The sequence below is a fragment of the Propithecus coquereli genome, unplaced genomic scaffold, assembly GCF_000956105.1.
Source record: "Propithecus coquereli isolate 6110/MARCELLA unplaced genomic scaffold, Pcoq_1.0 Scaffold156, whole genome shotgun sequence".
Classification (NCBI taxonomy): Eukaryota; Metazoa; Chordata; class Mammalia; order Primates; family Indriidae; genus Propithecus; species Propithecus coquereli.
The window spans coordinates 7,090,368-7,213,209 of record NW_012140080.1 but is presented as its reverse complement, the minus strand read 5'-3'; the positions used below and the strand labels follow the sequence as shown (position 1 = coordinate 7,213,209).

The 122,842-nt window shown below is 53.6% G+C and overlaps 2 protein-coding genes across 4 annotated transcripts in view; both read right to left on the bottom strand.

The window, feature by feature from the left end:
* Positions 1-10,856: 10,856 nt before the first annotated feature.
* ADCYAP1R1 (adenylate cyclase activating polypeptide 1 (pituitary) receptor type I) lies at positions 10,857-61,120 on the bottom strand. Of its 3 annotated transcripts, XM_012640693.1 has the most exons (17): positions 60,895-61,120; positions 51,342-51,463; positions 49,700-49,805; positions 37,132-37,239; positions 34,621-34,641; positions 33,504-33,545; positions 31,131-31,240; positions 30,546-30,643; positions 29,919-30,051; positions 29,502-29,655; positions 29,042-29,102; positions 28,353-28,422; positions 24,717-24,808; positions 17,693-17,776; positions 14,592-14,721; positions 13,128-13,169; positions 11,011-11,613 (listed from the first exon to the last, which is right to left on the bottom strand). In XM_012640693.1, exons 2-17 carry the CDS (start codon positions 51,390-51,392, stop codon positions 11,425-11,427), a joined length of 1,491 nt encoding a protein of 496 aa, XP_012496147.1. In that variant the 5' UTR covers positions 51,393-51,463; positions 60,895-61,120; the 3' UTR covers positions 11,011-11,424. The 3 variants fall into 3 exon arrangements, with proteins under 3 accessions (XP_012496148.1, XP_012496147.1, XP_012496149.1); XM_012640694.1 differs by lacking the exon at positions 17,693-17,776 and having other exon boundaries at positions 10,857-11,613; XM_012640695.1 differs by lacking the exons at positions 17,693-17,776; positions 33,504-33,545; positions 34,621-34,641.
* Positions 61,121-119,206: 58,086 nt separating this feature from the next.
* GHRHR (growth hormone releasing hormone receptor) overlaps positions 119,207-122,842 on the bottom strand; it is a 13,784-nt gene continuing 10,148 nt past the window's right edge. Inside the window, exons 10-13 of the mRNA XM_012640699.1 lie at positions 122,644-122,735; positions 121,935-122,064; positions 121,373-121,414; positions 119,207-119,649 (exon numbers count right to left, since the gene is read on the bottom strand). Coding sequence (XP_012496153.1) covers positions 119,524-119,649; positions 121,373-121,414; positions 121,935-122,064; positions 122,644-122,735 — 390 coding nt within the window. The 3' untranslated portion in view covers positions 119,207-119,523. The remainder of the gene's footprint in view (positions 119,650-121,372; positions 121,415-121,934; positions 122,065-122,643; positions 122,736-122,842) is intronic.

The following is a 122,842-nucleotide window of genomic DNA, read 5'->3' as shown; positions in this document are numbered from 1 at the left end:
TTCTAAAACAAAAACAATAGACTGTATAGCTGGGCATGGTGGCTCATGCCTGTAATCCCAGCACTTTGGGAGGCCAAGGCAGGATGCTTGCTTAAAGCCAAGAATTCGGGACTAGCCCGGACAACATAAACAAACCCCATACCTATAAAAAAGTTTTAAAAATCAAAAAAAGAACAGAATATATAATTTCCATATCAATAAAATAAAAGAAAGGGAAGTAAGGCAACTCAACACAATGGAAGGCAAAATAAGAAGGTAGGTGGGGTTGAAACAAAGAAAAGGCATGACATATAAGATGAAAGAAATGAGCTCAAAATGTCAGCAGTCACAATAAATTTAAATGGACCAATATGTTCATTTGAAGACAGGCTTTCAGTTTGTATTAAAAGAAAATTTTCAACCATATGCTGCATATAAAAATTATACCTAAAACATGAAGAGACAGAAAATTTGCAAGTGAAGAGATGGAAATAGATATACCATGTGTATATTAACCAAAACAAAACTGTTGCAGCTATATTACTATCAGTCAAAATAGAATTTAAGGCAAAAAAGATAAGCATTAATAGAAATATAGTGAGATATCCCTTACTAATACATAAAGTGCTATCTGCCTCCCCTTCCTCCCTCCCTGAGAAATGTTGAAAATTTCACACCTTTTGGTCCAGGTCTTCAACTTCTAAGTCCAGAAAAACTCTTGCATGTGTAAATAATATCTTTATAAGACATTACTTGGACTAACTTCAAAATGGAAACTACCTACCTGTCCATAAGGAGGACGATGGATATCTCTGGCACGCATCTCCTATGATGTGAATTGTCCAACAGTTAAAAAGAAATAATCTAGATCCATATACGCCAACATGGATAGATACCTAACACATAAAATTGCTTAAGAAACAAATGCAGAATGATATATCTAATTTGATAGCATTGATGTAACCTTAAAAGCACACAGCCACACACACTAAACAACATTGATGGTTATTTAGTATAAATAAAGACATATCAATGGGAAGGATACATACCAAGTTCCTGTTAGCGGTTGCCTCTGGAAGGAGGGAGAGGGGAATGAAATGGAAAAATACCACAATGGAAACTTCAAATTCTATCTATAATGTTTTATTTTCTTTAACAATAAATTAAAATATCTGAATTAAGCATGATAACATATTAATATTTGTTAGTTTTGGGGTGGGCACATGAGAATTTGTTGTATTGGTCTCTTTGCTTCAGTGCACTTATTTTAAAAATTCATAATAAAAGGACACCTTTTCTATATCTTGCCCATTCAAACAACTCTCCCACTCAGCAACCCCCTAGGGAAATTCATATGTAGAATAGCCTTCAGGTGAGGCCTGAGCCAGTGGATCAAATCAAGGACCCTGTTTCTCTTTGTTATTCCCCTCTGCCTCCCTTGTCTGATTGGTCTTCAAGATCCCTGTCATGTTCTACATACAAACAGCTCCAGTGTTTCCTCCTAATTGCAAATGGCTGTGGTCCCACAACCTCACATTCTCACACCACACTCTCCAGGGGAAGAGACAGGGGTCTCCAATGTGCTGCCTCAGGAAAGAGCAAACTCCCTTCCCCAGCAGCCCTAGAAATAGACTTCTCGCTTGCGTGCCTGTCCCTGAACAGACTCTCTAGCCAGACGAGTGGGTAACAAGGGCCGGGTGGCCTGGCTTGTTAACCTGGACTCACTCTTGAGGCTAAGAGTGGGGGCAACTCCACCCAAATCTTGTGTTTGATCATGAGGGAGCAGTTTTCATAAAATACAGTCAGGGGTCTCTCATTGGGCACTGTGAACAATGGAGGTGAAGGTGGCAAATATCACAAATATTTACTTTATTGTCCGACTCCTGGGATCTCTTAATACCTTAATTATCACATTATCACACACTATGTCTGGTTGATTTTCTTTTTAGTTTTCTCTACTTGACTATGAGGGCAAAATGTTTCTGGTTCATTCTTGGTGCCAGACTGTGCCCTCACAGCCCCTACGACACAGTTAGCGCCTAGTAGGAAATTTTTGAATGGAGGGGTAATGGCTGTCCATATAAAGGGAGACTTGCATGCCTCAGACACATGACGTCATTGAAGACAGGGACCTCAGAAGTTTCTGGTTCTCTGCATTATAGCCTTAAGTCCTTTAAAACTGAGAAAGTTCTTCCAGCAGGTAAACCTGGGTCACACTGAGTGCTGAGTTCCAAGCCCTTCACATGCTTGGACTTCAGAAATGTGTTCACAAGGTCTGCATTTTTGGAAAATTTAGAAAAAATAAGACATTTCATCCCAATTGGTTAAGCATGAAGTTTCTCTCCATCCTAACATTTCCTCTATCACATCTTCCCACATATTGGGTAGTATTAAACTGCCACGAACATTTTGGGGCAAGGGGAAGTTAAGTTAGACATGTATTCAGTTTGGGTTCAGTGGGTTACACATGAGCGGTGTGCTTTGTTATATAATTGTATTATTACTAACTGTCCAGGAATATGCCCATCCTCCACTCAGCATTACATACGAAGGCAGAGAGAGGGATCATATCATAAAATGATGACATGTCCTACAGCTCCTAGCAGTGTACATAATTCTGGAGAAACAATGTTGGACGTGTATGGAGCCAGGTGCTGGTCTGTGGACAAAAGTCTTCCAGTCACCAGGTGTGTCAGATTTTCACTGGAGGATTCTGTCCTTATTGGTGCCGAGTCCAAATGCTCAATACTAAAACACACATTTTGATTAACCATGTGACTAAATTATATTTCAATTATATGTATAGACAAAGACATAAAAATTGTTGCCCAATAAAAAGATCAAAGAGCATGCAACCAAAAAAAAGTAGGCAAAATGTATCAGAGAGTAATTAATGCTAATATTATGTTGTTTTTCTGGATTTTGTAATGATAGTTGTCAACTTTTCTCATTCATTCTTTAAAAAAAAAAATTTCATACCTAATTTTGAATTTAAAATTTTGCATTTTTGTATTAAAGAGGATTTCTTCAGGTGATCTCAGTTTCACGTCCCATAAGACCTAGATCTGCCCTTGTTCATGTCAGATACACAGGCCACACAGACTCTCCAGTAGGTGCGGGGTCTGGGAACTGTCTGTGGTGCTGGACTCGCAGTGCGCTTGCCTCTCTCCATGGTTCTTACTGCTCAAGCCAATAGATTGTGCCCGGGGATGACGAGATAGGTTTATCAGCTGACACCATGGTTAATGCTTTAGGAATGGTTTATGTTTTTGCCCATGGAGACAGTGTCTAAAGAGAAAAGGGTTGAGGAGAACAGTACAGATGACTCCCAAGTGTTAGGGACACTCAAAATACAGGGACGCCTAGAGTGTGAGCTCAAGGAAAACACTGGTCCCCAAGCCATGCCTGAGTCTAGACCAGGGGCGAAGAAGAGAATGCAATAGGCTGGGGGTGAGGGCTGTCTGGAATGGGAAGAAAGAGGACAGTGACTGAGCCCTGAGGAGTCCTGAGGACCAGAACAAAGGCCCTTCCTAGTGAGTTGGAAGATCTGCTGACTAAAGCTGAGCTGTCACTCCCAAATCCCCATCCAAGAGTCTGTGTGAGTGGGAATAGATATGCATGGTAGTTCTGTACAAGTCTGTCATCTGCTAAGAACTGCCTCTCTGGCCTAGAATGAGCATACGGGAGAGCCCTTGGTGACTGAATTTCACACACAGAATTCATAATCTTGCATCCAGAATGGTGCGGGTGGGGCAGCTCTATATTCACACCAGAAGAATATAGCAATGGACCATCCACAAGGGGGCAGTCTAACAGAGTTGGGAGGCTCAGAAGCATCTAAATTGAGTTCATTGGAGAGTGACTGACAATCAGAAATTTCAAGACCTCATTCCCTTCCCTGCCCTCCTGCCAAAAAAAAAACTATTGCACTACTCGGAGTATTATTCAAATTAAAAAGAGATTAATTAATGTAGAAGCCACCAAGGGCACAGAATTCACTCAGGAAATGCAGCCATGAGATAGCACAAAGGATGGAAGAAACCAGAAATGATGCAGACATGCCCTCACTCCTTGAAACCAGTAGGTTTAATGGGTGGGAGAAAGCAGCTTCCCCAGTTCTGATCAGGGGACTCTTCAGAGTCATTCCATGGTCCAGGTTGGAGACTGCATGCCCTCCTTTGTTCCCAATGTCATAAAATGGGACATTTTACTAGAGCAGCCACTCAACCTATTGTTTTGCACAAGCCCAGTGGCCACTGTGGGACTGCCCAAAGATTTGGGGGTTTTCTATTATGACACAAAGTACTGTTTGCCAGTCAATATCCATTCTCTCCTTCCAATGTTATTAGCACACATTGCATTGCCCACCTGGCAGTGAGGCACGGCCATGTGACTAAATATTGGCCAATGAGACTTAAGCAGATATAAGGCTTCTTAAAAGAGGATGACTAAAGAAGGAGGCACCTTTTGACTTCTCCGACTTTCCCCTAAGTCTAGTAACATCCAGAGCTCCAGGAGCCATGCTGGACCTTACAGTGACCTTGGGACTGGAACACACCTGCCGAGGATGGAGGAGCAGAAAGACAATGAGCCCATGAAGCCATAATACCAGTTCTGGATTATCTACCTCTGGACTTGATATGAGAGAAATAAACTGTCTTCTTTAAGCCACTTTTTATTGGGGTTTTTCATTATAGCCCACTGAGCTCAATCCCAACTGATGCAGAGATGGTCTAATACTTTGATTGAGATTAAATGAACATCTATAGGCTGATTTCCTCTGGGATCTTTTTGCCTCCTGTTCCTAAGACATTGGCCTCAGAGGAGAAGTAAATTAAAGCTCATGCTGCTGAAATCTGTGATTGTTCTCTGCCTCCTGGGAAGTTAATTCTTGCCCAGGCCCAAGATTCACAAACAAGGACTGTGGTGCCCAGGGACTGTCCTCAGTTAGAACCTCTAGAGCAGGTTCTTAAACTATTGTCTCCAGACTGGCAGCAACAGCCACACCTGAGAACTTTTTAGAAATGCAAATTGTGAAGCCCTACCTCTGACCTACTGGATCAGAAACTCTAGGGGTGTGGTGGGTCCCACAATCTGTGTTTTAACAACCTCTCGGGTGATTCTGATACAGGCTAAAGTTTAAGACCCACTGGGTTCCCAAGAGGAAGTACTCACAGTAGCAGTAGAACACAGCATCATCGGGAACACACAGGATTCAGGGCGTTCTTTCAAGGGGCTTGGGACAACAAAGGGCTTAACCCATCCACATTGGGGAGTAGACAGAGGAAATGGGATTTAATAAGTGCTCACATGGACTAAGCAGTTTGATGATCTTCACAATTGTTGAGAAATTCAAGCCTACTATGAAACCCAAGCCTTTCAGTTTTCTTCTGACTTTTGATCTTTGCTTTTTGAATGTGACCTCTTTGTTAGAATGAAACACATGGAACCTCAATTCATTATGGTCACAGCAGTAAGAGTAGTATTTTTCTAAACACTAGGGAAGTCTTCTGTGGGAGCTGCCAGCAGAGTCTGACACACAAGGAGATTAATTTTCAGCCTTTGAGTGTTGGTTCCATTTTGGAAGCTGCTCAAGATAGCTGCTAAATGGGTCTCATGACCTAGCCTGGTGATCTCCTTTAGGGTTGAAAGAAGGTGGACCCGGATACGACAGAGCAGGGAAAGCCTCAGGAAGCAGAACCAACCAGCCTCCAAGCTCAGAAACCCCCCACTGGACACCCGGGTGCCTTCCGTGAGTGACCCATCTGGCCTACCTGGTTGGAGGCTCACATTCTACCAGGTCAGGATTCATCTTTCCATTGACTTGCCTTCTTCAGCGTGACCCACCTTAACATGGAGGGAGCTGGCTTGGCAATGGCTGCAGACCACAGGCCTGTTGTGGTGGGCATTTATGATTCCCTGGATTTTTTAAAATACTATTGTTATGTTTAGAAACTCTCCAGACTTGTGAGCCTGACCTCCCCAAGGTAGAATCCAGAAATGTCCAATTTCCAGTCTCTCTTATAGCTAGGACAGGGCCAATCCAATAGTGTCACATGGGACTTTGATTTGGAAGTGAGCATCTTGGGGAAGAGACTGCAAGTGGACCTGATTTGTTGGTGAGAATGGCAGCAAAGCCACCTTTCAGAGATGGCAATGACGGTGAGGTCGGGACCCTGGCATGGAAGAGACGTCAGTGTGGCTGGCAGCAGCAACAGCGTCAGCAGTTTCGTTTTCAGTTTTGTGGCATGATATGGCTCCATATACCGTTTTCTGGCTTTTCCAGCCTTACAAGAGTTCTATGACCTGCCCACCATCTTTTTCATAAACTCCTCTTCTGACTTATCACCAAAATTGTCTTCTATTGCTGGCAACTAAACATTATGACGAATACAAAAATGGACACTGGAGTTGTGACAATCAACAGAACCTCAAGGAAACGAGGGTTACCTCAAATCAATTATCTGGTCTGGCATGGATTGACAGCTCAGAATATCCAGAAGTATTAGGGGATGGGACTTTAGTAGCCAAGCATACACCTGTGGCTACTTGGGAGGAAATGCCCCCCACAGGCAAGGTTTCGGGATACCTGGTGGGTGCTCCCTGAAAACAACATGAAGGTTATAGGACACCAAAGCCTGTGGGTGAGCTGCTCCCATTTCTGGGTACCCAAGGCTTCTGAGTGATCTGGAGTCCATTCAAGTTGTGTGATTCATGCACATCCTTTTGAGGCCAAGACTTCTTTACTTTTCCGAGTCCATCCTAAGCTCACTCGGGCCCATCCTCATCTCTCCCTTGGAATCTAAAAGGCCATTGGGCCTCATAGACTGGATTACTCTGAGATGATCAGATTTGGGGGGAAGACCTCTCCCCTTCCACCTCCTACCCTCCCTTCCCATTGCTTCTGCCAAGTTACAGCCACCAGGAAAAAAGGTAAGACATTTATTGAGTCATCTACAGAAGTTTGACGTCCTTAAAATCTTGGACAAGGTTGTGAGCACAGCGTTATCAGCGGTAGCGGTAGCAGTGAGGTCTGTGGGGCTGATGTGTACAGTGGGAGATGAAGCCCAGGCTGTCCAGCTCCCTGGAGTGAGCTGGGGACCGTGTCGGGATGCCAGGGGCTGCACCACTCCAGCCCCAACAAGGGCAAAGCTACAGAAGACAGACATCAGACAGGACACATGGCGAAAGCAGACACATGCCAGGGCCTGGAGTTCTGGGAAAGAGGAATGAGCACACAGCCCACTTGAGGAATGTTCTAAATTCTTGAAGGATTCCCAGGGGGGTGGCAAGGAAATGCTGACATCACCCACGTCTCCCCACCCTAATCCCAGGAGCAAACTGAATCAGCTGATGAAGATAAAGCTGAAATTCTGTGTCCATGAGAGCCCCCGGCCTCTCCCTTACCCTCTATGCTGGTGGTTTCACAAACTGGGCAAAGTTTCCAAGGAGGGCTCGAAGAAGTCGAGAAACAGCAAGGAGTCCCTTTCGGGGGCCTTTACTCTGGTCACGAGCCCACATCCGTGTAGTTTCCAAAACCTTTTCACTCGTAAGGGCATGTCACTTCAAACTTGTCCCTGGCCTGTGGGGCTGACACTGCAAATCATGTTCTTCCCATTTCTCAGATTAGGAGGCAGAGGCCCAGGGAAGGTAACTCCTGGATCAGAGAGCAGGTCTCCCCATGCCACACTGACTCCACTGCTTCTCCTGCAGGATGGAGTCCTGAACAACCTTCTGTAGCCAGAGCCCCTCTCCTGCACAGGTGAAATGTTTACTGCATGGATGGATGCTCCGAGTGTCACATCCCGGCTCACGTGCAGGGCTGTGCACGTACTGGCAGGGCCATTTCCTCATTCAGATGTATAAAGCACACATGGCAGGCACCATGCCAGGTCCACCTGCTTTCTCAGAAGACCAATGGGGAGGTTTGACCCACAGGTCTCCAAGTTTCCTCCCAGCTCTAGTATATGGGGAATGAGTCAAGGTCAAACAGCAGATCAGCAGACTCAGGACTCTTCCAGCCAACTTCCATGGTCCCTGGGCTCAAGCAGGGGTTTATGATGACAAAATACTTGCTGATTTCACTTTGAAGTGGCCCTACAGGGGGCAAGAGTACTGCTCAAAGAAAAAGAGAGCTGCTTTGAGTTTTCCCTTCCAGGAAGAGAGAGGGTTAGGTCAAGGAGGTGAGTTGGTACCCTCGGTGGGTGACAATGGACGCAGGTGTATTTCATGTCTTGGGCTGGGCTCTAGCTCCCTGGCCCTATTACCAGAACCCAGTTTGAAGGGGCTGGGGTTAGAGGAAAGAAGGAGTCACTATAGGCCACTAGACATATCAAGGAGGGTCACAGAACTGCCCACGGAAATGGGGAGCCTGGCTTGGCCTGAAGCATGGCAGGAATTTCAAAGTCCACAGGGCTGGGCACACCAAAAGCCACTAAGCCACCCAAACCAAACACCCTCACCCCTCCCTGGCTCCCTGACAGCCTCAGCATCCTTGGCTTGGAATCGCAGTTCCTCCAGGACTAGAGTCCCTCACCTGGCACTGCCTGCCTGCTCCATGGCTACACAGTCATGAGAGGGAAGAAGTCAGCCTCCCATGGGTGAGTTTTGTCCTTCAGGATTGCATAGAAGAAGAACCTGCTTCCCAGGAGCGACCCCCTACAGGCAGGGGACTGACACCTCTGCTCCTCCCCAGCCCCACCCTGCCGAGTCTCCCAAGCCCTCTTCACATGACAGGAGTTCTCATCCTCTCCTGGTCCCGGCAAACACCGCAATCCTGGGCCCATTCCAAGCAGATGGCTGGTGTTTAGACAGAGAATTCCAGAGATGTCAGGGCTATATACAAATCATCTAGTCTTATTGCACATTTTATGGATTCGAGAACAGAGGGTCAGAGAGGGATGGGTTTTACCTAGACCTCAGGCTGCCACCCCTCCCCACGGCCTGTGACCGTGAAGGCCAGAACCTCCTGGAACATTCAGAATGTATCAGGAGACACATGTTCACAAGACTGGCAAAAATTCATTCTCACAGAAAAACCAACCAACAAACTGGAACCCGGAACCTCTGTGAGGATGCAGGCCCAGGGCTCAGGAAGCAGCATGGTGCATGGGGTTCAGGGTTGATTTTGTTTTTGCTATTGTGTGATGTCGTCTCTACAAAGTCTAAGTTTCTTCTTCCACAGTGAGCAGACCTGCTGGTGGGGAAATGGTTAGTGCATGGGGTCCGTCCCAAGGGGACTGCTCTTCGGATCTGGAGGAGGCAGCCTGCCCCAGCCGGGTACCCGTGGCTGGTCTATGCATCATGCCCACGGCACCTGTTCAACTGTCCGTGGCCCGATCCTTCCAGTGCCCCAGCCTCCACTGTGGTATCCAAATGGAGGAGACAGAAATTCTGTTTCTAAGAAATGGAAAACGAACGGCATTCCCCCCAAACACACACACACCCCAAAACCTTAGATAATGCACACAATGATGCATGCCCTTTTGCCTGCCTTAGCTTTGAACTGGAAAGTTACAAAGCCTGGAAAAACATTAGAAGTTTCCTCATCTCACAAATGGGGAATCTGAGGCCCAGACAGGGAGCATCGTGTCCATGGACACCACAGTCTGAGCCCCCCGGAGCAGATTCTAGGCCTCTGAATCCCAGGCCCCCTAGAAGTGTCCAAAGTGCAAGATGGGCAGGGGACACTTGTTTAGGTGATACACCTGGCTCCTGGCACAGGTGGAAGGGCCACTGCACACCCCAGGGTCAGTCCAAGTCACCAACTGTGCCAGGGAAAGGGCAGGTAGCTCCTTTCTCTCTCTGGCCTTGCCAAAGACTCAGGGACTGACTTTACTGGCCAAGAACACAAGGCTCCTCTCTAAATTACAACTAGAGCCCGCTCCAGTCACTCTGCAGGCCTCTGCAAAAGCATTTTCCCTCATCCCCCAGGCCCCTTCTTCTTCATAAAACCAAGCGAAGCAACATTCCTGTCCACCCAGATTCCCCAAGCATTCCAGAACATGATCATGGAACAAGTCCGCAAACACACTTGGACAGGAACAACACCGAGCTGACATGGAATGAACTGGGCCCGCACAGGGGCCAGGCACTCCAGCACTTTCCTCTCCTCCTCAACGTGGCACTGTCCTATTTTGCATTCTTAGGCTGTAGCTGTGCGACTTGCGGCTGGGGAGTCAGGATGGGTGCTGGGGAGCAGCCACCCCATCGGCAGCAGCTTCTGCTGGTGGGCATGGTGGGTGTGGCTTCTCCTCCAGACACCCTAGCAGCCCATGGTGACTCAAGGTTAAGGGCACACAGAGGGAAGTCTTTGCAGAGGTCTCAGAAAGATTTCAATAGTTGAGTCCAGGCCCAAGGAGCTGGTGTCTGGGGCTCCTCCTCATCGCGGGGATGGGGACGGGGGCTGCCCTGGGCCCCAGACTTGGGTGCGTGGAGGTGGAAAGGGCTTCAGGATTCGCTGACATTGCAGGCAGGCGGCTGGTTCGTCCTAGTCATGGCTTTGACTTAGGGGGAAATGGGCTCGTGGGGGCTTAGGGTCTTTCTGTGGTGGGCATAGTTGGGGAGCAGCTTCTCTGGGGCATCTAGTGGAGGCAGGAGGGACCGAGGGGAGGCCACAAGATGAGCCCTGCCCATCTTGAATTGGCGGTAAAATAATGGAGACGGTGAAGGTCTTCCATGGGTCTCCCAAACTCGTTCCATCTCCTTCACAATCACGTCCACATTTCTGGCTCTCAGCTCTTCTTGGATCAAATGAAAAGCACCAGAACTTTCCCTGACTCGCAGCCCCCCCACCCAAACCGAAGTCTCTGACTGGAAGAGCCTTGGAGCTGTCCCACTGCCCTGGGATCCAGGAGCTGAGCACCTGGACACCAAGATGCCAGGTGGCCAGTGGGGAGCCTCTGAAGGGTGTTCTGGCCACCAGAGCTGGACCTCTGGTGGGCCTCGGGGACTGGGCCCAGACCTGGAAGGGCCCCACGGTGGTGTGCAGACTCGGGAGTCCATATCTAAAGTCACACAATGCCGGGGCTGTTGGGGCAGGCACCACCCCAGCCTCCCAAAGTAAGGTCTCTTCAGCCTTAGCTCACAAGGCCTCATGCCTGGGGTCAGGCCATCACTGAGGCTGGCCGAGACGCAGTGGGGTGGAGCTGAGGCCCGGCTTGAGGGGAGCAGGGACATGGGGACAAAGGGGAAGGAATGGTACAACTTTCCCAAAGTTGAGGAATATTTACATGTCTGGGTCAGGGCCCAGGGGACCATGGTGGGTGGGGCCAGTACCAAAACGGGGAGGGGCAATACAGTCTGCCCCGCCTCCTTCCTCCCCCTGACAGCCAAGCTTCCAGTCCAGGGCCCGCCCAAGGGGAGGGAGAGGTGCGAACATGCGTGGGCCGGCAGCTGCCCACGGCCCCAGCCTGTGGATGCAGGACAGGAGGAGGGGAGGGAGGCTCAGGTGGCCAGGTTGTCGGCTGGGAGGCCAGACATGCGGATCTGGGAGCTGCTCTTGCTCAGGATGGAGAGCTGGGTGCCCCCATTCACCCCACTGCTGGCCAGGGACGGGTGTCGGTGCTTGAAGTCCACGGCAAAGTAGCGGTTCACCTTCCAGCTCCGCCACTTCCGCTTGATCTCCGCCTGCACCTGCAGGGAGCAACTTGGGCGGTCACTTCTGGGTGGACATCTCTCCAGCCTCCAAGCCCTGCCCTGGCCCTTCCCAGCCTGGCACTGCCACCTCCAGCACGCTCCCTACTGCCGTGTCACAGCCTGTAGTCCTTGAGGTCTCTAGAGGGGCTTCTACCAGCTGTAGGCAGGAATGCCTCTGGGAGCTGACCTGAACAGCCCTTTCCCCCTCGCTATCACTGAGCAAGGCCCGTTAAGGGCCTCCTGTTATCTGTGGGCCAGTCGGAGACTAGTCTATCAACTCTCTCAGCAAACCTTTAACAAGCAGGCAGGTCAGGGGAAGGATGTGTGAAGTCATCTGAGGAGCTCAGAAACCTCCAGATGCCCAGAACATACCCCAGAACAATTACATCAAAATCTCTGAGCAAGAACCAGACATCTGTATTTTTTAAAGTTTCCCAGGTGATTCCACTGTGCAGTAGGGTTGAGAATCACTAAATAATGCACTCTCTGGGATAACACCCCCAAGCAGCTCTTAGCATGGTAAGTAGGGGCCATGCCTAGTCTCAGCCTCCACACGCCTTCTCAGCCGAGCTCCTTTGTGCAGTGTACAAACTGCACAACCGGAAGGGGCACCCGCACCCACTCTCTCCAGTTCTAGCTCCCACTTCCACCACAGGCTCTGGACAAGCTACACATAATCCCATTTCTTGGCTCTCCCAGCCGCTGCCTCCATGGCCCTCTCTGCCTCTCCTTATCTGTCCTAATCTGACCCTTCTATAGGTTGTCTGTGTTGGTCACCACAGAACCCAATCTTCTTGTTTCTTGGATGCAAAAAAGGGGAGGAGCCTGCCAAGGTCACGAGGTCATGCAGCGAAGGCCCCAGTGCTGGTGTAATGATAACTGCCCACTCTCAAACCCATCCCACCCATCCTGTCCCCACCCTGGCACTGGCACCTCTATCCTGGGCCCTGCTCAAGAGCATCACACCAACAGGATAGAGAGGGAGCCCCCAAACCACAGTTCTGGAAATGGAGGATTACTAGAAGTTTCCAGGGCTCTCCCTTCCAAATCCTCAGTCCCCATTCTACCAGGGGACATTCTGGGCCACAGGGGGCAGTACTGAAGGCCGGGCAGCTCCTGGCTCAGCAGCTCTGCCCAGCACAGCTGCGTGTCCTGTACGTGCAATGTCCCATGCCTTGCCCTTCCTCACTGTCACCTCCTCCTCACTAAGGAGCGACCTGCAGACAGAGCCCTCCTGGGGAGATCTGTGCTCAGCAGAGCTGATGCCTTTACCAGGTGGAGCTCTGCTCTTCAGGTGAAGCCTTCGCTGCACAGCTGGCCAAGTGGGAGAGATTCTGGCCCAGGGGGGAGGGTGTCAGGAGACCCTGGTACCACCCGATGCTGCCAGCCATGTGACCAGCCCCCTCCTCTCGTGCTGGTAGCCTGGCAGAGCCCTGGCCTGGGGGCTCAGCCCTGTGAGGCCAGCAAGCCCCACCTGCACTGCTGTGAGAGCCAGAGAGCCAGGGCCTTACCTCCCCATTCAGAAAACAGTAGAGAACAGCCACCACGAAGCCCTGTGGAGAGAGGAAGAATCAACCTGAGAATGCTGTATGGGACACAGGAAGCAGAAAAATACCGTGACCTGGATGGGGCACCTGCCCAGGGACCTGGGGTGAGATGGGACAAGCTCTGCTCCAAGACAGGCACACCCAAGAAGCCAAGCAGCTGGAGGGCAAGTCCTCTCCCAGTGACACACTGTGGCTTAGGATCTCACATGCCCTTAGTCAAACCCTTCCCATTCCCCAAAGGCCGGCTGTATCCTACTTCCTACAAGAAGCCTTCCCTGAATGTTCTAGAATGTTCTCTGGGCTCCCAATGTGCCAGGAGGCCCCTGAGGGCAGGACACCTTCAGGACAGAACAGACCTTCACCTCCCCAGGCTGCCCTTCCCTGGCCACCTTCACCTCCCCACGCTGCCCTCGCCTGGCCAGGACCGTGGCACACAGCAGTGCAGACCACGGCAGAGGATGTGTTCAGCTACTCTACGTATATTCTTCACAGCTTCACCAAACAAAGCAGCATTTTCCTAAATGTTGCACATCAGTTCTTTGCAATCCCTATGCCCTGAGCTGTCATCTGAAGGGACCAGAGGAATGATGGCTTAAGGCCCCCAGAATTCGCCAGTGAGCAGAGACAGGAGCCCTGGGCTCTGACTCCCAGGCAGGGTTTGTCCATACAACTCCCAGCCTCTCAGGCTAAGAACCTGATTCAGGTGAAACAGCCTTGAATTAAAACGGGTGCAGGGGGAAAGTCAAATCAAATGTGCAGCGTAACTTTCTGATCATCAGGATCAAATCCTAATTTAAGCAGCTGGCTTAAGGAGAGGTGCTCTGTCAAGGGAGCCACCCTGCCTTCACGGGCCCACTGCTGCTCCTGTCCGCTCGTGTCCTCACTGTGGTGCACCCAGCCCTGCGCTCACTCCCTACAGCCCCACGCACCCCCTCCTTCAGGCACAGAGGTCAGAAGGGCACAGATGCCCTTCACCCTCTCATCCCCTCACTCGCTCACACACCTGTCTAGCTCACTCAGCTCCCTGTGGCCAGGTCCTGTGCTGGGCACCCTGATTCGGGTAAGATGATTCCATCCCTCACGGGTGCATGGACTAGCAGGATAAAGTCAGGATGTGGACAAACCAGGCTATCGAGGCCACTCCACCTGCGCCCCAGGTTGATGGGGAGCTGCCACCTCAGATCACCTGGGGGGCCCGGCTTAGGACACCCGGTGCAGCGATGGCCAGACACTGGGGTGTCTCACAGGAGCCCAGTGGGAGACAGCTGGCAGGGCTCTCGCCGCTTGCTTCCACTCCAGTGCTCTTACTTCAGAGACAGAAAGAGCAAGGCCCCGAGTTTAGGTTAAAGAGACCCAGAACCACCGGCAGGGGAGAGGCCAGGGCCCTGGCTCTGGGTGAACTCTGACCTCCACACGTGCCATGCCTACCTGGAAGGAGCCCAGCCCCAGTTCAAACACGAGTCTTTCCCTCTTGCTGAAGTTCTCTGGGGAGAAGGCGAATACCGTGTAGTGGATTCCGAACAGTGGGATGAGCAGCAGGGTGGACCGGGCCAGCCGTCTGTCGAGAGAAAGCAAGATATCTGCTCTGGGCGCTGCCAGGGCTTGGGGCCAGAGCCATGGAGGGCAGAGAGCTCGGCCCCAGCCCCTACGTCCCTACCCCCAGAGCTGGGGCCCTGTCACAGACCCCTCAGCATTCTCTCCCAGCACAAGCGGCCTGGGAGAGATGGTGGCCAACAAGAGCCTGGGCCTCCAGGACTCCCCAGGATATTGTGGGGAGTCTGCAGGGCGCCCAGTCGATGTCCTGCAGAACCACTGAAAACACGCATGTTGATTTACAGGGACCCCTTGTGTGATGCACAAAACCCTCAGGGAAAGCGAAGTCCAGGCAAAACACAGGGTCAGGATTCAGAAGGCCCGAGGGAAGTGAGGGGAGCTCGAGCGAAGCAAACATCCTCCTGCTCTAGAAGGAAGCTCCTGTGCCCGCAAAGAGCAGCCCCCAAAGGGCGCAGAGACGTCGCTTTCCTGAGTCTGGGACTAACTGGAGACAGTCACCAAAAGTGATGGGAGCTGCTGCTGACAGGGAGCAGGGGAGGGCACAGGGGTGGAACACAGGAGGGACTTGGGAGGGATTCTAGGAAGGACTTACTGACTTAGGCAATCTCCAGCTGGGCAGGAGAAGCCTTCTGTCCAGGAAACTGAGTCAAAGGCAGAGGAGCATGCCTGCTCTGAGGCGGGACAGGCAGGGGAGAAAAGGCCAAAGGGCCCACGCTCCCCGAGGCAGCTCCCCCAGGGCTTCCTGCCTGCCACTGGCCCCTGGGCCAACCGTGGGGTGGGGCTGTGTTCTGAAGGTTCAGGGGCACAGGGGCCCACTTCCGGACCCTGAGGGTGTGTGCACTTGGGGGTTCTGTTCTATGGGGCGGGGTGGGGTGCTCCTGGGGTCCTCCCAGAGTGGGACCCCAACTCCGCCCAGCCCTGCCCTGCAAATGCGGTCTGCCCCTCAGTGTCTCCCTCCCTCTGCCCCACCCAGCATTTCTGGGAGAGAATGTTCTGCTGGACGTGGGCGCTCTGGGTCTCTAGGGAAGCTGAACCCACGGAGTCTGGGTGAGGCCCTGGCTGCCCCGCTCCTCCTCAGAGAGGAGAGGTAAGGATGGAGGCCAGAGAAGATGAAAGAGGAGGGAAGGGGACATGGGGGAAGGAAGAGGAGCCTGAAGAGACCTTCAGGTGGGGGAAGCTCAGCAGGAAAGGAGAGGCCTGGCGTGTGGGGGGCCTGCCTGTTCCCTCCCTGCTCACAGGCAGCAAGTGCCACAGGCCCCGGAGTCCCCAGACCAGAGCAGGGGCCGACGGGATTTGAGCAGGTCCCTGTTCTCAGCCCAGCTGTGGAGCGGAGGGGCCGACCCTCTCAGCCTTCCTCTGTTCTGTCGGCCTCTGGCCGTGGCTCCAGGAAGGCAGGGGCAGAGCCTCCTCTGCCCTGTAGCCTTCCGTGGCCAGCACTCGCCCCGCACGGAGCTGACGTTCAGAAGCTGCCTGCTCCATGAGGGAGTCCGTGGGCTGCGCAGGCCCCTTGGCGTGCTCAAAGGTGAGTACCTCCCAGGGGCTCGGGGCTTGCTCGGCCCTGGGTGTCCAGTGCCTGGCACCAGAAGGCAGCAGTGTTTGCAGCACGAATGAAAGTGGCCAGAAACACACACACATGGACATCTTGGGGACTCCTCGGTGGCCCTACCTGTAAGACCTGTGCTTTAAAAGAGATGTTTACCAAAGGCACCTGGGAAGGGAAGCCAGCCCTGGAACATGCCTGCAGCCCCTGTCCTCCTCCTTCTGGCCCCCTTCCTACAAAAAGGTCTGTTTCCAGGTACTTGTCCCCTCAGTCTGAAAAGGGCCCTGGAAACCGAGAGGTCAAACCTCTCCAGCTTCCATGGTGGCACGAGACGGGTTCGGTTCACAGTGAGAGGAACAGCAGCCTTTCAGGCACGGGCTCAGCCCGCCCCAGAGCCGGGGCGGGCACATGACGACAGTGAGGCAGCCCACGGTGCAGCCCAAGGGCAACACCTTCCTCCCCAGCAGCCCTGCACAGCCTGGCACAGTCAGGGACCCCTGCCAGGGACCCAGGGCACTTTGGTGGCCCCTCTGGCAGACAGAGCAGTGAGGACAAACAAGGAGGTCTCTAGAGACCAGGCCTCTGGGACTTCTGTCTTTCCCAGCTGGGATGGGAGCATAAGATATGAGCCCCACACTATGATTGGATTAACCCAGAGAGACCGTGACACAGGGCCTAGGCCTCTGTCCTCTTGCCCTGAGGAGCCACCAACGGGCAGAAGAGTCCTAAAATACCAAGAGCTTCCAGCGCCAGAGCTGCCCCAATCACCGTGGGCCGCCCGGGGGTCAGTGGCATGCTCACTGGAAGAGATGTCCAAGCTGACGCTGATATTCTAGTCAGAGACATCTTGGGGCACAGTGCTTAGGGCGCCCTGGGTTCAAACCCTTGCTCTCTCTCTGCTTCAGTTTTCTCATCTATAAAATGGAGATAATATTAATACCATGACCCACCTCATAGGGTTGTCGTGCGGATTAAGTGAGTTAATGCTGACTCGCACATAAAGTGCTGCAGACATTGAAGTGAGGTTCCCTGCCGTGTGCAGGGGGACAGTCGATGTGAACTTAAACTCTAAGACTCTTAGAAGTAATTCAGCATTTGCAAAGGCCGAAGCCCAGAGAGGTGGGGGACTGGGCAAGGCTACACATGAGGTGGCAGCAGCAGAGACAGCAGAGCTGCTTCCTGGTCAGCGAGGGCCAAGCCCCAGGCGCTCCCACGATGGCCACAGCCCCGTCCCCATGCCCTGCCCTGCCCTCCCCCACAAGGCTGCAGAGAACTCACAAGACACACAGAGGTCAACATGCAACAGCCAGGAATGGGGAACAGGGCGGGGCTGGGAGGCACAGGCTGGCTCTCCACTCTCCTCCAGCAGCGGCGGCAGCATGCGTCCCCCTCCCCTCCAGGACTCCGGGCCACAGCCACGGCCAGGCACACTTACAGAGTAATGGTGGACAGTTCTGACATCTTGCAAGAGTGCTGCTGAGCGCGCTGTGGCTTGCAGTAGCATTTCTGCACGCAGCTGCTGGGTGTGACAAGATTAGCACTTCTGTCAGCTGGGGGCTTCGGGCAGTGAAGAGACTGAGGTGGGGCACAGGGCAACCCAGATCACAGGGAGGGCGGAGGACAGAGGGGGTGGACACAGGGCCAGGGCAGTGGAGGAGAATGAGGAAGCCGAGGGCTGAGACATGGGCAGCTCTGGACAGAGAAATGTGTGCCTACACGTGGGCATGTGTGTGCACGGCCACACGCGCGCGCACGCCAAGCGCTCACGCTGGGACCGCTTAGGGGGAAGGCGTGTGTTCCGAAGGCGGGCGGGGCCCGGGCTGGGTCTCGCACAGGAAGCCAGTGGCTCCTCCAGAGTCAGCTCCAAGTTCGGAGCACGGCCTTGTCAAGGTCACTCAGCGAGACTGTGGACCTCGCCCACTGCCTTGAAGCAGGCCCGTGCTGGGCGTGGCTGTGAAGGTCGACTTGGGGTCCACCGGTCCCCTTCCCTCCCATACCCCTCTGCTCACGGCTTCCTCTCGCCGCACAGCGCCCCATATGGCAGCATCGGCACACACAGGGGAGCAGAGCTAGGTTGAATTAAGTGGATTGTTAATTCGTCCAGACCTGCACTATCCAATATGATAGCCACTCCCATATGTGGTTATTTGAATTAAAATGAACCAAATTAAAAATCCACTTCCTCAGTTGTCCTGGCCACATGTTAAGAGCTCAGTCACATGTAGGCAGTGGTTACCATATCTGGCATTTCTGTCAGTGTGGAGCATTCTGTTGGACAGCGCCGGGTGGGACTTCTTGATAAAAGTTCAACAGACAGGGGCTGGGGCTGAGAGGAGCACACTGGGTCCTGCCCATGGCCTGCAGAGAGAAGTCACCTCAAGGAGGTCTAGCGCTGCATTCCGTGGGCGGGCCCAGGGCTTCCATCTCTCAGAGAGGTCTCGGGCTGCATCTCCACCTCTCTAGCCCTTCCTGGCCCTGCTTGTGCTTGGACTGGCACAACCATGGACACTTCCTTCTGTGACAGATGGATTAAAAGCTGTGTTATCCTGTCACCCTGCAAAAGAGACGTTACTTCATCTCCTCGGGTGCTACCTGGTGCTGAGGCTCCGGGTACTGGCCAGTGAATTAATAAATTGCATGAGGCAAATAAGGACAGAAACATACACACAACAGACCAGACCTTGGCATTAACGGATCTGCCTCTCTCTGGTGCTCCCGGCTCTTTGACAGTGAGTCTGAAGTACCTGCTGGGTGGTCACACGTCGTTTTGCTGAGGCAGGAAGTTGTATTAATATTACACACTTCCAAGATGGGGTAAGCCCAGGCTTGCCCGGCATCTGTGCCTTGTGGGGCTTGGGGTTCTCATTTAATAAACAGCTTCTTCTAATTCCCACCACACTTCCGGGTGGGCGGGGTGGGGGGGCATTTTCCAGAACGGGAAGGCTGAGGCTGGGTTTGATGCTTTGCTACTCAAGCCGTGGTCCTGGGACCATCAGCGCCAGCATCACCTGAGAGCTTCTGAGAAATGCAGATTCTCAAGTGCCACCCCAGGCCCTGGCTTGGAATCTGCATTTTAACGAGATCCCCAGGGGCTCTAGGTGCAAAGCTTTAGAAGCACTGTTATGGGGTATTTGTGTATCGGAGAAGGTTCATGAGTCCTCAGTGAATGCCAAAGGTCTGCTTTATACACATACAAAGAGACAGACAGACTCAAATAAGCATGTTTTTCTCAATACTTAAAAGAGCTTAACTGAGTATACAGGAAAGGTAGCTATTCCAGTCTTCAAATTTAACATCTACCTTGCCCATACTGAAAGGTTGGTTAGTCTCTCCGACGACCAGTGTCCCTCACACCTTGGTCTGGGGAACTGCAGAAACCAGGGTCCAGGAGACCCCCAACTTCAGCCGATGCTTCCTATGCACCAAGCTTAAACCCCCACCCCGAATTCTAAAGCTTCAGCTGTTCTCCTCTGCAAACCCTCTTTCTTTAGTTCCAAAACTGTCCTTGCCCTTCTTGGCCCCTAGATGTTTCTAAAGTAAACACAGACTCCCCTGAATTTTTTTAAGAGATTTTTTGAGAGTATCCGAAGACCACTTAGTGACACGTTAGCTGGGAATTCTGCACCTGGTGCAGGTGTGTGGCTCGACAGGGAGGGAGCGGAGGCAGGTCAAAGGGAAGTGCAGGGGGGCTGACCCTGGGGGGCTCTCAGGGGACATGGGTCTAGGGGAAAGGCCTTCTCCAAAGCTTCAATGACTCCATACAAAAGGACTGTCTGAAAACAAAGAGAACAGGGTGGTGGCAGAAAAGCCAGAGACAAGGGTGGGAGAAAGAAAGAGATGTCAGAATCTCTGAAAAGTAGGACAATTAGTGAAAAGGGAAAAGGAATTTAATCAAGAGGAAGAGATGAGCCTAGGCTGGCTGGTGAGATAAATTCTGAGTTGGAGCCAAGGGAGGATAAGAAACTCAGATGAAGGTGCTGGGTGGGGCCTGTCTGGAGAGCAGCGGCAGCCTGAATCAGAAGGCAGGAGACCCCATCGAGGGGGAAGGCCCAGGCCCAGGGATGCCAGCTGGGGAGGCTCGGCCTGCAGGCCTGCCTCTGCCATACGCCACTGTGTCCACAGGAAGGTCCCAGCTATTTCCAGGTCTCAGCACCCACATCTATCACCCAGGGAGCCAGCACACGGTTTCTATGGTGGCCTTTGTATGCGGGGCTGTGTGGGCTGCAGCCCCAGGAAACGCCCAGCAGGACACTAGACAGACACCTGAGGTGGGGGGTAGCAGGCAGCACCCCTGTCTTCTTCATCTCTATGACCCCAGGGATCAGCACAGAGCCGGATTCTGGTGGTCCACAGAATGAGGGGGACTCCACAGGGTCCCTCCTGATGCTAAGATGCCGTGCACACCCAGAACCCCACCCAGTCCCCAGGAAGTGCTCCCCACCACGCTGGCACCCCAGCTAGCCCAGCTCAGCAGATCTTGGAGCTTCCCTGCCCACTACACCTCTTTCCTGGCTACGAGGCTGAGCCAACCCTCCGTACTCCCTGCCAGCCTGGAAGGGCCCAGCGGGGAAGTTGGGGCACCTGAGCTCAAGGCTTTGTTTGGCCACTGACTTGCTGGGCGATCTTAGGTGACTCCACTTTCCTTCTCTGGACCTCAGTTTCTACATCTGAAAAATGAGCTAACAATTCAATTCCCTGTTGCTGACCCCTACCAGGAACTGTGAGGATCCGGTGCTCCCGGGCAAGGCAGGAGGTGCTTTGGAAGTGGAAGATGGAGCCCAGGTGAACCTGAAGCCTCTGGCTATGGGGGGAAGTCCCTGGGCTGAAAGCTTCCTGGCTGCACTTCTGCCCAGCCTCGGCAGAACCTGTCTTCAGAGGGGTGTGCCATCCTCCCCTGTGGGGCCGAGGAGAACCTGATAGGGGTGCAGATGGGTTCCCTCCTCCACCCCAGCCCTGGGACGCAGCTTCCGATGCCCATATCCTGCTGGTGAGGGGAGGCCACTGGGAACAAGACACGGTTCACTCCAGGGCGGGGGCTGAGGCTCTCCCCACACAGTCAGGGTCTCCCCTGGAAACCTCGCCCCTCCTCTTTCTGAACCAGCTGGCTGCTCACAGAAGTAAACTCTGGTCCCCAGGCAAAGGCAGGCTACGCCTGCTCCAGGCTGAATGCTGACCCTAGACCAGGACCCTAACCCCTGCCCCAGACCAAATCGACCCTAAGTGCATGCTGAGCCTGGACCCAGTCCCTGCCTCCCTCCCTGGCCACTGCCCAAGTCCTGACCCAGCCACTCATTCTGCCAGGAGCACCAGGTCTGAGAGTGCGGGCGGCTCAGAGCAACCGTCCTCCTGCAGGGGCCCCAGACCCCAACAGGCCCTTCTGAGCCTGGGTCAAGAGCGCCGTCTCGGTCTACAGAGGACAAACCCTTGTCATCTGAGTACCTGGAACCAACCTACAGGAAAGGGAGTGAATGCTGGTCTGAGGGCACAGGCAGGGGGTCCTCTTGGGCTTTCTTGGGGGCTCCCGAGCTTAAAATTGTTCTGGAAACAGAGGAAAAAAATCAGACAGCTGTTGTGGGCAGACCTCAAGGGGCTTTTCAGCCCCACACAGAACTCTGGTGCCCAGGGAAACTCAGGCACAGCCCTGGAATCTCCCTCTCCCACCAGCCCAGCCCTCTCCACCACCCCCTGCCCAGCATTCTCCCCTCCTCCCAGCGCAGCCACCTCCCAGCTCTAAGCCAGCTCCTGTTCTGAGCACTCTGGCGTGGGGGCACTTTTATACTAGGCTGGAACCCGCAGGGGCCTCTTCTTCCATGAAGCCTTATTTTGTGCCCTTGCTTAACACTCTTTTGCCATCTGCAAATCCCTTGAGGACAGGAATGCGGGTGTAGTTGAGTGTGGAGTGAAGAGCCTGCCTGCGTCAGAGCCACGGCTTTACTCCTTCCTGCTGGACTCACAGCCCTCGTAACCAGCTCCCTTCACCGTAAAACGGGGATTCCAGCTGACAACTGCTTACCTATCTCACCAGACGCACTGGGTGTTTGTGAGCATTAAATGTGCACGGGCCGAGCTGTAAGTGTTTTACGTGCTCTGTAGTCCCTAGCAACAGCAGCAGCTGGATTTTCACTCACATTCACCAACAGGATCTCCTTGACCCTGGAAGCACTCAAAAGCATTGTTGAATTGAATGGGATCGAGCTGACCCCTTGTCCTGTGGCAGCACTCAAGCCCCCTTGGCTTGCAGACCTCATCCACCTGAGTTCTTAATCTCAGGGGCTCAAGACCAGCAGACGTTTAGCTTTCTCTAAAACAAGGATTTGCTGAGATTACAAGGGGATTTTTTACACTATAGAAGTAAACCAACTAGCTGGTTCTTTAAATGTCTTGGATTAATGTGGTACCTAAATGGATAGACCATGCGCTAATTACCAATGGTTCTTATCCAAGCATTAGGAAGGCTTGGCAGGGCTCATGGCTCCTGGTCCACAGAGCCTGTGATTCCTTCCCCTGATATCCTGGGGGTTCTTGCTGCCTGGGGCAGAATGTCTGGGCTGCCAAAGTGTGTTCAGGGTAGAGCAGGGTTCAGTGTCCTTATTTAGCTCAGGATGAGCCCCTGTATGTGTCTCTACCCAGGCAGAGTACCTACCCAGGAAGCTGAAAGGACCTCCCAGAGAAGAAGTCCTGGGGGATCTCAGAAGAAGAAACAGATTCTACCAGAAAGGGAAGGAAACAGAGTCTACTCAAGTGAGAGAGGAGGCAGACTCAGCCACCCACCATCTTCGAACATGGGAGACAACCACTGCTGTAGGAGCCGTCCGCAATCAAGCAGGAGAGACTAAGGCAGACCCAAGGATGCAGTTTCCGACAGTAGACAGGGAGGTGAAGGCAACAGCAGGGCCCCCTTTGTGAACCTTGCTTTGAAGGCAGTAATGACCTCTCTAGGCAGGTTAGGTAGGAGCAGAGGGCTGGCCGCACTGGCCCCCCGTGCAGGGCCTCTGAGACTTTATGACTTACATCGATGAACAATTTTCTACTACATAATACACACATATAAGCAGGGATTGGTAAAAACTTGCAAAAACATGAAAAAAATAAAAGACAATAAGTGAATAGCAAAAAAAAAGTGTCTCTTCCAATGTAATCATTATACAGGCAGAGAAAACATGGCTGGACAACGTGGGAACTGCGCGAAACTCCCACCCCCAGGGGAAGGGCTTCCACAGGGGAGGGACCCAGGCTGAGCAGACAGACAAGGAGGGCAAGCTCCACCTTCTGGGGAAGCTCCAAGGAGCCTGAGGGAAGGATTTGGGATTTGGTCTCCGAGCAATCCCTAGTTCTCTGTAGGAGAATGGCTGGGGGTGTAGGGAAATAACTGTCCTTCTTCTTGTCCACTAGCAGCCATCAGGACTGTGAGCCCCAGGTTGGGGTGTCTGGTGAAGGCAGGACCATGCACCCGATGATGCAGTGATGGCACCTCAGCTCCTTCTAACCTGCTTTCTTCTCAAGGAACCGAGGAAGCAGCACCTACGGCTGCTGCCTTGCCAACAGACAGAACCCAGGGCCTGCCCCTCAGAGTCGGGCAGCACCCATCGGCCCCTCCAGCCAACCACAGGGGACCTTCCTCCCCAGCATCAGAAATGTTCCCATGCCCCACACACCCAGCTGGTCATGCTCCTATTCATGAGGCCAGGAGGGCAAGGTGGAAGGTGCTCTGCCCGATTTCAGAATGGGATAGGCCTGGGACAGGGTGGGACAGGGCAGGCAGGGATAAGCTGTTTAGGACATGACTGAGGAAAAATGCTTCCCGGAAATCAAATGGCCATGGAATGGACAAAGCCCCACGCTCAATGGTAAGAGGCTGCCCTTGAACCCAACAGTCCCAAACAAATCAGATGTTCCTCTGCTCAGGAAGGAGGTAATTAGGGCAGTAGGACCACGTGCCGAGGGCGAGAGGCCCTGAGGGAAGGTGGAGGAGAGAAAGAAGCCCCCTTCCAACACCTGGACCCATGAGAATGTCCACCTGACTTGCTGGTGGAGACTGAGTGACTTCCACAGGTGGGGCCAGGGGGGCACAGCAGGCAACAGAGTATCCAGGGGTGTTCATGAGCTTCCCACAGACCCAGGATCCCTAAAGGAAACCCAACTTCCAACCAAACAAGACCCTAACCACTCTAGGGAATGTGACATTTTTCATCCTGGTTTTCCTGGTGTCACACAGGCTCTGTCAGTCTCTCTGTCTTTCCCCAGCTATGTGACGGCCATGCAGATGAGAAGCTCCTGGGTTGGCGGAAGGCTAAGACGGCAACTCTATTTTAAAGGCACTGTAATCAGAAAGAAATCTTGCAAATGCCCAGGCTAGGTCACCCTTTCAGCAAAGTCCAGGCCTTCTCCTGCCTGTGACCTGAGTGCAGGGCCCACATGGCTGTTGGAAATGACTGTGACATCCACATAATGGTACTTACAAGTAGATGCTGGACTCATTGCCTCCCATATCTGGAGACTGAAGTTTCTGCACAAGGATGACGATGATGCCAATGAAAAGCACAAAGTTTACCTGAGGAGCAAAGAAAAAGCAGGTGGGCACGACTCTGGGCAAAGATTTCTATACCCCTGCCTCTGCATAGGCTATGATTCCCCCACCAGCGCCTTCCCTCCATCCAGTGAAGATCCCATAGAGACTTCTAATCCAAGATGGCAGCACGAACATGCTGGTTAATCTCCCCAGCCTCCCACAGTATCATTGAATTGAAGGAAAAGATAGAAGAAAAAGAATCCCATAGGAGTACTGGGATACAGGAAAGTGTATCATGAGTTAGCCAGAAAAGGGGGCAATTTCTGGAAGAAAAAGAGAAAATGGGATCAGGGTGATAGAAAAACTACAACCCAAAAGGGATAGAGAAGAGGCTATTGCAGAGGTGAGAGCTGTTCCCTGGAGAAATTCCACGTTCAGAGTCCTTGAATACAGGGAACCAGAATGGACAGCCATAAGCATTGCTAATTAAAGGACTGCCTGGGAGTAGCAGCATTTGCCTTCAGAAAAGGATCAGGGACAAAAGCTTTCTAAACAAAGTGGGAAGCTGTGTGAATGGTGAGAAAGGAGGAGGGGGAGCAAATAAATAGAAACAAGGCACAATGAGAGGACGACACATCAACATCCCTGGGATGGAGCAAAAGCAGCCCTTGGAGAACAAAATGGAGAGCCTAAAACTCACTGATTAAAAACTAATAAACAATTAAGCATTCAAATCAAAAACTAGGGAAAGATTATCACAAATTTAACTTATGTAAGAAGGAAATTAATAAAAATAAACATTCATAAGAAGGAAATAGGAAAAACAGGCAACCTGATTAACACAAATAAAGTTTTATTTTTGTTTTTATTTTATTTGTTTTGTTCAAAGACTAATTAGAATGATTAAGAGTGCTCCATGAGGGCAGGATTCGGCCACTTTTGCTCTCTGCTACATGCCCAGTGTCTAATCAGTGTCTGGCATTTAGCTCAGAAAATAGTGCTAACTGCATGTGTCAGCCAATGAAAAAGGAGAAGATACAATTAAACAAATTCGGGAATGAGAAATGGGGCAAGACAACAGATATACATGATATTTTAAATCATAAGAGAAAATTGAACAAAATGGGAAAATAAAAAATAACAAAATCAACTTAAGAAAATATAGAGAATCTAAATAGTGCAATAATCTCAAAAAAATTAAAAAGTAGTCAAAGAGCTATGCAGTCAAAGGCGCCAGGCCCAGATAATTTTATGGACCTGTTTCAGAATAACATTAAGAAATATGTAACTTACACGCTACTTAATTGTTTCAAAGAAAATGAAAAGAAAACCTTCCAGATTACCCATGAGGCTAACAAAATCCTGCTACAAAAATCAAACAAGGACAGACAACAAACACAGACATACACATACATATGTGAGACCACAGAATTTATGAAGAGCAATGCAAAACTTTAAACAAAATATTAACAAATAAAATTGAGCAGTATATTAAAAAAATAAACAGACCATGGTCACAAAAGTTTTATCTCAGAAATGCAAAAAAAAATCTACTAATATTTGTTACAATAATAGATTAAAACAATAGGCTTCCATTATACTCCATAAGATTGGCAAATAGTTCAGTAACAGAAACATCAACAAAGACATGGGGAAATAAGCCCCCTTGTACCTTGCTCACAGAGAGCAATTTGATACCTACGAAAATGTTAAATGTATATATTAATATATCCTTTGTCCCAGAAATTCCACTCTTAGAGATTTATTCTAAAGACATATTCAAACATGTTCAAGGCATGCACAAATATATTCATTATGGCATTGTTCCTAATGAAGAAAAATTGGAATATCATAAATGTCCATCACTAAGGGAATGATCGATCACATGAATGAATGTCTCCAAAACACATTTGATAAAATTCAACACTCATTCCTGATTTAAAAAAAAAAAAAAAAGAATGCACACTGAAACAAGCCAAGAAGAAAAATTCAATGAAGGGTATCTGTTAAAAGCTAAAAAAAACATCATCCCTACAAAAACAAGAAATAAAAGATAAAAATATTGGAAAGGAAAATCAAAAACTATTTTCATTTGAAGACTGTGTCATTTTCTACCTAGAAAATCCATGAGAACCAACTGAAAAGGGATAAAAACTAGTAAGAGAGTTCAGAAATACAACTAAGGAAACAAAAATACACAAAAGCCAAAAGCTTTCCTATATACCAGCAGCAGCCCATTTGAAAATATAATGAAAGAATGATTCCTAGACCCAATAAAAGGCCAAACTGGAAAACCCCTTAGAGGTAAACATAACAAAAGCAAGGAATAAATTTACCAAAAAATTTACTAAAAAATTTACCAAAAATGACTCTATGAGAAAGACCAAAGAAACGCAGAATCACGCCACATGCTTTGAGAGGAAGATCCAATCTTTTATGAAAATCAATTCTCCTCCAAATTAATCTATGATAAATTCAATGCAACTCCTATACAAATCTCAACCAGACTTTTTCTGCAACTTGAGAAGGGTATTCAAAAGTCCACCTGAAAGACTAAATATGCAAGAAAATTTTGAAGAAAAGAATAATAAAGGGGAAATTTGCATACCAGAACCTAAGACAAGGTCATAGTAACTAGCACAAAGGGATATCTTCCATGGGAATAGACAAATAATAGGTTAGTGACGTGGCATAGAAAGTCAAGAACCAAAGATGAGTTTATTGAGTGTTTATAATAAAATAACATTTCAACATAATGAAGAAATGACTCAACAAAAGGACTGGGAGGTGGAATGTCCATCCATTACAAAAAAATAAAATTAGATAAAATTAAGTATCATTTCAGACCAGATAAAAAATAAATTTTCAGCTGGATTAAAGACGTGCAATCCACAAAAGTGTTACAAAACAATTAAGAAAAATATTTGTATATTTTTGGTTGGGAAAGGCCTCTGTAAACAAGAAATAACACTTGGAATTCATAAACAGAAAGTTGATGATCTGATTGTATAAAAGTTATGCAGAAATGGCAATACACCTACAACATATGTAACGAAGGAAGTGCTACTGTCCTTCAAACAGAAAGAAAATGTCATAGAAAAATGAGCAGAAATAAATGGAAATATCCAGAATAAAAACAAATTGTCAATAGATGACTGGAAAAAAAAAATGCTCAGTCACGCTATCAAGATGGAGAAATGCACATTAAAACAATGAGCTGCCATTATCCTCCATAAGACTGTCCAAAGATTTAAATGATTGACATCATAAGTGTAGACAATAATATTGGGAAATGAGCCATCCTTCCCGGGGAGGTAAAAATTGTTAAAGGGTTTTTGCAAGACAATTTGGGATCTGAAATTTTAAATGTACACCCTTTTTGACCTAGCAATTCCACTTCTGGGGGTTTATTCTAAAGAAATATTTTCATGCGCTCAAAATTATGCATAAAACTATTTTTATTTTTTGTACTGAGGAAAAATGGAATATAAACGTCCAACACTAGGGGAACAGCTAAATAATGTATGCATCATGTCACAGAATATAATGCAGCCATGACAAAGAAGGAGGTCCCAAGGACACTCACCATTATAGAGCCAACTACAGGGCCTTTGATCACCCACCACAAAGCCGTGCTGTCATTCATATCCCAGCAGCTGAAAGACAGACAGAGAGAAGAGAGATCATGTTTGGGGGTCAGCCCAGATCCCTGCAGGATGCTGCCCCGCCTAGCTGGGAGTCCAACACGTTCTTCTCCTGCAAGTCCCTGAGGAGGGGCTAGCAACAGGGAGAGGTCCCCGGTGGGCTGCAGACCCCAGTCTGGCCCTGGTTCTGAAATTCCCTTCATTTGAGCCTTGGTTTTTCCCTCTGCTTCCCTCTCAAGGCAAAGAGTGAAGCCCAAGAGTCGGGGTCACCAATGGGCTCCTGGGAAAGGGCCATGTTTCCCCTCCAGACCTATGGCTCTTAGGGTACAACCTCACCCTTAACCTTCTTCCTCCCCTCCCTAAAAGGAAAACAGACAATCAGAGCTGGGCCCAGAAGGGAGGGGCTCAAAAACCTCTTGCATTCTTTCCTGGGGTTGCCAACTGAGACATGGCTGGGTGGGTCACCCGCTTGGGGTCAGGGTTCAAGTGGTTCCCAGGGCTGAGCTGCAGGCCAGGCCTGGCGCTGGATGGTTTCTTGGGGGCAGGCCATGTGAAATCAGGACAGCCACTGACAACCCCTCTGTAAGAACCTACTCTGTGCTCTGGCCCTGACTCTCAGGTATGTACTCACCCTGTGTCATCGAAGTAGAACCTTAGTGTAGCCCACACTGTCACACACACAGTTGGGGTCCCTGAGAAGGCAAGAAAAGGAGGCCTGTTATAACAGGGAAACCAACAAGCCCAGTGTTCTCCTCAGACTTGGAGCTCCCAGGTGCCATCACCCCGCTCCAAGACTCAGAGTTCCAGGGTATCCTAAGTGTTCCTCATACCCAGCCTCCTGGGGGTCTCTGTCACCCCCCAGGACTAGCTTGCCTCTCAGAAGGACTCCTGGGCATAACTTCTCCCTCCGATGGTGGGAGAGGCATCCTCCAGGCAGGAAGAGCAAGACAGGATCCCAGAAAAGGGTCCCCTAGGCCGTCAGCTTAGGGCAGGGCAGTGCCCCCTCCTCACCTGACAGTCCCTGAAGGTGGAACCAAGGACACACCTGGCCACGAGGCCTGAGCCTGTCCAGGCCACGGCCAGTGACCTACCCCAGCCAATAATGGTGTACCAGTAGAAGTATCTCCTCTCAGGGAAGAAGGTCTCCACCAGCAGGGTGAAGAGGTACAGCCCCTCAATGAACAGCCACAGGTAATTGGACACGACGCAGTAGTGGAAGAAAACCATGACGGCCTTGCACTCCACCTGCAGGGAGAACCGCCAGGGTGCGGAAGGCATGGGCTCCCCTCCCCTCCCTCCCCACACGAATCCCCAAAATCAAGCCTGCCAGGCTACTAGTAACTTCATGGAGATTGTTGAATTTCCATGCAAACCGGGGAGATGCCTCCACCTGCAGGAACACACCTGACCTTTGGGGTGTCAGGCAGGGAGAGCGCATCCCAGGGGGCCGGGAGGAGGGCGCAGGGCCTTGCTGGAAGGAGCCCGCTGGGCCCGCTCGGCTCACTTACAGTGGAGATGGAGCAGTGATTGCTGTCCTGTTCCGCATACAGGATCCAGTCTTTGATGAAGACGGAGATGGCCCTCAGCATGAACGACACGAACAGGTTCATATGGATGAAGTTGCGTGTGCAGTGCAGCTTCCTACACAAGCGGGCCGGAGAAAGAAGCCTTGGACCTCACAGCAATGACCCCGACGCATTTCATACCCTCCATGCTTGCGTGTACTCTGGGCCAAGTCCACGGCTTTATGTCAATGGGCCGCCCCTCGGCCGCCCCGCTTCTTGTCACCTCTCTAAATCCTCACTGACTCCCAGGGCCTGTAGTCTGGCCCTACTACTCCACACAGCCAGACTTGTCCCTCCTGTGGCCTCTCTCCAGCCAGACCAGGAAGATAAAAGCGAGGAATGTAGGTCTCCTGCCCAGCTCTGCTGGCTGTGTGGCCCTGGACAAGTCAGTTGCCCTCTCTGGGGTCAAGTTTCCCTCTGTTACCCTAGGGGTCAGGGAACTGCCTTCCAGGGGCTGCCATTTGGGCTGGGGAGTGGGGAGAGACAGGGCAAGGCCTCTGAGGCCCAGGCCAGCAGAGGTAGGCCGGGCAGAGGCAGGCTGCTCTAGCTTGAATGCTGCTGGGGTCTCACCGGAAGCGACACAGGATGACCATGGCGGTGGTGAGGGTGACGAGAGACGTGCTGTAGCCAACCGTGTAGAGGGCCTTCACGGACAGGTAGTAGTAATCCTGCAGCAGGGCACAGGACATGCAGGGCTCCACGTGGGGCCTGCCCCAGTCTCCCAGGCCAGGATCTGCCCACCCCCAGCCCAGCTCCTCCTCCCTCTCTTCTGCTCCTGCTGATATGACCTCCATCACCCCCTAGCCAGGCTGAGCTGTGTACGCCCCTCCGCACAGTGTCAGCATCCTACAGATGCTCGGTAAATGCTTGTTGAAGGCATGAGCGCTGACCTATGAGAACAGACAGCAGCCTTGGCCTGGAGAAAGGTCTGGGAAGCCCCCTGCTGGGCCCGGAGTCCTGGAAGAGTTGGGGGGGTGGCCAGGGGGGAGACTCAGGAGCACACCAGCTGCTCCTCGGCCCTGCAGAGTGAGTGCATGTCTTGCCCTCTGTGCATCCAGCTTGGGTACCCAGCAGGTGCTCATGGATGCTGCCAAGAAACCTGAGTTTCCTCAGCCCCACCCCACCACTTCTGGGGGCCACGGTGCAGACACTCACCTGGTCCCCAGTCTCAGATTCATAGTCGTCCAACCCACAAGCATCAATGTAATGCGGGTAGGGCTCCGACCAGCCCTCCTCCGTGCAGTTGCGGCTCACCACCCCCATGTCTGCGGTGGAAAGAAAACTCGGTGAGGTGCAGAAATGACTGAAGAGGACCCTGCAACGCTAATGCCAAAATTTCTTCTTAAATGGGAATTCCCAGAAGCCCATACACACAGCTGGGAAGCATGCGGACAGAAGGTTCAAGAAATCAGTGATTGCTGATGGCAGATGAGGTGGGGAGACAGGGACAAGCTGATCTCCTAACCAAAGATGTGGAGACTGCGCTGGCTGCACCAGCATCCCGGCATCCTTCCCCTCTGAAACATTCCCACGTGCTCACCAGGCAAAGGCCTGAGCCCTCCTTGGGCCCTAGATCAGCATTTCTCAAATGTCAATGTGCAGAAACACCACCTAGGAGACTGATCACAAATGCAGATTCCAGGCCCACCCCCAGGGATTCCGTGCGGGTCCTTGCACACCTTGAGTACACAGCTCTAGGTGATGCTTCCTCTCGGAGCTCTGGGCCTCCCAGCAGCAACATGCCACACTTACGGGACACATGCCTTGCTTACATCACAAGGACCAGACCTCCACTGACCTAGGGCCAGATTTTGATTGACTTTAAGGCCATTCCATGGGACACTTGAGGACATGAGGTCAGCCAGTTATTTGCTGGCTGCAGAGGACAGTCTTGGTTCATTTTCGCCTTGCTCGGGGGTGTTTTATTAGCCTTTTATGACAGCTTTTTCATTCTCCCCTCCCCAGATGGTCTGTAAGCGTGGGCCACTGATGTCCAGGGGAGGGGAGGAAGAAAGCAGAACCCCCTTTCTTCCGGCCCAGCCCCTGGGCATGGCCCCAGACTGACGCCTCTTCCCAGACAGGCTTCCTGGGAGTTTACCTGATGTTAGGACACATGGAATGGTTCTTCCCTTCACAGCGTTCAGGACATGATGTAAAACAAGAGACACCTGCAGAAAAGGGGCCCCGGCGCCCACACTGCTGGACAGAATCCTCCCCTCTGTGGCCAAGACCACCTCTGGGGAGCTCGGGAAGGAGGAGGGAGGGCAGTGGGCCGGGGAGAGGTGCAGCAGGAGGCAGAGGCCGTGAGAGGAGATCCCTCCACGCTGCAACCTGGGTCCTCCCCCTCGTGGAGGTGGAAGATCTAAGACCAGTTCTCACCAAATCAGAAACACACTTCCTGAGACTCGGGGAAGCGGCAGAGGGGGCGACCCTGCAAAACAGGAGAGCTCTGCCCACGGTGGCCAGCCTGGTCTCCATCCCTTCCCCAGTGCTGACTTCTATGGCACAGGATAGGAGGAAGGTTGGCAGGCCCCGGGACAGCAGCGAGGCTCGCTTCAGTCCTGCAGTGGATGCCAAACTGTCCCTTCGCCCGGCAAATCTGCCTCAGGCAGCCTCCTTTCAAGTTCCTCTGAACACTTCTTTCAGAAAGTCTGAATGTCGCAGGGGAATCACCGCCTTGGCCAAGTCCCCTCCCCTCCCTGGGTCTCATTTCCTCTCTGCTTTGCCCACATCAGGGTGGTGGGAAGAGGAAAGGGAAGCTTTTTTGAAAAACAATTTTTTTTATAAAGTGTCCTAAATGGAAAAGCCACTTCCTTTCTTTTATTTTCCTTCTTTCGTTTTTGTTTTTTTTTTTCTTTTTATAACACAGTGTGGGCTCGGAGAAGTATAAACCTCTTTGTTTAGAACTGTTCTGTGAATGTGCCACTGCATTGTTCTGATAGAAATCTCCGGAAGATGGAGTGTTCTTGAGATTGTCAAAACCCCGCGGTGACTGTGCCTACTTCCCGAGGCTGCTTTGCCCCAGCCACGGCATAGGTACACAAAACCTCAGGGCAGTGGCTCCCAAAGTGGCTGCCCTCCCCAGGGGAGACCAGGCAGACACGCACATTCCCAGGCCCTGCCCTGGGCCTGTGCAAGCAGAGACTCTGGAAGGGGGCGGTCAAGGAACTTGTGTTTTAACAAGCCCACAAGGTGACTGTGCTACGCAGTTGAAAGTTTGAGAACCGCTGTTCCACATGGAATTCAAAAACTATCAGGGACCATCTAATCCAGGAATCCTTCATGTAAAGTCCACAAAGGGACTTTCAGCCCCTTTTTGGCTGCCCTGAAATTCTACGCACTATGTTCTATCTGCGCGCTTTTCCATGGAGACAATCGGTAGCTTTATTAGAGAAGAAAAATGACCTGCCAAAGATCCCAAAGCCACAGAGGGGCAGAGCCCAGCCTGGACGGGGGTCTCAGAGCTCACACATCAGCAGACGCCCTCCCTCCAACCAGCCCACAGTGGACCCCAGCCTATCCCCTTACCTGAGAGATCCAAGGAGTTACTGTCAGCAAAATCAAACTCACCTGCAAATACAGACATGGACATGTGTCAAAATGCCAGCTTTGTCAACACGCCAGGGTTAGCCACAGTTTGCTCTCCCCCCTGGAAGGCCAAGGCTGCCCGCGGTCTGGAGGAAGTGAGGGGCGGGGTCCTGGCCAAGAGGCAGCAGCACGCACAGCGGCCGCACACCGTTCTGACACGCCGCACCTGCTGAAATCAGTGTCATTTGGTGTGCATTTCTGTGCTGCTCAGGATGGCCCACGACTCAGTCCCCCACCACCAGAGCGCTGCCCAAAGGAAGGGGGGCATCCAGGGTGGGAGGAATGGGAGAAAATGGAACAGTGCAAAAGGATGCTGGACCTTCTCGAGAAAAGAGCAAAGAACGGCGACGTGGGCCCAGAGCTTGTGGTTACTTTTTTGGTGCTTAACCCTTGGCCTTCAAAACTGCTCTTCAACCAAGGGAACCCAGAACCCCAAAGACTTCACCCTCAGACATTTTTCTCCTTCTCTCTCTACTCTTTATTTTCATTTCTACCCTTTTCTTCTGCCGAATCCCCTCCTAGCAATGAGCCCCCATTTCCCCTCTACTTCTCAAAATCCTGTTTCCAAGGCCCAGCTGACATGCCACCTCCTCCAGGAAGGCTCCCCTGATCTCTTTACTATTCTGCCTGCACACTGCATCACTGGGTCTCTTCTGTTCTCTACCTCAGTGTGCATTCCAGCTTCCCAGCCAGCCATCAGGTTTGCCAGCATTGCACGAACTCACACGCACGTTCAGGCCTGTACATAGGCACCTGCATGTGCCTACACGCACGTGTGGCCTTGCTTTCTAACCCCTCTACTGGTGAGTCTCCTCCTCCCAAACAAGCCTGTGAGGGCTATGAGGTTGAGAGCTGTGCCCTGCATCTTCCTGTGGCCCCACCTCCAGGATGGCCGCTGCGGGGAAGGGGGCGGGGAGGAGGGAAGAACCCCATCCCTGCCGAGCCTCTCACTCCATCCCCACCCGGTCCCCACGCCAGAGCCTGGGCTCTCCCGAGGGTAGGCTCCTGCTGGATGGACAGATGGACAGTGGTCTGTCCTCACCAAGGTTCCTCTTACCGATAGTTTCGGTCTCCCAGACTGAAAGAGAGAGAAAGAGAGAGGGAGAGAACGCAGAGATGAGCAGGGGCTGGAGTCGGGGGCTGCTGCCGTGCATCCTGCTCATCACCCCACTCCCCACAGCCCCAAACTCTGGAGAGGGGCTCTGCGTGGGCCCAGAAAACACGAGGACTACAAGCTGGGGACACTGGGGACGTCCACGTCCACCTCCAGAGCAGGAGCGCAGCATTTGAGAGGAGGAGAGAGGTCCGTGCCCCCATATCTCCATAGCCCCAATATCCCGCACAGCTCCAACTACCCCAGCCAGCTACCCGGGAGCCAGGAAATAAAGCAGGAATTCCATTCTCTCCCTTCCAAGTATTAAGGCAAGTCTCACCAATCAAGCTTTGGGAGCAGAGATGCTAAAAGGCCCCGCCTTAATGAACCATTAAGAATCAGAAGTGTAAATAACACCTCCCTTGTGCCATTGCCAGAGGGAGGGAGGGACGGAGTGTGAAGAAAGCTTATCTTCAGGAAATCTTGTTTCCCTGTTGATTCATTTTGCCTTTTGTTGTCGTTATTGAAAAGAAGCAGTCTGGCATGGAATCTGACCCAGAGTAGATGTTCAATAAACTTTAAATAAATGACTGCATGAAAAGAATGTAGGCATGGAGGAAATGATTAAGTTGGTTTCTACAGGAATGAATTAGAAATTGGGGCTGAATCACCGCACTCTGCACCTCTCACCTGCACTTCCCCACCTGTCTCCTTGGGCCTGGCCTGCTCAGGGGCACACCCAGTCCCTAAGCCCTGGTGATGGCAGAGTTCACCCCACCTTCTTCCTGTGCCGGCAGAAGGTCTGGAGGTGGAGGTGTGGCTGGTGGACCCCAGAAAGGAGGAGGGTGGAAGGACGTGGGGTGCATCTTAGACAGAACCCCTTTTTCTGGCCTTGAAGGGGAGCCAGAGATGGGGCCTGGGACCCTAACACATGCCACTCTCTCCCTCCGCCACCTCCTGCAAGCCCCTCTCCCCTCCAGGGCAGAGCCAAGGTTGCTGGAGTTCGAGATGAGAAAGTGAATTTGCCTTTCTCCTCTCAGAGAGGGCAGGGGACTGCAGAAGGCAGGACCCCGTGCTGAAGTGCAGCTTGGAAACTGGCCCCTTCTAGAAGGACATCAGCTTCAGCCTTAGGCCAGTAAAGGAGGAAGTTGAGACCAGGTGACAAGAGACCTGTGCACAGCCACACATGACTCAGACCCCCCTCTGCTCCCCTAAGGCCTCGGTAATGGGTGGATGGTTCTCGGGTGGATGGTTCTCGGTAAACCTCCCGCCTGGAACCAGCCCCACCAGCTCTCCCTGCCTAGCCCCAACCCAGCGCGCTCAGCTTGCTGCCCACCTGCCTTCCTGCCCACGGAGGGTGGGAGCTCACGGGCCTTGGCCAAAAGGCAAGAACCGTCCTAGAAGAGCCCGCCAGATTCTCACCCAAAGGAGCCATCCAAAGCCACCCCTTCCCCTCAGACACTCCCCTAACGGAGATGGGGCCGTCAGGGCTTCGAGCCTTTGGGCAGAGCATTGCCTTCTCGCCCCTACCTCACCCCTACATCCCACCTCGAAGAGCTCAGCTACTCTACCCACTCCATGACTCCCAAATTGGTCTGGGGCCCCTGGATGCCTCCACGGCACTTCAGTGGCCCCCAGGGACTTCAATCAGACATGCCCCAGACGGAGGTCTTCACGGCATCGCATCAGGACCAGACTTCCCCGGCAGAGAGGGCACCAGCATGCACACGTCACAGACGACACTGTTCCCGAGTGCAGCGCCCTCTCTGCGGGCAGCCCAGGACCCCCAGCTCCTCCTCCCAAGCCCACATAGCTGCCTCAGGGCAGCAAGGACCCAAAAATGCTTTGCTTAGCAAGCACGAGTGTGCGCCAGCCCGCTGTGAGGGCCGGGCTCTGTGCCCGTGTCTGAGTGGGTGTGTGGGAGTGGGCGTGGGCGTCCTGTGTCCAGCTGCCATTCTCACGTGGCTCCCTCTGCCTGAGAGTGTCTGCAGGCGCGTCCCCCTCCACACATCCTCTGGGCTGAGAATCTCGCTGGCTGTAGGAGTGATCGTGACCACAACAGCAGCTAACATTTACTACTGAACGTTCAAAACGCGCCAAGTCCTGCGCTAAGGGACATCCACGTGCATCACTGCACCTCATCCTCACAGAGACAGCCCGTGAGGGAGCCAGGCCACATCCCTCCGACAGACAGGGACCTGGCGGGGGGGGGGGGCAAACTGTCTTGCTCAGGGAGGGGAAGTGACAGAGCCAGGATGGAGCCTGCCTGAGAGCGCAGCCTTGGCCCACCCACACGTACCTGCGTCCCCAAGTGTGTCCGCCTGTCTGTGGTGCCACCCTCCCCACCAGCACAGGGCATATCTGCCCCAGAGTGGCCCCCATCTCCGGGGCTTGTTCTCTCAGGAGGGCCTGGGGCCAAGTTTGGAGAGCAGGCTAGACCAAGCTTGGCCTGAGGAGACTCTGGGTTGAACCCACCTTGGTCTGGGTTTAAGATCCGGAAGAGCTCGGGGCAGCTGACCAGGACCATCTCACCCACATGGGCGGGCTTCCAACACGTGATGTTGTCCCACATCCCAGGGCAGCCTGCAGGGAGAACCAGGGTGAGCGTGGGCCCAGCCACACACACGTATGCACATCCCACACACACACGTATGCACACACACCCACACACACACAGAGGTGTGCGCTCCACTGCCCATAAGCCAGGCCCCTGCACAGGTGGGGAGGGTCTGCAGGGAGGGAAGGGAGGACTTACTCTTGGAAGCTGGGCCAGCCCTGTACTCAGAAGATCCCTCAAAGAGGAGCTGGGACACAAGCCATTTCAGGAGCTCCGGGGATAGGGAGGGTGACCTCACCTGATATCACTAGCACCTCAGTCCTGCAGTTCTGGCAGGAGTGTGGGGAGCGGACACACCGGGCCAGAGCTGGATCACTACAGAGAGAGGCTGAGATGCGGAGGGGTCTTTGTGACAGCCCCTCCCACCTCCAGCCCTTCCTCCTCTTCCAGAAGCCTCCACCACCTCCCAGTGCTCCTGCTTCAGATCCAGCTCCTCAGCAGGGCCCCTTGCCAGCCTGGGGCTGCTGCACCACTGCCCTTCCCTGCCCGAGGGCAGCCCTGGAACAGGGGGGCTGGCCTGGGAGGAGGGCACACATGCATCACCTGGGGAGGAGGGAAAGCCATCCCAGCAGAAACCAGCACGTGCAACTGTGCAAGGCTCAGACCAGGAAGAGGTAGGAGGCAGGGACCACTATGGAGCCCACTGTAGTGACATGGGGGTCAGGCCAATGGAAAGGAAGGGAAGGACCAAGTGGGAAGGACCAAGAGAGAGGTATTTAGGATTCACAAAGACTTGGAGACTCCTTGGATGTGAGCTTCAAGCAAGAGGAAGATGTCAAGTTTGAGGATCAGATTTTCAGATCTGGGGGACTCAGTGGCCCCTCCAGCCCTTCTCTCCACCAGCCCACTTCTCCCTCTGGCCCTCCACTCTCTGTGGAGTTCCCTGTATTGCCTGCTGCCACCCCCACCCACACTCTGTCCCTCCTCCATACTGGAACGTCTCTCACCATGGTCACCAGTGACCTCTTCACTGCTAAATCCAAGGAACAATTTCAGCCCTTACTGGGTCATGCCCTGTCTGCCCTGACTGAATGCAGGTGCTTTTGGGTGCCCTGCCCCTGGACACCTGGCCGCCTCAGCCTGCCCGTGGACTTAACATGCAGAATTACATGCAGACAACCCCCAGTCATCTGTCCGTGCACTCCCAGAGGGCTGAGCCCACAGGCAGCTGCCTTGCCCCATTCTGCACCCCCACGCCCCACCCTGTGCAGGCGCTCAGGGAGCAGGGCAGTCTCCTCAGTGGCCTCCTCGCCCAACCCCACACAGATGTGACCACAAGCTTTCCAAAAGGAATGTCTGGCCGTGTCATACACCCGCCACCAACAACCCCGTGCTTTCAGTGCTCTTAGCACCCTCGATTACTTAACATGGCTCCTACGGCTCCTCCACTCTGCCCACGGCCCCACAGCTCAGCCCCACTCCAGCCTATGGGTAAGTGGTTGAGGCCACAGGATAAGAGAGCTCGCCCAGGAACAGAGCGTAAAGTGAAAAGAGCACGGAAGAGGGAAGCCTGGGGAACCCGCATTCACGGGCGGGCAGAGGAAGCGCAGGTAGCAATGAAAAGGTATAGTGTGCGGAGGCAGAGGGTGGCGTGTCAGACAGCAGAAGAGAGCTGCAGGGAGCTGACCTGCATCTGCTGAGGATCTACAAAGACAGGCAGGCCATGGAGAACGCTTCTGTGCCATGTAAGGGAAATCAGGTAACCAACAGCGCCCCACCTCACAGGCTGCCGTGAGGATTAACAAGCTCACACGTGCCAAGCTCTGAGAAAGTGCCGGGCTCACTCAATGCCCATTCACTGCTGTGATCATCAACTTCGTTACGTCCGTCAGGTGTCCCTGGGAATCGTCCCTCAGAGAGAGGCCCACCCAGATGGGGAGATGAAGCAGAGACCTGCAGCGTGAGATAAAGGTCTGGGGAGGCCCACTGACGGATCTCAGGAGACGCCTGGGCAGGTGCCAGGCAGGAGAGGGGCCTGGGATAGGCCTCATAAGCTCACAGCCTCTCTGTTGGGGTCCATGACTTTTGGGTGCTGTTTGGACCAGAAGGCATCCAGCTTCTGGGTGCAGAAAACTTGTCTCTCGGAATTCAGATCCCACTGTTTTGGAATTCATACCCACTCACATTATCCTACAGCATCCTGTTCATGGAATGACAGAGTTTGGGAGCCAGAAGCCCACAGAAAGCTCTGAGAACGAGCGACCAAGAAGCAAGGACACTGAAGGCCAGATGAGGGGGCGGGCGCCAGGTCCCATAGCAATAGGCCAGTTACTGCTGATTCCTGTCTGACCGTCACCGCAGGACTCTGGCCAGCATGCAGTTGGCTGTGACATCATGTCCTTGAAAGAGACCCAACAGCACATCTTTGGCTGCTGTGGCCCGTGTTGACCGTGGAACGGCCATGGAGCGTGGCTGTGTCTGGCCCATGCCCCAGGAGCCCCAGCCAACAGATGTTCCCTTAATGTGGAACATTAGGCCCTAGCACAGCCAGCTGCTACTGCCAGCTGACGTTGCGGGGGTCACAGAGCCGCTTCAGATAGAGTGAGCGGGTCATGAGGGCTGAGGGGCGGGAGGGCTGCAGGGGCCAGGTGGGGAAGAGATGAGTGGAAGGGGCTCCCGTGTTAGAGGCAGAGTGGGGGATGCATTCTCTTAATGACTGTTTACTGAGCTCCTACCTTGTGCCAGGGACCATCTAGACACCAGGGCTCTGGTGGTGGAGAAAACAGAGCTGGCTGTGAAGTTTATGTTTGAGGGCAGAGCTCGGGCAAAGACAGGTTTCCTCTCAGCATCTGCACTGGGAGCCCCAAGACTGGTGTTCTGATCTCCTTCTGCACGGGCTCAATCGTGTCTCAGGCCGGTCGCCTGCCCCTCCACCACGACTCATGTTTCCTCTGTGCACTGCTAGGGCTGGGTGTCTCTGAGTACTCCTGACTTTGAGACATTCACCCAGAACCTGCAGGTGCCCAGAGGATGGCTGGAGTGGCTGGGGCTGCCTTCCCAGGGGCATCTGCAAGGTGCCCCACCCCCCACCCCAGGGCCTGGAGGTTCTCAGGATCTATCTGTCACAACTCTCAAAGCCCTCTTGATACTTCCTTATGTCCCCAGACTGGGTCCCCTCCAGAGTTACAGGGACAATTCCTGCAGCACCCGGCAGGTAGGAAGCCTAGAACTAGATCCCATGACCCCAGGACCCAAATCCCAGTGTCTGAGTTTGGGGGACAATGTCCCTGACCACACTGGGAGCTCACAGTCCTCTGCTCACCCCTCTGGCCCGCATCACTGGGGTTGCAGAATGCCTCGTGCTCATTCCTCTTGCAGTTTCTGGCCCAGACTGAGGGTCCAGTGGGCTCTCATCTCCTCTCCCCTCTGGATGGGAACTGCCTCAGAGGCCCTGGAGCTGAATCCTCCCAGGGGCCCTTCCCCCGGAGCTTGGGAGGATGGGAGTTGGGCTCCTGAGACAGCCTTGGGTTTTTCTAACTAAAAACAGCATCTTATTTTCCTTCCACACACACAGAACACGTCCAGTTTCTATATCCCCATATGTTCCACACTCCAGTCTCAACAAAGCTCAGTTTGTTGGGACTGGAAGATTTCAAGATGCCTTTTCTCCTTCTCCTCCCCTTCTTCCTTTTACTCATGTTTTCTTCTCACTTTCCTCTTCCCCTCCCCCTCATTTATTCATTTATTCAGGAAATATTAAGTTCCTATTATGAGTCAGACACTGCAGAGAATACGAGAGTGAATAGAAAGGCCCCAGTCTCTGCCTGTACAGAGCCTGTAGTCTGGCGGGTCACATTAATGATTTAGATTTTATGCCAAATGCTTAGAGAAGACATTAGTTCCCTATTGCTGCTATACGTTTGTAAACAAACTTAGTGTCTTAAAATGGCACAATTTATTATCCTATATTTCTGGGGTCACAAGTCCAAAATGGGTCTCACTGGGCTAAAATTAAGGTGTCACCTGGGCTGCACTTCTTCTGGAAGCTCTAGGGGAGAACCCATCCCCTTGCCTTTTCAGATTCAAGAGGCTGCCCACATTCCTTGGCTCACGGCCCCTTCCTCCATCTTCAAAGCCAGCAGCTCAGCATCCTCAAATCTCTCTCCTCTGATCCCACCGCCTCCTTCTTCCACTCATAAGGACCTAGTGATTATACTGAGTGCACCCAAATAACCCGGGATAATCTTCCCACTTCAAGATCCTTAACTTCTTTACAAATGCACAGTTCCTTTTGCCATGTAAAATAACATATTCCCAGGTTTGGGGGATTAGGACATAGGCATCTGGGGGTGGTAGGAACATCATTCTGCCTACCACAGAGGAGCTTTAAGACAAAGAGTCACATGATCTGGGTTGTGTGGGGAAGATAATATATTCTAAGAGCAGAAAAGCTGGCCCCGAGAAGGCCTGTTAGGACATAGCAGCAGTCCAGGAGGGAAGGAAGGAGATTGATCTGGAGTGATGGCAGCAGAAATAGAGAGGAGTCCTCTGTAGGACAGGGTCTGGAGACAGCACTGACAGGGCCTGGTGACAGACTGGCGGGATGTGGTTGGTGGGTGTGCCAGAGACTGTCAGCACTCACCCATGGCAGGTGACTCAGTGCTCCCCAATGGTAAGCGGGTAGAAGTGAAAAACTGGCTTCTAAGACATCCCTCATAGGTGTCCACAGCTGTCCTCTCTCCTCCTCTCTGCAGCACCCTTGGGGGCCACATGTTGAGGGTGGCGGCATTCCAAGATAGAAGGACTCTGGATCCCTGAATGACTGTGCGAAGTCAAGCTCCAGCTCCCACCTCTGCTGACCACGCTAGCCCATGACAGATGCAAGCCAGAAACGTTATAGTGCAAAGTCCCTGAGATTTTAGGGTCGCTTTGTTACTGCAGCACAGTCTAAGCCATCCTGACTAACACATACAGTGAAGGGGAAAGGGCGACCATGAATGTCACCCAGGTTTCTGGCTTGAGTGTCTGGATGGATGGATGGATGGATGGATGGATGTGTCATTTTATCACAGCAGGGAGGGCTGTGTGACATGACGGTAGGGGAATTAGGCAAGTTGGAAATCAAGAGTTTAGTCTGGGATATGTTCAGTTTGAGATGGTGCTAACAACCACGTGGAGACAGCTGTCAAATAAGCAGTTGAATAAAAGTCTGGAGCCCAGAGAAGTCAGAACTGGAGGAGAGGGCTGGGAGTGGTCGGCCCAGGGATGCTATTCAAGCCACGGACAGGGACGGTTTGTCTAGCAAGAGAGAGTGCAGATCAGAGAAAGAAAGAGGAGCAAAGAGTCCTGGCCCCCAAAGAAGAAGGAATGCCAGCACTTAGAAGAGGAGTTGGCAAAGAAGGCTGAGGACAAGCAGGGCAGGCTAGTGACACGGCAGCCAGGAAAGCACATTTCAGGGAGGAGATGGTCCAGCGTGGCCAAGGCCCCTCCTTTCCCTCTTCCCCCAGAGGTCAAGAATTGAAACGGGTCCTGTTTCCCAAGACCTCTCCACTCTTGTCAGTTCCCCTCAAACCTCCGTATTCACCTCTCCCCTTACACCCAATTCTGCACTATCCCTGTGCCCTCCTGGCTCCGTGTAGAGGCCACCACTGTGGAACCTGGTCAGAGGAATCCAGGCCCAGGCAGGGGTGGGGAGGTTCCCGCTCGGTGCCGTGCACACTCTCTGGGGCTGCTCTCTCCTGAGACATTACACGGGAAGCAGCCAAGGAGTGGCAGTGAGCTGCGACAGCAGGAGGGGAAGAGTCCACCTAGGCAGGTTGAACTGAGAGCTAGCACAGGGGCCATTAGCCTTCGACTGGAACAAAATAAGGAGCTAATCTCAGGTTGTCATGGTGATGGTTTTGTCCAATTCCACACAGTGTTCAAAACCCCTGAGACTGGGGCACCAAGGAGACTCAGACAAAGCCACCGTCCGTCCCTTGAGAAGCCTCCTGAGGATGTTGGGGTACCGTCAGAACAAAGTCTCCATTTCAGCACACAATCCAAGGGTAAAAATGATTCCATTTACTCAACAGCCAATGTTTCCGATCCTTAAAATCAGGCCCCCCTGCGAGCTAAGTGCTGGGGGGGTGGGGATAGGACTAAAGATGCTTTCTGCCCTTTGGAAGTCAGTGGTTCTCCAAGTGTAGACCCCGGACTAGCAACACCACCTGGGAATGTGCTAGAAATGCAGGTGCTTAGGCCCCACCCAGTTACTGCATTGGAAACCCTGGGAGTGGCTCCAGCAATCTGCATTTTTTTTTTAATAATTTTTTATTTTGTTTTATTTCAGCTTATTACGGGGGTACAAAAATTTAGGTTACATATATTGCCTTTGCCCCACCCAAGTCAGAACTTCAAGCATGTCCATCCCCCAGACGGTGCACATTGCACCCATTATGTATGTATATACCCATCTCTCCCCCCTCACACCTGCCCGACACCCAGTGAATGTTACCATATGTGCACTTAAGTGTTGGTCAGTTAAGCCAGTTAATACCAATTTGATGGTGAGTACATGTGGTGCTTGTTTTTCCATTCTTGTGATACTTTACTTAGTAGAATGGGCTCCAGCTCTATCCAGGATAACACAAGAGGTGTTAGATCACCGTTGCTTTTTGTGGCTGAGTAGAACTCCAAGGTATACATAACAAACCCTCCAGGAGAGTCCAATGCACATGTGCTCAAGTTTGAGAACCACCAGACTCAAGGAAAATGCAGGTTTGGATAGAAGCAGAACCCTCTCTCCAATGTGGCTTTGAGTCCTATGGGGAATAAGTTCCTCAGAGAAAGGGTCCCTGCAAACACCACCCCTTCCCCATGCATGGTGTCTGCTCAGTCTCAGAGCAGCTGGGAGGCCTGGCCAAGAAGCTCATCCTGCTCTGAGGATGGAGGGGCTTGGGCTCAGCCCTGAAGGGGTCCTCCTTCAGGCTTCACCCTCTGGGGAGCGTGAAGCGGGCCAGTTCAAAGCACTTGGCACCCTGGACAGGCCACAGAGACCGGGTCAGAACAGCAGTGAGCGGGCTTTCACCTCCTCCCTCCAGGCCTTCTCTCTCGTGCCCTTGCCGTGGCTACCATGGGCGTCCGGCTCTGTCTCCTTCAGAGTGTGAGGGCCCCCGTGGAGCACCACACCCGACCAACCCTGCTTAAATGCAGGGAAGGCTGCCGGGCTGAGGAAGCCCACAGCCTGCAAAGAGGAGGTGCTTGCTGGCCTCTTTCTGTGCAGGCAGGCCGTAAAGGGAACAAAGCCTGGCACTGCACAGGCCTGGGGACGTGGAGCAGTGGAGAAGCCAGTTCCCAGGCACAGGAGTCCTTTGTCCTTCTCTTCTGGCCACAGGAGCGCTGCAGCAGAAAGGGCACTCCCTGGCTGAGACGGATGACCTGGGCCCCATACCAGCCAATGACCACCACCTCTGGCCTCAGCCTCCCGTGTATCTGTCCCATGACAGAGCCAGCCTGGCGTTGGCTCAAGTCCCACTTAGAAATCAGGACTTTGGAACAAGAGACAAAAACCAGTAAATATATCTCCAGACCTTCTTGTCTTCTCAATAAACACCTTTAAGATGGACCAAGGATGCTGCGAAGGAACCCCGTCAGCAAGCTTGCGTTCACGCCCCACGCCGCCTCCCTGGCCTGTTTTCCACCCCGTCCAGCTGCCTACTGAGCTCCAGTGCCTCCCCTCCGTGTGTCCCTGGCCTCCACTCTGAAGGCCACTCTACGCATTACCATCCCAGGTTCTCTTTGGGTGTGAGGTTTTCTCACACCTCACTTCTAACAGATTACTGTTCCCCCTCCTACTGACTCACTTTACTAGATTTGGAAGATTATGAGAGACACACAAAATACGTATAAATATATAAAAAATACACTACATATATATATATAAAAGCATTGCAGTGAGTTCAGACTCATATACACGGGAACAAACTATCAGGCTTCGTTTCTCCTTTTCAAGTGCGTTTCAAGGACGTCGGCTGACCTTTGGCCAGCGTTCCACGCCCGGTATGTGTGCCTGGGCACAGCATGGGCAAGGAAGGGCTGGCACAGAGTAATGACATGATGCACAGCTGCTCACTCTTTGGCACTCTCAGGTTTGACTCTTGGCCAGGAGCGAACCCCCAGCCTGGCTAACCCATGCCCTGGAGTGCGCTCTCTGGCCTGAGGTCACGTGAGCAGCTTGGCGGCTGCTGCGCTCTGGCCAGAGGTTCTCTAGATACACTAGATATACTTCAGAGTCAGAGGCTTGTAACACACACCCTCTTGGAGCCCCCCCAACCAAATGCTGGTGACATCTGTCTGGGGAGGAGCCTGGACATTACCATCTGCAAACGCTCCCGCCGGGCTCTAAAGTGCTGCCCAGTGTGATGAGAGGGGTCACTGCCCATCTTTCACAACCACGTTTAATTTGAAGCCAAGAAGCCGAGCTCCAGTGAGGACACCCCGAGGAGTAGGCCAGAGGCTCTTAAGGGGCACAGGGGGAAATTAAGGCCCCGCCCCGGCAGCTGACAGTGGGGTCCACGCTCTCCCAGAACTTGAGGCCTGGAATGGGGCCCTGAGGCCGCCGGCTCTGAGGTCCTCTTGATGAAGGTGCTCCAGCCTCAGCCTGCAGGGCAAAGCTCTTCATACCACGGGGCCGCAGTGAGCCTGGATGGATGCTCCTTCTCAGGCCAGCCTTCCCCAGGGGCCTCCCCTCGCCCTGGCCTGCCCCCTCTCCTTCCCCAGGGGGTCACTGGAGGCTGCAAATTTATGCTGTCCTGGGCCAGAGCAAAACGAACACCCTCCGGCTTTTCCATGGCTTAAAAAAAAGTGCAGGCCTTGGGCACATTTAAGACCCTCCTCTCCCCACTCCTCTCCCCGGTGGCATTTCGACTGCCTCTGCTGCAGGAGCCCTCACCCAGCAAGGGGAAAGCTCAGGGCAGGGGTGTCTCCTCACTCCTCTTCCGAGCTGCAGTGCGGCCTAGCGGTGAAGGGCACTGACTCTGGAACCATCGGAATGCACGTCCACCTTGGCTCCACCCTTCCCGGCCCTGGGACTTACTAGGTAGCAGGCGAGTAACCTAACCTCTCTGAGTTTGCACAGCCTCACCCACAAAATGGCCTAAAACTCTACCCAGCCCAGGTTGGTGAGGGTTACATGAGCTCTGGGGTATGTGTGCGAGAGAGAGAGAGACGCAGAGACACAGAGACAGAGAGAGAGAACTGAAACATGATGCCCCAGTCTTTAAAAGCCTGGCTGTTCCAGTTCCCTCCTGCTGTACTCATAGCTCCCGCCCTGCCTTTCCTCGGGTCACGCCCACCTTCCGGTGCCTCCCCATCTCTGAAGCCCAGACCTGGTCCCCAGCCCCTCCCCCAGCCCCTCCCCTGCTCTTCCAGAAAGCCTTCCCAGATAGCTCAAAGCGGCACTGACCTGCTTCCTAGAGACATCTCTCCACTCCCCAGAATAACTCAGATCTAGTAGGAGGTGGGAGGCCCTGGAGACCCCTGACACTGTAAGATGAGAACTTTTAATAACTACAGGGTCTTCATTGAATGCTTAGCAAATGCCACATGCTGTCCTTCGCACTTCTCACAGACTTTACCATTTAATAGAATAATCCTATGTGGTAGGTAGTATTTTCTCCTCCGTTTTGCAGACAAGAAAATTAAGGTGCTAAGTGCCCATCAAAGGTTCCATGGCTGGCCCTGTGGGGCTGGGACTCAGAGTGTGCGTCCTTCTGAGGCAGTGTATCCCAGTGGTTGAGGGCACAGGCTGCCTGAGTTCAAGTTCTGCCTCTGCCTCTTAATGGGCTGTGCCCTCAAGCAAGGTATATAACCTCCTTGTGCCTCAGTCTCCTCATCTATAATCTAGGGGTAATAATAGACCCATACTCCCTGGCAGCTGTGACAGAATAAAGCACTAGCACAGTGCCTGGCTGGAAGGCTATCAAAGTACCAGTTATTAATATGATCCATCCTACTCCCCTCGTTTTGAAAGAGGAGATCCTGAAGCCCAGAGCAAGGAAAAGCCTTGGAGTTGGTGGTCCAGCTGGGCCTTCAGTCTTTTCCTTTTTCCTACCTAACTGATGCCCTTTGCTTCTGCTTAATTAGCTCCCAGCTCTGTCCTATTGAGCCCCACCCTATGATTCAAGGGAAGAAGGGAGGGGCTGGGAGAGAAGAGGGACCCTCTCCTCAGGCAGACTGTGGGAAGGTACAGCCTCCTCTCTTGTCTGGGTGCTCAGGGTTAGAGGAGAGCTATTCCCTCAGCTCTTGGAGAATCCTTCACACGCTGCCTTCCTGTGGCCAGCCCTGATTCACGGGCTCCCTGGGGAGGGCCAGGCAAAGTCCTGGGCACAGTTGCAAGGCACAATGGGAGCTAGCCACTGCTGTACCCCCACCTTCAACTCCAGTGGAGACAGGCATGAACTATACAGATACCTGCTCCCTGGGCCCTCAGCTAGCTCCCCCCACCCACTCTAATTCAGGGTTCCAGATACAGGGGTTACTCACTGCCCCCAAAATGTCAGGCTCCTGTCTAGCAGGCTCCTGTGGTTCCCTCAGCCTAGAATGTTCTCCCATTCACCCATCCCTCAGTGCTCACCTGCCTTCCAATCGCCTACCCATCCCTTCCCAGCGCAGGGGGTGTCAGCATCAGCTTCTCATTAGAATCACCTGGGGAGCTTTTAAAAATTACGGTGACTACGCCAGACCTGAGGTTCTGATTGAATCGGTTTGGACGGTGGCTTGAGTACATTTTTCTAAAAGTTCCCTGGGGATTCTGATGTGCAACCAGGCTTGAGAGCCGAGGATCCAGTTTCAACACCACCTTCTCCATGAATCCTTCCCACGGCGAATTCATTCCTTCCTGAGCTCACCTGGGGCTGAGGCCTCCTCCCCACACTGGCCTGGCCCTCCTGTGATGGCGTCTATCCTTACATGCGTCTCCTTTGCTTCTGCCAGGACTTCCCTGTGGGCAAGCCTGCCTTGCCCTCTGCCAGCCAACTCGATGTGATTAACCTGCACCCAGCTCACCTGCGGCCCCTGTCGCCCCCATCCCCACCTCTATTCTTTTCCTTCCTCCTGGCTGCTTTTATTGCTCAACCCCAAAAGTATCTGCGATGTTCCATGCAGGAACAATGGCCTGGGATGGGCCAAGACATCTGGGTTCCAGACCCACCTCAGCCTGACCCCCTCTGTGGTCTAAACAGTCACTGTCCTCAGTGCCCATTTTCCCATCCCCCAAGCAAGACAGCTGAACCAGTTATTCTTCCACGATTCTTTCAGTCTCCTCCAACTCTGCGCCCATCTGGGCTCCTTGCCTCGGTCTCCCTAGTTGGTAGGGCCTAGAATCCACTGTCAGCCTCGGGTAGGGCTGAGCAAGAGCTTGGCCGGAGGGAGAGGCCGATGTGGCCGGAGTAGCTCCAGTTAATGTTCGCTGAGAAGCAACTGGCTGGGCGCTCGGTCCAGTGGGACCATTACATTTAACTGGGCTGCAGATTAATCAAGTGTTTAAACAGATGGTGCTCGGAGGAGCTGGGAGGATCCAGTGGGAAAAGTGGATCCCTCTGGCCTGAGCAGAGAGCCCCACCCTCAGGCGGACATGAAGCCAGCCCTCCAGCAACTGTGCAAAAGTAAGGCTGTGGAGGCCTCCAGACGCCCCCACCCCAAAATCCCCAACTTCCCCTCAGGCCAAAAGTTGAAGGTGCCTTTGCTTCTGTGGGCTGGAGCCTCCCACCTGCGAGGTGGGGGAGTTAGGAAGAGAGGGCTCCAGGGGAACCACTGGCTCTCACCAGGGGCTGCGCCACTCCCTTGGGACGTATGAAATGTCGGGAGGCATTTTTTGGTTGTCACTGGGATCAGGGGGTGTTATGGGCATTTAAGGGGAGAGGCTAAGAATGCTGAATGTCCTGCAACGTGTGGCCCGACCAGCACAAGGAAGCAGTACTCTCCCCAAACGCTCACAGCGGTCCCCAGAGAAGCATAGCCCCAGACGGTCTTCAGGACTGGGGTTCCCACTGCACTTTCTTCTCTGGTTTCTGATGGAAGGAGCAGAGGAGGGGGGAAATGACCCCATCCTGCCTGCCCTGAGTTGACCAAGTGCTCTACAGCTCAGCCACTGCAACAGCTGTGTCCCTGCTGCCACCAGGCCCAGGCTGCCTGCTAACAAGCTCTCTGACAGCTGCTGCCCAGGCCAGCTCTATCCCAGCCCCCGTGGGAGAGAAGGCAGCTACATCCAGTCACCGAGAACAGCCCTGAGGCATCCAGAGCAGACCGGCCCCAAGGAGAGCAACTCCAGCATCACTTCCCAGAGCAGATTCAGGACGCTGTTGCCCCAAAGGGCTTTTCTGAAGGTCCCAGAGACCCGCCCCTTGACTACTTCTTGCAAGGTGGGCAGAAGGCTGGAGACCAGCTATAAAGGCTGGCCTGGATATGCCAGGGACACTGCACCCTCCCCACCACGCCCCTGCTCACCTGGGAAGGAATCATTCAAGCCCATCAGGTCATTGGCCCTCTGGATCTTCTCCAGGCACATGGCTTGCTCCTTCTTGAAGATGCAGTCGGAGTGCATGGCGGTGGCCTGCAGGAGACACACAGCATGGGTGGCGGGAGGTGGGGCAGCCCATGCATAAGTCCTCCTACCGAAGCCCCTGGGCAGTGTCTTGGGGGAAGTGGGGACAGAAGCAGGAAAAAGGGAGTGACTGAGAAATGTCAAGGCCAGCAGGGGCTCTGCCATCCACTTTGTCACAGATACCATGAGGGCTCGTCTCAGTCACCAACTCAATGTGTGGCCTTGGACAGATCCCATTCCCTTCCTAGGTCTTAGTTTCCACATCTTACAATAATATTAGCAAACACATGTAGCACTTTACTAGGTGCAAGCACTATCCCGAGTGTCACATGTGTGTATATGAGTGTATAGGTATTCTCGAGTACTATAAAGTAGGCATTATTTTTATTATTTTTCCATTTTACAGTCATGGAAACTTAAGCACAGAGATGTTAAGTAACTTGTTGAAAGTCACATGGCTTTGTGGACTGTAGAGCCAGGATTCCAACCCAGGCAGTGTGGCCCCAGAGGCCATGAGGCTGCTGCACTTCAGCGGAGCAAGCAAGTGGCGGGGAGAGGACAGGCTGAGAAGGTTCACTGCCTCCCTCCCGGGCGGCCCAGGAAGGAGGTGCACTCTGGCAGCTGGGAGCAAAGCGGCAGCGACAGCATTCAGTGGGGCCTACTCACCACTGTCATTTACAGAAGAGGAAACCAGGGCTCAGAGCAGTTAAGGAACTCCAGCCCAAGGTCACGTAGCTGGTTAATAGCAGATACAGGATTCAAGCTCAGGACCAAGCAACTTCACAGCCCATGCACTGCCATCGTGACAGCAGTCTCACATGCTGTCACTTTAACTCAGAACCCTGGGGCAGGGATGGTTCCCTAGGGGATGTCAGTGAGTGTGGAGGCAGTCACAAGGCATCTGATCTGCCAAGGGCCATGTTTGGGGCAACTGTCCAATCTCGACTGTTCACAGATGTGCGGGCGGCTCCTCAGGGGAGCGTAGGCTTGTCCACCGTCTCACAGTGAGTCAGGGCAGAGGCAGGACTGAAACCTGGGACTCTGAGGACAGCCTCACCCACTTGCTGGTTGAGTGGTGGGGCAATACCTGGGAATCCTCCTCTGCCCACTCCCCACCCCCACCCTTGCTCAGGGGGACACACGAGCAGAACACAGGCTTCTGAGTCCTAACCTGGCAGCGCCCTCGTGGGCTGCAGACTAGAAGATCAAAAGAGGCTGCTGCAGCCCCAACTAGGGCCGCCCCTGCACACAGTTGAGCAGGTTGTGTACTGCACAACTCCAAAGGCTGCCACGCATGTCACTATCATAATAGATTTGTACATTTTGTGACAATTTCCAGTCAAATCAGCACAGGATTCTGAGGAAGGGGCACCTTTTCTGCTTCACACAAAGATGTTGGATGGTCCAGTCATAGTGCTGCCAAAGATAACAGCCAGGTGAATAGCTTAGCTCAGGGCACACAAAAGACACAGGTTCTCTGGAGTGGGGGCTCAGCTGAGCCAGGGGCTCCAGCCGGTCATGGAGGGGAGGGTCCTGGGCCCTTACCATAGGCAGCAGGAGGAGGGCAGCCAGGGAGACCTGCACGACACCGGCCATGCTGCCGCTCAGCCAGCACTGCTGGCCTCCCACTGACAGCAGCCGCTGGTCAGCCCCAAGGTGTCTGCAGGCTAGAGAAGAAGGAAAGGCACGAATCCTGTGAGCCCAGTATGGCAGAAGGGGCAGAGACCACCCGCCCTTCCTTATTCCCACCCTCCTTCCCTCCCGGCAGCACGGCTCTCAGTTCCCAAGCGCAACCCCCCGCCACGCCTGTACCCATCCTGTTCTTTATTCTTCGATCCTGCAAACATTTGCCGAGCACCCAGTCTGCACTGGGGATACTGTGGTCACACACTGGCACAGCCCTGTGAGTCCACTGGGATGGTGTGGAGTGGCTTTCTCAGCAGCAGAGTGGTCTCCCCAAATCTTCACATTCTCCCCTTTCTCCACAGTGACAAAGCATTAGCTGGCACATGCGTGCCCCCCCAGAGATGACATTTCCTGGCCTCTCTTGCTCAGAGGTGCAGGCACCTGATGATGTTCCTACCTAAGGAAGGTGGGTGGCAGTGGCGTGGGGCCACGTCTGTACCTCCTGTCCATGAGGGCAGGGCATGCTCTCCCCTCTTGCTCTTTTGCCCTTCCCACATGCTGGACCCAGCTTTGACAGGGTGGACAAGGATGGTATCTGAGGGGTTGGGGAGCAACATTGCACCAAAGGAGCCAGGACCGTCCGCCAAGTGCCCTTATGGAGCCCAGCCATCCCTCCTGCCTGGATGGCCTGCCTAGCTCCAAACCGTTCCTCAGAGAGAAAAGAACCTCTGGTTAATTTACTTACTCTTAAAGGGCCTCTTTGCTCCAGGTGCCTGGCCTGGTACCTAACAAATACACCCTCCTTTCACCCTACCTCATCCCACTTCGCCTTCCAGACAAAGCTTTGAGCTGTGACACAGAAAACACAATGACAGCTGAAGAGTGTGCTCAGGCCTCAGAGCTGCAGGAGCTCTAAGGCAGCAGGTCCACGAGGACCAGGGCTGCTGGTAGGGACCAGATGGGTTACAGGGAGTCAAGCCAGGGAGGAGGCTGCGAGAGCACAGCACACTCCCAGGGGAAGAGTCTACTCCGCTTCTGAAATTGATCATTAATCTATACATCCTTCAACCCAGCAATTCCACGTCTGGGAAATATTTGCCCTGGGACAAAGAGAAGCATATGCAAGGACATTCACTGCAGCCTCATTAAAATAGCATCAACAACAAAAAATGGAGCAGCAAAGCATTCATCATGCAGGCACTGCTAAATAGGCTCTGGCACAGCCATATAATGGTTACAGTTATTTTTAAATTATTATTATTAAATTGTTATCAAAAAGATTGAGTAGGTCCGTATCAGGGGCATTGCTAACCCACAGGTGCCGGGTTTAGGAGGCCAGGGAGGGGCTGGAGCACACCCTACATTCACACGCATATCACAGCCATTATTTCTGCACAACCCCACCACTAGCAGGCAGAGCTGCCACACCTTCGGTCCTTTGTGCCCCTGGCTCTCTGCCTAACCACACCTCCCTCCCTCTCCCCTTGCCTCCCCCAAGGCCTCCCAAGCTCAAGCCGGTGTTAAGCAAGCACCCAAAAAGCAATGAAACCAGCTGCAGGAAGGCTCAACAAAAGGGAGCCCCCATCTTATCCACCTGCTCAGGGCTCACTCAGAGATGCTGAGGGAGGCCTCAGGTATCCCCAAGAGATGCTCTGAGAAGCCCAGGGGGCCACGGCGATGGTGGCCCAGCCTTTTCCTGCAGGTCAGGGAGGACAGGGCAGGCTGAGAAGCACTGGCCCCAGCACTCCTGGGCACCCCAAGTCACAGCAGATGCTGGGCACTCAGGCTTCAGAAGTCTCTGTACCTGCTCCCGGGGCCTGCCACACCCCTGACGGCCACAGGCTGCCTCTAGTATGACCTGGCACTGGTGGTCCCCAGAGGGCTCAGTCACCTCCACCTGACTGCAAAGAGATGGTCCCCCTGACCTGCCTGGCTAGAATGAAGGAGTGCCTGGTCCCAGCGACCCTCAGCAGAGGCTGAAGGCCACCGCTCCTGGCAGAAGAGGGGTGAGAGGAGCCACCGCAAGGCAGAAGTCCTCTGAGATCAGGGGTGCAAGGCAGAAGGCCTCCGAGATCAGGGGTGTAAGGCAGAAGGCCTCTGAGATCAGGGGTGCAAGGCAGAAGGCCTCCAAGATCAGGGGTTGATTCTCCTACACCTTCAACAACCTCAGGCCAAAGAGACAAAACAGAACACCTTGCTCTCAGTGGCACCTCATAGGACAGCAGCACCGCCCCCTCCAGGACGGGGCTGCCCCCCAGTGGGCACACACCGCCTCCTCCCCAAACTCTGGCCTCAGGGCCCAGTGTACAACCTGGGCTGCCCCCTGGAGCCCCCTGAGGAGCTTCCCAAAATACCTCCGCCCGACTGAGTCGGAATCTCTCAGCTGTGCTCCGGCATCGGTACTGTCTAAAGTTCTCCAGGTGACACTCACGTAGTTAGGATTCTAAGCTTCTGTTTTGACCTTGATCAGAACAGGGGCTGGCACCGAAGAGCCAGTGATGCGAAGGGCTCTGGGGGAGGGGCCGTGGGTGGCAGGGGGCAAGCAGAGATGGGGTTTGTGTTTGGAGGGCTGGCCGATTGTCTTTCTGTCTCTCTCACACACAAATACACAGAAACAGGTCCACACAGATGAGCATAAGGGCATGCCAATTCCGCAGAGACAAAGAGAGACATTTACCCACAAGGCTCCCACTTGAAAATGCAAACTCCCGTGACGGGACACACAAGGTGGAGATTCCTTCAGGGACCAGGAGACAACGGCACACACGCATTCCTTCACAGACACAGATGCACACGCTCACAGCACAAAGATCCGTGCAGATGCAGGCGCACAGCGGCTCAGACATGTTTATCAGACTGTCGCTATCTGTAATAACACACCCCTGCTCACACGCACATTCTGCAAGGCATTCTGATCTACACAGGCAATCAGATGTATTAGGATTCAGATGTGGGTGCAGGCATGGGTGCAACGCAAACGTGCACACGCGTGTACAGGCTCGTGCACACGCAGGATGTTCGCCCCTGCTGTGCGCCACAGCTGCAGTGGACTGAAAACAAGCTTGAGCAGAGGCGAGGCCCCCACGCACCCCCCAGCCCTCACCAGGCTGCTCAGGCAGCCATATGAACCAGGAAAGAGGTGTGCCCTGGCCCCGTGACACAGAGTAAAGGAACTGGGGTACGCTCAACATGGCGCCTCCTCTGGAAGGAGGAGTACGTGCTATTCACTCTTTCAAGCAGTAAATATGTATTAACTCATTAAACCTATCTGAATCCTATGAAGTAGTTACTGGCATTAGCCTCATTCTACAACGGAGGTGACTTAGACACAGAGAGGCTAAGCAACTTCCCCAAAGTCACGCAGCAAGTACCTGGGAGAGCTGGGAAGTGAACCCAAGCAGTCTGGCTCCAAAGCTGGGGCACTCCCTCCCCGTGCTTCTGCTGCTGTCCATTACTGGTGAAACGAAAGATCAGCGCAGAGCCCACTGCTACGCCTTATGACCCTCTTAACACCTGTGGGGACTGGTTAGGTCCTCTGTCAACCCTATCCACACATCTCTATCTACTTCCCTCCTTAGGAAGAGTTAGTCACAGACACAGCGTCTCAGACTTTAAAGGGCACCTCTCATGATGCAGATGGGGAAACTGAGGCCAGAGAGGGGGAGACGCTTCCCAAGGTCACACAGTGTAGAGCCCTGGAAGCTTGCCTAGCAGGAATGGGATGTGTGACAGGCACCTGGCCTGGAGTGGAGTTCAGGGGGACCCCGAAAGCACACCGTTCCACCTTCCAGCTGGAAGGCCTGCCCTCCGCAGGCCTCACAGGCCCAGCAACCCAGCCTGGAGCGAGACTGAGTACAGCAGCCACGTCCTCCTGTGAGTCGCTGCACCAGACAGCAGTGCCCCCTACACGAGGAGACAGCGTCATCAGTCAGCACACGGGATCGAGCGGTGACTCACTGGGCTCCAAGACTTTCCACGTCTCGGAGCGGGAGGGGACTCAGAGACCCTCCAGCCATCTCCCAAGCCCCCCTCCAGCGGGTGGTCCAGGCCCTCAGTGGGAAGCTCAGATGTCCCCATGCCCTTCCTAGCCAGCCTTGAGCAGGAAGGTAGAAGCCCCCACGGGTGTGAGGACAGCACATCCCCCTCCCTATTCTCTGGGCCACAAGGCTCTGGGTCCCTCATGGCCCCTCGGGGCTGTGGCCATCTGAGCCACTTCCTACTGGAACCCTCTGGCCACGCAGCCTCCCTCCCCCTCCCAGGGCAGTGCTGAGCCTGGAAGCAGACAGAAGATGGCCAGGGAATGTGCACTGCTCGCCTCCCCTGCTCTCCGCAGCTCCCTTTATTAATGAGACCGGAGCAGGACTGCCCCCCACTTGCTCCTTTCCCTCCTAGGGCAGGGAACCAGGGAGGGATAGCTGAGAGATGAAACACTGTCCCCACCCACTCAGCCCTCAAAGGGAGGGACTGAGGCTGCTGCAGGGAAGGAGGGGGAGCTTCTAGGACCTCTCTCCTCCTCGATGAGATCAGAACCGATAAAGGGCAGAGCTGAAGGCCGGGCCAGGGCCCTCCTGGCACTCTCAAGATGAATCATTAATGCCATCGCTTCTCTTTGGTGTTCAAACTTTCCCCTTTCAGAGCCACCAGGGCCTGTCCACAGTGGGTGACAGGAGCCAGGTCACCCAGTGGGCCCCTGGCCTGCATTCCACACAGGCTTGGGGGGAACCAGGTTCAGGGCAGGGCAGGGCCAGGCTGGGGCACACGGGCACATTGGCAGCATCATCCCATTTCCCTGGTGAGGGTGTGAGGCCCCAGGAGACCAGGAAACTTCCTCAAGGTCTCACTGCAAAGTCATTCTCCCCAAAAATGTGTCCTATGAGGAATCCCCTTCGGTAATGGATAGTACATGGACAACTCCTGTCCTGGAGGAGTCAGGGAATGTGTCCCTGGGCCAGGCAAGAGCAAAAGGACAAGGAGGAAGCAGAAGATAAAAGGTGGGGGGAAGAGACAGGTAAGGGGGGAAGGAATGGAAGGGTAGGAGGGAGCGGGAGAAGAGGAAGGGGACAGGAGGCCTGGGCCAGAGGAGGCACAGGCTGGGGACAGGTGTGGCTCAGGGGAGTTGTGCCCTGCACTGAGAGAACCTCTCCCTCTGCTCTGACCCTCAGCTGACCTTGTCAAGCTGAGGTTCTCCTGAGCGGATGTGAGTCCAGCTCTGACGTGCATGTGCCCCCAGCACCTGGCACAGGCAGGGCACGTGGTGGGTGCCCAGAAAACTCAGAAGGATACCTCCTAGATGACTTCAGGAAGGTGACTCCAGGGTGTCGAGAGGCACAGCAAGATATCAGGAGGTAGCGGTGGAAGAGAAGGTGGAAGGCTGGTGGTGCCAGTCTGTGGAAGCCGGGGAAACTGGAAGGTTGTTCCACTGAATAGGAGGGGGACACCGAAGAGATCCGAGCTTGGGAGTGGAGTGACAGCTTCCCGTTTAGGGCATATCCCTCCAAAGTCTGGGGAGCAAAGAAGAAGGGGGAAAGTGCATGCAGGAACCCACCGCAAGGCCCTTTTCTGACTCCAGGGTAGAGGTGATGGGGGCCTAGTCGGGGAGAGGCAGCTGGGATGGAAAGAGTGGGGACAGAATCCAGAGACTTGGGAAAATGCCAGAAGAGAATTTCCTTGGCCTGCCCCCCAGGAGGTGGCAGGAAAGAAATGTTAGGAGGGGGCAGCACGGAGAGGAAGAAACGGAAGGCAGGACCTGATTCTCTCAGAAGATGCAAAATTCAGAGGTGCCTACAAAGGAGCTGTTTTGTTTTTTTTTTCTCAGCCAGCCTACTACGTGCCCATCTGTCGGGAGGAAGGATGGAGACAGCTAAGGCAATGCATGGAGCTGTGGAGAACTGGGATGACAGCATCCGGCTCCTCCGTGGCCAACCCAACCTCCTAACACCACCTCCAGAAAGCCCACCCAGGCTGCGCCTGCCCCTTCTGAGCTCACCCTCCTCTGAGAACCCCTGTCCCTGAGATGAGGATCCCCGCTCTCCTCTGGGCTGTTTCAGGTCTTGTCACACCACATTCAGTGTGAGTTTCAAGTCTTGTCTAGAAACCAGGGGCATGCCCAGGTTTCCCAGCGGTCTCCCTCCCAATGGGGATGGTTACAGACCTGAACACAGAGGGTGAACAGACAGGGGGCTCAGGGACAACTTGACGAGCTCAAGTGACAGCGTTTCGTTTTTCAGTCATGAATGCTGTCTTTACACTGCGGGATTTATCACACGGACACAGAGCAGAGGCTGGTCTGGAGTAGGGCGCTGAGGCCAGGCGGGGAGTTAAACAGATGGGCACACAGAGCTCGAGGTGGAATGCCCTGGGGGCCCAGGTACCCCGGCATCACAGGCTCTCAGTGTAAGCCCCTCCCTTCTTCAATCTCTTGGACCATTTCTCTTTTCTAACCTTATAGCCCAGCGGCTGGCAAACACTTCCAGCCAGTCAGGTCCAGCCTGTCACCTACTTTTGTATAGCCAGGAAGCTAGGGATGGCTTTTGCATTTCTAAAGGGACAGAAAGAATTAAAAGAGTCCTATCTCATGAAACATGCAAATCATATAAATTCTAATTTCAGCATCCATAAATTAAGTTCATCAGAACATAAGCACACTCATTTGTTTACGTATCATCTGTGGTTGCTTTTAGCCTACAACAGCAGAATTAATTAGTGGTGACAGAGTATATAGCCACAAAGCCTAAAATACTATCTTTATAGTATATGAAGTATATTTTGTATAAAATACACTTTATAGAAAAAGGTTACAACCCTTGTCGTAGGCTCAGGCAACACACACACACACACACACACACACACACACATGCACACACAGACTTTCTCCATTCAATCCAACATGCGTATGGACTTTCATTAAGGAAGACTTTTGTGATCTTTGGGCAAATATCTGAGTCCCCGACGTGCCCATATCTGTAAGAGGGTATGTCTTGATGTCCACTTGTATTTCTGGTGCTACTTGTCTCTATTTTGTCCCCACTCCCTGGCAGGTGTCATGGGAAACCTATGTGCCTCCCAGGCTGTGTGTCACTCCCTCTCTGTGTGTCACTGTGGGGGTGGCTGTCACTGTGTGCCTCTGACGGCATCCAGAGCCAAGTACAAACACGTCGCAGCTGAGGAACTTCCAGCCTCCATGCTGCCAGGCAGCTGGACCACTAGGCCCAACCTGTTCAGACCCTGGAATCTTATATTCCTCTATTCAGAAGCAGCCGAACTTCCCGAGGCCTCTAGCCCTTCCAGGGCGGAAAGCATCAGACCTCTGCTCACATACCTGCCCAGGACAAAAAACTCACTGTCACCCCACGTGTCAGCTCCACAGTGGGTGGGTCTCAGGTAAACAAGACCTTCTTGGCACTGAGCTGAGCCCACGCTCTGTGCTTGGCACACCTTGGTTCTACTCCACGGCAGACAGCACAAGGTGTCCCCCACTTCATCAGTGCCAGTCGTAGGTCAAGGAACTGTTTGTCCCTGGGAGGATGGCAACCTGGGACACTCAAGCCTAAGCCCCATTCCCAGGAGGAAAGGCGCCTTGTGGCCTTGGCTTGTGCCTTTCCTAGCCTCTCAGCCACACACACTGATCTGTAAACTCTCATTGTGTGTATTTATTTATTCAACACAAATTGAGGGAGTGTCCCGAAGTAGGAGCATGACAGCGACAGATTGCCATGTGAAAAAGAATGGGCCCCAAAGTGTTTCTCCAGTCAACCTCCTGCCAGCCTAAGCTTTACACAAAACAGGACCTTAATGCATCCTTCAGCCTGGATTAGTCCCTAGAAAGGGTCCTTCAAGAAGCTCCCCACAGACACCTCCCCTCACCACATACAAGGGCAAACAGACTCACAGGGCTCTTGTCCCAGACACCCAACCCCCAATAAACCATTGACGGCAGAAGAGGGAAAGGACTGCATCCACCTCCTTGGTCACCCCACACACACTTGTTGATGGATTGGTTGGAAGATGTGGCCTAGGGCCTGCCCCAGTATTCTGTCTCTAATTTGTATGTTCAAATTTTGGCTTGTGTCCAGACAGGCACCTCTGCCTGCCCTCCCCAAGGTCAGTGAAGAGCAGGAATCCCAGACTCTGCTTAAGACTGGGGGCTCCGCCAGCCCCACCTGCAGCCAGCACCAGACTCATTTAATTGGGGCCTCCTGAGAAAATCGAAGTGCTGCCTGCTGCCCTCCGACTCCGAAAGGCTCAAACATAGTTCTTTGCCCTCTTCCGAAGTCCGCCTGACCTTCAGGATGCCTGTCGGCCACTGGCCAACTGCAGTCCCAGGACTAGTTGCCCTCCAGATGCTGTGTGTAGCCCCTCCCCATCCCCCGACAACCCCCCCCCCCAGAGGCTGCCCACAAGAAAAGCCAAATGCTGTGTCTTTTGGATTTCTCTTGGGGGTTGGGGGGCTTTGTGGGACACTGCAAAGCTGAGGGAGGTAAAGAAAGGCAATCCGAGGCACTTGCACTAAAAGTATAAAAATAGTCCGAAGAATTAGCAGGTGTCTGCCACCCCACCCCCAGGATCTTCTGAAGGGACCTGAGCTCCCTCCAGCTCCACGTGAAATACAACCAGCTTCCGGCCGGGCTCCCTCCTGAGGGTCTAGCTCCATCCATGGGCTCCCTGGTCCCCTCCGGCCCCCAAACCCGCCAAGGTCCCGCAGAGGATGTGGCCTCCGCCCCCCACAGCTGCCGCAGGAGCCTGTGCCTTTAAGACGGCCGGCAGGGGTCTCAGGCGGACCCACTTCAGCCTGGGGGCCGGTGCTTTTCTCCCACAGGCCCCATAGGGCGTTTCCTCTTGGGACCACCGAAGCCCAGGCATCCTCCACCCCAGTCCCTCCGCGCCGCGGGAAACCGTGAGACGACTCTCTCTGGAACAATCCCGAATGTATCACTATAGGGGGGCATTCTACGCTTGCCCCTACCCCACTCCCTACCCAGCACATAGCTCGCCCATCCCTCAAGCCCCGTGCGGACTGCGATACCTAGCCCCGGGGGACCCCCGGCGTCGCTTTCCAGATCCGCGTAGGCGCGTCCGTCCGCTTTGGGGCTAGGGAGACAGGTCCCTCTGGGTCCCTCCGGCCGCAGTGCGTTCCCTGGCCCTGGTTCGCCCTTCTGGCACTGGGAGGAGCGCAAGATTGCAAGGCCGACCCCTACCCTGGCGGGCTGCAGGGATCCGTCGCCTCAAGCACGGCCCCAGACACTTGGGGGCGGGAGGCTGCGCAGGAAGGGCGCAGAGGCGGGAGGGGGCTTCGTTTCGGATTCAGGAGGTCTGCACCGCGCTGGCCCTCGCCTGCTCTCCGTCGGTGGAGGACGGGGCTTGCGGAGAACACCGAACCAGAGGAGGGGGTCCGAGGTCCTGTTGGACGAAGGTTCTGGAGATGGGAGAGGGCGGCCTGGGCGTGGAGGGGCAGGAGCGGCGGGGCGGCCCTTACCTGCTCACTGCGGGGCCTGGCCGCGGGGCTGCGGGTCAGCCCGGGGCAGACTCCACGGGGAGGGCGCGCAGCCGGCGAGTCCGCGCCCCGCGCCGCCCGGGGATGGGGAGCGTGTGCGCCGAGGAGCGCGCGCGCCCGGCCGGGTCTCCGCGTCCGTGTGGCCGCAGGGGTCCGTGTGTCCCTGCGCGGCGGCGTGTGCGTGTGCGCACGCGGAGACCGCGCTCGCCCGGAGCCGCCGCCGCTGTCAGTCACCGCCCGGGGCCCGAGCGCAGCGCCCCCCGCCTGCCTTCGCCCGCCCAGCTCTGCGCGGCAGCCCAGCTGGGCTCCGTCCTGCCGGAGAGGCGCCGCCTCCGCCGCGAAGCCAGGCCTGGGGCAGGAGGGAGGCGACCGACCCCCGCCTCCCTCCGTGGACTTCGCAGGCTCGGGGCGATGCAGGCCAATGAGCGCCTGGGGGTGGGGTTAGGCCGAGGGCAGCGCGATCGCGATCGCGGGGCTGCAGCCGGTCCCCTCCCACCGCGCAGACAAGAGCAGGAGCTGCGGCGCGGAGATGTGGGGCGGGGGGGCGCGGACGCGGAGGCGACAGCCCCACCTGTGTCTTGGGGCTTCCAGGGCTCCGAGTCAGGCCTTCTCTGGGGCTCACCGCCCTCCTTTCCACCCTCCCCATGAAACCCAGAAAAAGCCCTCTTCCTTCTCCTTCCCGGGTCCTCAAGATTCCCTGTCTGTCAGACCCTGTTTTTCCCCCTTCTCTGGGAGGCCTTCCTTACTGAACAAATCCCAGACCCTTCTTGAGCTCTTCTTTGCCCCCACAGCCCAGGCCTTAGAGGGTCAGCTAGTTTTGGGGTGCCTAACAGAATATCCTCAAACGTGATCCCCTGGAGAACGCTTCTATGGGCAGAAAAGGGGTGAGGGTGCTTTCAGGGCAGAGGCAACTTAAAATGAATCAGACTGCCGGGGCTCCAGTCCCCCCTGTGCCACAGCTAGTCCTGTGGGCTTGGGTGACGACCTCTCTGAGCCTCAACCTCTTCACTTGCACAAGGGAATCATAGTACCCCCCCTCCCTGCCGGGTCTTGACAGCAGCACTGAATGAGAATTGTACACACACCCCCTAGTAGCTTGTCACTGATTTCATTTATTCACTGATGCTGAGTAAATTACTATTGCTACTGTTATTGTGGTCCTGCTCACCCACCTCCTAGTACACATGGATAAATGGCTTAATGAGAATTAACCAGGTCAGGGTCATGTAGACGGTGGTTAAGCCAAAGCCTAACTGAAGGCACTAGCTACCCACCCCCAGGCGAGTACTTACCCTCTGCCCACCCCACCCCCATCCCACAGTTGCTCCCACCTGCCTCTGCTCTCAGGTTTTGGTTCCTACCCAGTTGTCAGCATCAGAGAGGTCCTCAGTTCTGCAGCCTCAGAACTGTCCTTGCCCATTCAAATGTGTTCTTGGCCAGCCACCCTTTGGGCCCAAGGTCTGAGTATGGCCACCTTGTTGAGAGGAAGCCTCGAGGAGGGGGAGAGAGGAGAAAGACTTGAGCCTCCATTGGGGCTGCAGTGTAACTGAGGACGAGGTCCAGTGGATGGCGGAGGATCCACGTGGAAACTTGAAGGAAGCAATCTGAGCTCCCAGAAAGATGCATGAAGTTCCCAAGGTCCATGAAGCAAGTAGATAGTTTCCCTTTCCTGCCCAGTGAACACTGAACCACAGTGGCACACCAACTGCTAGTTTGCATGGCTCATAGTCCTTTCAGTCCAAGAAAGCTTCCTGGAGAAGGAGGCTATTAGTCTTTTCTGTATCAAGAAAGAGTGAGACCCCTCTGGAGAGAGGAGGGCCAGGTGATGTGCTAGAGTCAGACAGACAGGACCTCTCTCTAAACCTGGCTACGACCCTTCTTAGCTGGTTGTCCTGACCCCTGGGAGTCTACTTCCTTCATCTGTCTCCAACTGCGGTTTTGTGAAGATCAACTGAGATGCCATGTGTGAAAGTGCTCTGTAAACTGTGAAATACACATGCAAGGGAAGGAAGGCTGCTAGGAGTCTCAGAGTCAAGAGCGAAGCATAGAGTGCAGGACGTTGGGGGCCCAGGAGTGTGAGGCAGGGTGGAGATTGGGGTTACCTAAGGCAGAGCAGCTAACCCTGGAAATGTTGGAGGCCAGGATGCCCAGACGAGGGCCCCTCGGGTCTGAAGTTCTGCATTCAACTCCAGGTGTATTCCCTCTTCCATATTCATGGTTCTCAATGTTCCATTCTGAATCCGCTCTGCATTCCCAGATGTAGGTCTCAGTGTGGGCTGTGGGCTAAGGTGCACCCCTTCTCTGCCTGAGCAGTTGTGGAGCAGGGGAGGAACCCAGCCCTCCTTTGCTCACACCCATTCCCTTCACCCGTTCTCCCTTTGCTTCAGAGCCCATGGCCAGAGGGTGAGCTGTTTTCAAACAGACCATAGCTAGAGGTCAGTCAGAGCTCCAGTGATATTTCTGCCCTGCACAAAGGAACCTGGAAGGGGCCGGGGGGGTGGGAATTCAGCTCCTGCTCTGCCCACTGCTCACTAAGCCTGGCATGCCCCAAGTCCACCCAAAAGGAGCACTTTTTCCGAGTTGATCCACCCAGAGGGGACTCCACTCTAATTCTCTCCAAGGTGCTTTCTTTATAGGCTCCAGCCCTTGTAGACTTGGATTCTAATCCCAGCAGCCCCACCTCAGAGCCCCACCTGGGTGAGGCATGGAACGGACATCAGAGCAGGGGTCCGGGAAGGTTGTCTAGCCCCTCCTTTATGAATGGGTGCCTGAGCCCAGAGGGGCAACAGGACTAGCCCAAGGACACAAGGGCAAAATTCTTATCAGATTGGGCACTAAACCCCACATCCTGGTGCCCAACTTCGTGACCTACCTGGTGAGCTGTCCCCATAGTTCTGGAAGCCCCAGCCAGGCTTTTGTGTTTGCAGTGTTCTCTGCCTGTCGCTGGCATGCCACTCTGGTCTCCCTAAACAACCCTAGCTCTCCATGAGCAGGAGTTGCTCCAGTTCTGTTCCCCCAAACTCAGCCTCCCAAGGACAGGGCCAGGGCCACCCTCTTCTCTGCTCCCCCACCCAATCGCCCCAAAAATCAACTTCATCTCAAGATCTAACCTTGACCTTCCAAGCTAACCAGCCCACCATTCCCACCCTTCCTGCCTGGCTTTGGGAAGACGGGAGGCTGAGGGACTACCCCTGGGAATCGTCCTCTCCCAAAGAACCCCTTGAGCTGCGTCCTGTCCCCTGGGGAGGGAGACTGGCTGTCTCCTCACCAGCTTCTCCCTAACGTGAGGTGTTCACTGCCTCACTCCCTTCCACAAGCCAGCCAGCCAGCCAGGTGGGCCGCAGCTGAAAGATACGGGTTTTAATGCAATTTTCTTAGACATGGCTGAGGGAGATGGATGCCAGGCCACCCTCCCCTGCACTTACCCTTCCTGAGCAGCAGTTCTCTCCCTGACTCCCAGCCCCGACCCCAGCCCGCCCTTACACTGCTCAGGCAAGAACAGCCCCCGCAAGGACACGGCGCTTCATCACAGATAGCTGACATTTACCGAACCTCACCATGTCTTGGGCCACTGCTTCTCCACCCTCCTGCTGCTGCAGACTCCTCTGGAGAGCTCTTAAATACCCATGCCCGGGCCTCGACACCCTAGATAATTAGACAATTGGTCTGTGGTAAGTACTGGGCAGAAGAGTTTGTTAAAGCCCCCCAGGGGAGTCAGATGTGCAGCCAGGGTTGAGAACCACCATCGTATGCCCTGTGCTAAGCGCTTTGGGTGTGAGCTCCCAAGGTGGCATGCTCATGTTCCAGAACGGGTGAGAGGTGTGTGAGATTCAGCCCCCCAGGCAGCCATAAGCAGCCTTTTCCATTTTCCCCAGGAGATGTATAAATGTTTTCATTTTCTACATGCTTGAAGGGCATGGGAAGGGTAAGAAGTAACTGTCTTTTGTGCATTAGCCCATTCGGTTCCTGTTTTGGGAATGGCTTGGGCCTTGAATTCCCGACTGCAGCATATGTGTTTCTTTCCATGGGGAAGCTCGATTCAGAAGACACTTTGGTCACCTCCTGTGTCTGTGCTGGGGTCAAACAGCCAGGGAGGCTCTGAGCTGCCCCAGATGCCTCAAGGAATGCTCTCTGGAGGGCCTGGAAGCAACTGAAGCATGACAGGGCAAGCAGCAGCGAGCTTTGGGAGGCTCAGCCCCATGAAGGCGTGAGCCGTGCCCGCTGCCCCGTACAGACCCCTGAATCCCCGGACACATAGGCTGCAGGGCCAGTGACAGGGCCGGGAGACCGCCCACCCCAGAAACCGGCCCTTATCCCCTGCCCTCTCCTCTAGGAACCAGGAGACAGCAACCTCATGGGATGAACCAATGCCATCTAGAACCTTCCCTGCATCACCATAGGCCCTCGTCCCTAGGACACTTAGCATCCTCTGAGAAACCAAGAGAATGAAGGTTAGGCTGCCTAGATGTGTGATTTTCAAACTGTGTTCCAGGCGCTCTAGAAATCTCTGGAGCTGCCTCACAGAAGGCCTGGAGTAGAAGAGGAAGGGAGATCTGTCTTCCAAGACACCTGAATGCTCCTCAGAGGCTGGGCCTGAGTCCTCTCTGCCCCCACCCCAACTGGTGAGGCGATGGATGAGGATGCGCAAGGAGAGAAGGGTGGTGGGGAGTGCAGGCAGGTGGGGCCAGGGGATGAGGGACTTGGGCCCTAAATTCTAATTGCAGATGTGACCATTTAGTACCCCATTTCACAGATGAAGAAAATGAGGCTCAGGAAGCAGAATGATTTTGTCAGTTGCAAAGCTAACAAGTGGGAGCCATATACCAGGTCTCTGGGCTTTTAGTCCTGTGCACTCTCCCTGGAATCGTAACTCTTAGAAAGGAAGACGGAAAGGATTCTAGGGAACTGGACAGTGTGGGTGTGTTGGGGGTGGAATGTATGGAAGAAGTAATTCCTTGAAGCCTGGAGTAAAAGCAAGAGACACATGGGAAGAGTTAAATGCCCTCAGTCTCCTTCCCCATGTACGTATGTACTCCAAGTCACCGTCATGCCCGGATGAGCATATGTCCAACTATACACACTCGTTGCTACACCCGAGTGTACTCTGCATGCATACACATGTGCATTCCCGTCCAACACATATGCCCAGAGGTGCATTCACACAGGGTCAAAGCATGCGTGCACACGTGCATGCACACACACACACACGGATCTGCAGTATGAAAGCACATCTTATCCACCAAGATAGAGTTGTTTTCCCTCCTGCAGAATCCCAGGCAGGCAGTGGGCCTGTCTGCAGAGGCACAGCTTCATCACTGTCAGGCAGTTCTCCTCAGACCGCGAGTGACATTTCCCATTCACCTCCCACGGTCCTCTCCCCGAGGACTCAGCTGTTTACCCATGGGAGCTGAGTACGCTGCAGGGGCCCCTGGGTGAAGGCAAATGAAATATTTCCATTCTCACCCCCATCTCATCTACATCCACAGGACTTTCTTTTCTTATCTCTACCCCCATCCCCTCCTCCATTTTTTGCACACCCTGGTTTTTGCGCATCGTATTCTGCTACTGCAGAAAGGACCCTCCTGGGTGTCCCGCAAACAGGCTATACTGTGTGCATTCAAGAGCTATATTGCACACGCCCTGCCTTGTGCACATTTGCTGCCCTCGGTCTGGCTCTAGCTCCTGTTGGAGTGGACACCTGCACCCCCTCTGCTTGCCCCAGCCTCTGCAGGTGCCACAGTCAAAGCCAAGTCCCGCTTGCTGTTCCTGCAGCTTCCTGGAGCCTGGCTTGACTGCTTTGAAAATAACAGTGTACTCCAGCCCTGCACAAGTCCTGGCTTTAACACAGGGCCACGGCAAGCACGGAGGTGTGGAAATTACAGATGATTCGTGTGGGAGGAAGCAGCCTGCATGAGGCATGAATACAGCTGTTCCCAGAAAAGCAGCTCAGGATAATGTGGGGCCTGTGACAGGCTAAGCCCTGACTTGGTGTCATGCAAATGATGCTGATAATTATATTAAAAGTAGGGCAAATAGAATGTTCTTTGATGACCAACTTTGGGAACAGGTTGGCAGCTGATGAAACAATCCTTTGTCATGGCTGATGGGAGAATTGTCTGTAGAGAATTCACGGTGGCACCGGGGCTGTAGGCCCCAGGCAGGGGCTGAGAAGGTTGAGCAGGCAGGATGGGGCTGACCCAAGGCCTTGCATACGTTCAAGGGCAGGGTTTGTATATTAGTTTTCTATTGCCATGTAACAAGTTACTGCAAACTTAGTGGCTTAAAATAGCACACATTGTTTATGTCACGGTTCCCATGGGTCAGGAGTCTGGTCCGGGTCCCTTGCTCAGGGTCTTACAGGGCTGCAGTCAAAGTGTCAGCCAAGCCTGGGGCCTCTTGCAACAGAACAATTTCTACTGGAGAAAAAAAACAGCCTAGGGGCTCATCTGAGACTCAGACTCCTCTCCCAAGGTCATTGGCAGAATTTGGTCTTTTGTGGTTGTAGGAATGGGGCCCTGAGCTTCTAGAAGGCACCCACCAGTCGCTGCCATAGGGCCCTCTCCACACACAGCAGTTTGCTTCGTCAGGGCCGCAGGGGAGGGACTCCACTGCCACCTGTCTGTCCTTGATTCTAGACCCTCTTCTAAAGGGTTCGTGTGATCAGCTTAGGCCCTCTCAGGATAATCTCCCTTTGGATAAACTCAAAGAGAACTCATTGGAGATTTGAATAACATCCGCCGAATCCCTTCTCCTTTGCCACACAAACTGTCTAATGAGGAGAGCAAAATCCCTTCTTATGTGTAGGTCCCGCTGGCATTCGAGAGGAGGGGCTTGCTCATAAGGGCTCCTACGCCAGGGGCAGGAACCTTGGAAACCCTGGAAACCAGCCTACCACAACCCACTTCCTCTAGAGCCTGGAACGCGTGGTCCGCGCAGGGGCGGGGGCACCCCAGTGACGGAGCTCCCTGAGGTGAGAGCCTGTGTGGGTCTTGTCCCATCTCCAGTGCTCGACATAAATTCGGTGCTCAGAAAGTATTTATCAATTGACTGAGTCACCAACCCCTACCTCCATTGTACCTCATGGGGAAACAGAGACCCAAGAAAGAAAAGAACTCTTTTAAGTCACCTGAAGCAACAGGTGACAAAGCTGAAACGGTGATCAGCACTACCGTTTACTGTGGCCCCATGCTCAGTTATCTTATGGCTTGTCTCCTTGTACCGTCCTAAAGCTGTGCAACCAGGGATTCCTTATCCCAGCTCACCGACGAGAAGCCAAGTCTCAGAGAGGGGAGGTGACTTGTTGGAAGATGCTGCTGGCTGTCTCTGCTCCACCCTGATGTCCCTGAAGCTCTGTCTTCTCTGCCCCGTTGCCTGTGTCTGCAGGCAGGACAGACAGCAGGCTCAGGGGGCCACTGCGCACAGGCCCCCTTGCTTGCCAGGGGAATTAAGTCCTCACTCCGTCTCACACTGGGAGAGGGCCACCCACAAAGGGGAGAGGTATTTCTAATTACTCATAATTAGCCAGCCCGATTAGTCCTGTCACAAGGGGATTGTCTCTTTTAGCTTTCTTTTGTGTTCTGAGGACACTTCTCCAGAAAGGAGGGGAGCCATCCGCAGTGGCCAGGGAACAGAGGACGCAGAGGAATCTGACTGGAGCTGGCAATGGGATCTTTGTGCAACCTCAGGGATACGCATCTCTCTGAGCCTGCCGCTCCCTCCAGGTCCCAGGGGAAAGCCTTCCTCTGGCCCCAGAGCACAGAGAACACTGGTCCTCCTTATTGGAAGAAGGGATCTGCCTCACTCCCTGAGGGACACACCTGCCCCAAGCCCCCTTCCCCAGATACCCACATGCACCTCCCCTCACCTCCAAGGCTGTGTTCGCATGTCCCTGCCCGCCCTGTGAGGGCTGGCCCCACAACCACGCTCTACCCTCAGCCCTGCGTTGGAAGACAGTGGCTGCTCGTAGAGTTTGGAGCCCGACCACCGGGCTCAAATCCTGGCTCTGCCATTTGGACAAGTTATTTAACCTTCTGTGCCACAGTTTATACATCTATAAAGTGGAGCTGACAATACCATCTACCTTTTAATGGTATAGTAAAATTTAACTAAGTTAATCCAGGTAAAGCACTTAGAACAATGCCTAGCTCAGAGTAAGTACAATAAAGTATCGATGATTCATTGTTTGCTCTTTCTCTTCATAGGACCTTTCTGACATGTCGCGTATTTGTTTGCGTGTTTGTTTCAGATCTGTCTCCTCAAAGCAAATGCGAGCTGCTCACGGGCAGGGCCTACCTGTGCTCATTGCTGCCAGCTCAGAGTTCAGGGCAGCAGGACAGTGATTTCTGAGTCAGTGAATGAATCCCCCCTCCCTCTCCCCAGGTGGCAGGTTGATCCCCCTCTCCACTCTTCAGAAGCGGCAATAAAATGCAGAGAATAAACATGCAGCTTCCATGTTCCCATCCTCTCTTAACCCCTCTCACCCCGATTCGGGGCCACAGACTCCACTTCTGCAATCACAGACGCCTCTGAAATACACTAACCAGATTCTAGAATACAATTAAATGATCTAAGACTCACATCCTAAAACCTTGGAATTCTAGAATTCATGGATTCCTAGAAGGGACTCCAGGTCTTGGAAATTCCAGAATAAAACTCTGGAATCTTCAAATGTAATCTGAGTATTGCTGATAGGACGTATGAACCTTAGAAAGGAAGCCCAGCATTTCAGAAGACTCTCTGGGAATCAGATCACTGGGAGAGTCTGGTTAGACCAGCTGGCTCCCTTTCACTGGCTTTTTTTGCAGCGATAAAAAGACAAGTGGTGCTGGTGTGTGCTCAGAGCAGAGTGGCAGGGTGAGGGGCCAGCATGGCGGTGGGAAAGGGCTCTCCTGTGAGGGTTGCTAGGCACCGGCGCCAGGGAAGCAGAGGACAATGAAGCTGGCCTGGCCGGGGTAGGTAGAGCCCAGGGCTGCATCCTGATCAGGAGGCGAGGGAGGGAGGGAGGCTCTGGGGCGGCAGGCAGGGAGGCGGGCACAGCCAGCCCTAATCCTATTACAGCTGCTCATCCAGCTGCCAGGGCTGGCAGGCACCAGGCCCTGGCTGTGCCCTTTCCTTCTCCAAATGCGGGCTCGGGCTACAGAGGGCTCTGGATTCAGAAGGTTCTCTATCTTGTTCTGAAGTCCTGACCCCACAGCAGGAGCGTGGCTGTGCCTGGAGCCCCAAGGAACTAAGGGCTAAAGGACGGTGGTGCCAAGGGGGGCTGGAGAGTGGAAGAATCCCACAAGGAAACGGATTGACCCAGGGCAAAATGGTGGTACTTTGTAAGAAATTTTGAATATTAGACAGAGCCCGGACACTAGTTCTACCCCAAGAACTAACTCAACCCCCTCCAGAGGTTTGACCCAGGCCAGACCCTCAACCCTGACCCCGTCTCAGATTGGCCTCTGATCCCAGTCTCAGAACAAGTTCCTGCTCTGGCCACAGACTAACCTTTAACCCTAATTCAAGACAGAGCCCTGATAACAGCTACAGGTTCCCCAAACAATGCTTAGATGAGTCCACAGAACTCTGGAAACAGGATTCACCTTAAAGAATCCAAAAGACCAGTAGGCTTCCTTTAAATAGAGTCCCCTAGACATGCTGGCTTCTGGAAACCTACAGCTACAAAGATCTTGGCTGAATTCCCTATCAAAGCCTACAGCAGGCTTGCTCGTCCCCTCCTTGGTGGGGAAGGGTCTTCTTCTCCAGGAGTAGCTCGCTCCAAAGCTGCATGGCCAGCTCTTTCCAGTGTGGGAAAGAGAATCTGGAAGGAGGCTGGTGGACAAGGTGGTGGACCTCACCCAGAGTAAAGATGCAGGTGATGCAGATAGAATCAACAAGGTTAGAGGTGGAGGTGCTGACCATGGTGAGGGTGCGAGTGACCGTAGAGGTGGCCCTGGTGGCGCCGGAAGTGGAGATGCTGACCTTGATGATCTTGACCAGTGGAGACGGAGCTACAGATGAAGGCCCCTAAACCCATCAGTAGCCCCGTGCCTCACTCAGGTCTCCCAAATTGTCTTCCCTTCCCTCATTGTTTTTCCTTCATGAGTCTGGAACTTTTAGAAGAAGAATTCCGTAACCCAAATAACAAATAAATCTGAGTCCGTATGTTCCTTGCTTCTCCTTTCGGCATCTCCAAGGTGGAGGGACAGCTGCCTCTTCCCATGAATATGGCCACACAGCAGAGCTGGAGGCTTCCCCCTTGGGCACTCTGTCGGACACATGTGCTGGCTCCAAGAAGCTCCAGGGAGTCCTGTCTGGAAAGGATGGACATGACCAAAGACCTCTCTGAGCTCCCATCCCCTGGCTGGAGAAGTGAGAAACTGTAGCCCACATCCCAGGTGCTGTGAAGGTGACACTACAAACGGACGGTATGGCCAGCTTCACTTGGCCCATACAACCAGAGAATGTGAGGGTCACAGAGAAGGACCGTCCATCCCCTATACAGTCTTCCTCATTCCGTGCCTCACCAAAATCTCTTATGTGATTCATCTTCTTTTGGTGAGAAGTGGGACTATGCCATGACGGAGCTCTTGACTGTGGGCAAAGAGACCTTCGTTCTAATCTAGGTCACAACGCTGATTCTACCCGATGCTTCTGCCGCCTAACCCCACGTTCATTCTCAAGAGTGGCACTGTAGACATGTTGATCAGGACACTTCTTCTTTATTGCCAGGCTGCCCTTTGCCAAGCAAACTATGCAAACTAAGCATCCTTAGTCTAGTCCTGGTTCCAGATGCTGGTGCCATTGACCATCATTGTGACATTAAAAACACCCAAATGCATGTCCAGCATTGCCCATCTTCTTCTCCCTTGAGAATGATTTTGAGAGATTGACTATGCAGTAATTGCAAAGGCAGTGGCCTCAAACCTGTTTCCAACATTGCCCACCACCACCTCCAGGTGATGGGAGAGAAGGTGAGGACTTTAGAAGGTAAAAACCTCTGAGGATACCTTTGTTGGGGGCACCCGAGGGAGGCAGTAGGACCTCACCTCTCACCTCGGTCAAGTGAAGTGAGCTTGCAGAGACTCACTTGGAGACCTTAGCAAGTTTACCCTGGGCCAATCAGGTGACTCAGAGACTGGCAGCTGATTGCACAGAGACACGCCCCAGTGTGAGGTGTAGGAAGAATGATACACACTTTGGGAGGTAAAGTACTGGAAGAAGAGGGCTGTGAAATGGAGTTGGCAGGTGAGCAGGCCTGGATGATGGCTGCGGATGCCATGCCAAGAGGTTGAATTTATTCATGGAGGATGCAGAGCCCTGAATTGTCTACTCAAACTTTTATGTGAGAAAGAAGTCAGTTTCTATTTTTTTTGGATACTGCTGTTTCAGGTCTTTCTGCTACAGCTGCAGAATTAACTCTTCCCAGAGCGATGGATTAGACATGAAGATTACGGAAAGGGAGAAAAGGCTGGCTGGATACACAGTGGCCATGCTCACTGAGACAGGGAGCCCTGGGGGAAACAGGCTTTATGGAGGGGTGGAGGTGTCATATAGATTATGAACTTGACTTGGGCAAGTTGAGTCTGAGGCACCCTAATGGGAACACAAGAAGAAATGACAAGGAAGCAGGTGGGGCTCTTAGGAGAGAGATTGGAGTTGGGAGGACACTGACACAGGGAAGGTCTAATGTCCACAGTGTGTGGTATGGGAGGTGCCACCAGGTTGGGACAGTGCTTGGGGAGGCAAAGAAGGCCTACTGAAAAATGTTTCTTGGATACACGAAGCTATGATCTGAGTGTGTCCCCCAAGATTCATATGTTGAGACTCAATCACCAATGTGATAGCGTTGAGAGGTAGGAGGTGATTTAGTCGTGAAGCTGGAGCCCTCATGAAAGAGATTAGTGGTCTTACGAAAGAGGTTGAAGGACTGCCCTCGTCCCCTTTGCCCTTCTGCCTTCTGCCACGTGAGGACACAGCAACAAGGCACTGTCTTAGAAGCAGAGAGCCAACAGGCTTCCAGTGCCTTGATCTTAGACTCCCAGTCTCCACAATTGTGAAAAATAAATCTCCATCATGTATAAATTACGTAGGTATTTTGTTATAGCAGCACAAATGACTAAGACAGGAGGGTAGTTGTGGATGAAGGATGGAATCTTGGATCCCGCATGCCCTGGCTGGGGCAAGAAGGCCTGGCAGACATGGGCCCCTGCCCTGATGCCTGCTGGTTCTCCAGCCCCCACGCCCATCCTGCACTGTTGCTGCGCTCATTTTATTTGACAGCCAGGAAGTCCTTCCTTATGCCTGACCATAACTCTACCTGCTTCACAGTTCTCCCTGTAGCTAAGCTAAGCTTAGCTCATACGCACCCTTCCAATGGCTGAAGAGGGAACATGCTTCCCCCGCCCTATCTCTCTTAAACCTATCAACCCTGTCTCCTCCCGGCCACTCCTTCTTCCTTAGCCATGGGAGAAGTTTCTCCCACAGGCCAGGATGGCCTGTCCTGCCTTGTGGGAGTTGTTCTCCCAATGCTTAGACTGTGGCCACCACGCAGAGCCCTGAACTGGAGTGTCTCCCAGGGCTGGCTGCAACATCACCCCCCAGGCCCCCACTAGGACACCGTGGCAAGGCCCGAGAAACTTGAAGGAGCCTCCACATACCCTGCAGGTGGCAATGCTTTTTCCTCTCCCAGTGGGGTCTCAGACTGAGGCCGTGTCTCCCTGCACTCTGCAGCCTCCCTCATGGGAGTCGCCTGCCTTGATCTCCCAGCACTTGGCCTGCTTTCCTGGTGGCCAGGTCTCCACCTCTGTATGCAGAGCCCAACCATGACGTTGAAGGGCTTCTGATGGGGTCTTGGAGTTCCCAAGCAGAGGAGGTGGCAGCCTGAGCCAAGTGTCCCTGAGGCCGTTGGTGGTGCAGGGGCTTCCAAACATCTCAGCCAGTGAGCTTTTGCGCCAGGCTGCAGCCTGCGCCTGGCTGCTGAGCAGTGATTGGCCTGGGGAGGCAAGAGCGAGGCAGCTTCTGGCTGTTTGATCTGGGGCTGTGGGTGCTATTAGTTGAGGCTCCTGAAAATTCTGGCACATGGATGGAACGCCACTAATGTTTGCTGAATAAATTATACCTGGAAGGGACCTTAAATGTCATCGGATCCCGCCCCCCTCATTTTGTAGACAGAGCAATAAAGTCACGGAGAACAATACTAACATGCTGGTACTAGAACATGTGATAGGTGGTTCCCTTCCACCCTCATTACACTCAGAATCACAAAGCTAGGCTGGACTTTCTTGCTTCTCTTCCTGCAGGACACGTTCTTTCTGGGCAGGCCATCAACAAATCCACTCTAGGTGTTAGCCTCTGACAGTGACCTGAAGGCTCTCTCCTGCCAAGGACACCCTGGTGACCTGGATGCCAGCCTCTCAGCCTCAAAGGCATGAACTGCAGACGGTGGAATCTCAGACAGAGGCCCGCCTTGTTAACATCACCCCCACTGGCCAGCCCCTGTGGGTGTGAGCGGTGACCAGAAGATCACAGCCCCTCGGCAGAAGCCGAAGCAATCAGATTGCAGAAATCCATGAAAAAGAATGGATTTTCTTACTGTGTGCAGAGTCTTTAATTTCCTGTGTTTGCCCCCAAAGGGCTTTTTCATTGACAAAGCACTTGGTTCTGCGGGCTGTGCGGTTGAAGACAGGCTGCTGATGGAGAGATTAGTGACTGGGGACGAACAGAGGCTGGTACGCTGGGGTGGCAGCTCTGAGGAGGGGGTGGGGGAGCCAAGCCAGGCCCAGTGTAGAGGTGGGGGTGTCCCACACAGCCAGCAGTGGGCAGACTGAGGACAGAAGCCAGGTCGAGCTGCACCAGGAGGCAGGTGGCCACGAGCAGGTGCCAAACCAGAAACACACGCTCGTGAGAACAGATTCCTGGAGACAGAGACCTGTGAATCAGCTGAGAGAGACAGCAGGAGCGAGGGATGGGGCCAACTGGAAGCTTCTAGAGCCAGAGGCAGGACGCAAGAAGCTCAGATCAGAGTTTCTATCCTCTCCCCTCATGCCCTAAACCCCAAACTCTGTCAGAGCCCAGAGCTGAACTTGGGCTGTTGCAAGAAGGAGAAACTTTTCCCATGGCTAAGGAAGAAGGAGTGGCCGGGAGGAGACAGGGTTGATAGGTTCAAGAAAGAGTAGGGCAGGGGAAGCATGTTCTCTCTTCAGCCATTGGAAAGGTGTGTATGAGCTAAGCTTAGCTTAGCTACAGGGAGAACTATGAAGCAGGTAGGGTTACAGTCAGGCATAAGGAAGGACTTCCTGGCTGTCAAATAAAATGAGCTGCGTGAGCCACCCTGCCTACACCGCAGGGCCTTCCTCCTGCCTCTGCTGGGACCACCTAACACTGCCCCTGCCCCTCTTTTTAGGAACCAGGGATGCCTGGCTCCCGGGACTCAGCATGAAGCTGACCAGCCTGCAGGGCTCAGGCCCTGAAATAGCCCAGATGCCCCACCCCGGGCCAATGAGCTCCCCTGCCATCTTGCTCCAAGCTGCCAGAGGCTCACAGGCATTTCAGTGAGCCTGAAAACTGACCACACCCTCCTCTTAGAGATGCTTCTCCTGCCTAGTCTTCCTCTTGCCTTATGCCTTCTCTCCATCCCTCCTGTACCGGCTCCTTCCCCATGGCGCACACGCTAACTGCTGGTGTGCCCCTGGGCTCCCTCCTGACGACCTTGGCCAACATCCACACTCTCTCCAGGTAATCCCGTGTCCCTGCCCCCCACCACCCCCATGGCTTTAAATTCTCTCAGTATACTGCTGCTGACCCCCAGATGGCTCTCTGTGCCCCTGATGTCTCTCTGCAAGTCCAGCTGCTTCCTTGACATCTCCAGTCACATGTCGGTAGTCATCTCAAACTTAGAGGACCAACACGGGAATCTGGAGCTCCTCTTCCAAGCCTACCCCGCCCCCACCTTACCCATCCCAGAGAATGAATGGCATCACCCTCCACCTCACTGCTCACAGCGAAGCCTTACTGAGCATTCTAGATCCCTCACCTTCCCTTACACTTCCTCGTGCCCACTCCATCAGCGAGTCCTGTGGAGCCCCTGCAGATCCTGAACCATCTCCCTTCTCTCCATCTCCCGTCTCCACACTTCCACCATGGCCACCATCCTCAGGGGGTGATTAAGCACCCAGTCTCCGGAGCCACCTCTACACTTACTCCCTGTGTGGCCTTGGGCAAATTACTCAACCTCTCTGGGCCACAGCCTCCTCATATAGAAAGTGAAGAATAATAATAATACCTCCCTTATGAGGTTGTTGTGAAAACTAAGTGATGTATATAAAACGGAATAATGCATAGGCATAGGAACCAGTATGAACTGTGGATGGGAGAGGAGAAATGTTTTCTGGATGCATGGAGCTATGATCTAACTCAGTGCTGTCCAATACAAACATAATTTGTGATCCACAATCGGGAGCCATATATGCAGTTTTAAATTTTCTGGTAGCCACGCTTTTAAAAAAGAAACAAGTGAAATTAATTTTAATGACATATCTTATTTAACCCAACATATCCAAAATTCGTTCCTTTGTAAAATGTAATCAATATAAAAATATGAATGAGAGATTTTACATTTTTTTATTGTGCCAAGTCTGAAATCCGGTGTGTATTTTACACTCACAGCACATCTCCATTTGGACGAGCCAGATTTCAAGTGTTCAAAAGCCACGTGTGGCCTGTGGCCACTGCCTTGGCCAGCCCAGGTTTAAGTGGTCACAATGCTTCCATTCTTCCTCTGGTGCAGAGTTGCTCAACTTCTGCACCATTGACATTTTGGGCAAGCTATGGAGACAAAATTTGAACTCAGTGTATATATAGAAAGAGCCAGAGACAGGAGTAATGACCTTGGGTTAGTGAAAAAAAAACAAGGGCCCTGGGGACACCGACATTTAGAGCAGGGTTTCTCAACCTCAGCACTCTTGACATTTTGGGCTGGATAATTCTTTGCTGGAGGGCCGGGTTGGTTTGTTCCACGCATCGTTGGATGTTTAGCAGCATCCCTGGCTGCTACCCACTAGTTGCCAGTAGCACCCCACCCCCACTGTCTGTTGACATTGCCAAATCCCCCTCCCCCATGGGCATGGGGGAATCATACCTAGTTGACGATCATTGTTCTAGAGTCACTTCAGGGTCATTTCCTCTAATGGCTTCTCACTGCACTGAAGATAAAGCCCAGACTCCTCACTGTGGGTGACAGAGCCCGGGACCTGTCCCCTGCCTGCCGAGCATGTCCCCTCCTCCCTCCCCCCACCAGCCGCAGTCCTCCCTGCCTCCGTGCTCGGTTCCTGGACAGCCCAAGTTCATTCCCTCGCAGGACCTAGCTGGCCCTTGACCTGCGCTACTTCTCACCTTGATGTCCTTACTCTGCTCCTTCCTCTTCTCACTCTGGTCTCAGCTTAAGCTCAGTGGGTCTTGCCAGACACCTCCCCTCTTCCCCAAATCTAACATCACGCCCTTCACTCACTGTTCTTCCTGTAGTTCACGTCTTTGCATATTATCTGATAGTTTTTCCAGGTTACCACTATCTGCCTCTTCCCTCTAAGACACAAGTTCCAGGACCGCGGGGACCCTGTCTATCTTGATATCACTCTCTTCCCAGCATCAGAGAGAGTGCCAGGCTCAGAGTAGGTGTTCTCAATTAGAATTTGTTGAAGGAACAAATGCCCTTTCTGTTCTGGCCTCCTGATCTCAGGCTCAAGGTCAACAAAGCCTCCCCATGCAGCCGTGCCAGAAATCTCCCTTGATTTTCCAGTATTTGGTCAAAGAGTCTCTGCCTCTCCAATTTCTGCCTTGGCAGGCTGCTACACACGGCAATTCAGGTTCTGCTTCATGCAACGACACCCTGGGGAGGTGTAAGTGTCTGAAATCCCGGCACTGCAGGGCCACGTCTGTCAAGAGAGGGCGTCTTTTTTCTAATTCACACAAAGGGGCATGAGGGCTGACAGCATCCTTGCCAAACTGGCTGCCCGATGGTGACAGCTGCCCCATGCCAAGGGAGCTCCCCACTGTAGCAGTGGTCCCTGACAGTACCACAGGCCTGGCTGATCACCTGTGCGACCCAGCCTGGATGGGGAGTGCCTGGACCTTTGCACTGGACCTGGGAATCTGCTGGAGGTGGGGCAGCACCTCTTTCCCTTGTCCTTGTCCTGTGGGTGCTGGGACTCCCTCCCGGCCCAGCTGTTCGCATGCAGAAGCAGCATCCCCAGGACTCTTCCCTCTGCACACCCCTTCAGCCTCACGTCCCTCGGTCAGGACAGAGATGGAATGGTGGCCTTCATGCAGTAGTGGCTGTGATCTAAGATGGAAATTCACAGCCACCACAGCCTGCAAATCCTGGGAGCTGCAGAAGAAAAGGTACAAGAGCAAAGCTGGCCTGGCAGGATCATCCTTACCAGTGGCACGGAGTGAGGAGCGGGGGTGGTTCTGAATCTTGCAGCAAACGTCCTGGAGATTATTGGCTAAGAAATGCCCTTGAGACATGCACCCTCCAGAGACCTGTAGGGGCAGTCTGGGCAGCTGTCCAAAGGCCACTGGCCATCCATTCCACAGGTCTCTGACATCCAGGCTGGGCTCTTAGGCCATTAGTCTGGAGAGACGGAGACCTGGCCTCTCCTATGTGATAGATGGGGAAACTGAGGCCGATGGCTGTGAAACTCCAAAGGGAGTGTTGGAGAGCAGGGGGTCACTGAGAGGGCAGTGTTGGGAGGATGAGGTGGGAGGGGGCCAGCCAGGGCCGCTGAGCTACTTTCCCAGGCCCCCCTGGCCTCAGTGCTCCATCCCTCCCAGCTCAGCCTTTGTCTGATTTGCCTCCTGTGACAGCTGGGGAAGCCAGGCCTCGCCCTGGCTCCTGCCATCAGCCATCTCCGTGCGGCACTAAAGATCCGCGCGGGAGCCAGGCCCAGCAGGCTTGGCGGGCAGCTCTGCGTTGCCCGGGAGACCACGGAGGAGGAAGGCTGCTCCACACGGCTACCAAGGGCCAGATGGCCGGTGGGCCCAGAGGTGCCTCCCCCTGGGGCCTCAGCCTCATCTACATACCGCTGGGGTCCCAGATACACCACTAGGCAGATGAGGAAACTGAGGTGTGGAGGGCAGAGGGCTGACTCACTGCCGCACTGAGGGTAGGTGTCCAGGAGCTGAGGACAGAACGAGGGTCCTGCCTCCCCACCTCACAGGGCTGCAGCCAGGAGCACACCATCGGAGGGTTGTATGGGTCTCTGTAGCCCTGGCCCCTCTGGGGAACTGAATTTCCCTCTGGAAAGACCGAAGACTCTATTAAAGGCCCCTATTAAACCTCACCCTTAGGAACAGCTGAATTGTGCAGGCCCCAGAGTCTGAGGAAGACGCCAGCTCTGTGTGCACAGGAAATAAGTGAACAAACACCAGGAGACAGAAGCTGGGCTCTATGCTAAGCCCCCAGCAGGGAGCCAAAAAAAGGGTGCTGAGGGGGGGCAGGGCCCATGACCGGAGAACCATGAGCTGGCTGGGCCTTGGAGAGGGGAAGTCACCCCCTTCATTCCACACGGGAGGAAATTATAGTGTGGCTGGGTGAGGGCAGGGTGGGAGCCCCTCAGAAAAGCTGACTCTGGCTTGGTCTCCTCTGCTTGAAGCTGGGGGAGGAGAAGAGAGAACAGAAAAGAGCCCACTGCAGGCTGCCTGCAGGTATTAGGCCTCCTGAGACCCCCCAGATACCCACCCACAGGAGGGACACATTGCCCTCGGGGTGGATGTGGCTGCTTTGCTGAAGGTGTCTCTAAAACAGCCACTCCTCAGCTCTGCTGTGTTAGGGATGCAAATATTCCAGCCAAGTGCTTAGAATGCTGAGCAGGCCAAGGCCCTGGGCTCTGGCCCTCAGAGCACCTGTGACCTGCCCTCAGAGAGCCCCAGTGCCGGCAGGTGACTCTGCCCCTTGTCCCGTACTGAGTGGGTGAAGCGCCCATACCCAGGCCTGCGTGAGGGTGGAGTATAGTCTCGGACCCTCAGGGCTGAGGCGCAGTTTGGGGTGGGCCCAGCGGGAAGGGCTGGGAAGCTTTGGAAGTCTCCCCAGAGAAGGGAGGAAGAGGGGACAGCCCCGCCTCCTTCTGTGGAAGGTCTGGAAGTCCCCAGCACAGCTCCAGGCACACACCCTGATGGGTCTCTTCTGGTGTAGCAGGGGACAGTGATCTTCAGCCCTGACGTACAGGCGCAAATTAACAGGGAGAGGAGCCAGGCAGCCTCCCAGGGCTCACAGGCTGAGCTGAGTGACTGCACAGCCCGCTCCTCCGTGGTGCAATCGGAAATCCCCACCTGCTCGAGGTTGTCACGCAGGCAGCGTCTGCTCCCCAAGGGCTCGGAGCTGCCTGCAGCCCCAGGGCCTCCCGCCCCCAGCCCATGCCTGCTGCCTGAGCTGTCAGCCCCGCTCCCAAACAGCCTGATTATCTCCATCTGGGGAAAACAAAACATGTCAGCAGCGTGCCTGAGAAGGGGCCTGTCTCCTCAGTGAGAAGCAATCTGAGGAAAGCTCCCCGCTCTGATCTGCAGGAGGAAGTGAATGAGAGACCCGGGTTTTCTTGGTGTGGCTCTCTCTTGACACGGGGGCAGGCCTCCGCCAGCATCGCCTCCTCTGAGAAGCCTTCTGGGTCTGGGCTGACCCTGTTCAGGCTCGCTAAGGGTTCCCTGCACCTCCCAGGGCCTGCTGGGAGATTCCAGTCAATATTCCCCCGTGCAGCCCTCGGGCTCTGTCTGTATTTGGATGTTGGACTAGTGGTCATGCTTTGCTTTGCAGGAATAGAAGACCGGCAGACACCTCTGGGAAGGAAATGCCGCTTCTGGTTGAACTGGGTGGCCTGGGTAGGCCGTCAGGATGCAGGGAATTACAGATGCCACTTGCCTCAGTTTGGGGGAAAAATTCCAGCAGACTTGCACACCCCTCCTGATATCCCCCGTGTGCTTCCCCAGGGGTTCCCTCCACCTGGGAATGGCAGAGGATGCCCTTCAAGCTAGCTGGCATGCCTACATTTCTTCCATCGTAGTTGTCCTTCTAACCCCAGTCAAAAACCCAAACCAAACCAAACCCAACCCTCCCCAGCTTACAGGCCCTCCCCCGCAGATGAGCCTCTGTACCTCCACCTGGCGTGGTGCTCATTTGAGGGATGGCAGCCCAGGGCTGCTGTGGCCATGTCTGTCTGCCCCAGGACCCAGCCCAGGGACCAGACACAGCTGATGTCCAGGAAACATGCTAAGCAAATGAAAATGAAAGTTTCCTTTCTCTGAGCCTGGCCTCTTTAACAGCTTCCACCTCTGTTGGCTGCTGGTACTGCTGCCTCCCTCTCCTCCCCAAGCTCTGAGGAGGATTTGTGTTATAATACTTTACTCGGGGCCCTCCCGCCTTACTCTTAGGGGAGGGAAACTAACCTTCCCCGGCTCCAACGTGCCTCCAAGGTGCCGGATAAAGCGATAACCATTTTACACATTTATCTACTCTAACGCTCACAGCAATGTGGTTTGTCTCGTGTAATGTTACCCAACTTACAGATGCAAAAACTGAGGCTCAGAGAAGATACAAACCTACCCAAGGACCTCAGTGACAGAGCGAGCATCAGAGTTCGAAGTCTCTTATTTCCTGGACCAGGTCTTTTTCCTCTGCAACAGGTCACCTCATTCAACCAGGTGTCAGTGACCAAGCCGCAGACAAGAAGAGCTGCCCTGGGAAAGCCCTCACACCACAGCTCCCCTCCACCTGAGCATGTTGCAACGCAGTCATTATCATCGGCTGACTGTTCTGAGAGTTTACCATATGCCAGGAGCAGTGCTAAGTGTTTTTGCATAAACTGACACATGACGAATTTCACAACTCTTGGAGGTTAGAGCCTTTACAATCTGTGCATTGCAGATGAGGCACAGGGAGGCCGGCAAACTTGCTGAGGGTCCCAGCTCTTCCACGGCAGAGTCCATCTTCTTAGTAATGTCTAGGCTGGTGACGCGGGAAGTGTGGCTCATCTGCCTCTACCCTGCAGCTAACCAGAATGCCCCACCCCTGTGGCACACAAGGGCGTGCCAATCGTCCTCCCCAGCTTCTGAGGGTGGGCCCAGAGTCTACCATCCTGTCTCCCCAGGCCCCCACCCCGACCCTGAGCTTGTCAAGAGCAGGCGCCAGATTCAGCCTCTTTCACTTCCTCCCACAGGGGAGCAGAGAGCAGAGTTGAACAAAAAGGAAGCATAATGATTTTATATATGCATTTATGATGTTTCCTCTGCCTTCTTCCAGAGCAGATGTAAGGCATTTTGGAATACTGAGATGCATAATTAGGACAATAAAATCATGCTTTGGAACAGAGCTGTTGGGCTCCAATCAGTCAGCAGGAAGGTGGAGTCCTATCAGGCGGCTGGGGGGAACCAGGCTGGCATGCAGGAACCTGGCCTATGTCCCTGGCAGTGCCACAAACCACCTTGTGTAAGTCACTCCTCCTTTCTTAAGCCTCAATGTACCTATCTGTAAAACAGGCAGGTCAAATATGGAATGCAGAGAGATGGAAGTCGAGGGACAGTTTTTCAAACGGTGCTACCCAGAGCCCTAGGAGTTAGTCAAAGGCACTCTGGCAGCTGAGGTGGGTGGGCAGGGAGAATGGGGGGCCATGAAGTGAGCCCCAGGCCTGCCACCCCCACTGCAATCAGACAGAATCTACTTTCGTCTGTCTTAGTGAGTGAGCTTCTAAGATTTTAGTCCTGCTGCTAAAAATGTGTGAGGAACTGCCCTGGACAAGATGTCCTCTAAAGGCCTTTCCATGCTTAGAGCCCTCGGCCTCTCCTCACGTTGCCTGTCTGCCTGCCCACAGCAAGCCTAGGCTCTGGGCACAGCCCGGCATTCCTGGTCTCAGATGGATGTTTGAGCTCAGGTGTGAGATCCAGGCCGCCCCTTGGGGAGAGGATGTCGTTCAGGGGCTTGCATCTGGTGGAGGTCGCTAAAGTGGAAGCCTGGGCCCCTTTCCTCTCCGGATAGGAGCTCACCCTCTGCCTCAAGACCCAAGACTTGGGGGTTGGTTCGGGGAGCGACGGATTTCAAAGGCCCCCTCATCCCTCCTCAGCCCGTGTCTGCAGGGCCTTGGTGCTGCAGGCAAGTGCGACATCCCGGAGACCACATCAGACACAGGCGGGCAGGCGGATGGCCCAGATAAGCGCCTGTCCACCAGCAGCGACTGACTGTTCCAGGCCCAGAAGCTGCAAGGGTGACTCAGTCACTGCGCAGACACCAAATGGCCCCTACAAGGGTCTCAGGAGGCTGTGCTATCAGCTTCCACTACCAAAGGGGGGTGGCTTCCTCCCTCAGACTTTGCCATGGCTGTGGGCATTGCTCTTTGACCACTCTGGCAGGGAGGGTGGCACAGAGCCATCCACACTCCCCCACCCAGTGCCCCTGTGACACTGTTGGGCTTTGTCACTTCAAAGTCTGAGCCCAGCATGAGCCTCCACCTAAAGGTCCAGCCCCCAAGCCCAATCATAGGTTATCCATGCAATAGGAGGTCTGAACGGCCACATAACATTCAGGCTCAGTCTGAGTCTACTCTGTATCCCTGAGAAGAGAAAGTTCTGCATCCTGGGAATGGGTACGGGAACACTGGCACACTCAGGCCTGTGGCTCTGAAGGGGGAGGAAGAGAAGAAAGAGAGTAGGAGGGCAGATGGCCAAGACCCAGGGCAATGGGCTGGGAGAGGATCAAGCTGCTGGGTAGATAGCTTCCCCGCCCATGAGCACAAGACCACAGGCCTCCCTGGGGCTTTGGGGGCCCAGAGCAGTGTACCCACATTCCTTCCAGGGCAGCGTGGAGACCCCAGCATACCCAGGGGGTGCCGGCAATGACAGATCTGACTTAGCATCTGGGACCTGGGCTGACCATCAGCTGGCCCCCTGCTGTGACTTGGCGTCCCCATGGCCTCCTGGTCATTGGGCCTGCTGGCCTCACACCTCTCCTCACACCTTCTCTGCAGCACTGGCCCACGCCTCTGACCACGCCCTTCAGCTTCCTTGACCCCACTCCTACCACTCCACCTCTGCCTCCCTGCCGGGTACTCCTCCCTCCTCTCCTGCAACGAGGGTGGTCCCCAGGGAGTGGTCCTGACCCTCTTCTCACTCTTACCAGTAACTCTCACCAGCACTTGGGCTGAGGACATACGCGATCCATCTGGAAAGCATCCACCCATGTAATATGAAAAATAGAGATTTATTGAAGAAGATACAAGATACAAGAAACATTGTACATAGGACAATGACACCTCAGTCCCCTTCAAAGCAGGCACCTTGGGACCTCACACAGTTCTCCCAGTGTCTCTTAGCCTAACCCGTACACGTTCAACATTCTCAGGTGCTCTGCTTGTTGCAGGCCTTCCAGAACGTGGATCACTTTCAGCAGATTCTCGACCATCTTTGAAGCGTTTGTGCCACACTTTGATTTGTGCTGCACTCATTGCATTGTCACTGAGAGCCCTCTCAATCATCCCGATAGTTACCGCAGAGGAATGTTCAAGCTTAACGCAGAATTTGATGCAGATTCGTTGCTCTGCTGGCTCAGTCATTTTGAATGCGACAGTCACATGGTACACACACTCACTCAGCGTCTAGCACCCCACTGACAGCACAGTGACAGCGTCACTGTTCACGCATGCGCATCCCAGTCCAGGTTACATTGATGTCATGCAAACCGTTTTTGTTATATTAACAATAGCTGGATACTTTCCGGACAGACCTTGTAGCACAGTCTCTGTGGGAGGGGTACAGTGCGGTTAGAGGTGTCCCCCAAGGGGCTCCGAGACTCCCCCACTCCCACACTCACCCAGTTGAGCACTGCTTGCTGTGGTTTATCCCATGGTCTTAGGCATCATCTATTTGTCAGTGGCCCAAATACCTCATCTGAGCTCCCCACCTATCTCTCCGTCTACCTGCTGGCCTTCTCCCCAGCCATGCCTCACAGGCACTCTGCAGTCAGCCAGGCCAAAATCAACTCCCCACTGTGCTCTCTGCCTTTGTAAATGGCACCACCATCCCCTCAACTGCCAGAACCACAAACCTCCCTAGGAACGGGCCTCTTCTGCATAGCTCACTGCCCTGACCAAGCCACTCCTTTGCTCTAAAATCCTTGGTGGCTCCCTATTTTCCATTGTTTCAAGTCTAATATTTTCAGCCTAACTCTGCAATCAGCTTCTAAGACTATGTTTTCTCGTTTCTGACTTAACCCTCCACTCCAGCCTTCCCTGACCCAAGCAGGTGCGGGTTTCCCCCTTCACCAGCCCCGTCCTGTCTACGCTCATTTCCAACTCTGCCCCAGCCAGGGCAAGGCAACACCTCCGTGGGCTCTTCTTCCTCAGTGCCAACGTGCAGGTCCTGCAAGACCAGCGCTATCCTCCCTCCTACGGGATCCTCCCCCACTGCCCTGCCCCTGCTCACCACCTGTTCTTCCTGAGCACTCCTGCCCACAGGAGGTGAGCTCACCTCTCCCTCCTGGCTCTCATCTCAGCCTGGGCTCTTCCCCGGCTTACCCAGGTCCCCTTGGCCCTCCAGCCTGGAAGTCCCCTTAGGGTAGGGTCTAGGTCTCCTGCCCCAGGCTTCCCAGTAGACCAAGCAAGTGAAGAGCAGGACCCAGGGGAGGGAGTGCAGGGCAGGGCTTCCTCCAGTACCTGGAAAGACCACTTCACTCCATCGCCCTCACCTGGCCTGAACAATAGCTTTTTTTTCTCAAGGGAAGAACTCTCAGCTCCCATTTGTCTTGGGTGAGTTTTGTACATGTCCTGTTGGGGGAGGGGTTTCGGAGCCCGGGTCTCATCTCACTGACCTGGCATCCCCCACGGCTGCTCTCTGAGGCCTGGCAGAGCTCGCACCCCTGATTCAGAAGCTCTTCTCTTCCTCCTGCCCGATGTGCTGCTCACCGCCCTCCCCGCTTCTCCAGAGCTGTCGGCTGAAAGCTCCGGGCCATTTTAGTCCAATTTTCTCCACAAATAGACCGGTGATTGTGGCATTAAGACCTGGTACTTGCTGTTCAGTATCAGCAAGGAGCAATAAGTGGGACAGATAATGAGAGTTTTGGGGCAGAGACAGAGCCTATCCCTGTCCCTCAGCCCCACCCTCGACACCCCCTGCTCCCCTCCGCATAGCACAGGTTGGAAGCAGCCTCCCCTGGCACAGGGAGCCCCAGCTGGCAAGATCCTCCACGAGGCCCTGGGAAAACCGCTTATCTTCCCTCAGCCTCAGTTTCCTCATCTGGACGATGGGCATCAATACCTCCTTCCAAAGGTGAGAAATATTTTAAAAAGCCAGGAAGGAGGCCGGTAATTGGAAACTGGCCGCTACCGGCCATTATCAGCATGGGCCTCTCACCATCCCCAGCAGGCTGTCTGAGCCAGGCTCCCTCTCGCCCTTCCTATGGACAAGGAGACCGGCGTGCAGGAGCTAAATGTTGCCTGTTGTCTGAGCATCCATTTCGAGAGCCCCAAGGTACAGCAGCACACGCTCATGCAGACCCCGTGATGCCCCGGGCTTGGCGCGCTGCCTGGATGATCTCATTCAAACCTCACAGCACCACCCTGACATGGCTCTTTTATTATCCCCAGTTTACAGATGGGCAAACTGAGGCAGAGAGCATTTAAGCTGCTTGTCCACAGAGTCAGTCAGTGAACGGCAGGCAGGCATTTGAGCCCAGGTAATCTGCTTGCCCATGCACAGTGGGCCATGCACCCCCATAGACCACCCAACCCTCCCCTTGCCCCAATTCCAGGAACAAGGGACAGAGGGGGTGAGTCTGGATGGCTTCGGTCAGCATGGCCCCAGGCATTGGATCGGAGCCTCACCAGGAACCCACAGACCAGGGAGCTCATAATGTCACCAGATTGCAGGAACCAGGGGGTTGTTCCTGATGAAGGTGCACGTTAGCTTTTCCTACACACAGGGAGGTTCTATTTTGTCAGGCCAAGGGTGACGGCTGGGAGAGAAAATCCCTCCCGGACCCCCATTCCTGCCCCTTCTCCCTCCCTCTTGGTCACTTTCTTTACTCCAGGTCCCCACCCCACCCTTCCTCCCCCTCCATCCTTTTCCATCCAGACCTGCCTTTGGCTCCCTCCTGTTCGCTCCTTTTTGCTTTTCCCCAAATCTCCACGTGCCTGTCTGTGCCTCCCCACCAGAGCCCCTCAGCCTCCCAGACCAGGGCAGGACGTGAGCAGCACGTCCTGCTCGCCCTGGCTGTGGCTTGCAGGCCCCCACACCAGCGGGCAGATCTTCACCCCGAGTGTCCTCGGCCCCCCTCTCCCACCAGAAGTGACACCCACCCCTTCTCTCTCACCTGCCTTCTCCCCATCCCCCTCCCCCTGCATGCGTTCATTCATTCACTCAGCAAACACTGCTCGAATGCCTGTTCTGTGCCAGCTACTAGGGCCTGGGGCTGGAGGTCCAGATGTGAAAAGGACACAACCCAGGCCCTGGGTGGCAAAGGAGGGGGATGGACATAGTGGCGTTTCCCACACTGTGTGAAGGGCTGTACTGGAGCCTTCGGCAGAGAGGCCTGTGGGAGCCTGAGGACTGGGCCTGTTCTCTGGGAGTCGGAAAGGCTCCTAGTGCATGTCCTGGCTCGCCTGACCTGACCCATCTCATTTGAAAACGGATGCGACGATAACCTGCCTACCAGTGTGACTTCCCAATATTGACGACATTGGTGCTGAGGCCTGATGGAGGGTCAGGCACTCCTGGTGATGGACCCGCCCTCCTGCCCAGTCTCTGCCCTGCCCCCACACTCCTGTCCCCAGCCAACAACCAGGGGGTCCAGGAGCACAGAGGAGGATGGGCAGAGGCTGCCTCCCCAGCTCTCTGGTTGGGTGGAAAGGAGGCACAGGCTTCTCCTTTCCCCGCTGGGAGGCCTCCACCCATTCTCCTCTGTCCCATGGCAAAGTCTCCTCCACCCGAGACCAGCACCGCACATCCAGGCACTGACCTGGCCCTCTGGGGTGCTCACCCTCATCCCCAGCCAGTTCCCCATCAGATGGCCTTGTGCTGGGTGACAGGGTGGGGTCAGAAGATGGAGAACAAAGAGGAAGAGGAAGTCCAGAGACCCACCTAGTGCCTCCAGACATTGCTCTCTCCTCCTCCCCTCTCCCCGGGCACCCCAGCCTGTGTCACCTGCCCTCCTGCTGGCATTGGCGGTGCTCAGGAGGAAGTGTCAGCGAGGGCAGGAGCCAGGACATGCCAACCTCCCTCGTGGTTTGCGGAGGGGCAGGAAGAGCGAGACCACAGGAGTTGGGAGGGGCCCTTGTGGGCAGCGGGAGCTCTGCAGGCTCTGGGGGGGACATGAACTCAGAGTCACTCAGAAGCAGCTTTGGTCTTCTGCTTGGGGCCCAGGTGGGAGCCAGGAGAAAAGATTTACTCTCCTGCCTCTTGCTCTTCGGAGGACCTGCCTGCTCCTTGCCACAGAAAGGCAACCCTATGCAAGGTAGTCAACCTCTCTATTTAACAGAGGAGGAAACGAAGGCCAAGAGAGGCTGCACGAGGTCTTAGACAAGGTCGCACAGCAGATGAGCGGTCAGGGCAGCAGGTATCTGACACTGATCAAGTCTCATGGGACGGTCCAGATGATGTGGGCCGTGGCCGGGTGGCGGGCTGTGGTGTGGGTGCTGCTGCCCAAGGTGGATACCATCTCCTTCCCCAGGGGCGGGAATAGAGTTGGCCCCCTCTGGGTTTTGCAGAGGAGGAGCTGGCGCTACCCACCTGCCAGACCCAGAGAGCACGAAGCCAGTTCCAGCGAGACTTTGCCCCCCTCCCCAACCAGCCCACTCTCCCACCAGCGTCCTGCTCCACCCACAGTGGAAGGGGCCAGAAACTGGCTAGCAAGCTGGAGGACAGCTGAAAGAGGAGAGAAGGCCACAGAGGACAAAAAAGCCATCCATGTCCCCCTGTTCCACCAGGCTCCAGCGCTGAGTTGGGCAAGGGGAAAAGATGCAATGTGCCATTACATCAACGTCAGAGTTTTAATGAACATCTTGCCTGTGGCCTTGGAAGGCACAGAAAAGACATGGGACATGCCCAAGTTTTCATCTTATAAAGCAAGTGAAGATTTCTCCCACAATACGTTTTTTTTTTTTTTTTTTGAGACAGGGTCTTGCTCTGTCACCCTGGCTAGAGTGCAGTGGTATCATCACAGCTCACAGCAACCTCAGACTCCTGGGCTCAAACAATCTCCCTACCTCAGCCTCCCGAGTAGCTGGGACTGCAGGCCTGTGCCACCAAGCCTGGCTAATTTTTCTATTTTTTGTAGAGATGAGGTCTTACTATTGCCCAGGCTGGTCTCAAACTTCTGGCCTCAAGCCATCCTCCCACTTTGGCCTCCCAGAGTGTTAGGATGACAGGTGTGAGCCACCATGCCCGGCCCCATAATACATTTTAAAGGGGCTGAGGGATACAAAAATATAATAAAATTGTGTTTTTAATAGACCCAAGCTCAGCTTGCTCTAGTGCCTGTCTCAATAAATGTGGGCTAACATTATCATCGTTCTCAGGCCTTCTCAGTTCCATCCCACCTTGAGGGGACAAGTATCTCGTTACCTGCTCCCAGGAGCATATGCATTTTTGGATCATCCTTCTGTTTCTCTGCCCCAGCTACCTCCAGCTGCAGCCGTGCCACTAACTCATGCATTGCCTCCGGCCAGGCAGGCCTCAGCTCCATCTGGGCCCCAGTTTCCCCATCTGCAGCAGGAAGAGGCAAATGAGACCATTTCTAACAGTCTGGCCCATCTTAACTGTTCAAAGTGAGAGCAGGGTTCCCATCATCTGTGATCTTGAGAAGTCCTGGGTCTAGGCAGGCACAAGAGGCTAACCAAGGACTATAGTGAGGAAAAGGGTGAAAATCAGGAAATTTTGCATAATCTGGATTTCTGGATTCTTCTGAGCAGTTGTCTAATCTAGTAACACTGACCCAGCATGTGACGACAGTCAGATGGAGTGGGTAGGAGCAGCGCCCCCGTCTACAACAAACCCCCCACTCACACTCCTCACCACTCCCCACTGCTCCAAATCCCTGGTGCCAGCTGCCATTTATCACTGGGCACAAGCTGTTGTTTTGTAGAAAAATGTAATATTTTTCCATCACTGTATTATCACCAAAAGTGGAAAACTGAGCTGAAGGATGAGAGGACATGTGTGTGTTTTAGGAAAAAAAATAGCAAAAGGAGACTATTTCCTGGGAAGGTAACATACTACAGCATGGTTAACCGTCCAAGGCCTGGCCCTGTGCTCTTATCTGACTTCCCAGCAGGAGGCTTCCAGCCGTTGAGTTTGTCCTCAAGCCATCAGAGGACCTCCTGGCCCTGCCCACTGGCTGCTCCCTGCTGCCACAACAGGGCACAGGGGTTTGCATGGGGGGCTCCCTCCTCCGCTATCTTTACCCACAGCAAGGGAGGCCTGTGCCTCACCCCAAAAGAACAACTGCTTGCATGGTGCAGAAGCCAGCTGGGAGCCAGACTGGGCAGGGAGACATGGGGCACCAAGGGGCCTTCCTGGGTAGGGTCTTTCTCGGGATCTTCACTCTCATCCTCCACAGATCCCCACTTGGAGAAACAGCCAACAGTGGAATAAATTCAACCCCCTCCGGCCCTCTCCCTCCTTCCCTCTGCTGGAGTTGCCATGACAACCAGAGTTCACCCTCGAAGCCAAAATCACTACAAAAACAACAACGAAAACTCCTCCCTCAGCTAGGAGGGAAGGGGGGAAATGGCCCTTCCCCCACATCACCCCAAAAGAACTACAGTGCTGGGAATTTGGGAATCTGCTCCAGCCAGAGGCAAAGAGTGGGTGGGGGGTGATGTTCCCAAGGGAGGTTTTCATTTTCCTTCCCGGGGCTGCACTCCGTTTTCTCGCTACTCACAGCTTACGGCTGTCCTAGGGTTTCTCTATAGTGTCCATCTCGTCTGTCTCGTTCAGGGGTGGCTGGCAGAGGACCTGGGGGGTAGACGGCAGTGCAGGGGCCCAGAGGACCAGCTGTAGCCCCAGGATGTGAGTTGAGAAAGAGCCCAAGCCACCAAGCTCTGCCTGGGCCAGGCTGTGTGACTGCAGACAAGATGGTTCCCTCTCTGCTGCCCTGAATCCTCCCACGCTGATCCCTACACCCCTTTCCCCCATCATTAAAGGCCACACTCATGGAGGAGCTGGGATCTCATTCACACCGAGGTATGAGTGACTGATAAGGCTTCGGGTACAGGCCTGTGATGGCAGCATTTCAGGTCTCAAAGAACCAGGCTGGGCACTGGGGAGAACTTTCTACTCCTCTGAGATGCCACAAGATGAGGAAGGAGTGAGCACTGACTCGTTGCCAACAATGGACACCGCCCACATTGCCCTTGCCAATCCCTTCGGGGAAGAGCCCAGTTGTGCTCACCCACAGCACTCTCAGCTGCCTGAAGGTTCCCCAGGTGAGCTTAAGGACAGTCACCACCAGCGTCTTGCCCTCCGACCCATCTCTCTAGGATGGAGCAGGCTCACATAAGCAGTGGTTGGGCAGCAGAGGGGCCCTGAACATCTGGATGTGGTGGGTGCTGGGGGAGGGACGGCAGGGACTGCTGGTGATGGGAGAGGGCAGGGGTGAACCTTAGAGACTCCTTATTTTCCCCCATGAGCAGAGCAGAGAGAACCAGGGCATGGTCCCAGCTCTGCCTTCGGCTCCCTGGGCCTCAGCCTCCTTCTGAACATGAAGGGAACTGGATAGAACAGTCATGGAGAGCTTGGCATATGTCATATCTCCCCAGACTGGGGCTTGATGGGACCTCACCTTCCCCTCTGACCTCCAGGCCCTCAATTCATGGATGTGGAACGAAGGAAGGAAGGGCGAGAAGAAAGGAAGGAAGGAAGGAAATAAAAGAGAAAAGATACGAAATGGGAGGTTCAAATCATAAGATCTAAACTCTTACAGAAGTCCCAGAAAGTGAGAGCAGAGAATGGAGGGAAGAGATTTTTCAAAGAGATGATACAAGATTTTCTAGAACCCAAGGATGAGTCTCTGCTTTGAAAGCACCCATGAACCACAGAAAAAATCATATAAGGTCCATACCAAGGGACATTATCATGAAACTCAGAACATCAGACAGAAAAAATCTAAAAACACAGGAGAGAAAAGATTGCATACAAAGGACGAGTCCTGAGAATGGATCAGACTTTTTAACAACAACACCGAGAAGTCGAAGATAACTGAGCAATGCCTTTAAAATCCTCAACAGAAATTTATTTGCATTCTGGAATTTCCTACTTAACCAAACTATCCATCGAGTAGGTACAACAAAGAGTAAATACAAGATAAAATAAACACAGATACAGACATGCGAAGATTCACAAAATTTACCTCCTGCGTATATTTCTTAGGAAGTTACTGGAGAATGTGCTATATATAAACAAGGAAGTTAGCCAAGAAATAGGAAGCTATTGAATCCAGAACACAGTGGAGTCAACTAATAAGAGAGGAGATGAAAATCCTCAGCAAGATGGGGAAGCAGTTCTAGAATGACAGCTGGGAAGACCTAGAGAGCAAGCATCCCATCCAGGTGGGAACAGGAAACTCTAAGGGGCATGTCTCCAGAAAAAAAGGAAAAAAAAAATTGATAGGTTACCTGAGGAGGCTGGCAGAATTGAGAGCAGTCTTAGGTCTTGTTGGAGAGTTTGTAGAGGAGTCATGGTAGGTACATACGAAACTAAGTAAGCAACAAACAAACAAACAAACAGAGGACTGAACTCTAATATTTTTCTTTGCCCAAAAAATTCCTTTCTAAGGGGCCCCGTTGAGTCATAGATATGATAAAATGATGCAAATGATAAACTCTCAGTAAAACAGGTTTCTATGATGTGGTTTACTTCCCAAACTAATTCCAGTATAGCATCACATAAAAGATAGAAGACCCTTATCTTAACCCAAGCATTCCTTTCTGCCGAATCCTAGTCTTTTGGACAAAACCTAACTCTTTCAGCCAATTGTCAACTAAAGAATCCATAAACCCACCTATGACTTGTAAGCCCCTGCTTTGAGATGTCCCACCTTTTGGGGCCAAACTAATATATGCCTTCCATGTATTGATTTATGACTTTACCTGCAATCCCTGTCTCCCCAAAATGTATAAAACCAAACTGTAACCCAGCCACAGTGAGTCCATTTGCTCAAGGCTTCTTGGGCATGGCTCGGGCCATGGTCCTCAAATTTGGCTCAGAATAAACCTCCTTAAATTATTTTACAGAGTTTGTCTTCTTTTCCATTGACACAAACAAAAATTACTAACTTTGGGAAAAATAAGTTCTGTGGATTTCACTTCTGAAACATCTCTTAGGTGCTTCCTTTCCACTCCTCCTGCCTTCCCAAAGGCCAACAGCCCCCACTCAGGCAGGATGTCAGATTCTGCTCAAGAGACCTGAACAAGCTCATAAAGAAAGACAAACAAAATCTGATGTCTGGGTGTCCCCTGACACAAGGGCAGGCCTGCCATATGAAGCCTGTGGGTAGCCCAGCCCTGCCCAGGCACACGGGGCCTTCAGTCAGCATCTGAGATTCTTTCTTAAACGTGAACAGGCAATCAAGCATCATCAGACGCTTGAGAAAATCCTCCAACATCAGAGACCAGCTTCCAAACAGAGAAACTGCAAAAAATAACAGAGAAGTTAGAGACAGTGCAGGGAACAGAAGAAAACAGCAGCAACAACAAAAACTATGACTATCATTCTTAATGAAAAGTTGCATCCAGACACAAGGAAGCTTTGAAGAAGGAACAGAGAAGAAAAATAAGCTCTTGGCAATTAAAAAATAAAGAGTAATAGTAAATTAAACCAAGAGTGGAATATAAAATATAAGGAATTTATGAGGAAAAAAATTTTAAAGATATGGAACACGGGGAAAAAGCATAGCAACAAAAATTAGAGCTCCACTCTAGGGAGTTCAACATCCTACTCAAGAGAATTCCAGAAAGTGAGGACACAGAAAACGGAGAGGAAATTGTCAAGGAATTTACACGTAAAAATTTACCATAGTGGAAGGATGTGGTTTCTAGAATCAAAGGGCTCACCCAGTGCCCAGCATAATGGATGAAAAAAGATGCCTGAAGAGGAATAGAGAGGGAAATGAAGAGATCCGAGGAGCTCCCACGATGACAAAGCAGGTCACAAGGGACTGGGAATCAGAAGGGCTCCAAGTCACATCCAGCAACTCTGGGAGTCAGAAGATGATGGGCCGGCGGCAAAAGTATTTTCACCCTGGATATCTATGGAAGCCACCGATCCAGTGTGAGGAGAGAGTAGAGATGTTTCCAGATGTGAAAGGACCGACAATTTTGCTTCCCACGCCCCCTTCTTAGGGAACAAACAAAGAGAAAGAAAAGAGATTCCAGGTATGGGGAACTTAACATAGAAGGACAGTGAAGGCGCATCTCAGGAGGAAGACGGGTGTCCTATGAGGACAGGTGAGTATCAGCCCAGCAAGCAACGAGTCCAGAAAAAAACCAGAGAACAGAGGGAGAAAGGGAACAAGGTGTTCGACTGAATGGAGATGATTATTGACAGGCGAGCGGCAGAGACGTGGAGCCATAGAAGAAATAGACACAACACATCAGGCAGATGACAAAGGGGGTTACTAATTCCAGAAACAAGGAGGCTTGTATAACAAGGGAACGCATAGTGATAATACAGGACGGGGCTGAACAATGCTTCGGCTCAATGAACAATTGGAATAATGATGTCGAGAGGATGGACAGAGAGGAAGGAGGAGGGAGATGCTTTATTTACCGTGGCAGGAAGTGAAAAGCTAAATCAAAACAACACTGTAGAAGAATATATTGAGAAAAATGGAGCAAAGTACTAGAGGAACCACCCTGAAGAATTAAAGGGTGATTAGAGCCCGGAGGAGAGACTGGGCTTGGAGAAAGGTAGACCAGAGGTTGCAGCTTTGCGTTCTAACCTCCTAGTAAAAGTTAACCTTAATGACGTGCTGGTATTATTCCAAATTCCCCAAGCACAGTTTCTTTTTATTTCATCCTTGTATGCTCATCGTGGCCTGGCACATGGTAGGGTCTCAAACGTGCGCTAATGGAAGGAACAGAGGGAGAGATCGAGGGCCTGGGGGTGTTGAGGAGGGCTTCCTGGGGAAGAGGAAAACACAAGCGAGGCCTAGAAGTCCACACAGGGTGTGGGTGAGCAGAAAGAAGGACCCCAGATTTCCAGAGTAGGAAACAGCAGAAAAGAGGATGCTCAAACACAGAGCAAGTTAATTTGTTGTATTGGTCAATCGTTCTAGGAGTTTCTGAATTCTAAAAGAAAGTCCACAGAGAAAGCCTCAAAGGAATGGGGGAGAAAAAGCAGAATGCCAGTCACCTAGGCAGATGGGGTCCTTCTTGTCTGTGCATAACTCTGCAACAGTCACGATCCCCCGTCAAGGGACCACATGGCATCTCCCAACCTTCTCCGCAACCCTCAGACTTTCGTTCATTTCTTCTTCCTGAGCAGGAGTGCACAACCCTCTGCACAGCAGAGCGACCTGAGAGCTTTTGCCAAATATTCCTGCCCTGATCCCATCCCCAGAGAGGCTGGCCCAGCTGGTCTGGGAAGAGCCCCGCGCCCCAGGGCTGGGTAGGGTGAGGAGAGGGAGATGCTCACTCTCAGGGCCTGCAGGCGCAAGATCAGAGGCTGCCTTTATTTAAAAGTGTAATATTTTGTTCATCGTGGATTTTTTAAATTAACTTTTATTTTGAAAACTATGACATTAAAATACTATTCATCTTGCTTACTGAGTTTGGGGCACCCCTTAAATATTGCACCCTGGGTGAGTAAGGCCGTCTCTAGCGCCCACCCTGGTAAGCATCCACATTTGTGCTTGAAGCCCTGGTAGTGCCTGAACCACGGGGTGCAGTCACGGCTCCAAAGCCCCCTGGGGTGCAGAGCAAAGGCTCGCACAGCCTCACATGCTGCGCAGCTGGAGAGCTAGGGCGAGCCGTAGGCCAGGGCAGCCCAGGCTTCTGGAGACTTTCCAGAGGAGAGCCAGCAGCAACCTGACTGCGGTGAGTCCCTCTGCTTCCTGGGGACAGCCTCGAGATGAGCACAATGACTCTGCTGCCCCTGAGCTGTGCTGGGAAACCACCATGGACGGAAAAAGACATCTGCACCACCTTCTTTTTCTGGATAAGTCACCCAAATAGTCCCCTGACACAGAACCCTTCAATTTTCTGAGGGAGTAAATTAAGTGCCTGCTCATCGCTTGAATAGCTAATGCTCATTACGGTTCACGTGGTTCGAGGAGAAGTTTGTGACCCGGTGGAGCCGCATTGTGTGCGACAGCTAATTATCACTTACCACGCGCAAGAGGCTGCACTGGGGCTTTGGGAGGTTCTCTCCTCGGGTTCTCGTGCTGCCTCACGAGGCAGACACCACTGTGGTCCTCATTTTACAGATGAGGAAACTAATGCCCAGAGAGGCTGGGTGACTTGCTAGAGGTCACACAGCTGGCAGAGGGGAGAGCTGGAACTGGCATCCTGTCATCCCGACCCCCATCACCGTAAGATCTCCATAATCATCTGACTACAGGAACAGACTAGAGCCAGGAAGCCAGGGTCCTGGGATGGAGTCCTGCGTGAGCCTGGGCAGACATGCCCTCCCACCCGCTGTCTCCTTGTCTGAACAGAGGGGCTTGGCCACTCCGGCCCTGACATGCAAGGATCTTGTGACTGGGACCACCTGGGCTGGGGTTTCTAGCAGTCACATGCCCTGCTGTTGTTTGTCCTGAAAATTCAGGAGCCACAGAGGAGAGTAACCTACAGGCATCAGGTTTGGCCCCAAAGTCTGAAGAAACGGAGAATGATGATATTCCAGGCTACGGTCTTGGAAACCACCACGGTCATCTTCTTTAGGACCTCCTGGTCAGAGGGCCCCCTTCCCTCTCCCCAAGCCTCCCTGCGCAGCGGGTAGAGAAAGGGCAAGGGCAGACCCAGTTTTAGTAGGGAAAGGCAGAAGGAGGTCTTGGAGAGCCCAGCTGGGGAGTCAGAGAGCACAGGCTTACCCAGAGGGCCTGGATGAAGGGGCCAGAAGGGGATGGAGCCCCAGTAATCCCCCAAGTAGTCAGGAGAGGTGCCCCCAGGAAATGCTGGGTCTGGGGCTCACTCTGAGGCAGGAGGGAAAAGGGGAGGAAAAGGCTGCCTGGGGTCCCCAGTCTGAGAGGAAGATGGCACTCCTAGACTGGGGGCAGGTAGGAAGGGGGCCAGGAAGCAGAGGGGCAGCAAGGCCTCCTACAGCGAAGACGGGGCAGTCTCAGAAGCTCAGGTCCAACAGTCATTGGGCCTGAGGAGCTAGGAGGTCCCGGCTGCTGAGCGTGTGGCCAAGAGGAGGCTGCAGCCCTCCCTCCAGGAGATGGAGTAGGTCACCATGTTCCCCCGAGCATGAGGGTGTCCTGCAAGCTGTGGGCCCCTGGAAAGCCCCACCCGGGGCTGAGCCACCAGAGAGATCAGTATCTAGTGACCAATGGCTATTCCTAAGGTGCTTCCTTCTTCCATGGTGGCCAGGTGTGAGATCAGTAGCTTAGACTGGGACCCTGTACTTTGTTGGATCAAGGGAAGAGGACACTGAGCCTGCCAATGGCTCCTGGGTCTCGCTACAATGCCACTGTCCCTCCCTTGCTATAGGAACACATGGTGGCCACCATGTTCCACCTACTTTTCCTCTCTTGGCTGGAAATCAAGATGCCTGCCCTCTGTCACCCACTCGTGCATTGCCTTGCCGGGAAGCCATGTGGTCGCCAAACAAGGGGATTGCCGTTAATCATCACAAAGGGTCTTGGTGTATCAGAAAGCTGTGATTCTGTGGGGCTTTTTGGTGACCTGGGGACCCCATGTCCCCTCACCCACTATACAGTGGTACAGAAACACTTGATTATCATGCAACATCTCAGGACCCCCGTCACAGGTGACACCAGAGAGTCGGGAAATGACTGGCCCTGTAGAAATGGACACACTGACCATGTCTCTTTGTAACCTCCGACAAGGGCAAGGTCCCCGCCCCCTGCCCGGCCTCCCTTGTCCCTCCTTCCTGTCTCCTTCCTTCCAGAGCCTCCCGGTCCCCAATTACTCAGAGCTGCAAGAGGCCTGCCAGGGAAGAAATTAGAGCCACACATCAGCTGTTCTATATTTACCACCTGACGGCTAAGGAGGATCTATCTTCCGCACAATTAAATGAAAAGAGTTTTAATATCGGCCGGCAAAGGACTCTAGCAACAATGGGGAATTAGGTTAGAGCCGGCAATTGGATTAGCGCCGAGCTGCAAGTGAAATGAGGTCTCAGACACGGGAGGGTCATAATTCTCCTGGTGACAGGCCCTTCCTTGGCCGGGGGCGGGGAGGGTCTGGGGTGGCGAGAGCCAGGCTGGGCTCCTGAAGCAGGTGCGACTCCCATCCCTGAGGACCAAAGGCTGGGAGGGGCAACCCTTCCCAGAATCCTCTGTGGGAGAGGATGTCCTGGTGTTCCACAGCCGGCGGCTACTGCACCCCTCTGAGAAGTCATCCTCCTCGGGGTCCCTCATTGCCCCCTGCCCCGGTGCAGGCCCCCCTCACCCCTCGCCAGGGCTGCTGCGGCCACGCTACCACCTTTCCTCTCTCTCACCTTCCTATCCAGCCTGCAAACATGCACAAGTCAGCGTTCCCTGAAGTGAAGCAGAGGGGCGCAGGGGCATGTGGGTTCCCAGGCAACAGTTACTGAGGGAGCAGCAAAGATGCCACAGTTGTGGAAGGCACAGGCAAATAATTGTCCCTTCCTGATTTTTTTTCAATTTTGCATGGCGTTACTTTTTTTTAGATGTATTAAGTGTGACATGCATGAATGCACCCTAGCGTTGCTAGGTGTTTGTTTGGGGACAAATCCCAGCCTTGCCTAGGGAGAGATGGTACACGCATGTCATGTTGTTTCTGGCTGCCATCTACCTTTGCTGGTCCTCCCTGCTGCCCTGACACAGCAAACCCAAATCTGTGGCTAGAAACTAGGGCAAGTCATCCCTGTCAGCTTCCTGGAGGTGGGTGTCCTGTCTCTCATTCCAAACGGAGCCCTGGGAGGCACCGAGTCCAGCCCTGCCTCCTAAAAGCGTGCAAGCTCCTGTCCTGCTTGTGTAGATCTCCAGAAGGGAAGACTCCACAGCCAACTGGATCTCCTCAGGTCACATTCCTCCTTCTCACTGACAGCAAGTTCTTCCTTCCTCTTACCTAAGTCTGTCTGGGAGGAGTCCAAGTTTGCTGGTATTAATATTATCTCAAGAGAAGACAGAAATCAGCTGGTGATTACCAGAGAACACCAGTCCTCTTCCCCCAACTTCCAAATCTAACAGCCAGGCGTGTGAATTGGAGACCCTCGATTGTTATCCCCATTGCAGAGGCTAAAACTGAGGCTCAGGAAGTCAAATGGCTACCAGAGAATTACGTATGGAGTGAGACTGTGCTGGGACAACCTGGTCCCAAGATCAATGAGTGAAAAGCACAAGCCTTCCTTACAGTCAGTCCCCTACAGGCCAGTCCTGTGCTGACCTGGGGTTGGGGCATCAGGAAGAGTGTGGGGTCTGAGATTTTACCCTATTTACAAGCTAACGAGTTGGCCTGTTATTGTTTCATGGATGTCAGCCAAAGATACAAGACTCCTGGGTCAGAGGCAAAGGACGTTATTATTCACAGCGAAAGCAGCTGTCAGAGCTTCATAGAATTGCTTTGGTTCTCCCATGCCACTCACGCCCAACAAAGGCAATGGAAAGGCCCATGGTGGGTGGGGCCTTCAGTGGTTTGCATTACAAGAGAATAACACTGAGCGTGAGAGACTTGCCACTTTTATAGCATGTGGAAAGAAACCTGCCCTAGATGTTATTGCATCTCTCAAGGCTGCTCATGGCAAACACAACCCTGAGAAATAGCCTGGGAGAAGAGTGGCCAGGGCCTTGCATTCTTGGCATACCCAGCAGGAATGTTCAGGGATGCTCATTGTCCATGGTGAATTGTCTCTCTCAACATGGGAAAGATATAGGAGAAGGGAAGGGCACTGTTCCTGCCCTCAGGGTGCTCCGGGCACCATACTCATAGGAGCTGCCTTGTACATGTGCGGTGGGTATCTCCTTGGAGTTCCACATTTTCACTACAGAAGCAACATCATGAATATGGCTGGGTTCTTGGGTATTCCACAGTAAAAGAAAGTATCTAAAAAGAATTGGTGCAGAACGAGGCCAATTTAGCAGGCCTGCACCCTACTGAAACACTGGAGAAATGTATCTAAAAGCCAAGAATATGACTGTACTCCTAGCACTCATGGTACTTCGTGAGTGTAACAGTTAGGATGTGATAGGTTCGCTGCAGTAACAAATAGCCCCCAAATCCCAGTGCTTTAAATCTCACACAGTGTTTTCTTATTCATGCTACATGCCCATCATGGGTTCATGGGGCTCTACTGCAGGTCCCAGATGGATGGTTCAGCCAATATCTACACTGTTGCCAGTATCTGAGGCTAAAGGAAAAGAAAATGTGGAGAAGCATATATCAATTCTTAACACTTCTGCCTAGAAGTGACACTCATCACTTCTATTATAGTCCACTGGCCAAGGTAAGTCCTGTGCCATAAATAACTTCAGGTGGCATGGAAGCGCTGCCCTACACTGTGCACAGAAAGAGAGAGAGCCAGAGAATGGGATCCAGCACTTAAGACATCCATCACGGGTGTTCACCTTCTCCCTACTCAATAAAGAAACCAGAACATCAAATCAAAGATGAGACATTGTATGTGTGGTTTTGGGGAGAAAAAAAGAGAGAGAGAGAGAGACAAAACGGAGCTTTAATGAGCTGACTGCTGTTCAAAGAAGCAGCCTTGGCCACACATCAAGAGTGTTGAATGATCATTCAGTGTCTGGTTACTAAAAAAAAGAAAGAAAAAAGTGTCGAATGACTATGCACATGTTCTAAGTTGTCTCAAAATATTTAAGGTGTCTGTGTGTCATTGCTTATGACTATCCACTCGGATTGACTTTTTTGGTTATCTAAGTATCCACTAGTCTTTCAGGGCTTATCTTCCCCAGACTAAACTCTCCCTGGAACCCAAAAAAGAGTTAAGTCATTGTTTACCGAAGGGTTCAAATAAGTGTTCCCAAAGTCACTCCAAATTGGGGAGCAAGACTTTGGAGGGTGGCCATGTGGCTGCTCCTCTGCTCTGAGCCTTTCCCTGGGGTCTCCTGTTCAAGCCTCTCCTCCATCTGACATCATCACTCTTCCTTCTCGCCGGCTGTGCAACCTTTGCCACATCACAGAACCCCTTTGGGCTCAACTTTCTCATATGTAAAATGCGGGTGCTAATAGTGGCTGGGGTGTTTGTGAGGATTAATGAAGATGACACATGCAACATGCTTAGAACATATAGTCTGTCCCCAGTGTCTGGAATAGACAAGGACTCACTATTTTTATAATATTCCACGGACACACACCCCTTCCCCTCAAGATTAGGAAGTCCCGGCACCCCTACATCCTAGAGTTTCGTAAGTTGTGCTGCCTCGGGCACGTGCTCTGTTTATGAATTCTTCCTCTTTGTAGACCTGCTGGCTCTGCATGGGAAGAAGGCATCTCTGTCCCTTCAATGTCCGCAAGGAAGACAGTGGTTGGTCTCTGTAGCAGCAATCTTGTGCCTGGTTTTCTCCTACATTCTTAAAAGCAACTACAACTCACCAAGAAGACCCCGTCTAGTTCCTATGAAGAATATCGACTTCTTCAGGTGCCCCAGTTTTGACCCTGATCCCTGGGGAATGGCAAACCAGGACTGTGGCCCTAAAGACACATCTGTCCCTTTCCTGGCAGAGCCCCCAGACAGTCCAGTCTCCGTGTGAACCGAAAGTGCCCATGCCTAAGGCAAAGGGTGGCGCTGTATCCCAACAGCAGCCGCCATAACACATACCACAGACGGGCGGCTTAAACAACACACATTCGTTTCCTCGCAATTCTGGAGGCTAGAAGTTTAGATCAAGGTATCTGCAGGCTTCTTTCTTCTGAGGCCTCTCTCCTTGGCTTGTAGACAGATGTTTTCTCCCTGCGTCTTCACAGTCTTCCTTCTCTGTCCGTCTGCATCCAAACCTCCTCTTCTCCTGAGGACACCAGTCATATTGGATTAGAGCCACCCTAATGACCTTGTTTTGATTTAATTACCTCTTTAAATGTCCTATGTCTGAATAGTCACCTTCTGAACCACTGGGGGTGAGGACTTCTGCATATGAATTTGGAGGGGGACACAGTGAAGCCCGTAACACCTTCCACAGTCCTTTCCACCCCAGTAGCAGGGGTGGGCGGCAAGTTTCAACCAATCTCACGGTCTACAGCGTGAGCTGCCCTCCGCCAGCGCCGCTGACAGTTATCCCACCTCTCCTGGCTCCTCGGCTGCCTCCAATGATTCCATTCCTCCCAGCCCTGCCCCTGCCCACCACATTCTCCTCGCAGCCGATCTCCCACAGCCTGGGGTCCCTATAGGAGAGCTGGCACCCCGCGTGGGCCCCGCAGAGGGTGTGGACAGGCTAGGCCGGGCCCACTCTGAGAGGCTGGGGGCTGGGGCAGGATGAGAGGGTCTTGTGGTGATGCTGAGGGAGCCCCAGGCCGCCCAGGCTCTGGGAGCAATGTTGGGGTGCTGGGAGCAGGAAGAAGCCTGGGAGACGTCCCATCCTGCTGGATCGATTTGTCCTCCCTGTCCCCACCCCCTGCCCACACGAGCCCTGGCCCAGTCCTCCTCAGTGGGAGAGGATGGCTCACAGATGTTCCAGATGTTCCCAAGGGCTCGCCCGCCTCCAAGTCCTGAAGAGGGCCAAAGGGTAGCCTTGTAAATTCCTAGTAGAGAAGGACCATGGCTCACCATGGAAGTTTGTGACGTCTCCTCTGTGCCTCGTCCCACTTCTGTCTCGAATCCTTTTTCTCTTTGTGTCTGCCTGTTTATTGCCTTGATAGTCTGCCCATCTGGCTATGGGGTCTCCCAGCTGCAAGAGGCTCATAACGGGTAGTAAGACGTCTAAGTTGGAGACTGGCCAAGCCTCTTTTTTTCATATTTTTGTTAGTTTTGGTCAGTGTAACCACAGTGCCTGGAGCAGTACCTGGTACATAGTACAACATAGGTTCAATAAATATTTTTGAATAAATGAATGAATAAATAGATAACAAGGACAAGCCAACCTTGTCCTGGGCCCTGGGGTGCTGTGTAGGGCAGAGGAGAGGTGTCAGGAGGCCCCTCTGCAAACACGCGCAGACGAGGAGCCTGGGAGGGGGCTTAGGAACAGCAGGTGGGAGCTTGGCCCCTAAGCCTGGGCCCTGAGGTCAGGAGAATAGAAATGGTGAGAAAGTAAGGAAAGCACAGACTGGTGTGCGCACCCTGTCGTTGGAGTATTCGAGATTAGCTGGACACCAGGAGTCCAGGCTGCTGCCCAGAGGAAACGCAGCGGAGGCCCTGAGAGAGCAGATGCCTTCAGGCTCCATGTTGGCACAGAACTCTGACCCCCAGCCCTGGGCCTGGGTGGGCTGCTTGCCTTCCCTGGGCCTCAGTTTCCTCATCTATATTATGTCAGGAAGAGGTACCACCTTCCTGAATTTCATGACAGCCCCTCTAGTCCTGAAGATCAGCTTTCTTGAGCCTTGGGAGAGTCTGTCCCAGAAGGGTGGACGGTGTCCTCGCCAGAGCTGCTCCGAGCGAGCTGTCGGCCGTCAGAGGGGGAGGGGAGCAGCGGGGCAGCGGGGAGCCCCGCGGAGTCACGCAGAGGCCTCAGTGGGAACCGGCTCTGCCCTGACTCCCACGCCTCCGCCCAGCCCCACAGGCCTGCAGCTCTGAGTCCGGTGGCCTCTGGGGTGCTGGAGGAGCCGGATGAAGGCTTAGCAGGGTCAGGGGTCATGGCATCCTCCAGGGGACCCAGTCTAGAGGCAGGGGCCCTGGAGAACGCACGTCTAGCTGTAGTAGGGCCTCAGGCTAGAACGAAGGAGGCCTGGGCTCAGCCCCTGCCCAGACTCTGATTCTCTGTGTGACTATGGATGAGTGACTCTCCCTCTCTGAGTCTCAATGTCCTAATTTGCCAAGGCTGGGTCTGGGCTCTGCTGAGACAGCGGCAGGAAGGAAGCAAGATGAAGCAGACAGTCCCAGCCCTTCAGGAGGTCTTGCTGTGACCGAAATGTGGGGAAGGTGGAGGAAGTGACACACAGGAAAAGATGAACATGGCAAAATCTGTAAAATGGGCTTACCAATCTCTGCCCTGCCTTCCTGCCTCTTTGTGAGGAGCCAAACATGAAACCCAGGATTTGCCTGTCACTTGACAGTACGCAGTGTCCCCAGTTGATCGTCTCGTGTGATCTGCAACTTGGCCCACAGGCTGTAAGAACAAGGGACCTACACCGACTGTCCCCTCCTTCTGGCGCTCTCCCCTCTCCTGTGGGCAGCCCTGGCTCCCGGCTTCCCCGTCACACTCTTGCTGCCTGTGCCACCTCCCCCCAGGCCGAGAGCCCTGAGGGCAGGGTGGCGTCTCTTCACGGCTCCGTTTGCTGTGTCTAACACAGGGCCTGGCCGCAGGAGCGCCCCAGCACGTTTGTACTGGGCAGTGGTGGAGCCAGGCCCTGCATCGGAGCTGGAACCCGCCCAAAGAGAGGCTCACAGCTAAGTGGGGGCATCAGAGAAAGATTTCTTTAGATGACTTTGGTTTCCAAGAAGTTGCTATGGAAGCTTCAGGGAAGTCATGGGAGAAATCAGAATTCTGGACCTCTTCACACCTGTTTTAATTCAATTTCAATTCATTTCCACAAACATTTTTCTAGTGCCTACTCTGTGTAGGCACTACTGAACAAACTAAACAAACAAAAACCCACCCTTAGGGAACTTACGTTTTAATAGAGAGAGATAAATGATAAAAATAAGAGAAATAAATAAGTCATGTGGTATTTTAGTAATAGGTGCCATGAAGAAAAATACAAAGTGAGGAAGTAACATAAGCCATGCTGGCATCTGCAGCTAAGGGTGTCATTTGGTCAGGGGGCCTCACTGAGGTGAAGGAGTGAGCCAGGCGGGTGTCTGAGGAGATAACAAGTGCAAAGGCCCTGAGGCAGGAACAGCAAGCAGGCTGGCATGGCTGGAGCCAAGTGGTGAGGGAAAGAAGAGAGAGGATGAGTCCCTGGAGGCAGGACGATAGGCCTTCCTAGTCCTGCTAGGCCACAGCAAGGCCTGTAGCCATCACTTTGAGTGAAACGGGGAGCTGCCAGAGGGTTTGGCAAATAAAAGGACTTATTTTGAGTTCCAGTGGGACTTCTTCCGAGGGGCCAGGGGGTTGATAGCTACCATATTTTTCTGTGACCCCAGCCCTGGCTTGAATCTAGGCACAGCTAACTCCAAACATGGCACCCACTCTGGAACCTCATGCCTCTGAGCAGGGAGAGGCTGGGAGAGGAAGGGACCCTCAGCTTTGAGGGCTGAGCCCTGGGCCAGGGTGACGGAGGGAGCCCTGAGCAGCCCAGGAGAGGAGCGTGCGGGGGTCCCTCTTGGCCATCAGACCTCCATGGCACCAGCGATGGGGCGTCTGTCCTGAGGCCACCAGCTGCGGATTGGGTGGGGGAATGGTGAAGGGTGAGGGGAGAAATGCAGCGCTGGGGCTGCGCAGCCTGCCGGTCCACGGATTGCTCAACGCGCTCCCTGGAGCCAGGCCCCGGCTCCCCTCAGTCTGGTCCCCACGCCCCCAGCAAGCCTCCAGGTCACAGGAGTAAGAAGCTGCTTTCAATTAGACCCAGTGAAGCCCTCGGGCCCTGGAGGGAGGAACTTAGCAGGAGCCAGGGTAGAGGGAGGAAGAGGAGGAGGTGACCAGGGAGGTGGGGTGGGGACAGTCAGGCCCCAGGCCTGATTGCTGCTTTCCTGGGTGCCCAGGGCCCCGCGGCAGTGCTGCAGACAGGTGCGAAGAGGGTGACCCAAGAAACACTCAGACTCAATGTGAACCCAGTTATGATGTGTACATGAGCTGCACAGCTTTGAGCAAGCAGATGAAGCTCCCTGAGTCTCAGTTTCCTGATCTGTAGAATGGGGAGAATATGCTACCTACTTCATGCTGCTTAAAAGACGGGGCGAGTGAAACACTTAGCACAGAGCCTGACATGTGATGAGAGCACGTGACGCAGAGGTTCCTTCTATCATCGCCCAGTTCATAAGGCCGTCATCGTCCCCCTGCATGCCCAGATCTGGGCTTGGCTCAGCGGTGGGGGAGCAGGGTGACTTCTAGGCTCAGCCTAATGGGAGACCCTCAGCTAGCAGGGGTTCCACGCAGAGACTGAAATAGGACACAGGTGAGAAGGCGACCTAGAGGACTGTTGTTTTGACCTCACCCACAGTGAGAAATGCATTTTTGTTGTGACTCAGCATAAACATGCATATGTATAAGAAACAGAAATATGAGTTCCAAGAAACAACACTTATTCTCATGCTCTCTTCTGTATGCTCTCCTATTTCATCAAAAACATCAAATGCTGGTCACGACCAAAACACAAAAAAGGTTTGAAAAGCTAACATGAAGTGCTATCCCGGTCTGGAACACAGCTGGGCTCACAACTGGCCCAGCTGGGCCTAGTTCGGAGCCCTGTGGGCAGGTCCACAGCTGGTGTCACCGTCCTCTCCAGATCCCCAAAGGGCCACTGACTCAGGAAGCAGAGAGGCCCCATAGGCAGACGTCCAGCTCAGGGACTCACGCCCACAGCCCTCTGAGGGGCTGCTTCAGGCCCTCGCCAGGGGAGCCTTCTGCCCAGCAGAGCCACCCTCGCAGGCCGTGGGGTGAGGACTCGCGCTGGACACATTCATACAGAGGCCGTCCACCAGGCAGCCTGAACAGTGGGACTCGAGGACCCAGAGAGGCAGTTTAGCATGGTGGTCAGCACAGAGCATTTCCTGCCAGACTGACAAGGGTCTATGGCCCATGTGCTGGCTCCCTGGCCTTCCAGCTACAGAGCTATGGGCAAAGCATTTGACCTCTGTGTGCCTCAGTTTCCTCACTCATAAAATGGAGAAGATGACAATGCCTCTAAGGGTTCTTTAAGGACTGTCTGTGCGTGTCCTAGAACAGTGCCTGGCACATCATTGCTACTATTCAGGGGATGAAGACGCTTACTGGCTGGAGGCCAATCGTGGTGACTGCCAACAGACGCCATGCAGGCCCTCAGGTTGCGCCTTTTCTCCCCACAGCCTCCACGCCAGCAAGCCAGGTCCCCTTGAGGCTGGTGGGGGTGGGAGTAAGCAGGGGATGTGCCTATCCTGCCACTGCCCTCCGCCAGAGCCCCTTTACAGACACCCTCCATCATTCATTAATAATTGCTCGCTGGCCCAGGGGAGGAGGAGGAGGAGATTAGTTCCTGGGCTCACAGGTGGGTCCCTCTGGGACTAGGGGTCTTGCGGGGCCTCAGCGTGCCGGGAAGGTCCTCGGCTGGGAGTCCAAGTCCCCAGCTGTGCACTGCAGGCTCGATGCTCTTTCCTCCAGGCCCCTGCGTGGACCCTGGGGAGGTCCGTGCCCGCAACGTCAGAGGGCCGTGCTCAGGATCACGGTTCCCCGCACTTGGCGCTGACGCTCAGCTCACTGTCTTTCTCCCTGGAGGAATGTGTGGGTTCCCACAGGGTCGTGCTACAGACCATGTGACAGGTGGGAGGGGTGTTATTTATGGACTCAGGGGCTTCTTTCCGGTGTTCCCTACACCAAATACCAAGTATTGTCCTAAAAACCAGAGAATCCAAACTCTTGCAGGACCCGTCCCTGCTTAACCCCACAGGGTCCAGAGACCCTGCCTTCCCCGGCCTGCAGTGGGGTCACGGTGTCAGACAGCCCTGCCTGCACACCCCAGCTCTGCTGGTCACAAGCTCTGAGCCCTGAAGCACGTTCCTTAACCTCTGTGAGACCCAATTCTCTGTGGGTACAGGAGGGGCTGCACCTACCTTGCAGTGGGTAGTGAGGATTAAATAAAATAAAGGATGGAAGTTCACCAGCACAGCCAAATAGGCGCTTGCCAAATAGAAGATGTGTCTCCTCCTCTCCCTGTGGCCTCTCTGCCCAATCCCCATCCCTGTCCCTCCCAGAAGTCCCAGCTCCCAGCAGAGCCTCCTCCCGAGGCCTCTTCCAGGCGTTTGGCTCTGTAAACAGGTCTGTGGCAGCAGCAGCAGCAACAGCCTTAATTTCAGTTCTGGGCTCAGTAATTTCCCGTGATTATAGGCCCCGTCACGCAGCGAGCACTCCAGCAGGCCTCGGCAGGGCAGGGCTCGCACGCGCTCACACACGTGCCTGCACGCTCGGGCACGCACGTGCACACACACACACCCGTGCACCATTCCTGCAGGACCAGGACCCGGGGAGCTCAGCCAGGCTAGATACGTGCTGCCCGTGCCCATGTTGATGCCCACCGGGGGGAGGATCACACAGCCACACACGCACACACAGCCTTCCCTGTGCTGGACAACAGGGCTGACAGTAAGGAGGGGGAGGACAGGGACAGGACGCTTTAGGACAAGGGCTCCCACCTACCCACACCCTCCTTGCAGAATCTTCCTTCTCTCCCTTGCCTGTGGCTCCCAGGGGAGGAGCACCAGAAAAAGAGACACCCCATCTTTTCTGCTTTGAGAACTCCTAAGGACTTGTGTGTGTGTGTGTCTGTGTGTGTGTGTGTGTGTGTGTGTGTGTGTGTGTCCATCCACGGCCCTGTGCAGGAGCGATGGGTACAGCAGTGCATAAGACAAAAGGAACACCAACAATAACGTGAAAACGCATAGATCGCATACAGTTGATCCTCACTATTTGCAGACCCCATATCTGCAGATGTGCCTGCTCTCTAACCCCGGAGTCAACGCGCCAAAGCCAATGACTTTGTAACCCCAGACTCAATACCAGCAGCTTTCACAGCCATTCTCGAACGTACACAAGGTGGTGAAAAGTGTGGGTGGCCCAAGGCACACACCCCCAGCTGAGATCTCCTTCCAGCTCTCACACTGTAAACAGGTGTCCTTTCCTCTGTTTACACACTATAAACAAGTGGTCCGTTTAGTGCCACACTTTTTCACATTTTTGTGCTTTTGGTTGGTGATCCCACGATTTCAAATGACCTCTAAGTGTAAACTGCATGAAGTGCTGTCTAGTGTTCCTAAGCACTAGAAGGCTGTGATGTGCCTTACACAGATCTGTGCCAGATTAGCCTCGCTCAACGCGAGTCATAGCGCCCACTGGCTGTTAGTTCAGTGTTAACGAATCAATAATGTATGTTAAATAAGGTGTCTGTAAACAGAAGCACACATAAAACAAGGTTACATATCGATCCGTTGACAAAAGTGTTGTGACCACAGGGTCACGGCAGCCTGTCTCTGCAACCCCCTGCGAGCAACAGTTCCGTATTTGCTAACTCAGTGTTCGTGGCAACTTTATAGAACATATTTAATAACTACCACAAATAATGAGAATTGACCGTAATTGCTGCTAAGTGCCATGGAGAAAATAAAACAAGGAAGTGCAATAGTGACCGTGAGTGATGTCACTAGGTGGTCAGGACAGGCCTCTCTGGGGAGGCGACACTGGCTTTGAATGGGAGCTAAGTGAAAAAGCAGCCATAGAAGGCATTAGGGGGAGAGTGTTCCGAGGGGCAGCAATGCTGAAATGAGCATGGCTCATTTCAAGTTTGGGGTTCAGGGAACAGCAAGAAGGCCAGTGTGGCCAGAGCAGAGCACCAGGGAGGAAGATGAAAGAAGAAGATGAGGTTGGGAAGCTAGACTGGCTACAGAAAGGAACTCGGATTTATTTTCTCCTGGTCAGATTGGAAAGCAGGGAGTGACAGGATCTGCCCTGTCCCTACTATATAAGCCACACCCTGGGAGGGCCAAGAGGGCTGCAGTGACGGGTCTGCCACGGAGCCCAGTGGGAGGTGAGGGTGGCTCCCTCGGGTCACAGCATGGAAGATGGTGGCAAGAGGATGGATGGATTCGGGACACACTAGGGAAGCTGAGGCTTCGGAACATCCTGTGGGATCTGCTGCAGCTGGGAGGAGAGGGGTGATTCAGGAGTTACTGCTGGGATCTGGGTTGACATTCGGGGAGCTGGAAAGCTGCAGGAGGAGCTGGCTGGCAGCCCCGCAGAGTGGGAGGTGCCTGCCAGACACTCCACTCCGCTGGACAAGGGGGTCTGGGCTCCGGCGTGGCCCTACGTGAAGCGCTTCCTGCTAAGCTGCCTCCAGGCCCGGCAAGCCTCCCTCTAAGGGGGCTCCCACTGAGCCCTGCTAAGCCACGCCCCACCCCGTCCTCCAGGACAACACAGAGATAAACCTGGAAAAACTTCCCCACACGCTGATGTTCTATTTTTGAAAGATCTAATTCGATCAAATAGGTCATGTGCTCTGTGCTCTGGTCTCCCCACCTCATGCCAGCTGTTCCTCCTTCCCAGAGAGTCCTTTCTACAAATCCTGCCCATCCCGCACATTATTGCCTCCCCCAGGAGGACTTCCCTGCCTGCTGCAACCCCTACCTGAGCTCTGTTGTTGAACCCCCACAGCCCTGGTGACCTGAGGCCCACACGCCTCTGTTCTCTCCTCCCAAAAGCAGGGCTTGGGTCTCCTGCTCTTCCCTCCACCCTGTGAAATCCCAGGGCACGGCCCTGGTAGCTCTGTGGGAGACCGGAGGACTAAGGCCAAGGCCGGCGTCCAGGTCGAAATGCCCGCAGGGCCTGGGTGCTCGGCAAGGGCTCCCACTGGGCCCGAGTTAGGTCTGAGCAAGGGCTGCAAAGGGCCTGGGCTGGGCGGAGGCCACGCCCCACATCTGGTGTGCGAGGGTTTGCTGCGTGGTCACCGCGGACCGCTGGGCGGAGAGGCTGGGCAGGGCCTCTGTGAGGAGGCAGGGGGAGGCGCAGGCCCTCAGGCCTTCCCCAGAGGCTGCTCTGGCGTGTGCTTCATGTGGACTCCACCGGCGGGTGGACGCTGAGAGGAGCCTCCCTGGCAGCTCTCTGTTCAGAGACAGCCCAGAGCCTCTCGGTGCTGGTGCCACAGCCACGCCCAGCAGAGCCGGGGCCATGCTGGTGCCCTGGCAATGCCACCACTGCCAGCCTTCCCCAGCCCCGTAATGACAGGAATGTGTGCAGGGTTACAGCTGCTCATGCAACTCCTCGGAGGGAAGAGGACTCTGCAGCCCTGACCTACTCCCTGCTTTGGAGCTCTGTGAGCCGGGGTTATGTTGTTCCACCTGTTACCCCCAAAGACGGGAGGCAGCAGGTTAAAAGTCACACAACCCTCCCTCACACGCACGATACCCTGTCTGGGAGGGGATGGCCCAGAGTGAAAGACAGGGGGAGAGAGAGAGACAGACAGACAGACGGACAGACAGACATGGTGTGGGGAGGGCAGAGAGTGCTCCCGAGGAGCACTGCCACAGATGGGGATAGTTGGCCATCTGCATGCAAGTGGGAAGCTCCAGCCACCTCCAGCCAGCCCCAGGACCCAGATGTTTGGTGTCATAGAGATGGGACAGCTGCCTGGTGGGCTGTTCTGCTGCTTCCCCGCAGCTGGACTCTGGGGCCTCATAAAGAGAAGCTGCGGAGAGACGGAGAGAGAGTGCATGAGAGCAGGCCAGGGAAGCAACATCCACACCAAGAAATTCACACAGACGACAGAGACAGAATAGACCGTCAAAAAAAAAAATATCTGTTGTTCCTTGTTGGTTTCCAAAGGTTGGATCTGCCTCGAAGGCAGCCTGTTCCTAATTGTTCCACGGCCTGGGCCTCTGGCAGCCCCAAATGTGGTGGGAGAAGCCATCGCAGGATTGCTGGGCTGGGCGTGCTGGCTCCCGAGGGCAGGAGGCCAGTGCCTGGGGCCCTCCACAGCCCTGCTGCCGGCTGGGCCTCTCCCTCAGTGTCACCACACCCCTACTCCTGCTTCAGGAGACTGGCTCCCGGGGCCCCTCGCCCCTCACACCCAGCCTTCACTGTGGGTGACCGCAATGCCCAGGCAGTGACCCAGCACCCACTGGCCTTGCAGCCCCACCCTGTCTTCTCTCCAGGGGCCTCCCTGACCCCAGCAGCCACCCCTCCCGCTCCAGCCTGGAGCCCCAGCCGCTGCCGGAAACTGCGCCAGCAGCCGCGAATCATCCGGCTCCGACTGCAACCTCCTGTCCTCCCGGGCCTCTTCCTTGACAGTCCCACCGACCCTGCCACTTAACACCCTGCCCGACTCCAGCAGCCGGTCCAGCTTGGACTCCATGGCATCGCACCTGCGCTGTCTCGCGAGTGCAGTGAAGCCTCTTGTGACTCCGTCTTTGGGGCAAAACCCCATCTTGAATAAGCCTAAGCCAGCCTCGTCTGTGCCGGACGCTCCAGCCAGGGGAGTGGTGTTACCCCAGATCCACTGCCTGACAGTGTCACCACCTTTCCTACCACTCGTCCTCACACCTGTGCCACCACTACTGGCAATCTTCTTCACTGTCCTCGAGACCCCGCCCCTCTCCGCTCCCACCGCCTGGCAGACCAGGAATCTCCCCTCCATGGTGAACGCAGGAGCCGGCCTCCCACCCCTGCGCCCCCGCCCCGCACGCTCCTGCACGCCCGCCATCCTCTGGGGCAGAGCCCCCTCCCCACAAGGTGCCCCCGCCCCGGTCCTGGGCCTGCCTTCTCACTCCTTCTCCGGCACATGCCCCCACTCCAGTCCTTCCCGTCCTTGAGCGGCTCACACACCCATCTCATAGCATTTACCTGGGTGTCCTCTTACAACAGCACGGAACTACTGCCCCGGACGCCCCTTGCCCGCCCGCTGCCCTCTGCTCTCCCCTCCCCCTCCCAGACCAGCCTCAGTAACAGGGGGTCCACGGGTGCCGCCCCGGCTTTCTCCCAGCCCGTCACTTTCAGCACCCTCGAGTGTGGCCTCCCCGTGCATCCTCTGCCAAACCTGCTCTTGCCGTGGGCAGTGCCGCCAAATCCGGGGCACACATCTCCAGTCTGATCTGCAAGGCTCGGCCCCACTCAGACCCATCGCCAACCTCTCCTTGTGACACTCTCCATTCGCGCCCCGGATCCACATCCCTCTGGTTTTCCTCCAGCCCTGATGCTCCAGCTCAGCCTCCTCTCAGGGCTCCCGCTCCCCCGCCCCAACCCCCGTGAACTTGAGACCATGTGAATCACTCCAGGGCTCAGGGCCGAGCCCCCTTCTCGTCTGGCTCCTCACTCTCACCCCGGGGCCTCTGCCCAACCCCTTGGTGTCAACCACCACCAATATTGCGACAACTCAGAGTCCCAATTCCTGGGCCCCTCTTCTCGGCTCCAGCTGGACTTGTCACATGCATCCCAAACAGAATGTGCCCAGACTGAGCTCTTGCTCATCCCCTAATGCATGCTCCTGTCCCTCTCTACTCATTCCAGAATCTGAGAAACCTCCCTTTTCTTCCTCTCACACATTATTTCATCCCCAAGTTAGGCATCTTCTGAATCCGTCCTTGTCTTTTCCACCACCATCACTCTAATCCATTCCTGCATTTTCAGTCTGTTAGGTGGATAGCGAGGGATTCCAAGTCTCCTAGGGACAAAGGTGGGTGCATTGCGTTGGTGCCGCCTCGAGCCATTGCCCCACCTGGGAAAAAGGACAAGGGGACAAGGGTGGGCCCCAGCCCCCCATCTTGCTGCTGCCCCACCTTGATCCTGTCCCGCCACTGCCATACCTGGGGGAAGAGGAAATGCCCCACCAACCTACCAATCAGAACTTAGCGCACCAACTGCAAAAGAATGCAGAGGACTCTCTAGCCCACGGGCCAAGCAGCATAGGTACCATAGAGTCTGGAAGGCGACTTAGAACAACCTAAGGCTAATTATCATGTCATTAGTTTAAATCTGCGTTGCTGTTCACCACCCCAAATGGGCTTTCAGAAAGGCTCATGGGAGATTCACATGCGCAATAAGATTGGGGTTATATAACTCCCAACCGTCCATCGAAGTGGTTTCATGATGACGTCTGAACCATGGGGAGGTCCCTGTGCGGGCACTATAAAACAAGACCCAGACCCTAAGCAAGGTCTCCTTTGCTACGACAAAGGGTCCGGTCATTATCTGTGGCATATATATCTTGCTCTGTAAATCTATATCTTGCTCTTGCTCTATAATCCTATCTTGCTCCCTCTCAACAAATTTCACCTCGCGCTTGCCTTACTTTGGTGTGTCTGGTCATTCTTCGGCCAAGAGCACACCAAGATCCAAGAACTTAGAACGAGATTGCCAAACCCAACAAGGCTCCTGGCTTCCAGCTGAGGTCTCTGCGTGAAATTCTGTCTTCACACACCAGTCAGAGGGATCATTTAGAAAACAAGCCTTGTTATATCCCACACTTCCAATAGCTCTTGGGATAAAACCTCCTTAGCAGGGCTGTCCTGACCCCATGTGATCCGGGTGCTGCCCGTCCCCACTCTCCCCTGCTTTCACTGAGCTCCAGCCACAGCAGCTAACCTGCAGCTCCCCACAGACATCAAGCATCTTTCTACCTCAGGGCCTTTGCACTGCTGTCTTTTCTACCCGGGTTTTTCATCCACCCCTTCACCTGGCCAACTCATACTCATGGTCCTAATCTCAGTTTGGCTATTGCTTCCTACAGAAAGCATTTTTAATTTTTACACCCCCAGACTAGGTTTTGGGCCTCCAGATATTTGTTCTCGATACTCTCCTGCTTTGTGCACCTACCGCCGTTATTATGCAATAATCAGAGAGGCATGTTTGTCCCTGCACTAAATATCTGTCATGTTTGTGGCCAGCCAGCATGATCTGAATGCGCGTCCTATGTTTGAGGAACTCGCCACAGTAGGAGGGCCCTCTCCAAAGTAGAGGCGGGAACTTGCTGTCCCAGCCCCCTTGCCGCTAGTGGGCAGGGTCACAAGGCTGTGCCCATCGGTGGTGGCTCTGTGGGACTTAGGTCGGGAAGAGAGCAATAATAGGAAGCTGGTGCCAGGTGGAATCGAATTTTCGGCAAGCATGGCAGTGGAGGAGTTTGGTTTTTCAGGACATCAATGTGGCGTTTCTGGGATTCCATCCCCAATGTCACTGGTGTGAGCAGCTGCATCTGCCACCAGGAGTGATGGGCGGGGCATTCCCTGATGTGGGATGGGTGCCGCTCCTGGCGGCACTGCCTCTGGGCCCAAGTTCTGGCCTTCCTGAAGACAGGTGAGCTGCCCAGTGTCCTTGGATATGTCATGTTTTTCTGAACCCAGCCAGAGTGGGCCCTGTTGTCTGCAACAGAGAGCCCTAACAATACCCTCTGTATTAATCAGGATTCTCCAGAGAAATAGAACCAATTCACATATATATAAATACACACACACAAGCACATATATATAAAAAATGTCTAGAAAGAGATTTATTATATAACACTGGCTCATGCAGTTATGGAAGCTGGGAAGTCAATCTGCAAGCTGGAGACCCAGGAAGACCAGTGCTGTATTCGAAGGCCTGAGAACCAGGAGTGCCGAGGGCGGAGATGGATGTTCCAGCTCAAAGTCAGGCAGAAGGAGGTCAAATTCAAACTTACTCTGCCCTTTCATTCTACTCAGACCCCAAGGACTGGACAGTGCCCACCCATGTCAGGGAGGACCTTCTGCTTTGCTCGGCCTGCCAAACTCAAGTGCTAATCTCTGCCAGAAACACCCGCACAGACATGCCCAGAGACAATGTTTAACCAGATACCTGGGCATCCAGTTATGTTGACACATAGAATTGACTATCGCGCCCTCCCTGACCAGACCCTAAGCCCCTTGAGTAGGGGGATGTTTGGGAGTTTTTGCAGCTGTATTTTCAGGCTCTAGAAAGGTGCCTGTGGCCTAAGCAGGCACTGAGTAAACAGCTACCGCGTGAATGAGTGGGACCCGCAGACCAGACCCTAGCAGGAGAGCCCGTGGAAGGCCCCGAGACCAACCCTCCTGCCAGACCCTGCCCCCAGGCATTGCTCTCCAAGCTGGGGTCAGACACATTCCTGCTTCCTGCCCAGCAGGTGGTAGGAAGGGACCGCTGTGTAGTTTGGCCCAGTGGGGTTGTAAGGTCTACACCCCCTGCCTGAGTCCCCTCATCCAGGAAGCCTTCCCTGACTGCTCCTGCCTCACCCACACCCTGTCCTCTGAGTTCCCGCACTCTAGGGAGTCTGAGCCCTACACTCTGGTTCTTGCATCCAGGCTCAGGCTCATCCCTGGGGGTCTTCCTGACACTCCTGGAGGTTCTCCAAGGACAGAGAATGGGCCCCGCATTTTTGTTTCTCCTCCTCCTCCTCCTAGAGTAGGGAGCCCAAGCACAAGGGGAGGGAAGTGGAGTGTCTTCCTTCCCTTCAGGAAACTCTCCTTTCAGTGCCTGATGAGAGGCTGGTTGGAAGGAGGAGGCTGGAGCGGAGGGCGGGCAATCCTGCCTTTCCCACAGAAAGCCAGGGGTTCCGGGGAGCCCCTCTTCTGGTCCGAACCTTGCACAGAAGCTCCAGGGGGCACTGGTTCTCCTGGCTCCTCAGCTCTCACGCTTCTTATCTGCTTCTTACTTCTCCAGACCGGAGCCTGGGGGCGCTTGGGGATGTCCCGCTCCTCCCGCAAGCCGGGCCCCTCCCACCCCACCTACGCTGCCCGACCCCTGCCCCTTCTTCCACCAGCCCCGTAGGCTCCTTGGGGTCAGTCTCCAGCACCGGCGCCTCATCCACGGAGCAGTCAGCCCAGCCAGGGCTCCTGGCCGCAGTGAGTCTGCCACCTCCTGGCCAGAGTACGCATTGCGCCTCTCACGCCACCTCTCCGCCTGCCATACCGCCGCGTCCCTTCCGAAAATGCCTCAGACGTCACCCGCTGACCAACCCCTCCTGCTACAGATGGGGAAGCGGAGGTCCCGAGAGAGGAAGACTTTGCCAGTCAAGGGACCTGCCCAGGAACCCGCAGGTAGCCCCAGTGCACAGATCCCTGTCAGGACAGAGACTAGAGAAGTGGCAGGAATTTGAGGCTCCAGTTGAAACTAAAAGGGAGCGAGAGGTGGACTGGCAGCCATGGTGAGCCCTGAGGGAAGGGGTGGGTGATTCACAGAGTGAGCTGCTTCCAGCACTGCCAACACCATAAACTACTGCCACTAACTAGCCACTAACTAACACTAACCATTAACTGCTAACGCTAACTGTTAATGTTAACGATTAACAAACCACTAACTGATGTTAACTAACACTAACCACTAAGTAGCCACTAACTTCCACCACTAACTGCTAACTAACCACTAACACTAACCACTAACATTAACTTACAATAATCACTAACTGACCACTAACAGCTAACTAGCCACTAACAAGAACCACTAATATTAATTTACACTAACCACTAACTAATCACTAACTGCTAACACTAACTGCTAATTAACCACTAACACTAACCACTAACATGCTAACCACTAACTAGCCATTAATTAGCACTAACCAAGCTAACTAACACTAACCGCTAACACCACTGTGCTAACACCATGGCTAGAACTGTTAACACTAGTTAAAACTCAGAGATACAGAGATATTTTTAATGATAATAACCAAGCAGAAAAACCATCACACCAACGCTGCATGCAAGAATACACTAGACCAACTTTTATGGAAGGCAATTTGCCAATAGGTATTAAGAGACTCATCATATGCCTTGCATTGGCTGAAACATCCTAGGTCTAGGAAAATTTATTCCGAAGGTCAAGGAGTTTATTCTGAAGTTTTTCTCTTTTTGAGGTGTACATGAAGTCTTGGGTGCAAGGAAGTTTATCAGCACAATTATTTATTTTAAAAACATAGAGAGAAACTTTCACCAATAGATTTGTTAAATAACTATTGGCTAAATAAAGAATATTATATGGACTTTACAAATTATGTAGCAGGAAAAATGCTCGCAAGTGTTCTCTAACAACGATCCATTTACTTTTTAAATAACAGCTTTGTTGAGCTATAATTCACATACTACAAAGTTGACCCTTTAAAAGTGTATAATTCAGTGGTTTTTCATATATTCACAGAGTTTGCAACCATCACCACTATCTAATTTTAGAACATTTCATTGCGGTAATGGAAAAAAGAGAAAGAATGTCCGAGAAGACCGGCGTTACAAGGAAGGCTTCCTGGAGGTGAGGGGGGAATGGAACTCAGCTCTGCAGGACAGATCTGCTGTGGGTAGACCAGGACGGGAAAGATTTCATTCTGACCTACATAGTGTCCCTTTCTGTCTGTTCTCTGTATTGAAATCTCCCTCCAGCCCCATCAGTCAACAAACAGGACAGCAGCCAGGTCTCTCCTCCCTCCTGCCAAGGAGGAGGCTGGAAGGGGGATGGACCATGTTGATGTGTTACATTAGGGGGCCCACACTCAGATGGGGGGCGTCAGGCAGCAGGCTGGGGCCTGGGAGGGCACGCAATGGCGAGGACATAAGAGAAAGACCTGAAGTCGAGGAATGATCCACCCCAGAGAAAAGTAGGGGAAGAGACGATTTCCAGAAGAAGAAACCCAAAAGGCTAACAGGCACAAGAAGAGACGTTCATGCTCATTAGTTATCGGGGAGATGCAAATTAGAACAACAATGCGATGTCACTTTACACCCATTTGGCTTGCAGACATTAAAAAGCTGGATAACGCCAAGTGTTGGTGGGGCTGCGGGGATTTAGGAGCCTTGAGAGCTGCTGGCGGGAGTGCAATTCGCAGGCGAGCAAGCTGGCACGCCTTAGTCACATGGAGAAGAGGCACGCTGCTGCCCAGCGTTGCTCCCCCTGCGTTCGGGTCCTGGAGAAAGGCTCACTCTTGTAAGTCCCTCAGGGGACCGGCATGTGGATGTTCACCTGGAGGGCAGGGGAGCCAGGACAGAACAGTAACACACAGGCGATGACACCAGTGGCACCACATGCAGTGAAAACAACGGACCAGACGCATGCACGGCAACATGAGCAGATCGCTTGCAGGCACGGCGCTGAGGGAGAACTGTCAGAAGCAGGATGAGGCATATAACTGATAGCATGTATGTACATTAAGAGTGCAGACACACAAAACCCTACAGATGCTGCAGGATACACAGAGATACACATATTCACATGAAACACATTAGCATGTTTGCCTATGGAAGGAGGGGCACGGGAGTGGGAGTCGGGACAAAAAAGAGCACATTTCCAAAATAAATAAAGCAAGAGGGTCCCTGCACAGACACATGATCGTAATGTGGCATGAACTGAAGAACGAAAAATGCAACCGTGCACTGGAGCTGCACATAAAGGATGAAGACCCTGTCACCTTTAGAGGGGCATTTAGTCACTCAAGCATGTATCTACTCATTTACGAGTTTATTGGCTCTTCTGGGCCCTGGGTTACAGCCCCACACCCTAGGAAGAGGAACTGGTAAAAACGGACACAGAGGAACCAAGGAAGTCAGGGGCAGGCATGCAGGGGCCTAGGGCAAGAGTCCAGTGCAGAGGCAGGGAGGAAGGGCTGCCCCTGTCCAGGGCTGAGCAGCAGCCCAGTGGGGTAGGGGGGAGCCACAGTGGCCTGAAGTCTCCCAGGGGCCTTCTTGTTGCTTCTCCAGAAGGTGGCGGACCCGTTGCAGCTGCCCAAGTTCAGGTGTGGACTCCAGCCGCATGATGGGGCCAGCCTAGCACACAGATGTCAGCACCTGCACCCCCGAGCGGGAAGGCCTGGTCCACTTGGCTGGGGTCCTCCGGGCTGGCAGAAGCTCTGGGTCATGGCCATGCCACTTCCGCGAGATCTCGGTCCTCACCTCCAGGGACAAGGGAGAGGAGGTTAGGAAGGTCCCACTGCAGCTGTTACTCAACCCCAGTGGGACTTAGGGTGCAGGGAGAGGCCATGTAGGAGAATCAGGGACACCGGGCAGGGAGAGCCATGGTCGGCCACAGGCACTGCTAAGTGTAGCCTCTGGAGGACACTATCCTGTGAGTACTTCTTGCCACTCCCTTTAGCTCCTTTCTTTACCTTCTAGCACTCCTGTGTCTGAGCCCAGGTAAGACATTATGGGTGCTTGCTTGAGTTCCTGGCCAAATAACCACTCTGTTCTCCCTGAATGACTTAGACCAGCCCCTGCTCTGGGGTTCCATTTTGTGAGTTCGACTCCAGCCACTGTGAATCTGTCCAGAGGACATGACCCCAAGTGGGAGAGGACTCAGAACTCTGTCCGAGGGGCTGCAGTTGAGGGAACTTAAGGTAACTGGAAGAAAAGTATCCTGGGGTGGGGTGGGAGGGTGAGACTGGTGGGGGTCATCTGTATCTTCACATATTCAAAGGGCTTGTCAAGGAGAAGAGGGAGCTGAGAGGTGCTGACCCACTTCACAGAGCTGACCAACCACTAGGGCTGCAGTGACAGAGCAAAGGGAGGAAGATTTCTGTTCAGCGTAAAGATGATCTTCCCCACAGCTGTCTGACAACAGAAAGAGCTATTGTAGGTAGTAAGCTCCCCGTCACCAGAGGTATGTAACCATCTGGTCTCCAACACCGCTTCCTGAGACAGACCCTCTCACAACTCTCTGTGGAAACTCCATCCCCAGACCCCGGCAGCCTCATCCAGAGCTGCTTCTCACCCCTCCTGGGGTCCCCAGGGCCCATGACATGTTACACCCAGACACTGCGGTCCTGTGTCTGCAGCGCAGACACCAGATAAGGATGTATGACACTCAGAAAGGCTGGGTTAGGAGTGAAGAGAGTCGGGGGGAAGGAGCAGTTAGGGACAGAGCTGGCAGGTCGTGGGGGTGGGCGGGGGAGCAGTACTCCACAGCTAGGGGATAGGGCACATGCAGCCAGGTCTCCAGCAGAGCCCGTGACCCTGCCCCTGCACACAACAGCGCGGTCTAGGCGTCTGGGCACTGAGGTAAATTCTCCCCTCTCTCTCCCTGGAGCAAGACTGTCCTAAGGTGAAAATTCGGTGTCTTCTGAGTGTAATTCACTTCTCGTCTGTCTCTGCCATCTTACCATGTTTCTGCATGTGTGGCAGTACCGTCTGCTCTGTCTATTCATGTCTGTTCTCTTTGTGTGTCTTTCTTCTCGGTTTTCCATTTCCCCCCCTCTGCCCTGGGTATTCCTCCCAGTCCCTGCATCTGACTCTATTTGCCTAGTTCCCTGTATATCTACCTATGACTGTCTCGGTTCCTGTCTCTGTTCCCTCTGACTGTCTTTCCCAAGTGACAAACGCCCTCCGCCACTCTTCCTTATGTTCAATTTTAGGGACACAAAATTGGGGGATCCCTTTAAACTCCCTGCCTTGATCCCTCTCCTGATCCCTGGAAGGTCTCCTCCACCTCCTGGTGAGTGGATGGTCGAACTCGGCCCAGCTCAGATGCAGGATGGATAAAAGATGTTTACAGGAAGCATTCAGGTTCAGCTTGATCCAGGAGCTCAGGACAAACCACCACGAAGGATCACAAGAGTCAAGGTGTGGCCTGAGCTGAAAGGTGGGGCTCAATGAGTAAGGGGTAGCCTGGAGAGTCACACACCTCTTGGTTGAGGAAACAGTAGAGGATGGCAACGATGAAGCCCTGTGAGACCAAAGAAGAAGGACCCCATCAGAACACTCTGGCCTAGCCTCAAGCATCCAGAGCTTTTCTACTACCTTTTCCCCATCCACCAGGCTGTGGCTTGGGCCAGGTCTGTGTTCAAAGGAAATTTAGAGGCATTCATCACTTACTATGAGCCAGGCATATGGTCTCATATAATTTTCATAGCAAGCCTGCCAGGGTTGTTGGCCCCATTTCTATGACTTTCTTTATTTCTGTATTCCCATAATGAGCACATCACTTGGCACATAATAGGGGCTCAGTAAAAGTTGAATAGGTAGGATGGATGGATGGATGATTGGATGGATGGGTAGACGGGTGCATGGGAAGTTGAATGAATAGAGTGATGGAGGGGTAGAAGGAAGATGGACAGACGGAGAGCTGAATAGACAGATGAGTAAGAGTAGCCCTCACCCTATCACGAAGTCAACCAAGGCCTGAGGGCAACAGCACCTCCCTCCTGCCCAAGGACGTGGAGGGAAAGAGCCTGTGGAGACCTCACCTGGAAGGAGCCCAGTCCCAGCTCCAGGGGGAGGCGGATGCCCAGGCCAGCATCATCAGGCAGGAAGTTGAAGATGATGTAGTGAATTCCAAACAGTGGGATGAGGAGAAGCGTTGACTTGGAGAGACGCCTGCAGGAAAGACAAAACCCAGGCTCCCAAGGCTGGGATCAGAAATTCCTGTGTGCACCCTGTCTGTTCTCTCTCCCACCGCCTCCCACGTCCACCCTGTGCACCAGACACCTGGGAAGCTCCACCTCCCCATGAGCTTCCTTACATTGGGACCCTAGATCCTGCTGTTCCCTCTGCCAAGTGCTCTTCTCCCAGGTTATTCCGAAGTCTATGCATCTTTCAAAGTCTAGTTCAAAGACCATTTCCTCCAGGAAGTCTTCCCTGACCTTCCCTTCAACTCTATCTAGAGAGGATCTCCCTCCTCAGTCTCCCATAGACATTGATCTCAGCATTCGGCCTATCTGGCCTGGTAACTGGCTCTTTGGAGTCCCTGTCCTTCCCACACGGTGGTCCCCTAGCAGACAGGGACCAGATCTATACTCTCTCTGGGAACACATGGAAGAGCATGGGGCCGGGATCATGAATACTGCTGGATGAAACAGACCACACTAAATCCCCCTCCAGTGTCCCCTCAACACACACACACACACACACGCACACGCACACACGCACACACGCGCACATGCACACATGTTGTACCAGTACTGAGACTGGGTGTGGAGGCTGCCCTGAGCTGGTTCCAGTTTCCTCAGCAGGATGCGGATGATATTGAGAAAAAGCCCAAAGTTCACCTGGAAATAGAGGTTCAGGAAGACGGAGGGCAAGCGTTGGGGTAGCCCTTGGTGGCCTGGGATGGGGCCCCAGCCCCTTTGAGGTCTAGAAACCCCAAACCCTTGAG

Excerpts from the sequence above, each read along its gene's own strand:
- ADCYAP1R1 (XM_012640693.1), bottom strand. The coding sequence starts at position 51,392 with ATGGCCGGTGTCGTGCAGGTCTCCCTGGCTGCCCTCCTCCTGCTGCCT. Across the intron at positions 34,642-37,131 it reads GATCTTAAACCCAGACCAAG|TCTGGGAGACCGAAACTATC; the intron begins GTGGGTTCAACC and ends TCTCTCTTTCAG. Across the intron at positions 29,656-29,918 it reads ATCACTGCTCCATCTCCACT|GTGGAGTGCAAGGCCGTCAT; the intron begins GTAAGTGAGCCG and ends TTCTCCCTGCAG.